We start from the raw sequence: 144179 nt of genomic DNA on the forward strand, positions 1-144179 counted from the left end.
AAGTGAACGACAGAGGATAAAATGGCTGGATGGCATCACCGACTTGATGGACATGAGTCTGAGCAAGCTCTGGGAGTTGGTGATGGACAGGGAAGCCTGGCGTGCTGCAGTCCATGGGGTTGCAAAGAGTCGGTCACAACTGAGTGACTGAACTGAACTGAACTGAGCTGAGCTTGGAGGATAGGTGGACAAAGAGTCTTGACATATGATTGATGGGATTTTTATTTTTGAAAGTATTATTATTAACCATAGAGTGAATACATTTCAAACTATAAAGTCAGGTATGTAAGATGATACTACTATTATTTATAGTAGCTAAAAAATTAATAACTTGTTGGTGGAGAAAATTAATAACTTGCATTGCCCTGACCCAAGAAGGCAATGAGGTGGTGTTTAGAAGTGGTAGAAAAAGCCTAACCTTGCAATTATTCTCAATATTAAAGTCTGTTTTGCTAAACCCAGCTTACTTTCTTCTAAATTACCAGAAATATCCTCCTTTATTACTCCCACTTTAGGGACTTGCTAATTTACCATGTTACTATTTCCAGGGATTGTGTCAAATAGAAGCCCTCGGTTTTCAACATGTCCCAAGGAGGTCTACTAAATATGATCTAAAAATCTGCAAGATTCCCCATTGAGCATTATCTCTCCTTTCATCATGAGTTATATTATCTCATATTCCTGAAGGAACATTATTGCATTATTAAGCGAGAGGGCTAAGACTCAATATGCTTTTTCCAGGAAAAATCACTGGAGCTCCTGAGTGCAAACATACGTCTATGAAAAGTTGACAAAAACCAGGAATGTTTTATTATGATCTTTTATTATGGGTGTCTGTCAGAAAAAAAGATCAACAACCACATACAAGCTTACAAAGTTTAATTTCAACACATTCTCTGTGTTACTGTGACAAAAGCAGCCCCTTTATTAGTTTTTTGTTGTTGTTGACTTTCACAGGATGCAGGGAAAGTGTCTCCTGCAGTGATACACCAAGAAACATTTTTGACAGGAGACAAGTACAGATGGTGCATCTATGTTTTGAATGCAAGGCAACAATTCTGACCTAGAGTTTTAAAAGTGAAAGTACATTAGCACCAGAACACGTGTCTTTAAAGACTTGCCAAATATTGGTAAACTTGACCAGCAATGACCAGAAAAAAGAAAAGCACCTTTAAAAGCAGATGATATTCAACATTAATTATGGCTTCAAAACTATTTCTTTAAATTCTTGCACTACATTCTACTCTTTTTTAAACCAATATTTTAGGAACTTAATCAGTGAAGTTTATAAGTATTGGCATTTTATACAAATTTTTTCATCTTCTGGGACTTAGAGAATTCATTTATGTTTCTGACCAGGTTGAGGTAGTTGAAACAGGAAGTTCTTTTCTAATTTCTTGTTTGACTGTTTCAGAAGAAAGGTAATCTTTTAATGGTAAGCACCGTCATTGCTCTGAAAATGGGCTAGGATTAAAAGAATGTAACGCAGTGTAATTGGAAGAGTGTTGAAGTTTATTTATTATAGCACCATTGAGACATTTTGAAACTGGAATTGGTAAAAAAATAGAACAATAAGCATTTGAACTGTATTTGGTGTAATAGCAAAAAAAAAAAAAATCCTTTTTTGGTCAAATTACACTTTTTTCCCAAAAATTTTGGAAATAAATAACTGGAACTTGGTCACTTGTACTGGCTGACAAGATTAGAACAAAAGGAACACATATGGAGTGTGAAGCTTTTTTCTGGGATTTTGGATAGAGTTTGGTTTATAAAAAGCAAACGGGGCCAATGTCCGCACCAAATTCTTGATCAGGACCACCGATATCATAGGGTGCAATATCTATAATAGGTAGTCTGACGGCCTTGCGTGTTTGATATTGGAAGACTGTTGTGCCCCATTCCCCAGTGTGTTTCTGTAAAAAAAAGAACAAATAAAAAAATGTAAGTGACAATGACATTACAATTACTTAGTTTTTCTGATGAAGTTTTAAACATATTTTGCTTAAAGGGAGTTACCAACTTGCGATGTTATCTTCTATACATATGAGACTTGCTCCAGTTCAAAGTGATAATCCTCCCAGCAGATAAACCATATCATTAACCAAAAGCCTTACAGTACTTCAGGGTAAACCCAACAGGGAGATTGCCACAGGCTAGCCTTCTCAGAAACCTCAGTTCTTATCATTGCTACCAGATAGAGAGCTAGTTTACCAAGAAGTAGATAGATCTCTTACATTGGAACTGGTGAGATATTATTAATATCAGGAGTGAATTCTCCTTCTGTTCATAAATGATAATAACAAAGGGTTGATTAAAAATTAAAAACAGATTTTAGATTGCGATCCTATGATGGCAGTTATGTAGAATGGATAGTAACCATCTAAATTATCTGATAAAGTTTATATCATGGGTTTAAATTTCAATTGCTGTCACAGCAACTAGTTTTCACCTGGAGGTTGAGAAGATGAACTCATTGTTTGTGACTTTAACCTTCCCTGGAATGAATCAGTATTCAATGTAACTCACACTGAATGCCATCTTTTGTTCACACTCATTATTTTTATTCCTTCTTTTAAAAATAGCATGATTAAATGAACAAGCTGAGCTCATCATAAGGCATGCTTATAAAAATGCTTATACTTACAGTGCAACCATCCTCCAGAACTGTGTATGTGAATTTGCTATTTCCTTCAGCCTTGAATTCACCTTCATTTGACCCCATCAGCCTCAAGGCTTTCTTTACATTCCCACTGGCATGATCCATGTATGCAATACTATTCTTGCAGTGATATGTGATGTTCTGAGAGGCCCGGCTGGAGAGAAGTCGGAGGAATGCCAGCTGGACATCGAGGACATCTTCAGGAAGTTCAGGATTGCCATAGCTAAACTGTGGTAGGGAACAAATAAAGCTGATCAAACATTTTAGCTGCAATTAGACCTAATGGATTTATACAGAGAGTATGGTCACTATAATGTAAATTGTTTATGTATTTTATCTATGACTGTTTATTGCATGTATAACATACAATGTCAGAGTAAAGAAGATCTTAAATTTGAAAGAAAGGTGATTGTGTATTAAGAATCATTGAATCTAATTTAGCTTTGAGAAACAAGTTATAATAGCTCCCTGAGTATATACAATCTTTTGCACTTTTCTATTTATTAACTATCTTTGCTTTGTGATGAACAAACGGGAGGAACAAAAAATTAGGAAAGCAAAGATAAATCTTAAAATGGCATATCTTTTCTTACCTGAAAACCACCTTCCATGGATTCTCCAAACCAAACATGTTTCTTCTCAGCACCAGAATCTGTCCACCAGTTCTTCCGTGGGATAGTCAAAGGACTGGCATTTATGCACGTTTCACCAGTTTCCATGTTACAATAGACTTTAATAGCATCCAATTTGCAACCTTGGTTCGGATCAACCCAATATTCACCTGAATAGTCACAAAAAGAACAATGGAATTCGTTATAAAGCCCACTAATGGGATTTGGGCCAAAATGATTTTGTAAGGCATTCATACTATAGTCCATGGCACCCCACTCCAGTACTCTTGCCTGGAGAATCCCATGGACGGAGGAGCCTGGTAGGTTACAGTCCATGGGGTCGCTAAGAGTCAGACATGACTGAGCGACTTCACTTTCACTTTTCCCTTTCATGCACTGGAGAAGGAAATGGCAACCCACTCCAGTATTCTTGCCTGGAGAATCCCAGGGATGGTGCAGCCTGTTGGGCTGCCGTCTATGGGGTCGCACAGAGTCGGACACGACTGAAGCGACTTAGCAGCAGCAGCAGCATAGTCCATCCAGTCTCAAGGAGTCGGACACAACTGGAGTGACTGAGTGAGGCATTCACAATGCTGACTGCCAATGTATTTGTTTTTTACATATTTCTACTTTTAGTGTAACATAATAGTGGAACTTCTAGATAGTTTCTTAATTTGAAAAATTTAGTAATTAGATCATTATAAAAACTGTTTCAATGAATATAGGTTACAATGATTAAATTGCAAATTATGCCTGCATCAAATTACAAATATTTGATCCTGAGAACATAGTGATATATGTTGTTTATAACTCAAATAACTTTGTGATGATATGAAGAAATGTGCCCAAACATGATTTGTTTTAAAATCTCTACAAAATTGTCTTTAAATTTTCCTATAATGGAATATTTTGAATTTATGTTACAGTTTAACTACACCTACAAAATTCATGTTTTCTTACAACATCAAGGAGTTTCAATTCAACTAACACTATTTAAGGATTATTCCTACTATATAAGATCTTCTACTCACAATAAAATTTCCTTTTCCCTAATCTTGAATACAGGCAGTTTTCTGTTATCCTGTTGCTATGAGTGTGAAAGTTTCCCCAACATACCACTCTGGAGTTCAGGATGGCAGAATTTCAGGTCTCTGCAGTTCCTAGCAGGGTTTTTACGGGAACCGTCAGGACTAATGAGGCTTTCTATTTGTCCATTGACTGATTTGAGTGAGGTCATAATCTCATCGGTGTTGATTTTGAAATCCATCATCGGTTCATCTCCATAATATGGGGCAAAACCACCAGCTTTCTCGCCTCCAATGCCAGCAATGGCAGCGGCCCCAGCACCACAACATGGGCCAGGGGCACCAGGAGGTCCAGGGGGACCTGGTTGTCCTGGGTGGCCTGGGGAGCCCTAGAAGGAGTAAGAACACACATTGCTGACGTGTAAGAACTAACGTCACTGATATGCAAGAACATACGTCAGTAACGTGAACTTGTTTGGTATCCACTGAAAAAATACATTGCTAGCCCAAGAAAATGTCTTACAAAGAATTAATACATTGCATCAGCATAATTATTTCAATACAAGTTTACTTGGGTTGTTTTTTGATAGAATATTAACCAATTTATAACTATAATCAAGTATTATGAAGTTTATTGTGTTCTACTGTATAGGAAGAAGTGGTGTTAGATCACAAAATTTTACTCTTTCGTGTTTTCTTCTAAGATGTAAGCAATTCTAATGCTGACATGTCAGAGGAGTTATGATCAGGAAACCTAGATTCTGATCCCAGATTTATCATTAACCTTGTGGTTTGGGGTTAACCACTTAACTTTGTGTTTAATTGTGTAACTTGTGGGGATAATAGTTTTTCTTCTGTTTACCCCAAAGGTGTGGCATAGGAATGTATTAGAAATGATGGTGTAAGTAGCAAAACAGGAATAATCACTGAAGCTGTTTGAGCAGTGGAATGTATCAGTACTTTAAACCTGTCATTATGATGATCATAGTATATGAGATCAGCACTGGCAGAGTTCTTTTTATTGACTGAGCGCTGTTTTTATTCTGATATAACTGTTATCTGATGAGACTGTAAGGAAGGTTTTCTTTTTTTCTCCATGTTGTTAGCAGTGTGATGGAGAAAGTTTTCATGCGGTGGAGAATGTCCTAAAGTCATTGTTCAGTTCTTAAATTAAGTTTGGTAATTGTATTGTGTTTAACTCGCTATTTCAATTTTAAAATATTGCGAAGTATTGCTGAAAATGTGCAGATTATAGCAAATTAAATACACATGTTTATAAGTAATGTCTTACCTCAGATCCTCTTTCACCTCTGTTACCTCGAGGCCCTGGTGGTCCAATGGGACCAGGGTGTCCACTTGTTCCATCCTTGCCAGGGGGGCCACTGGGTCCAACAGGTCCCTAAGAGATGATCATGATATCACAATGCTAGAATACTTCCCTGCAGTGCAAAAATTTTAAAGCATGGAACTTCTAATATCTTTCTCTTATACATACTCTGGGGCCTGCAGGTCCTGGACTACCAACTGCACCTTGGTGACCAGCGGGACCCTGAAAGGAAAGGAAGGTGAATTTGAGTGATGCCTTTTAAAAAGCTCAGGAAACTGTATTTTCAAGATCAGATCAAGAAACTTGAGGATCAATATAAAACATGAGTTCTTTTTCTTTATTCTCCCCATTGTCTCATGCCTACTGCTATTTCAAATAAGCCCTTAAACTGATTTCTAATCTCTTGTAGCATAGGCTTTCAAAGATGAACATTTTTCTATTATTGATCTCTAGGGTTTACCTATCTCAACACTGAAAATGCATTGAGAGGACTTTCTAACAAAGTGGATGCACTTACTGGAGATCCGGGGGCCCCTGGGTTACCAGGGAATCCGCGATGTCCTTTGATGCCGTTAGCACCACGTTCACCGGTTTCACCTTTGTCACCACGTGGGCCTTGGGGACCCTTCACAATCACATTTCAAATTAGGATCATACACACACACATTGGAAAAACAAATTAGAACTTATAACAATTAAGTCCACTTTATAATATTCTACAAGCTAGAAGTCCCATTGACAGACACGGCATACATGCAAACTATACAAACTGTTGTGGTTGTTTAGATTTTGGACTGAAAACTGTATAGAGCCCCAATAATTGCCATGTATACCCATGGCCCCAAGGGCATTTTAGATACTAAATTGCTTTTTGTTTCATCAAAGGAAAGTTTAAATTTGGTTCCATAGTTATGTATTTATTCATCCCTTTTTCCTGAACATGCTAGAAAATAGACTGTTTCCTACACCATAGAATTAGTTAAAAGAGACAACAAGCAAACAAAAAAAAACTTACAGGAGCACCTCTTGATCCGGCAGGGCCTGGGGCCCCAGAAGGACCAGCAGGGCCCTAAAATAAAAGTAAACAAATGGACAAACACAGGGGGAGGTGTTTACTTTTTGATATAGATTTGTTTTATTTAAATGCTAATCTTTTCATTGTGAGAGAATAATGGTGTGCTTACTGATATTACTGAAAGTTAGTATTACTTTTTCCTTACAAATCCTTGACCTGTTTATAGCTTTACCTCGGGGTCTAAACAGGAAAACTGAGAACATCCTGTTAGTTCAACTATATGTTGACCAAGCAGACATACACTTGGTGTGATTAATACCATTTTGAATTTAAAAAATGAATTCTTCATTGACTACTGCCAGAAACTTCTCGCATATCTTTGTCACCATAGTTGTCTAAGGAATGACTAGCATACAAAACTGTAAAACAAATGACAGTAGATCTTTCGGTTGGTGGATATGCCATACTATCTTCTATCTACTGAGTTATTTATTGCAGAAAATGGATAAGTAAGGAAAGAATGGTGTTCATTAGAACTCACAGTTTCTCCTCTGTCACCGGTCTTTCCAGCTGGACCGATAGGACCAGGAGGGCCTGGGTGACCAGGAGCTCCAGGGGCACCAGGAGAGCCATTTTCACCACGGTCACCCTGTGGACAAGTTCACAGTTCCAAAATTCATTTGATCAGCAGTTATTGCTTTAATTACATCTATTAAAAGGTACAATTAAAACCTACAAAAAAAATTTATTATACTTGTGTTTGTTATACCTTGGTACCTGGAGCTCCATCTCGGCCTGGCAGACCATCTGATCCAGGGTTTCCCTGATTAAAGAAAAAAAATAAGAAAAGAAATCAAATTTTTTGCAACTATTTAAATACCATGGAAGCCGTGCATTCTTAATAGGTAAATTATCATTCCTAAAGAGAATAAAAATTGGTTCTTGGGAGTCAAAAATCTTAGCTGTGACAATGGATGTGGCCCTGAAAGGGTTGACAATGCCTACATAGAGATGCAGTATACCGTGGTACTACAGTTTCAAGGGTGAGAGAGCAAGAAGCGACTAGGAAACTAAAAAGGGCTCTTAGGAGAGAGGTAATAAATAAAACTCGACACAGTAATTTAAGCGGATAATGAAAATCTACAATTTAAGAAAGGACTAATCACAGATAATATACAGAATATTTTTACCCAGAAAGACTGCTGTAAACTGGGACTCTCCCCATTCCCAACTCTTTTGTTTATTTAGCTAAAGATCATATCCTTCTCCATTGATGATCATTCACTGCGTAAATATTAATGAACATGAACATTTAAGGCTGTGATGTAATAAATTGTAATAGAAAGAATATCTATTATAGAGAAAGAAGGTGAACTTTGACATGTGGCAATATTTACACTTTTAGACCCAAGTAAGGCCAATTTGACCCTTGCTTAAATAAGTTATTGAAGGCAAGAGGAGAAGGCAATGACAGAGAATGAGATGATTGGATGGCATTACTGACTCAATGGACATGAATTTGAGAAAACTCCAGGAGATGGTGAAGGACAGGGAAGCCTGGTGTGCTGCAGCCCAGAGGGTCTAAAGCGTCAGACATGCCTTAGTGACTGAACAACAACAACAACGTCACTCATTGGATATTTTCTGAGAACCAGTACTTACATCTCTTCCAGGTTCACCAGCTGCACCAGCCAGACCAGGAAGACCCTGGGGGCCAGGAGGACCACGTTCTCCATTTTGACCACTAGGCCCTGGTTTACCATTTTCACCCTGTGTACAAAGAAATAAAAGAAATTCATATTTCTTTCTAGTAAATCAATTAATATGATACTTTTAGATGTCTTTATTTCCCCAGGGATGAACTTTGTATTATTCAATTCTTATTGAATGTGTTCCTAAAACTATCCCTGCCATGGGAAAAATGCTTTGGGGAACAAACTCCTTGTATTTTCTAACTTGTCCAGTGGACCTGGATACCTGAGTAATTACATTGATTATCATATTAGAATACATCCTAATATGAGGTGCATAAATAGACATGGCTATTGTAAGAAAAAAATAATGATTGATCTTCATGAAACCACAGGTTTATGGTGACCGTTAGAATTAGGTTATATCGAATGTTTGGCTCTATTTAAAGAATATACATTTATTGGATATGTTCATATAAATTGAAGAAACTTAAATGTTATATTTTATTTTCACTATACTATAAATGAGTTTCAGTTTAAAAGGGTGCTCAAAGTGTCAAAATGTAAGCCCTAATAAAATACAATTTTATTACCCTATTTGCTAAATGGATATTTAAGATGCTAAGCACTAGGCTGTTATAGAAGTATCAGTGAAAGAAAGTCAGGAGAATAAAATGAATTGAGTTGATGGATAATTGGTATCAGTTAAAGGAAGCATAGGTCTACAAGCTGATATGATTTTCCTCTTCAAGACTGACAGTCAGCAAATGGAACAATGCTGACAAGTTTCCTAACAGAGGTATTTGAGATGGCAAGATATTTCCTGTGATATGAATCTATTTGAGTTGGTGTTCACAGTTGGTCTATGATGTGCAGTGTTTTTGGATTCCAGAGCCTTTTAATAATATTCACGCTTCCTGAAACTGAAAATATCAAGAATTTACATCTAATTACAGGAAAACGTGTTCATTACATACTTGCTCTGGTTATGTGATGTCTGAAGACTACCAGACTTCATAAGGGAAACAAAGGTCCAGTGAAAGATAGCTACACTCACCTTGATGCCCTGTGGGCCGGGGCTGCCCCTAGCACCTGGCATGCCTGGTGGGCCTGCAAGACCTCGTGCTCCAGTAACTCCTGCAATTCCGAGTGGGCCTGGAGCTCCCTGTTGTGACGGATAATGAAATCTCAGTTACTCTTTATGTGACTATGTTTTCTTCTATTGATTTGTGAGTGAAAATAAAACTGCTGTTAATCAATAGAGCAAAGAAAACACTCACCGGAGGGCCCTGGGCGCCAGGTGCTCCCTTCTCACCTGGTTGACCAGCATCACCCTTTGGTCCAGAGATCCCGGGGCTGCCAGGAGTGCCACTACTACCAGGCGGACCTGGGGGACCATCTTTGCCTGGAGCACCGCTGGTGCCTGGGGGGCCTGGGTTACCCTGCAAAGAAATGTTTGATATTTGAATATTTTAAAATGAAAAAGTACGTTTTTTCTTCCCTCTTTCACCTGGATTCAAATAATTTTATATGGGATTTAATAAAAAGAGAAGTTGCAGTGGATAGGTTTCGCACCCTATGCATATATGAGTACTCTTTATGGAATATATGGCTTAAAATTATTTTAAAAAGTACTTACATTAGCGCCAGGAGGACCAGGAGGACCACGACCACCAGGGAAGCCAGCAGCACCCTGCGAAATGATAAATATACTTTTTTTTTTTTTTTAATTTTTTTTTATTTTTTTATTTTTTTTATTTTTTTAATAAATTTATTTATTTTAGTTGGGGGCTAATTACTTTACAATATTGTAATAGTTTTTGCCATACATTGACATGAATCAGCCATGGGTTTACATGTGTTCCCCTTCCCGGACCCCCCACCCACCTCCCTCCCCATCCCATCCTTCTGGATCATCCCATTGCCCCGGCCCTGAGCCCTTGTCACATGCATCGAACATGGAATGGTGCTCTGTTTCACATATGACAATACTTTTGAATGTCAAAAATCAAGGAGAACAAATAATTAACTACCAAAAACAAATATGAAATGTAAGAAATGTGGTAGGAACTGCATTTTATTCTGAGATTTATGGTTTGTTTTTTCCTCCTGGAATTTACATATAACTCACACATGAATAAGTGATCATAATTTTATACTCTCTTTGGGGCTTTCAAAGCAGTTTTTATACAGATTGACATTAATTAATGCTTTTCAATAATAGTTAAGAAGATCATTACTTACAGGACCACCAGGACTGCCACGTTCACCTTTGACACCTTGGGGGCCCGGGGGACCCTGTATGGAATGGAGATGGAAATGGTTGATAGGAATAGCATCAAAATCACAATTTGGGATTAGCTTTAAGCCTTTGAAAAAATCAGTGACTCTACTTATCATGATAATCATCTCACAACACATACAATCATTGTGTTGTACATTTTAAACTTACACAATGCAATGTTATATGTCAATTATATCTCAATAAACCTGGGGGAAAACACTACAACAGCAATGAGAACCTACATCAAAACACAAAAGCAGTAACTCTCTGAGGACATGAAAATAACTTGATGGAGGTAACTAGATTGTTGGAGCCAAGTTTCAAACTCAGAACTGTATTCCTACGAAAACTGTATTCTCGTCACCATGCCATGGCTAGCTCTCTTGGTGTGAAACATTAAATTATCGACAAACCTAAGTGCTTTCTTTTAGAAGGCGTAGAGAGGGAGAGGTACTCACAGCAGGCCCGGAGCCTCCGGGGGGTCCTGCGGCTCCAGGAGGGCCTCCTTCTCCTTTCTCACCAGGAGCGCCTCTCTCTCCTTTAGCACCAGGCTCACCGTTCTGCCCCTGCATTCAGAACCAAAAGCAGCCTGTGAGCTGACCCCCTTCACGAGGCACTGGGCTTATCCTCATTTTTTTTCTTCAGAAAACAGAATTCTTCATGCAGAGAGATATTTTTAATCTATTTTTAATTTTAAATTAATTTTTAGCGGAGTATAGTTGCTTTATAATGTCATGTTAGCTTCTGCTGTACAGCAAAGTGAATCAGCCACTGTATACATGGATCTCTTCTCGTTTGGATTTTCTTCCCATTTAGGTCACCAAAGAACATTGAGTAGATTTCCCTGTGCTATATAGTAGATTCTTATTGGTTATCTATTTTATACATAGTTGTGGATATATTTAGATGTTGAAATAAAATTGGAACAGTCTCTGAAGACATGGAAGAAACAAAGTCAATGAAAATGTTTCCATGATAAAGATTTCCCTGGTGGTCCTGTGGTTAAGACTCCATGCTTCCACTGCAGGTGGCATGAGTTTGATCCTTGGTTGGGGAACTAAGGTCCCGCACCCCATGTGAAGCCACCAGAAACTAAAAAGAGTTTCCATGACAAAAGAAAATTGTCAAGAAAGTGGTACCATTTACGTTATTTTTCGTAAGGAAGAACCTCTCTCTAAGGATTGTGCATTTCAAAGCAAGCACCAATAAATGCGTTTGAGAAAGATGGGGCTTAGAAGAAATGTTATTTAGTACCATTTAAAAATGGAAGAACTTCAATAAAAACTTTCAGAGCGCTTTAAGTCTAGGAGATCGTGTTAGTCTCATTAATCTGGCGTAAAGGCAGGCCAAGTGTTTTTGTATCCATCTTTTAAACAGTAAGAATAAAGTTTAAAAAAAAATAGGAGGTGGATAAATGAACCCTCATAGGGAATGAGTGGCTGAGATAGACTAGAATTCAGACTTGACTTATTCTCCTACTGTTTTTCAGTGAGATAGTGATTCTGGGCTACGTGACATGCATGTTTTAATGATCATACTTACAGGAGCACCAGGGAAGCCAGCAGGTCCTGGCGGCCCATGTTCGCCTCGCTCACCCTTAAGTGAAAAATATCCTCATTAGTCACAGTGAAACATCTTCCTATTGGGAGCACCTGTCATCCTCTACATCATCTTATCTTTTCCTTTAAGCTAAGGAAAGATAATGTTAGAGTGCAAAGCTAGCAGAGCTTAACTTCTAAAGACCTCTCCATTTTCCAATAAAATTCAAAGTAGCACCAGAACCACTGATTCCTCTGCCTATGACTGCGATATTATTTGTAAGAAAAATAATTTGAGAATTTTGAAGTATTTAAAAAACCTAATTGTATAACTTCTAGAAATGCAAGGATTTTTAAAAATAAAAATAAGTTTAAAGTGTTGGGAAATTATTCAATTAGTTTATTAAAAACATTTACTAAATATCTCTCCTGAGTCTGCAAACCCTGAAGGCAGAGAATTTTAGATCTAGAAGTAGCCTCAGGCAAAGATTCTATGGCTTTAAGAAATACTCTTTTACAAATGCATATTATTACTTATGCAACTTTTATATTTTTCCCAGAATTACTTAGGAAAGATTGCAAGATTTGAAATGGTCTCATAGTCTCTTGTGAATCTTAGCTTTAAGAACTTTGACCTTGCCTTGCAGGTCATATGATGTTAACAGGCAGTATCCCACCATTGAGACTAGGGCCATGGACAGAATTGCTTAAGAGGGAAGCACAGGTAGCTGCTGCCAGTGTGGGGCTAAAATGATGTTAAAATGTCTGTAACACTTACAGGGCCACCACGAGGACCAGCTATACCCGGAAGTCCAGGAGCACCACTTTCACCCTTTAAAAAGAAAAAAAAAATTGTCCTTCATCCAAACAACAACAAAAGACATTTTCTGTTTCTAAACAGTGTTAAGTGTTACCTTATCCCCAGGCTGACCAGCTGGGCCAGGAGGACCAATGGGACCAGTGGGACCCTAAAGAAATAGAAATACACTTTAATATTAAAGATGAACAGCATCATTTTCCTTATTAATCAGAAAGCATATATATGGATATATTGTTCATCTAATAAACTAGATAATGTGGTTTCCTTGATGGCTTGAATTAGATACTCTTTACTCAATGTGTAAATACCACACAGTTTACTAAATATAAGAGTCTATGGATTATATAATTCAGTGGCAATTTATTGATACAGTTTTCTTTCTATTGCAGAAGATAAATAAGACGTGATGTAAGATCTTACAGTCATATCTTTTAAAATTAAAGTGTACTGCTTTATTTAACTGTGTAACAATTCAAAATATTTAATTTAACCACTCAAAGTGTTGTACATATCAAAGTTTTCACACCAAAATTTTCAAATATTAAGGTTTACTTATATTACATAAATAAAATATTAGATTTTAAAACATTGAATGATGGCTTACCCATCTAGTCTGTTAAAAGTGAAGTATTTATGAATTTGTTTAAGGCAACTTCAGTAAAGATAATGTCTATCTAATGGCTAAATTATCATGTTTATTTGCTACAGTCATATCTAGGTGTTCTCTAATGTGAACAAAATTGATTGTAATGTGTTTTTTTAACTTTTATTATGGATTCATGGAAGGTTGCAAAGAAATATACAGGAGAATTATGTGCGTCTTTCTCCCAGCCTCTCTCAGGATTGCATCTTACACAACTATGGTATAGTATCAAAACCAAGAAACTTACATTTGTACAATCCATAGAGTTTTTCAGATTGCACCAGTTACACATGCACTTATTTTTGTGTGTATATGTGTATGTAATTTTTAATGCAATTTTATTTTGTATAACCTTGTGTGACCATCACAATCAAGATATTCAAATATCCAATTACCATAAATACCCCCTTATGTCATCTCTTTATAGTTATATCCATCTCCCTCTCCCCTATTCTTAACTTCTGGCAACCATAAAGCTGTTCCATATCTCAAATGTTTCATGAATGGAATCATGCAGTATGGATCCTTTCGAGATTGACTTTTATCACTCAGCATGATGTCCTTGGTGTCTGTATACGTTGTTGCATGTATCAATGGTTCATTCCTTTTTATTGCTAAGTAGTATATACCATGGAATTTCAATGCTTTTTTTAAATGAAAAATTCCTTCATGAGCAGTATTGATTATCTTGGATTTTAGTGAATTACTGTGACTTCAGCTTGTAATATTTATCATACTTTTGAGATTTTTCCATTCTCAGGTCATTGCTGAACTGTTAGAGATAGAAATCAGGAATTTTAACAATCATGTTATTTAGTTCTTTTTAATGCCCTGAAGGTGGCAAAGTATGATCTAACTTATCATGAGGAGTTTTTGGAAAAAATAAGTTGAGGTGAAGGGCTGTTCCATACTACATAAAGATAAATTTTGCTTCTCCCCAATTTGAGTACTCACCCTTGGACCATCCTTCCCTGGAGCACCATCAGCCCCTGAACTGCCAGGATCACCCTGTCAAATAAAAAACAACAGCAACAGATGAGAGGCATCTCCAATGAAAACATGACAAAACGAGGAGCAGCCCTCAAGATTCACTGCAATGTATCGTAGGTGTTCCGATTAAAACGTTTCTCTAGAAATGGATTACTTTCCAGTAATGTTGCCTTCCTTTAACCAAAAAAGTCTGCCGTATTACGTAATTAACAGAAAATAGGTTGGTACCTTGTCACCCTTTGAACCAGGGCCTCCAGGACCCCCTCTTTCTCCAGGCATTCCTTGCAGACCAGGTGTACCAGCAGAACCAGGTGGCCCAGGGGGGCCAGCGGCCCCCTGAAATTAAAGGAGAAATCGTAACTCCCAAGAAAGAAGTGGAATGCACTTTGTCAAATCTCAGTGAATAAAACTGGGTGGGGGAGTTACCTTTCCTCCTTCGGGACCAGGGGGGCCAGCTCCACCTCTAGGTCCAGGGGGCCCTCCTGCTCCAGGAGGTCCGCGTTCCCCAGGAGCTCCAGAATCACCCTGTAGGGGAAACAGAAAATCCCTGTTAGGAAACTCAGGCTTAAAACCAAACAAAAACACCCTAGATTGTATTATTTTGATACAGACCACAATGCTTTTAACTTTTGAATAATCTGGAAATTTCAATAGTTATAAACTGCGTTTGATCAGTTGAGTGAGAAGTGGAAACTTAAAATGAGTTAATCTAAGCAAAGGAATTTTTATACCTGGCCTGATGAGCTAGCTTTGACACTATTATTATTATTTTATCATGAGGGGAAAATTTCAAAGTTTTTCTATCAAAACAGTTTTCCTGTAGAGAACCAATGCACTAGGAAGGTTTTCTTTTGAAATTTCAGGCCCATAGGTGACTCTACTTTGTTTATTCATGTCAGAAAATTTAATTTTCCAGATGATGCAAATTTAATGTATTGGAAATGTCTTGGATTACCCTAAATGTATCCATCAAACATTTTCAATATTGTGCTTCTAAAAAAGAAATGTTTTGGCTTGATATCTAAAAATGCTGAAGAAATAAGAAAGTAAGTTGAAATATTTACCTTGCCTCCTGGAATTCCAGGTGCACCAGCCTCCCCCTTTGGACCCTAGGACAGTGAGGACATTGCATGATTAGGCTTCTATCAGAATGTATGTTATATAAATAAATAAGCAAAATACACACTTGACTTGTTCAATTTATCCAGTCATGAGCTATATTCTCTTCCTTTGGGTCCTTTTATGATAAAATTCAAACTTTTCATGGAATAGTTATGATTGAATAATTTTTCTTTGTTATGTTAATGAACTAACAAATAACATTTGTTATTTCAAAACTAATGTTAAAACTCATATACCGTGGCATGAAAATATGAAAGCTAATCATTTATAAATGATTATTGTTTATCCTTTTGGCTTCTGAGTTTTGAAAACATGACATGCAACTTACAGGTTCACCAGGTTTTCCATTTTCTCCTGGGGGACCACTTGTTCCAGGCAAGCCCTATAGAGAATCATATTTGTATTGTAAATCACTTCAAACGTTGATTATAGGAAAGCTTCTCTTAAGTAAGTATGTTTCTGTAAAGTATTCAAAAAATGGTTCTAGCAGTCTTTTTAGGTGTAGAAAATTTGAAGCCCTCAAAATCCTGTGACAGAGAGGTGAAACCTATGTTCATCTCCCTCTATTCTTTCTGTTGTTATATATAAAAATGAATTATGATTAGATGAATTTAGCTATATACATTTAAATTACAATAAAAATAAATATAAGCATATTGAATTATGTGAACTTCAAAGTAGAAGTCAGATGCACACATTTTAAGCTTAAGGTGAATTATCTTTCAGTGTCACCAAAAAAATTGAAGTGTTGATTAACTTAACAAATATAGCTATCAAAGGAAACTACCGATAAAAATAGGGGCCCAATGACATTTAATTAACAAATTCTTACTTGTAATCCTTGTGGACCAGGGGGTCCTGTGTCTCCTTTGTCACCAGAAGGCCCCTATGTAAAAAAATACGAGATGCTTCACTATAGAATATCCTTTCATATTAGTCTACATATTTTTCATCTCATCAGGCCAATTGCTTAATTTAAAAATTAATAGTATGAAGGAAGGCAGAGTCTGGCTTGTGGAAGTGGTGTAAGGAAGACATGTACAGCACAAACTTTACTCAATGTCAGTATTTAGCTAGCTGATTAAATAAACAATCTTCATAATTGCTTTGGTGAACTATAACAATACAGTGTTAGAGACTGTATAATTCCCAAAGTCTTCCCTCAGGCCCACTCCCATCCACTTCCATTTCCAATTCATGTGAGGAAACTTACGGTAGGTCCTGGAGGACCCTGAGGTCCAGTCTCACCATTCTTTCCAGCAGGACCCTAAAAAAAAGCAGTTACAGAAGCAGAGATAAAGAAAACAGAAGTCGTAGGGTTGGAGAGAAATGCCTCTAATACAACAGGTGTCCTCAACCTCCAGGATCTAATGCCTGATGACCTCAAGTGGAGCTTATGTAATAATAATAGAAATGAAGTGCACAATAAATTCAATGTATTTGAATTATCCCCAAACCATCCCCTCTCCCTAGGTCTTTGGAAAAAATTGTCTTCCATGAAACTGGTCCCTGGGGCCAAAAAGGTTGGGGAGCACTGTCAGAGGACTGGAAATGAGTGGATAAAAGCTACATACCTGAGGGCCAGGACCTCCAGGGCCACCTCGTTCTCCATTTTTTCCAGGGGCACCCTAAAGAAGTAGCCAGTATTTACTAAATCTCAAAAGGAAATTATTCTTTATACTGTTCCCTCATGTTTTTGATCTGCCCCTTACTCACACATGTATATATCCCCAACTGAAAACTCCTTTCTAGACTAGGCTTCCATAAATGTTCTGCTCTTTGCCTGGAACTCCAAAAAATACTTTAGCTCCCTTCTCATACGGTAGAGGGAAGCCTCTTTCTCATAGACTCTTCTGTGCTTTGAAGTGGAAATCAGTTTGGGGCCATCTGCACCCCCATATGGAAAATAAAAGGACTTCCATCAACTATTTATTGAAGAAATGAAGGAAGGAACTCACATCATTTCCTTTAGGACCAGGGAAGCCCATGACGCCAGGCTGACCTCGCGGGCCAGGCGAACCTGGAGGACCGGGTCGACCAGTTTCTCCTTGGCTTCCCTAATAAGAAAAAATTATATTAATAGAAATTTCAAAAGATCTGATAAAATATGCAATGTACATACTAAAGCTATACAATATAATGAAGGCTAGTCCAAATTGTGCGTTTAATCATTCTCTGGACTTGTAAAATGAGATGTTGAAAATGTACTTACAGGAGGCCCTGGTTTCCCATCACTGCCTGGTCCTCCAGGGCTACCAGGAATACCCTAAAATGAAGAAGTCAGTCAGTCAACTGATTTAGAAATGATAATTTAAAAAAAAACTAAAAAATCTATCTATCTATAAAATTTTGAGATTTCCGCTGACATACGTAGCCTCATATTTACACACATTTTCCTGTCTTTAAATATCTTACTGAAGCATTCTATTTTATGTTCTTCAATCTACACCAGCTTAAATTTTCGTAAAATACTTTTGTTTCATTTGAGCCTGGGAAACATAGTGTCTGACTTAAGTTATTTTTGAACGCTCTTCACTTGCTTTTCCTCTTACTAAATGACAGTGTTGATCAAACAAGTATTTCTCTTTACCCTCAATCCTGGACCTCCAGGGAGGCCATCTCGGCCAGGTTCTCCAGAAACTCCTCTGGGCCCTGCGGGGCCTGGCCCACCACGCTCCCCAGGAGGACCCTATGTAGTGAAATAAACCAACATGTATGTAAAAGAGCCTTCGTTGACCTAGACATTGATAGTACTGGGGTTGTAGCTAGAGAACTTCTTTTGGCCTCTTCAAGAGAGATGGGACATTGCTGACATGCTCAGTGTAAAGCACATTATCTATTAGCTTGGGTTGTCATATTGGAAATATTATAAGGTAACTTTGATGAACATCACATGCTGAAGGAATTGATATTTAGTGGGCTTAGCAATATATTTTGGTGCATATAAAATCAAATATCTTTGATGTTATGAAATCCAATTTATATTGCACTTCAGAGTTTTCAAAGAACTTTTAGGTACTTTATTCTTGCAATGATATTGAGATAAATAATTCCTAGTTGAAAGATAAGTTAAAGAGTTCTCACAGAGGTTGAGTAATGTTAGTTACAAAGCTAGGAGAATGGCTGAACAGGAGCTGGAATCATTGTTATACATTGGGAATTATTATTATTTTTAATTCCAATATATTTCTTTCAGATATTTAGGTTTTAATTAATGGGAAACTGTTTAGAAGAATATATCTACATACAGCACAAGCATTTCTGAAAATTGAAACTAATGTTCTATACCTTTTCTCCTGGAAGGCCATTTGCTCCAGCAGGTCCTCGGAATCCAGGCACACCCTGGAAATAGTGAAAGGCAAATATTTAAGTACAAAACGTGAAAAGTTTTTCATAGTTCTCATAGTATGAGATGCTTCAAAATAATCTTTGGGATTGAGTACTACTCAGGTTAAGAACAAACACAGTTGCCTCACCTTAAAGGTGAAGTTCTATGATTGTTTTCCTTTTCCATGCCCATGGGAGACATACCCTTTCTCCTGCAGCTCCAGGAAGTCCATTTGCACCAGGTTCTCCAGGAGAACCATCTTTGCCATCTTCACCCTTAGGTCCTGGGATACCTGGAGAACCAGCTTCTCCCTGTGAAATGACAGAAATAATGACTGAACTTCAAGCACTTTTTTTTTTTATCTGCTTAGTTCTTAACTATGTTCCATATTTCTAAGAAAAAACTGAATCTGTTGAGGCAATACTTACGCGTTCCCCACGTGGTCCTGGCTCTCCTTTGGCTCCATTCTTACCGGGTTCACCCTAAATGGAACATAATTGTGGTTTAATAAACAGGGAGAATAGACTAACAAAATCATCACCAGTCACATCTGATTCAATTACAGAAACAATGAAATCAGTATAAATTCAATGGAACAAGAACAAAGAGCCTGCTATTTTTATTGTGAGAAATAAGCCACACCTTTCAGACAATGAAGGAAAACAAACAAATGACTTACTGCAGCACCTCGTTGCCCAGGAGCGCCATTGGTACCAGGTGGCCCTGGAGGACCACGGGCTCCTAACAGCCCAGGAGCTCCAGGAATGCCAGCAGGACCCTAGAAACAATCCAAGGACATTAACATGAGCCAGACTTGAACTTTCTTTTCTAAATAACCAACTTAAATGTATTATCATGCAAAATACAAAGGAAGCCAATAATGTGTGTGTGACTAAGATGAGGGTGAGTTGTGGGGACATCTTACCATTTCACCTTTGCCACCAGGACTACCACTACTCCCAGGAGGCCCCTAGAGGGAGAAAAGAGCATATTCATAATAATGCCAACAGTGCCCCTACATTTGAAGCTGCTTATATAAACTGTAAAATAAATTTACTGATGGGTGTTGTGCTTTATTGCTGTAGGAAATGAAGACCCACTCCAGTATTCTTGTTGGGAGAATCCCATGGACACAGGCACCTGGTGGGCTACAGTCCATGGGGTCACAAAGAGTTGGACATGACTGAAGCAACGTAGCATGCACACATGTTGTGCTTTATAGAGATTAGGTGATTCCTCCAATAATAGGACAACACATAAAAAGTAGCAAAAAATGATCATTATCTGAATAAATTAAAGATAATATGCACTTGGACTAAATTATTAAATAAGTACATAAAGAGAAGAGTTTATTTTGGTCTTGTTTTCTTCTCTGAATTTTTCTGATTGGTGATTAGTTTGGGGCATAGTCTTCAAAGTATCAGAAAGCTATTCATCCTCTACTTCATTCGGTATCATATAACCATAACATTCATAAATTCCAGAAAAGCACAGACCTCAAAAATTAATTTCAGTACAATCAAATCAATATTTATCTTAGTAGAGGCATTGCAGAGCACTAACCAACATTTTTTTAAAAAAAATAACTTTAATTGATAGCAACATTAAATATATGCTTTCATGAAATAAAGTGTAGCAACACGCTTCCTCTCAGTAGTTTTTGGTACTTACAGGGAGACCTGGAGCACCAGTATGTCCCTGAGGTCCAGGTTCTCCTCTTTGTCCTGGGGGGCCACTTGAACCAGGAGATCCTGCAGGTCCAACTTCACCCTAAGAGATAAAACCCTTAGTAGTCAGTCTCCCTTTCCACTTCTAATCTCTTAGCTAGTTTATTATTCAGTCCTGCTTAAATCCATCTCCCAAAGGCTGGAGTAGTATGAAAATTAATGTGAAGTGTCATTAATCATAAAGGCAGAGAAAATTCATAACTATGTATGTAATTGTGTTATCTCTGTTCACAGAAAGAGATTGGGAGAAAAGAAAAGACATCGGAAGAGATCAGAATACTGAAAGCCAGGGATAACATCCCCTTTGGAGTCAAGGGCAGGGCTTCAAACATCCATATAAATCAAATAAATCCACTTGACTATTAAAAAATCATTTTCAAGAAGCAATCCAATGATTTTATGAAGTCTTCAAGATATATTTTACATTCTTCTATGGAAATATATGCTTACCTTAGCACCAGGGGAACCAGGGAATCCTGCAGTTCCAGGGGGACCAGGGGGACCCTAAAAAAATGAAAAAAACATTTCAAGATCTCTTAAGTAAAGGAAAACTCATACCACTGGTAAATAATGAGTGGATACATACACAATACAGAGGAAAACTGTACAGATAAAAACAGTATTATCATCAGAGATGACCATTATGTGGAGAAACAATATGGCAGAATAAAATGAAAATTTGGATCCCCCATTCCCCACCATTTATGCCATGAATTCTGTGACTTTGTATAGGTTGCTTAGCCTTGAAATATCATTTGTGAAATAGAGATAGCATTATTATCTATCTTTGCAAGACTCTTTTAATTGTCCCTTATCCAATATTAGCCCTTAACTAACATTGTTAAGCACCATACAGATGTTAGCAACTGGCCAAGTATAATAAGGAGTATCAGAATTTTGCTTATGGACTTAGAGTTTTCAGATTAATTGTTTCTAGATTTTGTTTATGGGATTAGTGTCAGTTTGAATCAGATATTTATGAACAATATTGAGTTTTAGGTTTACAACCCATATTATTCCAATATTCCACAATCCCATAATTTTTCATTACATTAAGCACATCAGGGTTCGACAAAAAGTTACTCACTGGTTGTCCATCAGTTCCTCGAGCTCCATCATTACCTCGAGCCCCCTAAAAAGAGAATTTGGTCTCAAACATCTTCCTCTTTCTGAAAGGCTGCTCATAAGTGAAGTGATATTTTAACTAAAAGTCTGACGCAACTGAGTTGGCTTTTCCTCTAGTGTATTAAAATCTGCTTAATGGTATATTTTAAAGGCAAATTGTTAAAAATTCTGATATGTACTGCAATGATATGATGCAGAAAGATTGGATTCTGTGTTTTAAGAACTGAATGCAAGTTAATATATAAATATGCCAAGTTAACACATTAAAAAATCCTCAACAGATAATAACTATAAAATGCTTATTTGTTTGCTTATAACTATTGCTAATTATCGAGGTGACTTTAAATGCAACTTTATAAAAAACTTTTTACAGATTGTCATAGCCTGAAAACTGACTGAGATGCTTATCCATGACTCATATTGCAATTGTGTAATGTTAGTAGGAATACTCACTGCGGCTCCAGGAAGTCCTGGCCGTCCTCTCTCACCAGGAGCCCCTCTTGGACCCTAGAGAATAAAATTAGAAGTGTGATCTTAGACATGTGTAAGAACGGCTGGGGAAGCAGTGAGGCAAGTTCTGCATTAGATGGAAGTTAATAGTAAAGTTGAAAATTGTATGATAAGAAACTTAATTACCATGGGTCCAGGAGCTCCATTTTCACCTGGAAGGCCATTTTCCCCCTAGAAACATGTAAAATATGTCACCATTTTGTATAACAGGAAAAAAAATTATCATTTTTTCAACACAGTATATTATAAAAAACATATGGAACCGAAGAAAAAGATTACATTAAGCAATATCAAATTTTGTAGCAATCTTATATACTGTAAATCTCAATTTTTGCATTTTAAAAACTTGAAGACTGAACAGAAGAAGTCAATGTGTTACTTAGGGATACTTAGTCATTTCTAATCTAGACAGTTTAAGTTATCAGCTTTCGTGGAAGCTTTAATAGAACATTTCAGTTATATTTCACTATTATTTAGCTCCTAAAATGCAAAACTCAGGTTTTAGAAAAATCCAAACCCTAAAATATAAACCTTAAATATAGCTATAACATTTAAATAAATTTATTTATTAAAATGTGAGTTTTTTGTGATTTACCTTTAATCCAGGAGCACCAGTTTCGCCTTTTTCTCCATTTCGTCCATCAAAGCCCTATGAGATATATAAAAGTAGTAAAAATATTAAGATCTGTTAACAATTCAGAATAGTCAAAAACTTTACATTAAATTTTTATAGCTAGCTTTAGCACATAGAACTCTTTTCAACACTGACATAAATGATTTAAAACTCTGTTAAGTGCACTGAAGACCTGGGACATTGATTTTACAGTAAAAAAAATGTGATCTAATGAGAAAGTACAATTTAGTCCAGTTAGGAAGTTGCCTTAACTGTAAAGTAGCAAATATCTGTGTCATAACTTTTATTTCTATGAGGTTGATAGATTTTCCATCTAGTTGTTTGACTCTACCTAATGTTTTGCATAGAATAAAGTCATTTGATTTGATCTGTAAATCATATTGACTAAGTCAAGAATAGGTATCAATAATTTATTTTCATCTTTTCTGACAGTGACGATGAGAAACTTATTCTTTTACAAATATTTTCCGTGTACTTAAATTCAGCTTTATTGCTTTATGTAAAATAAGTAGTTGATTTGGTCAACAAAGTTGATAGATTTAGAAAATGAAAAAAAAAACCAAACAACTAGTTGGAATCAGTCATTTTCAGCACACACTCAATTGCCCAATAAAGTTGGCTAGGTAAATAAACATAGCCAAATGGAACAACTTAAGAGTTAATTTAGAAACTGTACTTACTCTATGTCCTTTCATACCAGGGAATCCAGGCATACCAGCTGGGCCTTTCATACCCTAAAAAAAAGAAATGAAAAAGATATTAATGAATTTTCAAATAGACTCACAATCCAGTAGTAAAATGCTTTCTATTTTAAAGTATAATTTAATCATACAATTTCAACTTAAGATCACTGTGATTACTCCGACTAATTCATTATATTCTGAAGACTTACAGGAGGGCCAGGCAATCCTCGCTCTCCCGGTCGTCCGGGTCTTCCTGACTCCCCCTAGACAGAGAAAAACAGAATATATGGGAGCTTGTGTGAGAGAAAACTCGTTGTAGCCAATTAGTGAACTGATTACTTTGTATTTCTCTCACTGAGGATTCATGAAAACGGTCAGGCTAAACATATGGTTGTGAGAAAAGCTTCCTCAGCAAAAGGAATGAGGAGTGTTTCTCCCACCTTGACATAAACTTATTAAAAATTCAGGCATCACTACAAACAAATATTATGACCAACTCTCAATCCAGTGGGAAGAATTTGCCATTGGAAATTAAACGGAAAAAGAGAATAGAATAATATTAATGGTGTTTTTTAAGTTTTCGAGTTCATAAAGCACTGGTACCAATTTCTTTATTACAAGAGACAAAGAGAAGAAACATTTCTAGTTAAGTGATGTATTCAGTGGATGAGGGGTTTTGTTAGTTTTGAATTTTAAAAATGGTATATATATATATACCGATACAAATAGAGCATAGATATTCAGAGATTAACATGAGCTTAAATGTTATTAAGATATCAACAAATTTTGGAGTAAGGTTTTTCTTTGAGATTCTAGAACATGGGATACATTATTTAGAATATTCCAGCTTGAATTGTACTGTATCCCCATGCGTTTCTTAAAAACTTACATCTTTTCCAGCAGGGCCAGATGGACCTATAGCACCAGGAGGTCCAGGAGGACCCTGAAAAAAGGAAATAAAAAACAAATATATCTGTAGATTTTTCTGTTACAATCAATTTATTATTATAATTAGGTGAATTCCTAGAAAAAAAAATCCTCTTAGAAAATACTCTCAATGTGTCTCACTATGAAAATGACACCTTGAGTTAATAGGTTACCTATATTAAATCCAATTATTACTGTTTATTAAATTTATTTTTAATGAAAATTAAAAGTACCATGTATCAGTATTTTATATATATATATATATATATAAAACACATTATATGTATATATATAACCCAAATACACTTCTACATATTTTGAGATATTGAACTTTTAAATATATAGATATTTTGAAATATTAATTTAAATTAACTTCATCTTATTTATACAGCATGTTTTCTTGGTGGACTTTTATGGTATGCTTATTTCAACAAAATTAAGTTTAAAAATTATATTTCAAAAGAGTAGACATGCAGGTGAACTGAGTTGCTATAGGAAAATTAATCTATGTTTAACAGAAAGAGGATTTGTATTCGTACTAGGAAGTGGACTGTTGTGGTGGCTAATTAGCCAAGAAATTCCTAGATTAAAATAGTGTCTCTAAGATATCGAAATGACTGAGTCCAAAAGATCTTTGGAACCAGTTCAACAATCATAAAAGTACAGTTTATTATTTTAAGTAAATTTGATAAATATTTTGTAGAGTTCTAAGTTATGTTTTAGAATATAAAGGTGGTTTCTATCTAAAACTGTCAATTTATTAATTATAGATATAAAAGTTACTTACTGCAGGACCAGCTTGCCCAGGTTCACCGGGGGGACCTTGGTATCCTGGAGAACCCTAGTGGATAGAATGATATGTAAATATTTTTAAACTAACTTAATTTCATATGATTCATTTACATCTTGAAGATAGTGTGAAATCAGAATTTGTGAATGTAGTCAGTGAATTTTATTCCAGTTTGTAAAGATGGAAACCAAAATTTTTCAGATCAGAATAGTCCATTTATTCCATTTTACACACTTAATCCTATTGAAACTACATTGTTTCAGGCTTGAAGCCATATGACATGCAAATTAAAAATATTTAATTTTACCAAGGTTTTAAGTGCTAATAGTTGTTGGTGGAAAGGAACTAAGCATGAAATTCCATTTTTGAAGGAATGATAGTTTCTTGGTTGCTACTTCTGTACTTAACTGGGATTATATCTGCTGAATGGCAAAATTACAGCAAGATCTGTATTAACTTGATTCATATAATATTCATTAAAAAGAAATCACCACTAATGGCTATACTTACAGGGGCACCAGGATGACCAGATGTGCCAGGGGGTCCAGGTGGGCCAGGGGGACCCTGTAACACAAATTTGAAGGATAAATACAAAACAAATGCTTCTGAAATACACTTTATCCAGGCATCAGAGATGCCTCTGTTTGGAATGATACTGACATCTTTAAAAATGAGAACATACCTCATTATGCAGTAACTATTCATAGATATAATTAATTTTTTTAATGTTAAATGAAAATCTCATCACAAAAACTTCACTTTAAATGAAATTCTCTCAGAGTCAATAAAAATTATAGGCAAATGTTATAAAACGTTGACCTGAGTTCTCCAAAATGGGCATTCCAAATCTGGAAAAATCCACATAAAATGCTATGAAAATCTTGGTAACATTAAGATGATGCTAGAGCTGGTGAAGAGGAACACTTTTGCCTGGTAGCCCAACTCAATGTGGAAAAATATTAATCTGCATACTATAAACACAAGTTTCTAAAAATAATGATGTAGATCAACCCAACATCATTGAATTATGTTGATATGAAGATTTAGATGTGTATGTAAGACTCACTGTACCTGGGGCAACAATAAAATTATAATTATAAATGATTTGTCATTGTTCAGAAATACAGATTAAATGAAAAATCTTCAGTTTTGTAGCATACTATTTATAAATACTGATAATAAATTTAGAAAATGAGTTCTTAAATTTTATCTTGTAATTAAAAAAATAAGTATTGGATTTTTTTAGCTTTTTTTGTTTGCTTGTTTTTTAGTAAAAACAGTATGTCTGACTGAAAAATAGGATTCATAATGTGAATGCAGCAGAGAAACATGAGACACTGACATTTACATAGTTAATGCAATTATTCTGGTTTTAAAAGATACAAAAAATAAAAATAAAATAAAACCGAGGCTCTAAAACTTTAAAATTCTCTTTTTACTTTTTACCTAATAAGCATCTGTATGTAATTTATCATTTAGATCTAATAGCTGAAGTTTTATACTTTCTGGTTTTACAAGTTTTAGAAATATGGGGTCCAGTGATCTGGGCAGCAATCCTCCATGATCCCTAGCAATCCAGCTCCACGTCTCATTTACACAGAAACATTTACCTGTTTCTGGCAGTAAAATGATTACCTTCCCTGGTACTGTTCCTTCTAAGAGCTGTTCTTCAAAAAGGGTCATTTACATGGGACACCATGCATCAAGCACGCATGCCCAGGTTTCAATGCATTTTTGCTATTTTCTTCTATCAAAACTCTAGGTCATTTACATTGAAGAAAACCCTTTGGGTACAACGTGAATTGCTATCACTTACAGTAGATGAACTTAAAAACTTCATAAATTCTGGAAACATTTGTATTTGATTTCAGGATTTGAGGTGAGATGAATTGTGATAATGGATTGTTATCCTATGGATTGTCATCTAGATAGCAGCATTTAAATAATGAACAGACATTAAAAGAAGATTCTGAACAACTCAAGGGAAAAAAGAAGAAAAGTGGAAGCGAAAAATAGCAAAATTTGGTTAAAATTGGGAAATAGAGTGTAAGACCTAAGCATGAAGGCAGGTGTGCCCCCTGGTTGTGTAAAGAAGGAAGGAGTGGCAAAACAGATGTGAAATGAGTCAGTGAAGAAAAAAATGAATTCAGATAGAAGGATCATGGTAAACCTACTATTTTCTTTCCCAGCCTTAACAAAAGTAAGCTATTTTGTACAATTCTGCTATAATACCGTGTTACTACAAGAACAACCATTCAAGGTTTAACAGAATGAAAGGCTAAATAATTCTCAGAAATGCTGACAAACACTTGTACATACAGCTGGCCCAGGATAGCCTGCGATTCCTCCTCCTGCTACTCCAGCCTTAACATCATATGCCTCGTACTGGGGAGAATAGTTCTGTAGCAAAGAGACAAGATAGATAAGATCATGTTGCTATATAGATCATAGTTCTTTTCAAAAGCATTTAATAGAAATGCATGCAACATCTATTCATTGATAGAAAGTTTTCTGCATGCCAGAGAGCGTATGTATGATTTAATTATCTTGCTAATTCTCTCTGTAACTTTAGATATTAGATGTCCTACAGAAATACTTGCCTATGCAATGCAAAATTTTTTCAACTAACTGTAAGCAATTTGTTTCTAAATAATTTGTTTTTACATGCTTTTACCAAGCATATCATTTCTAAGTGATATCCACAGCTTTGGAAACATAGGATCATAGATTAAGGCTGAAAGAGCCTTGAGATCAAATAACCTGACTCTCATTTTGAACAGAAAAAAATGAAGATATCAAATTACTTGTCCAAAAGTTAATGATACAAGTAAAATTTTTATCTCCAGTTTTTGGTTAATGCCTAACAGATTCACCAAAAAATAGACATCGCCATAGAAAACAAGCCCAAGAATAATGGAAATGTTTATATTTTTATTGGATTGTTTTGGAGATTATTTTACTTTTAATTGTTGGCCTAGCAATGGATTCTGTTTGTTAGTATGATAAGAATAAGTTAGACTCTATCCTTTGCCTCCTGTTGAATTGATTTTTTTTAAATCTTTTTTTTTCCAACCCACAGTGATTTATGTGTTTTCTAATTCTTCCTAATTCCACGCAGCAGAAACACTGTCTTATTTATTTATTTGTTTACATGCAGAGTTACATGTAGAGTTTACATGCAGAGTTAGTGGGTTGCCATGCTTTTCCAGAGGAGCAGGATGTGCTCTGAAGCCTGAGCAAGAGTAGTTGCACAGTCTTGTATAATCCTTTTGACCTGAAGTCATTAAGGAGTGTTCATAACTCCTCAACTGCTTTTTGTACAGACTTTCAGAGGCTTTACCCTGAGGATTATAAGGGGAACAAGGCACAGTTGCAGCGCTTCCTAAATTCTCAGGGTTAATTCTTTGGGTAGTTAACTGCTCATTTCTCAAGCATAGTGCATATATTATATGCCTGCTGAGAAGTTGGGAAATTTTGTGAAGATATAGTAGCAATGCCATTAGAATTATGGAGAAAGTGAATTTATTTATAAAACAGAACAGTGCCTAGCACAAACATAAGCACTAAATAAAAAAATAATTTGTTAAATACATAAAATCAGAGAATAGATATAGGAACGCCACAGAAATGAGATGTAATACAGACTAAAGAAGAGAAAATGAACCAGATAGTTTTAAATGGGTGATCTTTTAGTCCCAGAATTTATTACCTGGCCACCAGTAGGACATGATTCACAGATTCCAGGAGGGCCGGGAGAACCTGGGGAACCTGGTTGTCCTGGAAGACCAGGATCACCATTTCTCCCAGGAATACCAGGAGGACCCTAAAAAAAATAGAGATAAAAATAAAGAAAACACTGAAAAGTCTTAGTGATTTAGAATCATTATCAAATTGTAGCTTCTGTGCTTTATAAGAGATCAATGTATGTGATATGTTTTCTTGGGAATCTATACATTTTTAAGCAAATGATGCAAATCATTTCAGTGTAATTTATTCCTTTGTATGTTGACCTCTATTTTATTTTTCAAACTCATAATAGAAATGAACACATTAGACAAAGTTTGGGAGATCAAATGCTTACATGCACAGTTATGGATTCTCAGTTTGAACTATCATGTGTTATTATTTAAATATGTGGTACTAAACGAAATGTATAAATGATAAAAGTTCAAATATGGAAAGGTTATTAGAAGAAAAAAAAAACTCATCAAGAAACTAATTTCCTTTCACTGTTTACTTACTGGATCTCCCTTGGGGCCTTGAGGTCCTTGACCATTAGGAGGGCGAGTGGGCTAATAAATGGAAAAGACATAGATTAAACACAGAAAAAATTTTCCATGAAATATATCCTGATTTCTTACCCTAAATCATATCCAACCCCTGGTTTTAAATAGGAAGGTTTACCTTCTACTCGTAAATGCTCATATGACTGTTTGCCAGATATTACCTTCATTTCCTTTCTGGCTCCTATGACATAGGAACTACTCATATGTTTAAATAAGAATCATGAATATATACAGATTTTCTTTAAACTCACAGCTGTTGGAGGCTGTGGGCACACTGCACAACATTCTCCAAATGGGATTTCAGGGTTGGGACAGTCTAATTCTTGGTCGTCACATATTATGTCATCACAGAGAACAGATCCTGAGTCGCAGACACATATTTGGCACGGTTCTGGTTTCCATACATCTCTATCCGCATAGGCCTGACCAAGATGGGAGCATCCTCCGTCGACAGCTAGAAAATGAGAGAGAAGCTGTGATATTTCACATTAAAAAAAATCCAAAAATTAAACTACCAAGAATATTATGTTCTCCCTACATAACTTGCTAAGTAGTATTAGTTAATTATGTAGTAATAATTAAAATACCAAATCTGTTTATTAACATCAAACTAGCACACCAAGATAAAACTGCCTTAGGGCCAGTAGACATTTTAATTTTGCTTGTAGTAAGAATTTAACACCAGTGGAAATCCCATGCTCACTTATTTATTAATTGTGCAATTGAAAAGAGGTTTTTCTAATTGCTATTCTTTGCTTTAGCTATAGATGGAAGCATTAAACTATAAAGATGGTTCTGTCACTAATTCTGAAGACTTTCTGGATTTTATTAACCAAGTTGAGAAATTCAGGGGAAAACTGAGCTACTCTTAGCAACATAAAACTCTTCCAGATTCCTGGGAAAACCTTAAGAAGTCTCATTGTATGTATTGACTATCACTGCTAGCTCTGTTGGGCATTAGTAGGTCAACATGATATGCTACAATATATTGTATATCCCATATGGATGTAAAGTGGTTTCCAAATCACTAAAATTTCTTTAAACAAATATTGGCAAGAAATATTGTAAAATAATAGAGAAAAATATGAATCATGACCATGTGTATTTGTGGCTTAAAATGGTCAAAAATTCACTTTGACCAAAATTTTAGACTTGTTTCTTAATTATATGTAGGGTACTGAAATTTCAGTGGCTATTAACAATGAATCGGCTTAAGGGTTGCCAAACTAAAACCTCGTCTCAATTTTTAAAGCAGCGGCTCTGAATTGTGGTTGAATACAACTTTAGTTCTTGAGGTTACTATGATAACATGGCAGTAACTGAGTAAATAAGTCAGAAGTTACTAAACATCTGCAAAAATTTTTGCAAACGAATCATATACTTGTTCAGTATTTGTGCTTTTGTGAAACAGTGAAATTTTATTTTCTCAGAGCCATAATCTTTAAAACGCCTGCGGAAAGAGGCCTGCTTGGGAGAAGGCAAGTAGTTTGGGTACACTTTTTGGTGCCTTATGGCCAAAAGCCTTTGGGAGCGTCCTAGATTTTTCCTTCTGGATACTACATACAGACATGAAGCAAACCTTTCCAAGTTCCCATTTTTGTACCCTCTCCATACCTGAATTAATGTTAAATATAAGGTTGGCCAAAACATTAGTTTGGGTTTTTCCCATGAGATGTTACAGAAAAACCTGAATGAACTCTTTGACCAACCCAATATTTTGGGTTTAGAGCTTTAACTGACTCAGTAAAAATTTAGAAAAAAAGTAGAATTTTAGAAACTATGGACTATACAGGATACCTCCATTCCTCATTTCCATCTATGTGTGTACATACAACTTTAATGATCTTGTGCTACTCCTTTGATGGATTCAAGAGGTTTAAAAGTCCATTCTTACATGTTATAATTACCCTATGTGGTTTATAGCTAATAAAAGAAAGCATGATTTTTTTCATTGCAATTTTAAGTAGGCAAGAAAGAATCTGTTTATTTTAAAAAGTTATTTCAGTTTCTCCCCCATGTTTGAAACAGATGAGAACATTGGAAGGAAATATTGTCTCTGCTTTAAAGGAGCATTCCTTTATATTTTGTGAGCATAAAAGCTGAATGCCAGAATGCTTACCTAATGTGAATGAAGTAGGCCTATCGAAATGGTGTTTTGAAAGACATGCTTAAGAGAAGTGCAATCTCTTTTCATATTATTTTATGAACAGTAAAGATCCAGACATAAAACTTTTTCTCCAAGGAGAACTGACATACTTAGGAACTAAGTTCACGAGTTTTCAGAAAAGGTCTGACAGTTTCGATGAGATGAAAGATTGTTTAATAAAATTGCATGAAATACACTCTTCAATGTTTACAGTGGCTCCCTTTTCTTAAATGAGTTATTTAAAAACTTTCTTTAAATTAGCATTATGTGAAGTATTTCAACAGATTGGTTTTAGTTCAAGATTTTTCTCATTAATAATATGGCTCTCATGCTTCTCAGCTTCTTTGAAAATATCATTAGTGTACAGAATATTGGCTACAGGTAGCCATATTGTATTGTGTGTTTGAAATTTGCTGAAAGAATAGATTTTAAGCGTTTTCACCACACATACACACAAAGGAAAGTATGTGAGATGCTGGATGTATTAATTGACTTGATTGTGGTAATCATTTCGCAATGTGTATATATATCAACTCATCATGTTGTAACATTGAAAGTGAAAGTTGTTCAGTCGTGTCTGACTCTTGTGACCCCATGGACTAGACAGTCCATGAAATTCTCCAGGCCAGAATACCGGAGTGGGTAAACTTTCCCTTCTTCAGGGAATCTTCACAACCCAGGGATCGAACCCAGGTCTCCTGCATTGCAGGCAGATTCTTTACCAGCTGAGCCACAAGTTGGGCTCAGAAGCCCAAGGGAAGCCCAAGAATACTGGAGCCGGTAGCCTACTCTTCTTCAGAGGATCTTCCTGACCCAGGAATTGAACAGGGGTCTCCTGCATTGCAACTGAGCTATCGGGGAAGTACACCTTAAATATATACAATTTTATTTGTCATTTACACTTCAATAAAGCTAGGAAAGAAAAAAAGACACCACCAGTTTATACTAACAATTTTTTTTTTTAGCTCTTTGCCTTTGGGTCAAAAATATCTTTCTGTATTTAACATAGGGCCTGTGTTATAAAAATTAGCTGCTGGATACTGATGATGTATTAAAGACAAATGAAGATGCCAGAGCTAAGGTCAAGCATCTCATATTTTCAATATCTTCTCTCCCTATGTTTGTCATCTGCCTTAAAATTAGCATAAACATTTTCCCTTATGTATTCATACTGCTATGTTTGTGTCTCATTGAAGGTATCATCAAACCTAGAAATACAGTATTTTCCATTCCCTCTGCAAACCATTAAACAAATAAGCATAATATTGATATTTAAATTTGTAAATGAATGTGTTAGAATTGGGGTTAAGCCCAATGCTACATAAATTATTTAGTTTTTTGTTTTCAAATTTTATTTGAAGTCATACATGTGTGTTGTACTTTTTATAACATAAAGGTCTCGATATAAAGATTGAGTTAATTTGGTGTACTTTTTAAAAAAATATGATTTGTTCTAAATAAAAGAAGAAAGTTGGAATGGTTGAAAAGTAAGAATTAATGCACTTCTGTTTATTGCCATAATTTATCTCTCATCCATTTGAAAGAAATTTGGCTCTCTTGAAGTCAGTTCCTATAGAAACTTGTAGCCAAATGTCAGACTTTTCTTTACTGTTCTATCTCAGTCACCCTTGTTGAAAGAACAGAGAATTTTATGCAGTTCCCTTTAACTTTTTGTTTTGTGTATGGCCAAATATGGTTGGCAGTATGTTCTCTTAAAAGCTAAACTTCTTACACAGATGTCTCACGGTCCTCAGTTTTAGGGCCATAGCATATAGTTGTATATGAGAAAATCGTGCCAGAGTTAAGCAAAAAAAAATGTTTTGTTTTTAAAAGGAATAAAATGCTCTAGTTAGCCACTTGCAGTGTTTAGAAATAAAATAGAAAATGAAATTCAGAAACAGTCATCTCATGTTGTTCCTTTCTTTTCTAGATATCTAAATTCAGAGAAGCTTTGATGAAAAGAAATGTTATATACTTTTGCAAATATGTTAAAGAAAAGGCAAATAATCTAACTTTTACTACAGGACAAATAGTAGATTTCCCAGTTCCCTCCTTTACTGTTCTTGCTTAAACTAAGTCTCCCTGTTCCAATGCGTAACTGATTCTAAACCCCATCTCTCACGTCACTTCCTGTTTCTGTTCCTTAGTACAAAAAGCAGTCCTGAAATCAATTCTTTGTGGTCACACAACAATGTCTGGAACTAAATCATCTAAGTTATAAAGCAAAATGAAACTAGTGTATGACATAATCCATTCTTTGCCTCTTTAATTTTCTAGCTCTTTGTTTTGGAACTTTAGAGAAAAATAAAATCAAGTAACATAATCTTATATTTTCAGATGTTCTTAAAAGTTTTCATTTTGTTGTTTTGGTTTCCATTCTTCGTGTTAATTTATGCTGATTTGATAAAATTTTACTCTTGTGACTAAACTATAATACACTGTAAGTTATAAGTCTTAATTCTAGTTTTGGAGTAAAAATTATATGCCCTGAAGCATCCAATCAAATTGTTAATTTAGCTTGAGTGGTAAGTTTATTTTTTTTTTTCCTGTTCCCTTCTTACTGAATCTGGCTCAGAGAAAAGCTGTTCTTTAATCTGAAAATCTAAAAATAACAGATGTGATATGCAAATTATCATAACATTTTCCTGTTACTGTAGAAAGCTGAATATTTCCTAAGTGTGAACAAAAGGAGTTCATACAGTTTTCAACTGAAATATATTTGGCTTTTAAATGATACTAATGTTTGGAAAACATATATTTTTATTAAATATGTTTTGGTTGCTTATTATTAATCAGAATATGTTAAAATATGTTAGATGAGTTAAAAAGGACTGAAGGAAATATCTGTTGACCTATGTAGATGTACAATTTCAATTTTAAAATGGTTTTTGCATGGACAAGGTAGAGTCTTCTTATTTTTATCCCCTACAAAAAAACCAAAAACCAAGAAATTTTATGAATCATTTCTAGATGTTTTCTTGTTTTATTCTTTATAGATATATGATTTTTATGTCTCCAATTAGAAATTTCCTTTAAGATTTTGTCCTGTGAAAAATAAAAATAATTAAAGAGTTAGAATTAAAAGTATCATATATCTAACAATCAGCCATTGCATTATAATATAATCTGATTAGTGACAAATTATAAGAATACTGAAGGAAACATATTCTACTTGTATAATTACAGTTGGCAAACATCTTTAAATTTTATGTCTGATAACCAAAATGCTATTCTTACTTTCCTTATCACTGAATTACGAAGTACTTTAATTTCACCTTCCTTACAGTAATTTTATTTTCCAGTGTTAGTAAAACTCATACTAGGTAGAATTTGTGTCTGTCTTTCCTGTGTTGCAGGCACTGTTCTAAATGTGCTGCATATCTATCCTACTTGATCTTCCCACAGGCCTGGAGAGGTGGGTGCCATCATAATACTCATTTTACAGATAGGGAAGCTGAGGTACACAGACAGGAAGAGATTTTCCCAAGATTATATGGTAAGAGGTAAAACTAAGATTTGAACCTAGGAAAGGTATCTCTAAATTTGATATTCTTAACTACTACATTCTATTCCCTTTCTGTAGTTTCAAGGGCAGGATAGGCTCTGTCCCATTATAATTTCTAAGTCCAGCAAACTTGAAATCAGAATGTAAAAAAGCAAGGTTTTTTTTTTTTCTATTTTTTTAAAGGAATAACATTTTCCTACAGAAAATCTTTTCAATCTGGCCTCAAAACAAGAAGATAACATCTGGAATTGAATTCTGTTGTTTATTTTCTTCTGAACTTAAGAAAAAGAGTTTAATCTCCAAGACCACCCTAATGACATCCAGACCACCAACAGGATTAACTGGCACTGAGAACTCAGCATATGTTTTACTAGATACAGAAAACCAGGATCCTATCTGCAGCAATAACAATGAACAGATAAGGCGTATGTATTCATGCAGACAAATATATATATTTAGGATGTCTAAGATTGAGTGGCAGAACATATAGTAACTAAATGAGTCATATTAATGAACTTCTAACTTCATTAAGAGATTCCCTTTTGAATGTGGACATATATGAACATATCAGACAGCTCCAGAGAGTTTCTCTGATTTTACTTAACTTGAGAAACAGTCCCTGTTTGCTCTCCTCCACACCAAATATTATAGAAAACAAAGTTTTGGAAAAATAAATGCCATTTTGCTGAAGCAATAATTTCTTAATCTGACTTTTCAAAGCAAATATAACTTTTAATAGGTTCTGGATCCTTTATCTTCAAATTTTACATCTTTGGGGAACACTAAGTTTTGCACTCTTCTTTGAACTTTTCATTTTGTTCACTAAGATTACATTTTGACGGCAGTTCTTGACCTCAGTCATGGAAAATAAAAGGGTTGTATTAGTTAATCTGAAAGGAATCCATCTCTTCTGTGTTTTCATTAGGCGCAGACAGAAATTCTAGTGGTTAATGTAACTTCCCAAACTGCAGTTAACAAATGATTTGTGTAAGACTTGCTATCTCGTTTTTTCCGTTGTCATTGTGACATGAAACAGGCCAAGTTTCCCGTTTGAAAACTCAAGATATTTGTTATACCACACTACCCCTCTCCTTTCTATTTTTTTTTCTTTTCAACGTGGAAAACAACAGCACTGCACTTTTTTCTAAGGAAAACTTTTACAAGAAACAGCCCTCTGAGACGTTTCCAGAAAGTTATTGTAGACCTGGAAACTTTACAAATGTTCTTCATGTCCAGCAAAGGCAATAACATCTTTCATCTTTAAAGCTTTAACTCTTAAGCAATCCACTTTAATCACTTCAAGGTGGTGATATCATTTGATGTTACAAAATGAAAGAACTGAGCTACATAATCTTTGGAACTCTGCGCCAGTCATCCACAGTGGAAACCATGGGGTTTCAGTAGATGGCGCTCTTCTCCCTGAGTGATTACTCAAAAGTCTTGCATGCAACTCTGGAACAGGGAATTTCGTGAGGGCTTTTAATTTCAACTCTACTCCTGGAAAACTCACATCCAACAGTTCTTGATTTTTTATAATGAGCCTGTAGATAAGACATCAACCCAAGAATCTGAATTAGTAAAAAGCACATAACCACAGTCTTTCTTTCTTTACCAGAATTGTTTCCGTGGCTTTGCTCTTTTCTCTTATAATAGAGATGTTTAATTTCAGAATTTAAGCAGAATCTGTTTACTTATAGGCATTTAGGTCATCTGATGATGAATACTCCAGAGATGGGAAGAAAATGCAAGGTATCATGAATGAAAAACACAAAATTTTGTATCAGTACTTTATTTACTTGAAGTTTATATTTTTACAGAACTGAAGATAATTTCTGGTTAAATTATAGAGGAGGCTCCTATTTGAAAAGTAGATTTAACAATTCAAAGTGTTAAACAAAAAAATTATCTTTTTTTTTTACCTTAGAAGTGCATTAACTCATATGTTTTCTAGGACAATATACAATTTTTTAGTATCTCTTATGAACAACAGTTAAAAAACAAGCAAATTCAGATATCCTGGATTTAGTGTTTGTTTTGTATCCTCTAATTATCTAAGATTTAACAGAATTTTTGTTCTAGTCTTAACCCCTAGTTACTTCCTAGTTGTGTAATCTTAGCTAAAGCACTGAAACTATGTTACGTGACTGACACTGATTTATGTGACCAACAATGTATTCTTCCCTTTTAAAAGTACAATTGTTTCTAGTGATTTTATGCTATATTTTTTCAATAGTTTGGCATGTTTCATTTTAAGGGCAACACAAACCAGAAAACTTGAATGAGCTTGATCAGTTATAAATCCCCTCTTAAAGCATAATGGAAATAAGCATAACAGAAAATAGACTCTCATAACCTGTGGTGAAGAACTGATTATCTGAGTCTATTTACAGTGGACTTTAATTCTAAAACAATTGAATGCCCACAATTCATTACCACACTGGGATTATCAGAGTAACAAAATATAAGCTGAAACATTAGAACACTTTTAATTAAAATAAAATTTTATCTCCCTGCCCTAATAAAACAATATAGGTAATAATTTTTAATATTTTTATTTACCAACTAATAAGCTATAACTAAAATACTTATGTCAAATATTCTAAAAATATCAGAAACTTTACAAATATTCACAAAAATAGTTATATGTTATATGTGTAAAGTTATATACAGAATTTTGAAAATTGCCATAACATTCAAGTCGATTTCCTAAGTTTTTGAATATTATTACCATGTGTTTGTGTGTGAGTATGTGTGCTTGACAATATTTTATCAGTAACATACCTATTTTCTTAGCAAAGTAGTATTTAATATTTAAAATTCACAAGTAATATTTTAAAATATCATTATAAAGTTGTGGAATCCAGCTGTGTAAAATTGATGTTGGCATTAGTATGCAAATTGCAACTGTCAGCCACTAGGTGGCGAGTCTTTGTATCAATACTTAAAACTTGGCATGTTTATAAACTACAGGAAATATAAAACAGATCACATTTCTCCATTGGTTCAAGAAAACATGTGAATTAAATAGAACTTTCACAGATTTGTAAAAAGACCAAAATTTTGTGAGGACCTGTTTTATGTTCCAGAAAATTTGTGTGAGTAGACTAGAAGTTAGTGTTCATTAGGGCTGTTCTGTTTCTATCTGGTATTCTCAAGACATTTATAAGAAACCCATACCCCAGAACTACATACGACTATTCTCAATGTGTTGAACATTCAGCCACCTCCTATAACCTTCCTATAGCTAATCTATCAGAAAGATTTTTTTAAAAAACCTGCAAGAAAAATAAGATATACTATTTTAAAACAATTTTTTTTCATGACAAACAAAAACAGTAAGCTGAACAAAATCTTTTTCAACTTCTTTTAAGCCTAAAAGCATCCGAGTGTATCACCAAAATTTCATGGCTATTTATTATGCTTTGAAACTAAAGGGAAAATGAAAAGAACTTATATGATATAAAGATACTGTAGGTATTAAACACTTTTTCCCCTCTGAAGTGGGAATGAGAAGAAAAATAGCCATAATGATTGTAAAAGACTATAACCACCAAGCAACCGCAAATATTTTGTCACTCTTTTGAACTAAATGCAAAAGTTTTGTAGTCTTTCCAGTAGATGAGAACTTTGTGATTTTTTTCCCCAGGAAATTAGGAGAATTTAAGAATATTTAAAAAGGTAAAAGATTTGATTGAGGTGGGGGTGTGGTAGAAGTCATTTGATATTTTAGCCAAGGACTGGGAGTTGTGACATCTTCTGGGAGGATAGGATGGGGAGGGAAAGAGAGGAGGAGGGAGCAAAGAGGGCTGAGAATTCCAGGGAAGGAAAGGCCGAGGAGACAGGAGGAAGAGAGAAAAAAGATGGAGGCACATGGAGGACACTTGGGGTGAGGGAGAGAGTGATAGAGAAAGAGGAGAGGGAGGAGGAGATGTGGGCTTGCCTGGGGAGGGGGTGGGGTGACAAGTGAAGGAAAGACAAGGGGGAGGAGGTAGCAAGAGGCCTAAAGGGGTGGAGAGAAAAGAAGGTGGAGAAAGGAAGGGAGAAGAGGAAAAAGGAGAAGAAATAAAGGGAACAAAGAATATGACTGTTTCTTTTCCTTTGTGACCATGGGCTGACTATAACTGAAGCGAGTTCATTGGGTGTGTCCCCCTACTTACATACACAACCTGTGAGGACATTAAAGACATGATATTAAAAATGAAAAGCTGTTTTCAGACACATGTTCACTAAAGCTATAGGCTTAAATGTAAACCTTTTTATTATGTGTGTGTGGAAATGTAGATATAAAGACTTCTTCTAGCATCTTCAAATTTAGCACTTCAAGATTTATTTCTATGAAAATTTTAATTCTAATGTGTCAGATATTTTCATGACTCTGAGAAACATATAAATTAAAAGACATCTTTTCACACAGTGAAATAATGAACCAAACATGGTTTCGAGGAAATTAGAACATGAAAATCACTGCTTGCACTTATTAGAAAATAGAGCAAATCAACTTTTTGAAGTCAAACAACACTAGTATCTTTACCTTGTTTGCATAAAAGTCAAACATTCCTATTAAAAATATTTTCATAAATCTTCTTTATTAACATAAAAGCAGTTAAAATGTAGAACATGCAAAAACACTAGACCCTTAACAATAAAGTATTAGCAAATACATGTTAATCAACTGTGTAAGTGCTTGAAACCGAAAAAAATAGAAATGGTGAAACTTCTTTGCAGTTTGAACCTGTTTAAAGAACGCTGAAGATACTGCTGCTATTTTATAGAAATATATTCAGTGATTCAAATAATATATAGTATTTCCCTTCAGACTATACTTAAGGCATGCTATTTTTTAATTATCTTATCTTACTGAGTAAACAATGCTTAATACTCTATCCTGACAAAGAACCCAGCATACAAAGGAGAGCATAAAAGTATTACAAGAGACCAATAACTTCCAGATTGCTTAGGGAAGCATTCCAAGATGTTAACAATCCAGGATGGGAACTTTTTAAAGCCGTTTAAAGAGTTTCCAGTGCCGTTAACATGAAAACAAGTTAAGACAAGAACATCTTTATCTTCAACCGGAGAACTTTTAAATACAGAAATGACAATATTCTCTTTAAGCAAATATAAAAGGCACCATCCTGGTCAGTCCTACATTTCACAGCTGGGAGCTGACAGACAAAATTAGCATTTATGAGACAGATTTTCCCTTTCTACCTATTTGTAAGGAGAGGTAAAGACAAAAAGCCCACAAAGTTTCTTGAAAGCAATACCTACTCACCTTCCTGTTGTGCCAAAATAACAGTGGGATGAAGCAGAGCGAAAAGTAACCAGGTCCCCTTTTGCACAAAGCTCATCATGTCTAAATATCAGACATGAGACTCTTTGTGCAAAAAGGAGAAAAGAAAAGCAGGTCAGAGTAGCACCATCAGTTGTTCCCTGCCCTTCAGCACCGGGCCCGTCATAAAACTCAGCCACTGAGATTCCTGTGCTTTGGCCTTAAATAGGAAAAAGTTTGGCTTCCCTCACTTTCCAGCCCCTTTCTGAAATATGAGAGCGGCACCCATCCCCTCAGCAGTAAAAGAAATGATTAATATGCCTTTTTCCCTTATGGAAGACACAACCCACAAAGAAAAATGGCACATCTGGAGTTTGTGTGCATCTGAGTATGTATATATTTGTTACATATTTTAGTCATGTGTATATTTGCATAACTTAAAATATATATCAAAATGCTCTGCCTTGAGTTTTAATAAAAGAATTACATGTGTGTATTTTAAAATAACCCTTTATTAACAGCTGCATAATTTTGAGAAATTGCCTGATGCCCATTTTTTGAGCATGACTAATTTGCAACCTTGATCTTCCTAGAAGATTTTTATATTGGGATTTTGCCAGAATCCCCCCTAACTCAATTTAAATAGGGAACTGCAAAAGATTAACTGAAAGAAAAACCTCTGTTTTTCCCTTTCATTCATCCACCCACTCTGAGTCCTGGAAATTCAGTTTCAGGTAAATGTCAACAGACATGTATCTAAGGTATGTTTGAATGGCACCTGAAAAGTTAGATGCTTATCTAGAGCTGTTTCTATTTCTCACAAATTTCTTTAGCCAGCCAAAGAGGGATTCCTTGTGAGATTTCAAATTTTATGCTGCTTGTAAAAGCTGAAATGGATTTTTCTAGAGGAAAATTTAGCCTTTCATGTCTTGACTGTGTAAGAAACAGAAAGAGAAAGAGCTTATCATGTGAAATATCAAAATAGTACCAGAAGTTCTCATTTTATCTGGATAGGTATAAATACTAGTATAAATATTTCCAAATTTAGATTTCCATGTGTCTAATTTCCAGACCACATTAACATAGCTTTTCACTGTATTTATTTCTGTATGTGGGGAGTAATTTCTGGGTTGTATTTGAAAGAAGGGCAAATACCATTTATAGGTCTTTGATAAATCTTTGCAAGAAAAATGTGCTTATCCACAGTACCAAGTTATTTCTAGCTATCAAGATATTTCTTTATACCCTAATCATCAGCCCATAGTTCCTTCATTTTTCTCTATATTTTGGATGAGCTACTGAGTTTTAATCATGATCACCTGCATTTATTTTATTTTTGCCATGTATGTCAACTTAACCATGCCATCTCCATGCATGTATGTGCACATAAAATTCTGCCCACCTCACAGCAATTCATGGAAGTAACTCCTCTAAAGCCCAGTTCAAAACTTTCCTCCATTAAACTTGTTTTCATTTTCTTCTTTCTCTTTCTGCCAGTTCATATTACTCAATTTTTACTCAATTCACATGTTATCTGTAGAATCCCAGGTTACATCCATGCTATAAGTGAGGAGAGCTGTACACAGGCCTCCCTATAGGCCCAGTTACAAACAGCACACAGATGTTCCAATATAGATGACATGATCTGGTGACAGGAAAAGAAAACCAGTTGGACCAATCTCTTGTACATCTTCTGATTTTAAACCAGAGATTCACTACTTAAGGGGGAAAAAAAAAGGTAATGATTGAACAGTCATGAAAACAAGCTCTGCTCTTGGATCATAGAGGACATGTTAGGGGAAAAGACTGTTATATCTATCTTTCTATCTCTCAATCATCTTTATTTTATACTTAAAAAAAAAAATCCCCTTTTGTTCAAACCAATTCAGAAACATGGTTAATTTTTTCCTGGTGTCTTTGACACTTGTGTGAAAAAATTCATGTATCTGTACACATTATCTTATTATTTCAAATGATAAATAAAAGTTGAAATGCATTAAATTTCATTATAATTATAATTGTTTTCTCATATGGAAAGTTAGATATGTTAGTTTTAAAATAATGCTTTTTATGCCTTATTTCAGGCATTACATATACGATTTCTACTGTAATTTTTGTCTTAAAATTCTCAATTTGATATCTATTCAAATAAAATTTTTATACCCATAAGAAAAATCCATGATCAATGTGCTCATTAGAAAAGTTAGTTGATACTTTGCACAGACACACACACACAAATTGTGTTTTAAGATATCCATGAGAGATCCAGAGATAAATCTCATAATCCAAATTTTCTGATTTAGCATTCTTTACTACCTCGAGTATATTGAGGTCCTGCACCTGGATCCTTTGTAGTCTATGTCCCAGATCCTATTTTTCTTCTTCAAGCCAAAATGTTTTATAATATGGTATCTAGATGGATGTGGATCTCAGTTGGTGTCATGACTGGTTGAAATACACACACTGGTGAATTCTACTGTGCAATTCAAGAGCTGATGTCCTCATAGTAACCTAGACACACATTTCTTTCTATATATCCTTGATTTCTCTGATATTAGCCAGCTCAAACAGACATGTCATTTTGTGCTCTGGCTTGCATCTAAAGTTTAACACAAATCTAAACACCCACACCAACTAAAGCACTGATTAATCTGGTTCTCCTTTAACAACAAAGAGTGACTAGAAAGATGAGGCAAAGCCAGGGTGTGGCAGATTATCAAGCAAAAATTCAAATCTTTTCCAGTTCAGTGGAAAACGGAGCTTGGGAGAGATGCATAAGCACAGCTGTGATAAACTCAGTAGACCAGTGAATGTCAGCAGTGCTCTCTATAATAGCAATAAGAAAATCAATTACCTCCATCATGAAAACCACATGAAAATCTCTCTGTCTCTCTCACTTGTATTGCTTCATATGTGATTTTCTTTAAGCAAAAGAGATGCATTCTTAATGGACATTTTTTATATGCTTTCAAATCACTATAAAACACTTAAAATGTGTCTGTGGGAAGATTTACCTAAAAATATACTGAATCCACAGCAGAATTGCAGCCTAAAATATGATAACTTACAATACAATTGTAAAATACAAGATAAATTTTCTTTGCTACTCCTAGAGAAGTGGGTCAGTGGTAAAATCATGTTTGGAGAGATGTGTTCCTTTAAAAATAATTTAACCAAATACTAATATGCATATAGAAGAGCCAAAACATGATTGAAAATGTCATGCTGTAGTGAAGGACTTGGGCATATCTACCCATAGATTTATCTAAGATTGAGGCTATGAGATTGGTAATGGGACGTAACAGGCAAATTTTTGAATGATTACCATGATCACTTCTTCAAGACCCTTTAATGTCTTCTTATTCCCTGAAGCAGAGTTAATTGTCCCTTTGTTTTTGTTCCTATAGAACTGTGTTGATAACTACTTCTCTTTAACACAGAAATTTTACTTTGGTACAGGACTCACATTTCCTTGATGTTTAATAAATTGAAATGTGCTCATTTTGAAACACTAGTATCTCTGTTCTTATCGATTTTTTTTCAATATCCTTTGCTGTTAAGCCTGAGGTCCAGCATTTCTCTCCTTGCATTTTTCAGCTGAAAATTACCCCAAGATTGAACAGAAAGTTCAAAGAGGTTACATGACCCTCAAAATTACTCATTGGAATTGGAATGGGAATTAAATAGCACATTTTCCAAAATTTTTTCACCATGTTTTCCACTTGAATTAGTCACTGATGTGGTAACAATATTTTTATGCAATTTAGGAACTTGGTGAATACATTTTTTTTAATGCGGGATTGTAAAAAGATGGAAAAAAGAGAAAGGATACTGTTGTAGAATTAATGACCGATTAAAAACGGAATATTCTGATTTTGGCTCATCATTAATCTTTAATTTCTGGTGTTGCTGTAACTGTAAAAGTTTTGAGTTAATCCTTATTAATTTATACTGAATGATGGAGTTTAATCTTAGGGCATTCAAGAGAATTTACATATGTGTTTGTGTTTCTATATGTGTGGTTTGTGTGTAAGCTTACATATATACACACATGGGCATATATTTTAAAATATATTCACATACGCTTTTAAAGTTTGACAAAACTTTGAACAAGTAAAATTTCATGGAAACTGCCTTAATATACGTGTTTGAATTGTGAAAGTTTATGAAATATTGTAATTATTTCCTCCTGGAATGAAGTCTTTATATACTTATGTTTTAGTGATATTTGCCATCTTAATTTTATAATTATGTTTGAAAGTTTATAGAAAATTAGAATCAATCTCATTACCTAACATACTGACTCATCTCAAAACAGTGTGATTATTTTATAAATTCTTTTGTAATTTATAAATTATAAGTTTTGTCTTAAAGATTCTGGGATGCAACATCTCATAGGAGTTCAGAAGTTCTCTGTTGGGTCTTCAGTTAACTTAATTGTTTTCAGGATTGAAGCCCCACTCTGCAAATCCCACTAGACTCTCTATCAAATAGAATTTGTCATCTGAGTCATACTTAGGAATTTTCAGCAGTATCCAACACAGCTGCAATAGCTTTTCAAATGAAGCCAATTTTGTCTGAAGATAAAAAGAAGACCCAAATTATGGTCTTCTGATAGGACCATGAGATAGGCCAAAGCCAAACTTATTGGATTTACATGCTTCAAATAGAGTAATTTTAATTCCTCTCAATATTTTTATATTCAGATATTCCATGGGGGGCTATATTTAGGGTCTTTTAATCCAGATAGTTTCTTAGAACAAAGAAATTTAGAGCCATCTGCTTCTCTCTCCCCAAATAAATGGAAGTAAATGTGGCTTTCCTAGGCGTAGATTATGACTGTTACTCTGCACAACTAACCTTTCTTTAGGTCAGCATTAATGTTCATGTAAAAAATATTCTGATTGGTTATCTGAAGACTGCATTTTTGTCTATACATTATATCATGTTTAAAGAAGCTCTATATTGAGACTTTTTATTGGTCTATGGAATAACTCAATATTAGATTCTTGGTGGAAGAAAGCTGTGGTAAATAGTCTCCTTTTGTCCCAAAAGATTGAAGTGTTGCCCTTTGGAGTCTTGGCTTTCATGTGACAATGCCCATTTTAGTAATTTTGCTTTATATGTATATATATATATATGTATGTATACATATATTTATTTTATTCCTGTTTATAGGCTATTCTTATTTTTAACTTCCATTCCCCTTTTTAAAAATCATGCACAGCAGTAAACACAGTCCTGTGTCAATCATAGGTAATAGGTAATAAATGTAAAAAAAATAGAAAAGAATGGATTGGTATGGAATAGTTAAAATATTAGGCATTCTCTTTCCACCATCTTGGGACCTGTGGAGGCCTGCTGGGAATAGACTTTCTAAAATGCAGATATGTCTGGAAGGCTGTAGTCCAAGACCATTTCTCCTGGCTTAAGTAGGATCTCCAGAGCCAGACAGAGCGCCACATAGCTCTTCCTAAAATTGAAGATAATAATCCCTGAAATAAAACTGAAGTCTATTTGGGCAAGAATTGTTCTTTCGTGTACAAAGCGAAGAACACAGTGACTCCTGGTGGCAAACCAAGCAAAACCAAAAGAATCTGGGCAAGTCATTCCACTTGTGTTCATGGAAACAGTGGCAGGGTTAGTGCCAAATTCTGAAGCAATCTTCTGCTCAAGCCACTGGACACAGAATCTATGTGATGCTGTTTCCCTCAAGATTTTAAACTTATTGAAAATAAATAAATAAAAGTGTGTGGGGAAGTTAGAGTTTAATAATATGAACATTTCTTAAAATTACCGGACCCATACCAGGAGTCCACCTCTGCCATTCACCATTTTATAGATGTTAGCTACATTTCATGAAATAATTAAGTCAAAACATCTGACTAATGAAAATAAGCCACTCCAAGTAGAAAGTTTCCATATAAAAATTATGCCATCCTGATTATTCAAAGTGTTAATCTTGGATGATCATACTGAGTAGATTCATGTTATTTTATTTCTATTCTTTCATGTCCAGTTACTGACTCCATTGACCACCCCACCCCAACACTGTTTTAGATAATTTTTGATATGCAATTCATCCTGATTCAGACACTAACTTCTTAACAAATCAAAGGCTCTCTTTTTCCAATACCTAACATATTTATTTGTGTTTGTGCCTTTGCTTATGCTGCCTTTCTGTCTAAAATGAGCAGAGAAGGCAGTGACACACTACTCCAGTACTCTTGCCTGGAAAATCCCATGGATGGAGGAGCCTGGTGAGCTGCAGTCCATGGGGTCGCCAAGAGTCGGACACGACTGAGTGACTTCACTTTCACTTTTCACTTTCACACATTGGAGAAGGAGATGGCAACCCACTCCAGTGTTCTTGCCTGGAGAATCCCAGGGACGGGGGAGCCTGGTGGGCTGCTGTCTATGGGGTCGCACAGAGTCGGACACGACTGAAGTGACTTAGCAGCAGTAGCAGCAGTAGCTGCAGCATCTCTATATGCTCGACTCCAATTCAACTTTTAACACTCAACTCAAGATCTTTGATTCAGAAAATCTCTTTGATCCTTCCTGTTGAGATCTTTCTCCTCCTCTTCTAATGTTCCTTACCCTTCTCATGGCTTTTAGTTTCTTTTACAGTATCTTATCTTTCTTGCTAGACTGAAAGCTACTCCAGGCCAATATTCAGCCTTATTCATCATGTTATACCCAACAGTAACGATTACTGGGTCTTACACAACATGCAATTAATAAATGTTAAGTGTCACATGAGTTACAATATGAATGCATGTGAAGTAATCTATTTCTTTGTATTCTTTAGAACTGATGCAATTTTTAATAAGTTAATTACTTTCAGTATTTCCATCAACCTGAAAAAAGGAAGGTCACTCTTTCCAGGATAGGAAGTCTTTGGAAAATGGGTTTTTAAAACTTACAGATGTTATGAATTTATTTCCAAAATTAAAAAAAGTAAACAATAGGACTAGTTAGCAAACAAATTGAAAGCAGTTGAACTCTGTGTTTCCCACAAGTATCACAAGTAAGAGAACATTGAAAATAATAATTTTTTAATGGAAATAAATGTAAGTAATTTACCAAGGAATGTAAGAAAGAATGACAGGTTAATTAAAAAAAATAAACAATTGAGCTAGAAATGATCACAATTTTCATCTGTTTTATTTTGGGGATAAATAATTTTAAATGACATATAAATGAGTATCATGAGAACAAAACACTTTAAAGAGGAGTTATCACACTTTTGAACTGTTTCACTTCCTTTGACTCAATTTCCTTGCAGTCAAAATTTTAAAAAGAAAAAAAAAGTAAAATAATCAAGTCATCAAAAGACTGAAATTTCCCTTCTCTTTCACAAATACAGGCACCTCACACATAAAGTAAGACAAATGTTGAATGCTTGCTTTACTGGCTTAAATTCCTTGGAGATGTATGTAAACACCAGTCGGTTTAGTTGAGTATCCCTAGGAATATATAGAAGTCAGATAATAGTATTATCAAGAGTACCCCTGTGTGTAGGAATCGCAGTCCAGTTTTTGGTTGTTAGCATCAAGGTCAGCTCCAAAGTGAGCAGCCTCATTGACCTAGATTCAGCATCAGGGTTGTATCACTCTTGATTGCTGCCTGGTGTGAGCTGAAACAGTTACTCCTAAAATATCAGTTAGGGTGTGACTGGCAATGGGAGGCCAACAGTTAAAGGTTAATAGTTGGAGGCATGATGTGATCAAACTGCAACGGGTTGTGTAAAAATTCATTGACCCTCCTCATCTCCCAATTTGAAGTGATGTACACAACACATTTTGTGATGGGGAAGGGAAGAAATAAGAAATAAATACATTTGCTAATTATTAGTTGTGATGACTAACTGATTAAGAAGAAATCCAGAGCTAAAATAAGGCTCTTGAATTATTTCAAAATATCAGAGTTACTATTTCCTATTTGAAATATAATCAAAAAAGGATGGACTCTGAAATCAAATAGACTTAGTGGAGAAAAAGGGGAGATGATGCATCTTGAGAGATTTCACTGAAATTAACATCAAGTTGAAGAAGGTAACTTTATATCTGCACTTTTTGCTACAGCAAACACCAGAACAAAATATGGCCAGACAGTCAGCTGGGACAGCATGACACACCACTGGAAAAAATGATGTCGAGTGCAAAATTAACAAGAAAAGTAAAATCATTGTTGAAGCCACGTTACCATCCCCTGCTCAAAATTATATCTGATTCTCTAGACAGTTCATTTGGAAGATTCCCCAAAACAAAAGCAGAGAAATTACATAAATGGTTTTCCAGGCCAACCTTTCTGATTTGCGTGCCGTAAGTTGCTTGCAGTGTTTCTCCAAGCAAAGAATCCAGGAAAATTTCTAGGGGTTGTGTATTTTGGAATCTCACCAAATTGCTAATGATTGTAGCCATACTAGTTAGCAAAGTCCTTCCTAGCAGTTAATAAGAAGAAAGGGTGACCAGTGAACTAGAAGAAACAACAGCAATGATGACCAGCACCTTGGGTACCCATGTGTACTGACCATGATGTTAGCTCTCTTCTCAGCTGTTTTTTTCCAGCACTACATTGGTACAATTAAGTTTTCTTCCCCTTAGCTAAAAAAAAGGTGAAGAGAATACTTCTTATTTCCTCTTCTCAAAAGTTTAGAACTTAGGGGAAGTGGGCATCAAGAGTTTGGGATAAAGAAATCTTAAGATACAGGATTTTAAAATATTGAAAAACAATGCCAAAATATGGGCCATATTGATTGGCCACTTGCCAAAGTGACTCATTTTCTGGTAGTTATTTAGTTATGATAATTTCTTTGATTACTCATGATTATTATTTTGTATTTTCTGCAAGAATGAAAGCTCCCTGGGGAGAGGACTGGGTTCTAGTGGTCACTGTGTCTCTGGCACCTCGCTGGTAGTCTCCAAGAACAAGTACTTAGTGAGAATCTGTTGACAGATGAGATGCTGAGAATTCAGTCTGATACAAAGGATTCTAAGCTTTCTGATGATTTCGTTATTTTTCCAGTGTAATTTATATAATTCAAACTTAAGTGAAAGGCTTCCTAATTCTCAACCTAGAATAGTGGTTTTATAAGATAATCATTACTTTAGAATAAAAAATATCGATCTGTAAAGTCATGACATTTTTCTTCATTTCTTATTTTTTTTAGTCCCCAAATAAAATCCCTGCCAAATGAAAGTAATGCAAGAAAACTCAAATAGTTTGCCAGGGCAAGTTTATTAACATTTTTCCAAATAACATCTTATTTGAATTATTTATTTTGAATCACCAGCCAGAAGATAATTCTTTTTAAAGCTTATAAGAAAATGCTTGGCTTGTAAATGTTAGTTGGCCTTGACAAAGGCGAGGAATGGGGTTCAGGAAGAGGAAGAGTGCCTCCCACGATTAAAATATTCTCAGCAATTGTTTTTGATTGTGTCATTTAACTCCTTAGCCTTAAAGAATGTTGGGGCTTCCCTGGTGTCTCAGCAGGTAAAGAATCTGCCTACAATGCAGGAGACACAGGTTTGATCCCTGGGTCGGGAAGGCAACCCATTTCAGTATTCTTGCCTCGATAATCTCATGGACAGAGGAGCCTGTTGGGCTATAGTTCCTGGGGTTGCAAAATGTAGATTGAAGCAACTGAGCACATCTTAAAGAGTGTTAATGCAGAGAGTTTTAATCATCTCAAAATGGAATCTGAAAAATATTAAATATCTAATGCTTGATGCAGTTCCTGGCATGTAAGTGAAACTGTTAGTCACTCAGTCATGTCCAACTTTTTGCAACCCTATGGGCTGTAGCCCGCCTGGCATATAAGGTGCTCAGTAAATTCCAGCTTAATAAATGAATTATGAAGTGGGTTTTCATGTTTCGATTTAATTGGTATGAAGAAGGTTATTTTCGTGAAAAAATAATTGTGGATGATTGTCTATGATTAAAACAATAAACAAAGCCTTTAATAATAATAATAGTAGTAGTAGCAATTTTTATTTAGTGTTTAGAATATACTAGCATTATTTTGGAGAAGAAAATGGCAACTCATTCCAGTATTCTTGCCTGGAGAATCCCAGGGACAGAGGAGCCTGGTGGGCTGCTGTCTATGGGGTCGCACAGGGTCGGACATGACTGAAGTGACTTAGCAGCAGCAGCAGAATTATTTTGTTTTATTTACATGTATTTATTTGTATACATATTTAATATAATATATAAAAATATATATAATATGTATATACTTTATTTAATCTTCACTACAACCCTATGAACGTGATGAATGCTATACTTGTTTTGCAAATGAGTAAAGTGACTTCCCAACTATCAAAAGGTTAGTGAACCCAGAGCCAAGATTCAGACCCAGGAAATTTGATTTCAGGATCCATTCTTTTGATCCCCATATATTAACAATAAGTTCAATTTAGTAGCCCTGAATGCTGTCAATCTTTAGAACTGTCAATATTTAAATGAGTGTTTTTCTCTTCAATGAAAACTTTGGAGTAGCTATATTTAGTTCATTTTTTTCTCTTAATTGCATATTTGTTTGAAACGTTATTTTCACTGTTTCCACTGATGAATTCACTAAGAGTAGACTTAGTTTTTTTTACCTACCACAAACAACTTGCTGCAATTTCTGGTGAAAAAGTAAGATGAAACAAGTCAAGTTGTGTAACATTGCATCAAAAAATAAAATGATGATAATGGTTGGTAATGATTCCAATTTTCTTTCATTTCTCAAAAAATGATTTTAAAGACAATCCCAGAGATTAGATAAAAAAGTGTTTTTTAAAATAATATATCAACTGAAGATGTAGTCAAAGGTGTATTTTTTCTGTTGTATTAGTGAAAAGAGAATAAAAAAGAAAAATCCCTCAGTGTTTTATGGAACTTAAAAATCAGTGAAAGAGTCCTTTAAGTCTATTGTCTTGACTTGAGATGGTGTGAATGTACATTTGAAAGCAGAATCTTTGTGTAGAATCTCATTCTTCTATTAAATTATATTTTTTAATATGATTTTTGTTTGTCTCAGTATCTGTTGGGACAACCCAAGTTTTATTGCAGTCAGCATTAAGCTAGGATTAGCCAAGCAAAACCAGAAAGTGAAAAATTGGGCTTTCCCTCCCTTCAGGGCTTGTCCATGTTGTAAACTGTACAAAATGATCCCATCCTGACAGTGCAGAAATGAACAGTTTCCAACAAAACTTACATATGTGGCAGGGAGCTGTCCCGAAATGACATACTTAGACAAATATTTCCAAAAGGATCACAGGATTGTCTTTACAACAGTATTTCACAGACTTTACAACATTTCTCAGCTGCATCTTCTCTTTATTGATTTCTCTATCATTTTTTTTTAAAGAGCTTTATTAATTTTCAATTTCTGCAAAGAAAATTTTTATGCAAATATTGTTATTTTGATATACATGTTTATTTAGTGCCAAGAACCAATTGAAAAACATAAAAAAATAGTTAGTTGGGGGACACTATGGATTATTAACACTAAAGCGGTTAACAAATTCCAATTTTTATTTGATTTTTACTTTAATCCTTCAATAGACGTGCTACTTGCTCTCACTTTATAAATTTGGATTTTCAAGAACATTGTCCACTTTCTACAGTTTTTCCTCCAAATTAGTTTCCAACAATTCTGGTAAGTTCCTCTTGGTGGATAGCAGTATTTCCTTGATGATTCCAACAGTTTATGATAAATTAACTAATTACACTATTCAAATACCTATTGTATACAAAGCAAAACACTAAATTTGTTATGGTATAAACAGAAAAGTAATACAATTCTTAGCCTTATAAAGATTATACAATTTACTTGATATTCTACAAATACTTACCCACTCCAGTGTTCTTGCCTGGAGAATCCCAGGGACGGGGGAGCATGGAGGGCTTCCGTCTATGAGGTCTCACAGAGTTGGACACGACTGAAGCGACTTAGGAGCAGCAGCAGCAACAAATACTTTGTTCAAAAAATCCTTTATTCTAAGAGAATAAATTCATTTATGAATTGATAAGTTTAAACATAATTTGACTGATTTATTTTTAAAAAATCATATACTGTGTATTTTTCTCCAATTAAAAATGTGTCAGTTATTTACTCAGATTTGTTTTCCCTTCCTGTAATAAGTTTTGTATTTCTACAGCAGTATCTGTTTTCCAAATAGCTCCCACAGAAATAGATGCATCTCTTCTCTGGACTTCACAGAGTATCATTCTTTTTCTTAGAGCATATTATTGTAAAACACAGGTAAAGAAAACCAAACACTTTGTTTTAATTGCATATGAAGTGGTTTCTGAACTAGGAGCTATTTAAGCTCTCTCTAGAACTGATATATGGATGCTTTTCACTTAAAGATCATGCTAGAATTTTTTGTACTATAAAAGAGGGGATTATGCCTTTTCTAGATTCATTCTTTTTGCTGTTCTTTATTTTATTACATTTGACTTCATTTTGTTTTTAATTGAGGTAGTCTGACTCATTGATGTATAAATCTTGGATGAGATGCTTCAGAATGAAGCAATAAGCTTACAAACTCTCACTACTAGTAGGTGGCATCTATTTTTTCTATTGTATATAGTTTGGTGAAATAAACTTAGAAAAAGGAAAAAAGAAACTTACCTTCTCAATCCAACTAAAGTGTTTCTTATAGCAAGATATCAAAGAAATTCACATCAAAATATGTAGCAGTTTTAAAAAGACTATTAGCCGTTTGATAAATATTGGAACTGTTAATATCCACGATCCAGAGATAGGGTGGTTAGCCTTTTTGTGACGCTTTGTTGAGTTATGGGGAGCATAGTCTTCATCTGGCCATCACATCGTTTTGTCAGTCATAGCAATTGAGTCAGATTCATACTGTCCTATAGAAAGCTCAAGGTCTTGCAAGCATGCATTCTTTTAGTATTTCTAATTAAAAGCTTCACTCTGATTTAGAAAAGTACTGACAATAATGTTACCCTTGTTTGTGCAGAGAAGAGTGAATATGCTTTAAAATGATAGGACAAAAATCTCAACATTACTACCTTCCCATTGGACAATTCTACATATTTGGGGCTAATTACATAGTGGGCTGATATCAACATAACAAAGCTATGTAAGAGATAAACATAATAACATTTATAATATGCTATTAAAACTTATTACATGCTATTAAAAATTATAGTATCTATTAAAAATCAGTTGCCCAAGAATATGGTGAAGAGACATGGCTGTGTACTAGTAGTACTTGTCATTGTATTTCACTCTCAGTTGTGTCCGACTCTTTGCAGCCCCATGGACTGCAGCACACCAGGCTTCCCTGTCCCTTACCATCTCCCGGAATTTGTTCAAACTCATTTCCACTAAGTCGGTGATGCCATTCAACCATCTCATTCTCTGTCATCCCCTTCTCCTCCTGCCCTCAATCTTTCCCAGCATCAGTGTCTTTTACAATGAGTCGGTTGTTTGCATCACATGACCAAAGTATTGGAGTATCAGCTTTAGCATCAGTCCTTCCAATGAATATACAGAGCTTAGTAGTTGTGTATTAGTAGTTGATGTGAAAAAAAATAGTTGATAGGTTTTAGTCAATCTTAGCAGGGAAATATGGCTGTTAAATTGGTCTATGCCCTCATTTATGAATTAGATGTTTACTTTTATGTATACTTAAGTGTATTAAATGTATATTAAATGTATACCTATTGTGTGCTAAGTGTTGTGCCTGGTATATGACTTAGTGATGAAATAGACCTGATCTATATCTTTAATAAATCTACAGTCTAGTCTGAAATGCTGACAAGAAGCAATTTCAACTCAGAGTGATAAATACTATGAAAAAGATGGTACAGAAACTTGTGAAGGCCACATGATCCTATCTATAGCTGTCAAGATGAGTTTTCCAGAGAAAATGATTTTCACAATGACATTTCTTCTATTTTCCGTCAACCTCACACAAAGAGGCTCATCCAGGTTACATCTAAATCCTAACCTTAGCCTGGTCTATAAAAGTCTTGCTACCCTTCCCCTCCTCTACACCATCAGGGAAAGACTGAACATGGTGTTGTTTCCAACTTCCTTAACCATCCAGAAAATTCTTATAAATGTGAAATTGGGCAGTGAAAGATTCTGACAACCAAAGGGCTTTTGTAGTATGTCTTCCCTCTCTTGATAGGAAACAGACTTGCATTCAGGTTGTACATCCCAGTACCTTTTTTTTCAGGACAGAAAGTAGGAAAGAGGATAGATAAATCTAAAAGGCAGATTAGTTACCCTTTATTTCCAGATCATAATGACCCAAAACATTCAGAGTTGGAGCAAACACATCTATAAAAGCCGTTAGCTCCTGAACAAGGCCTATTCCATACGATTGTCAATTGTGTTTACCAGTAAGTGTCAGCTGCTCAGTTGTGTCCGACTCTGCAACCCCATGGACTACGGCCCACCAGACTTCTCTGTCCATGGGATTCTCCAGGCAAGAATACTGGAGTGGGCTGCCATTCCCTTCTCCAGGGGATCTTCCCAACACAGGGATTCAACCTGGGTCTCCTGCATTGCAGGCAGATTCTTTACCATCTGAACTATTACAGCGGCTCTTACCAGTAAGAGAGAGTTTATATTCTACATTCTATTAAAAGAATTAGGTAATTTTATAACACAGTTGAGAAAATGCTCATGCATGTGCTCAGTTGTGTCCAACTCCTAGTAACCCATGGACTGTAGCCCCAAGGCTCTTCTGTCCATGGGATTTCCCAGGCAAGAATACCGGAATGGGCTGCTATTTCCTACTCCAGGGGATCTTCCCAACCCAGGGATCGAACCTGTGTCTCCTGCATTGCAGGCAGATTCCTCACCACTGTGCCACCCAGGCAGCCCCAAGACTTCTTTATGAAGTATCATTTTACAACTGTAGGAAGTGACAGGTTTATCCAGATTACTTTGAAGCTGTTTTTTTTGGGTTTTGTTTTGTTTTTTTTACTTTTGAGTGGTTTCCTTATCTTACTGGGGTTTGGAATCAGTTTATTTTCAGGGGTGTAACATTACAGCTTGCTAACCCTCAGTGAGCTTTCTTTTTGGTTTAGAGAATTCTTCAGTGGGAGTGTCCAAAATCTCTTTGTCTTCGGCTTTCCAAAGATTCTGTCTAGAAGTTCTCTCCGGGTCACGCGTCGCACATTTAAACATTGGTGTTTCTTTTGAATCCCAAGGCCAGGACGTATTTTAAGCTCGGGACTCATTTTAAGCCCAGGGTGGGTAAAAGCCTCTGGCTGAGCTGGGGCATCTGGCAGATGGTGATACTTCTGCTGATGGCTCAGCTGCCTCATGCAGTGACAATGGCTGGCTTGGCCGACATACACACCAAGGTCAAGAACAGCTTGTTCCCCTCAGGCACTCTGATGACCTCGCGGATGCCGATGGTGTTGATGCTTCGTGACGTCGGCGGGAGTCCATCCGGAAGCCTGAGGGTCACCTCCTGTCTTTTCCTCCTTCTGCACCTCACCAGTGTCCACATTCATGCTAATCCTATCTCCACTTTATTTTTCCAAAGGTGGCTGATTTTTCTTTCTCTTCCTGTCCACAACCTTCTGAAGATGGAGAGATTTAATTCTGTCCTCCAGGGTCTGCAGTATGAAATTCATATCCTCCTTGTCCAGGGCACCCCAGTCGATGCTGCACTGGGTTATTCAGCCTTGCCTTCACAGGTAAAGGTCTCTTCTTCAGCCTGGAGGCCCTCCCTGCACCTGGGGGCTGCAGCCATTCTGAAAATCAGTTCTGTGCTTTGGGCATTAGCTCTGTCTTCAGGAGCTGCTGTCACATTCAAAGCAGAGGAGTGGCACAGTTAGAAATGTGTCAGAGAAAGATCTTGGTGGACTCTAGCCGGGAAGAGTCCTTTGCCAAGACTGGAAGCATCAAAGAGGCTCCAGAACAGTCTATCAATGTGCAAGCATAGAGAGGGAAGGTGCAAAACCACTCAGAGAACACTTTTCATTCTTCTGCATCCTGCATGCTAAGTCGCTTCACTCCTGAGTCTGACTCTTTGTGACCCTTTGGACTGTAGACTGCCAGGCTCCTCTGTCCATGGAATTCTCCAGGCAAGAATACTGGAGTGGGTTGCCATTGCCCTCCTCCAGGGGATCTTCCTGACCCTGGGATAGAACCCGTGTCTACTGTGGCTCCTGAATTCCAGGAGGATTCTTTATTGTTCTTCTGCACTGGGACACTTCCAAATGGGAAAGTTGGCCCAGGATGTCACAAAAGAGCAAGGCCTGATCTCTTAAAAACCCTGAGTTTAACAGGGGAGAGGGGAGGGCTCTGGACAAGGCCCTACGGGACTGCGGAGAAAGAGTTCTAGCTAAACGTCTATTTTTAGAGTAGTCTTTGTATCAGTTCAGTTCAGTTATCACTTCAGTTCAGTTATCAGTTCAGTTGCTCAGTCGTGTCTGACTCTTTGCGACCCCATGGACTGCAGGACACCAGGCCTCCCTGTCCATCACCGACTCCCGGAGTTTGCTCAAACTCATGACCATTGAATCGGTGATTTACTCTAAGATATCTTTTGTTTTTCTTCCCTTTCTTCTCTTCCTCATTCTGGATTACTCCTTCCCAACATCTACGTGGTTTGCTTCCTTGTTTTCTGCAGGTCTTTGCTCCAGTATCACTGAGTACTTCTTTGACTATCTCATTTAAAATCTCACATCCTTACCAGCCCTCTGCTATCTCTTTCCTGCTTTATTTTTCTACTCACCACTTACGATCCTCTGATAGGCTATATATTTTACTTACTTTTCTGCTGTTGTCTTTTCAACTGGATTATAAATCCCATGAAGGCAAGACTTTTGTCTCTTTTGTTCTTTCCTGTAACTCCAGCACCTAATACTCAAGTACCAAGTATTAGACATAGTAGATATGAAATGAATATTTGTAAAAATAAATACATGAATAAATAAATCGTAAACACTTTCTTCACTCTGATCTCTTTCTTGAATGCCATGCCTTTTTACTCTGGAAATGAGCACTGTAGTCTACCTCTTGCCTGGATCAGGTAACACCTTATAGTTTCTTGCTTTCTAGGCTTCTTTTTACATTTGTTCCGTATACTATCTCTTGAGAAATTATTTTAAAGTCCAAATCTTATCCTGTCACTCACCAATTTATGGTTTTCCAATGGATTTCACCGCCCTTAGAAGAAAAACCTACATTTTAAGAAGAATCAGATTAGCTTTCCTCATCTCACTTTGCTCTCTCAGGTCTCACACTCCAAGTCTTCACTCTGACCAACCTAAACTACTTTGACTTCCTCTAACTCATCACTTTCTTTTGTACCTCCAGATCTTCACCTCTATTCAGCTTGACACACTCTTTTCACAATCTACACTATGAGCCTAACTCTCATCTAGTCTTCAGTGTCAGATGCTCTTGCCCTGGGAAACTTTCCCTGAAGGACAAAAAAGCCAGCTGTTCCTGATAAGTCCTTCCTTAGTACTGGTATTTACTCAAGGCAGTTGTCACATGTTACTTAAATTGATTATTCCTCTGTGCCCTTTGTTGGGGTCTCAGTGCCATGCAAATGGTCATCTCATTTGTTTCTTTCACATCCAGATCCCTAGAGCTTAGCATGGTGCTTAGCTTATGGTGTGCATTTGTTATCTGTTGCAAGTAAAAGAGAGAAAGAATGAATAAAAAAATTGTGGAAAGGGAGGAGGTGGGGGAATTAGACTTTATTCTGTATTTAAAAGGAAACTAGCTTAGATTGCCCATGGAGATAAATGTTCTTAAAAATTTAAATTGGATAATAAAAACACATTTAGAATCCAGCAGAAAATGTTTCAGTGTTACCTTTAAATCACTCTCTTATTTCATTTAACCCAATATGCTCCCCAGGCCTTAAAAGTTTCTAAAGAAATATCTAGCAAATAACACACTTCCCAAGTCTGGTTCAAAATTGGGAAAGGAGTACATCGAGGCTGTATATTGTCACCCTGGTTATTTAACTTATATGCAGAGTACATCATGCAAAATGCCAGGCTGGATGAAGCACAAGCTGGAATCAAGATTGCCAGGAGAAATATCAACAACCTCAGATATGCAGATGACACCATCCTAATGGCAGAAAGTGAAGAGGAATTAAAGATCCTCTTGATGAATGTGAAAGAGGAGAGTGAAAAAGCTGGTTAAAACTCAATATTCAAAAAACGTGGCATCCAGTCATCACTTCATGGCAAATAGATGGGGAAAAAATGGAGTCAGTGACAGATTTTATTTTCTTGGGCTCCAAAATCACTGCACAGTGACTGCAGCCACAAAATTAAAAGATGCTAGTTCCTTGGAAGAAAAGCTATGACAAACCTAGACAGTGTATTAAAAGGCAGAGACATAACTTTGCTGACAAACATCTGTTAAGTCAAAGCTATGGTTTTTCCAGTAGTAATGTATGGATGTGAGAGTTGCACCATAAAGAAGGCTGAGCGCTAAAGCATTATGCTTTTAAACTGTGGTACTGGAGAAGACTCTTGAGAGTCCGTTGGATAGCAAGGAGCTCAAACCAGTCACTCCTGAAGGAAATAAACCGTGAGTATTCATTGGAAGAACTGATGCTGAAGCTCCAATGCTTTGGCCACCTTATGCGAAGAGCCAACTCATTGGAAAAGACCCTGATGCTGGGAAAGATTGATGGCAGGAGAAGGGGGTGACAGGGGATGAGATAATTGGATAACATCATCGACTCAATGGATATGGGTTTGAGCAAACTCAGGGAGATATTGAAGGATAGGGAAGCCTGGTGTGCTGTAGTCTTTTGGGTTGCAGATAGTTGGACCCAACTTAGGAACTGAGCAACAACAACAACAAATAACACACAAGACTATTCTTTTTTTCAGCCAGATAAGACGTAATCTGTGTGAATATGCACATAATGTTTGTTTAGTAAATTTTTACTCTATTTTAGTGAGAGCATTTAAAATGCTCTCCAGGCCAGGACCTGGTTCACCCAGCCCAGTTCACCATGAAAATGACAGTGACTCCATGGAACAAATGGAATGGGAGACCTCTCAGAAGTCATTTCCATGTGATGGATTTTTAATCAAGTACTTCCAAACTAACCATAATTTATTATGGACATATTCCTAAAAATAGCTATTAAATTGTTCCATCTTCAAACAACATCAACCCTCAGGCAATCAAGTTCCACAAATTATCAGAAGTATTAAATGTTTTGAATTGTTGTAACACTACCTATTCAAAATTTTCCAAGTTGCCTAATACTTCTAATCTTTCCAGACTTCTTGAACCACCCAAACCACCAAATGATTAACTTCCCTGTCATTTCTCCTAACTTTGATCAAATTTTTATGCTCTTGCCTTTCAAGGATACTGAGACAATTATCCAATTCAATCTGCTTGGAGCTAGAAGTTGTGCTGTAGAGAGGGCCAGGTGGACCCTCACACATTCACAGCCCACTAAAAGGATTCTCTGCCCATTCATCTCAAATCTACAACAATAACCACTCTGAAACAAAGCTGGAAATGTAAGTGAAGAAAAAGAGTGGAATCAATCTGAGCTGGAAATTGCTGCAAACATCATGTGTACTGATTTTTCCTTGCCGAGGTTTTATTACCATCTTTCAGAGCTCTGCTACGGATTTGTAATCCATCTCTTTGCTGAGTCTACCACGTGTTATCATTCTCCTCAGACCATGAGCTAATGCTATAGGATAGTCTACCATCTGGTCTCTTTGCAGGACTAAACTCCATCTTCATGCTTAAGACAAGAATGCTAAAGAGGAACTCCTATTAAGTATAACTTAGGTACAACTTTCTCTTTCATACCATGTTGGCAAAATCAAACACATACTAAAAAACCAAGCAATAATAACAACAAAATTAAAAAATCACAGGGAAAAAGTTTACATATGAACATTTTATTCCTTGTTTGTTTCATTGTGTTTGTTTGTTTGTTTTTTGGTCAAATATGGCATCATACACTAAATGGACAGGAGTTTGAGCAAACTCCAGGAGATAGTGAAGGACAGGTAAGCCTGGTGTGCTGCAGTCCATGAGGTCACAAAAAATTGGACACAACTGAGCGACTGAGCAACAACAACAAATGCTCAACTCACATTTTAGTGTAATGCTTTACTTGTCGTTCTGCTCACATAAGATATCTATAACAACCATTCCCTAACTGAATAAAAGAGTAAAATGTGGGAGAGAGGACTTAATAAGTATGAACCTAAGAAAATGAGAGCTTGTCAAATATGATTTAAAGCCAGATATTGGATTTTAATTCTGTTTGTGTGATAAGTCACTTCAGTCATGTTTGACTCTTTGTGACCCCACGGACTATATCCCATCAGGTTCCTCTGTCCATGGGATCCTCCAGACAAGAATACTGGAGGGGGTTGCCATAACTCCAGGGGATCATCCTGATTTTCTGCTTGAACTGAAACAATTAAAATGATTCAATAATAGGTTAGATGTTAATTCACCACAGAATTGTCAATTTACTGCAATGGTGATTCCTAGAAATATGAAATGAACAAGTCTTGGTATGTTAAAGTGAGATCTGAGAAGTGAAACAAATGAATGTGAAATTAAAATATGGCATAACTTGGAAAAGGAATTGATTGAAGTAAGATTTTGAGATGGAAAAAGTATTGAGCAAGTTTGTTATGTATGCGCCAGCATCCTGGCTCCCTTAGGAGTGAAATAGAAGAAAAGAGACAGAGTTGTTAAGAAAATGGGTAGTTGAAATAATAAATGGGCTTCCCCGGTGGCTCAGGGGTAAAGAATACACCTGCCAATGCAAGAGATGCAGAAGACACGGGTTCTGTCCCTGTGTTGGGAAGATTTCCTGAGGAGGAAATGGCAACCCACTCCAGTATTTTGCCTGGGAAATTCCAAGGACAGAGGAGCCTGGTCCGATACAACTCATGGAGCCGCAAAAGAGCCAGACATGACTGAGTGATTGAGCATGCACACAAAATAAAAAAAAAAAAGGTAAACCCTATTTTATATCCATAGTTTGATTATTATTATTGAATCTCTTCTCTTTCTTCAGTTAATAAGTAATCCTTTATAATGAGTGTGTTTCAAGTGGTGCCAAACAATAGTCCTTGTCTTTACATTAACAGCTTTTGGATAACAAATTAAAGTATTCTGAGTTAAGCTAAGAGAACAGTGAAAAGAGCAGGAGTCAAACTAATAATTATTAAATGACTGTTGTATATTCCTCAAGTTCAGTTCAGTTCAGTCGCTCAGTCATGTCCAACTCTTTGCGACCCCATGAATCACAGCATGCCAGGCCTCCCTGTCCATCACCAACTCCCAGAGTTTACCCAAACTCATGTCCATCGAGTTGGTGATGCCATCCAACCATCTCATCCTCTGTCATCCCATTCTCCTCCTGCCCCCAATCCTTCCCAGCATTAGGGTCTTTTCCAATGAGTCAGCTCATTGCATCAGGTGGCCGAAGTATTGGAGTTTCAGCTTCAACAACAGTCCTTCCAATGGACAACCAGGACTGATCTCTTCTAGAATGGACTGATTGGATCTCCTTGCAGTCCAAGAGACTCTCAAGAGTCTTCTCCAACACCACAGTTCAAAAGCATCAATTCTTTGGCACTCAGCTTTTTTACAGTCCAACTCTCACATCCATACATGACCACTGGAAAAACCATAGCCTTGACTAGATGGACCTTTGTTGAAATAGTAGTGTCTCTGCTTTTTAATATGCTGTCTACGTTGGTCATAACTTTCCTTCCAAAGAGTAAGCATCTTTTAATTTCATGGTTGCAGTCACCATCTGAAGTGATTTTGGAGCCTCCAAAAATAAAGTCTGACACTGTTTCCACTGTTTCCCCATCTATTTCCCATGAAGTGATGGGACCAGATGCCATGATCTTAGTTTTCTGAATGTTGAGCTTTAAGCCAACTTTTTCACTCTCCTCTTTCACTTTCATCTAGAGGCTCTTTAGTTCTTCTTCACTTTCTGCCATAAGGGTGGTGTCATCTGCATATCTGAGGTTATTGATATTTCTCCCAGCAATCTTGATTCCAGCTTGTGCTTCTTCCAGCCCAGCATTTCTCATGATGTACTCTGCATATAAGTTAAATAAGCAGGGTGACAATATGCAGCCTTGACGTACTCCTTTTCCTATTTGGAACCAGTCTTGTTCCATGTCCAGTTCTAACTGTTGCTTCCTGACCTGCATACAGTTATTCATACATTAAACAAAGTTAAGTACATAGGTGCCCTTGGGACAGGATCATCCACTGACTAGGGAGAGAGACCCCTCCCATGTGCACTCTGCTTTGGAGGGCTCACATATGGAAACACACAAAAAACAAATGCATGTTTATAATATGAAAGCCTAAGAAGACGTTAGATCCTTCCCTAACAGTTTTTATTGAAAGAATTCATCTTAAAATTCTAATTAATATAAAAATTGAATGACTTAAAAAAAAAAAAGACTTTAATGGTGTTTAGGCAAACTTCATGGTCTCCAGGATTAATACCCCCAGCACCGTCCTCATTTTAGACATCAGCTACAAGTCTGGAGACCCCAGGGCCACCTTCACTTTGGACCAACTTGACTACAAATTAAGGTATTCCCAGAACCTCATTCAGGTTTGTGAATTTGCTAGATAGCTCACAGAATGTGAGCAAGCACTATACTTACAATTATACTATTTTTTAAAGTGAAAGTGTATAAATTAGAACTAACTGAAAAAGAAACACACAGGTCAAATCTGGGAGGGTGTTGAACATGAAGTTCCTGTTGTCCTCATGGATGGTGTGATGGCGTGATGGTGTTGCAGTGTGATGCTGCTCAGAGTATTTCAATCAGAAAAGTTCACTCTAGTCTTTGGTGTACAGAGTTTTAACTGAAGCTCACATACAACCCATATGGGCAATCCTTTAGACTCCAGCGCACCCTTCATTCCAGAGGTTTGGCCAATATCTTTAGTGTCCAGTTTTCTCTTGAAAGTCCAAACTAATATGGTGTGGTCTAAAGCCCCCTTCATGAATTACATTGTTGGGCTGTCTGGTGACCAAAGCCTCTGATAACAAAGATGTGCTTATCAGCAACGCATTCTTATAGCTTGGAATCACTTCCCCGTAGCTAAGGACAAAGACCAGACCTCCCTTTGGATAAAGTTAATTCTTCACTACGGTAAGGAATGCATGGATTTCTGCCACTCAGGATTCAGCACTTGGCACCATGGCAAAGCAACCCAAACAATGCTTACTCTGAGCACCCACAGTCTGTGAACTAAAGCCATTCTGACCCCCTAGGAAACTCTTCTGCTTCCATTGCCCAATGTTCAGAAACTAAAGGCAATCCAGTCCTAATCCTGTGAAAATTTTAGTTTATGTGAGGCTAAAGTTGGGAACTGACAATGCTTACAAGTGCCCAGAGGATTTGAGTGATAGAACTGCTTACACAAGAGAGAAGACAAATTAATGCATCATATGCTTCCATTAAAAGAGCATCATTACCAGATTCTTGCCTAATGAGGTATACTTTCCCAATAGTGCTAATATCTATTTTTTTTTGCTTTTCTTTTTGTTCCATTCTGTGGTTGTGGAGACACTCGCAAATTAGCATGATATTCATTGGTATTGCTCATGACAATGAAGGATACTGTGCAATTTTAAACAACTAACATATTATTTTTTTGCAATATTAAGCATATTATTTTTACTTTTTTCTGGGACCTGCATGCATGCTAAATCACTTCAGTTGTGTCCAACTCTTGCCACCCTATGGACTGTGCCTCCAAGCTCCTCTGTCCATAGGATTTTCAAGGCAAGAATTCTGGAGTGGGATGCCATTGCCTTCTCCAGGGGATCCTCCCTACCCAGGGATCAGACCGGCGTCTCTATGTCTCCTGCATCAACAACCAGGTTCTTTACCACTAGAGCCACCTAAGAAGCCCCTTTCTAGAATCTAGCCAAACCATAATAGAGATGTATTAGTTCTTTGAAGTGGCAACTAGATGGACATTAAGTAGTACAACAGTATTTAATTTACAAAGTTTTATGACAAATTTAGCTTGACATAGATAATTTTGATTCAAATTTTTTATATTTCCTGACTATAATTGTATTTGCCTCTAATTTCTAATAGATAATTAAAAATAATTTAGAAAAATAACTTTTCAGAAAAATATATAAGTATAATTTAGTCATTTTGATGTTTTATATTTGCTTTTTTAATAGTTTCATTTTTATATATATTTTAAGACTACCATATAATAACATTATGCTAAAATGAAAATAAATAAAAGCAAATGCTATGGACTAAATGTATGAACATTTATTATATTTTTATTTTATTTTTTCTCCAAAAATTTCAGGTCATCAACAAAATTCCTACATGCAGAGTAATAATCGATTCCAGTCATCCTTGATATTATTTTAACTTTCAGTAATATATAAATAAAGCAATATAATATACAAATAAGGTAACATAAAAATAAAGAAAAAAAGAAAGCTGAGTGCTGAAGAATTAATGCTTTTGAACTGTGGGGTTTAAGAAGACTCTTGAGAGTCCGTTGGACTGCAAGGAGATCCAACCAGTGCATCCTAAAGGAAATCAGTCTTGAATATTCATTGGGAGAACTGATGCTGAAGCGGAAACTCCAATACTTTGGCCACCTGATGAGAAGAACTGACTCATTGGAAAAGACCCTGATGCTGGGAAAGATCGAAGGTGGGAGGAGAAGGGGACGGCAGAGGATGAGATGGTTGGACGGCATCACCGACTTGATGGACATGAGTTTGAGTAAGCTCTGGAAGTTGGTGATGGACAGGGAAGCCTGGTGTGCTGCAGTCCATGGAGTCACAAAGAGTTGGACATGATTGAGTGACTGAACTGAACTGAACTGAATATACAAGTCATTGTGCATGCATGCATGTCTGACTCTTTATGACCCCATGGACTGTAACCCTCTGGTATTTCTCAAGCAAGAATACTGGAGTGAGTTGCATTTCCTTTTCCAGAGGATCTTTCCAATCCAGAGAAAGATTCTGGGTCTCTTGCCTCTCTTGCATTGGCAGGTTGATTCTTTACCACTGAGCCACCAGGGAAGCCCCAAACCATAGCTTTACACATATTTCTTTAAACATATTTTTATGAATGTATATTTGTTAGGCACAGGGATAAGTCATAATTTATTTGCAGTTTGTTACTTGGTTTATAATCTTTAAATATTTAGCCATATGCTACATGGACCTCTGTTCATTCTCATGTTTACTGTGCTGTGCTGTGTTCAGTCACTTCAGTTTGTGTCTGACTCTCTTGTGACCCTATGGATTATAGCCCACCAGGCTTTTCTGTCCATGGGATACTTGGGTGGGTTGCCATGGCCTCCTCCAAGGGATCTTCCCAACCCAGGGATCAAACTCAGATCTCTTAAGTCTCCTGCATTGCAGGCGGATTCTTTACCGCTGAGCCACTGGGGAAACCCCATTCTCATGCTTAGTGAAATTGCTCACTCGTGTGGAATTCTTTGCAACCCATGGACTGCAGCCTACCAGGCTCCTCCGTCCATGGGATTTTCCAGGCAAGAATACTGGAGTGGGGTGCCATTTCCTTCTTCAGATCGTCCCAACCAGGGATTGAACCCGGGTCTCCCGCATTGTAAGCAGACACTTTACCATCTGAGTTACCAGAGAAGTCTCACGCTTGCTGCTGCTGCTTCTGCTGCTAAGTCGCTTCAGTCGTGTCTGACTCTGTGCGACCCCATAGGGCTCCACAAATGACAGAATGGAGGGTGTTGGTAGAGATGAGAACATAACTGTCCAAGAAATGCCATAAGGAGACTTAGTATGGGCTTAGTATACTCTATGGTATGCATACCATAGGGTATGCATACCCTATGTAATATGAAGATACAAAGAGCAGAGTGATTTGTGGGGCTATTATGCAGAATAGTTGACATTTGTGTGTGTGTGTGTGTGTGTCTATATGCAAAACAACTTGGAGGCCTCCAGGAGCTATGTCTTCAAGAAAACATGACAATTTTGTTGAAAAACTGACCAATTGAAAGGGTATATTATTGTTATTATTATTTTGTCAAAAATATGAAGGTTTAGAAACTGAGAATATATACAATGCTCACTAGGAAGTCATGGATCAAATTTTTAATATATGTGATTTTCAGCAACTGATAGAATAAGGAGATTACTTCTATCACATTGATATCTAAAAGCACATGACAATTTAAATCAGTAATTTAAATGAGCCTCTCACACTCTGAAAACAGTTCTTTTGAATCTCATCCTAGATTCTTCTTAGTTTCTTTTGGCCTCTATTTCTCACCCTAATCATCTAGTTTTTAATTTTGTACACTCCCTAGCAAATAAACAGAGGTGAGGGAGCCTTTTGATTAATCTTAGTAAAATATCTCATTTTTGTGATACACACATTACTCTTGAAGGGATGGAAAATCAACGAAGTGTGAAAAAGTAAAAGTGCAGTGGTGGATAATTAAATATTCTGGACAAAAATCACAATCTCTCCCTCTTTCAGATTTCTTCCTTAATCTTTAGAATAGATCCTAATGGTGCCTGTGATAAATACCAGTGCAGGTTTAGTTTTACTTTAATTTGAAATTAGACTATTTATTTCTTATGTTTTGTTTTGGTTTTATAATTAAGTCTTCACGTTATTAAAAGCATGAGGGTATGCATACCCTATGTAATATGTATTAGAAGGAAATGAGTACACATGAAGACATAGATTTGATTTTGTGTGTGACAGCTGGTGGGTAATATAAGAGTTCAAGAGATGTAATATATCCATCAAGCCTTATCTCTTTGCAAGATATTAATTGTATATGATATATGGAGGTGAAAGTGAAAGTGTTAGTCACTTTACCTCCGACTCTTTGTAAACCCATGGGCTACAGCCCGCCAGGCTCCTCTGTCCATGGGATTCTCCAGGCAAGAATACTGGGTTGGGTTGCCATTTCCTTCTCCAGGGGATCTTCCTAACCCAAGGATTTAACCTGGGTCTCCTGCATTGCAGGTGGATTCTTTACTGCCTAAGCCACCAGGGAAGCCCATGATATATGGAAAGAGTGCTACAAAAGCATTATAGGTGCATAGGGTTCTTTATATGAGAAAACTGAACTTTCCAGTTCTTGAGAGAAATTAGGACAAAAACAGAAGCGAAGAGGATTACAGAAATTGAGAAGAGGTCATGATTATTTTTCATAACTTCTAGAAATATTAGGACATGGATAAAATGTGAACAGCAACTTTAGAAGGTTTTTTTCTTAGATATACAAAAGAATATTGTACAGTTACAGAGAAAAAACAAGTAAACATAAGTGACTTAAAATTTAATTTTGAGCTTAGGCAAAATTTTTGAAATTCAAAATAAATATCTCCATTGGACAAAAAATTAGTATGTGCAGCTTTGCAGTTCATTCACTGATTTCTACCAATGTTTTCAGCATTATATTAATAAATACAAGAGATTCAGAAAAATTCCTTAATATTCAGTTTTGCTAAGGCTATTTTGCATAACATGTTAACATTAGTTATGTCTTTTTAAACATGAAATTAAATTTTAAATCAGTGTTATTTTTGACTATGTTTGTACCGCAACTCATACCAATTATGAATGTAAGGAGATAAAATATATATATATTTAAATACAGTGGTTCACAACAGATTTAAGTCAAGCAACAATAATAAGCAAAATTATAGAAATAATCCCAAGTGACTGAGCTTATTATATCAGAAAGCTGAAACACATCTATATAAATTCATTTCTACTGAACATTCAGAAATTCAGTCTTATGATTATGTAATCTAATCTTGTTTGTATTTTGAAAAGAATTTTTCGTATCAGATTTTACCAGGTTAACAAAAGCCACAGTTCAAAGCACCGTTCACCATAAGTTGTCAGAATCCCTGGGCTGGAAAGCTGTCTGTGATAATGTATTCTAGTATATTAGGCAAATTTTTCAAGGAGAGTACTGTAGATTTGAGGGTTCCTTATGAATCAGTCATTATTAAAGACTCAGGAATTCCCTGGTGCTCCAGTAGTTAGAATTCCCAGCTTCCATTGCAAGAGGCCTGGTTGGATAACTAAGATCTGACAATGCAGTATGGCCAAAAGAAAAAAAAAAACTTCACTCATTCTATTGAAACTACTGCTGAGATGCATGCCATTTTTAAAATATGGAAATTTCATAATGTTTTCCACATAACTTTCAGTTAATTTTTAGGCCTGAATATATTTCTAACAAGTAACTCATTTAATGAAAATAATTTTTTTTGAAATAACTCTTTTGTCCAAAGAAAGAATATGTTAGATATAATGAAAATGTGGTCTTCAGAAAAGAAGCAGATGGTTTTTATTGCTGGAAAAGTTCACGAAACTATATCAATGACCATATGTTTCACATTGAAAATCACCTCCTTAAGATATTCTTTTTCACAAATGTGTATAGAATAGCTGTGTAGCAAGCAGCAAAATAGACTACCAGAGATGTCATGTACTAGTTTCCAGGACCTGTTGATATGTTGGTTTCCATGACAAAGTAATTAAACAAGCAGATGGAATTCAGGCTGCTAATCAGTTGACTCTAAAATAGGGTGATTATCCTGGATTATCTGTGTGGGCCCAAGGTGATCACATGGGTTCTGAAATGCGAAAAAGGGAAGTGAAAGATTTAGTGTCACAGTGATACCATATGAAGAAACTCCACCAGCTACTACTGGCTTTGAAGATGAAAGGAAGCCACAAATCAAGTCATGCAGGCAGCCTCTAGAAACTGGAAAGGGCAAGGAAATTTTTCCTCTAGAGACTCCTGAGATGAATGCAAGCTGTTCTTGATTTTAGCATGTGATATCCATTTTCAACTCCTAATCTCCAGAACTGCAACCTAATGAATGCATGTTTTTTTAAGTCATTAAGTTTGTGGTCATTTGTTATAGCAGCAATACCAAACTAATACAATCTCCATGTTGTTGTTCAGTAGACAAGTTGTGTCTGACTCTTTGTGATCCCATGGACTGCCAGGCTTCCCTATCCTTCCCTATCTCCCAGAGTTTGATCAAATTCATGTCCATAGAGTTGGTGATGTTATCTAGCCATCTCCTCTTCTGCTACCCCTTTCTCTTTTTTGCCATCAATCTTTCCCAGCATCAGGGGCTTTTCCAATGAGTTGATTCTTGGCATCAGGTGGCCAAAGTACTGGAGCTTCAGCTTTGGCATCAATCCTTCCAATGAATAATTAGGATTGGTTTCCTTTAGGAATGACTGGTTTGATGTCCTTGCTGTCCAAGGGACTCTCAAGAGTCTTCTCCTGCACCACAATTCAAAAGCATCAGTTCTTCAGTGCTCAGCCTGCTTTATGGTCCAACTCTCACATCTGTACATGACTACTGAAAAACCATAGTTTTGGCTATATGGACCTTTGTTGACAGCGTGATGTCTCTGCTATCTGTGGTCTAGTTTTGCCATAGATTTCCATCAATATAAAAGACTGTGGCTTTGCCTACCAGAACATTATCATCCTAGGTTTTGATGTTACAAGAATGAGTGGATGGAATGACAATTTTAAGTCACAAAATAAACTAAATATTCTCTATACCTGTGAGGATTAAATCAGTTACCTCAAATTAAAATGTATGAGCTAAGAGAAAGAAGAGACAAAAATGGCAAGTAATCAATATCACTTCAGAAATTCTTTAATTTATTAACTAACAGGATTGCTACACTTAGTGTTCTTACTTAATAGGTTGGTGGATTTTGGCAAAGGGGCTTTAGTAAACATGGAGAGAAAGCTTAACTTTTAATGAAAAATAAATCTTGCTGTTACCTCCCAACGGGACAGAGATATGCTACTGTGACACTTGCAATTTGTTTAGAATTTTCATGATGCTTCTGTTTGCCAAATATAGCATTATTATGATTATTATACCACTACTACTACCTAATGACTCAATTACCCATAGAAAGTTGTATTTTTTCCTTTGAGTGTTTTTTTTATATCAAAGTCAATAGCACCACTAACGGTTGTAAAATTCTCCAATTAACTTATTTAAAACTAAGTGGTTTATTTTGGAAATGTGCACATATTTTTGAAACATTCTAAAACCATAGCAAGACAAAGAAAATCATACAAGGTCCTCCCCACCCATTGGTCATCATCACCAAAGACTCAATTTTTAGCTGACAGTATGAATGGAAATATATTAACTTTTCATTCTTTTATCCAGAAGTCATGACTACCGCTGCCAATGCATAATACGTGTTCTGACCACTGTACTCTTGACCTCATATGGCACCTATCCTCAAATGAAGTGGAAGCATTTACAAGGGAACTAGAAATGGTGTGTGTCATTAGGTTGTGACAGCCAGAGAGTGTTTTTTTGGAGGGGGAAATGTTGCTTATCCCCCCAAAAAGCATACCTTTTGCTATTGCAGAATTGTCTCTTAAATTTTTTCACATAAAAATTAGAACATAGTGAGACTACCTTTCAAATGAGTTGGATATATTTGTATATGGATTAATTTTTATACCCATACCCCCAAAAAACAACAATTTACCAACCCCTCCTGAGAAATGCACCTCAAACAATACTTTCCTAATGAGATATAGTTTAAAAATTTGTAATTTTCTCTTTATAGAAAACCACTTGGTCTAAGTATACTAGAACTGGCAATTAGTTTTATAGTACTTTTTCATAAAAGGTGAGAATTCAAGAACATTCGTGTGTATTCTCTTGATTTGATAATATATCCAGTGTTTGAAGTCTCTCATTACCACTCCATGTCCTTTATTGTCAAGATGTTAATGAGTTTGGTTAAACTTTTTCATTCTATTCTATTCTCACAGCCATATTATATTTTTATGTATAAAGTCACATATACTAACATCTAGTCAAGTTCAATGAACTATAATGAAAAATACTAAGAAAAAAATAGATTAGAGAAAACCAGCCTCTGTGGGGCTGTACTAGTGAATATGAGAATAAATTAAATGCAACTTTCCAAAAAGTTAAAAAAAAAGTATACTATCAGAGTTTGATGTCTACAATGAAAGAAATAATATATATATATATATATATATATATATATATATAGTATAAAACATGCATCACTTTTCTTTCATCAACCCATCTCTTCCCAGTGTCAATAAAATTATATAGATTTATACTTTTCTAACCCTAACTTCACTTTAGTGCTAGCTAGCCTCATATTCTTACCTTTACCATACATAAGAAGAAAGATTAAAAGAAATGTGTTCACTTTTATTGAGGGACATTTCTGAAAGAGTTTCAACCGGTGACAGAGAATTCAATTCCAAGTTAGAAAGGAAAATATAATAGTCAAGAAACTGGCAGTGGTCCACAGGAAAAGATTGTTCATGAGCCGACAGGACTGGAACATTTAAAGAGATGGAAGCTGTGGGTGGAAAGCCACTGCCTACATTAAATAAAGTGGGTTTTGGCACTGCTTTAAACTTGATGTCGAATTCCCTGTCTGTACGCTTTTGTCTTCCCAGACAGTTAGTTTCACTGAGGGCAGCAGGGTAAGGGTGGGGGCAGGGGAGCCGGTTGCAGCAATCTCCTTTGGACTTGCCAGCTCCCTGGAGGGGGTTGTTAACAGCCCAGCTGAGTCTCATCACAGCCATGGAAAAAAGCCCTCAGTCAATAGTCTGGTCCTGGGAACAAAGTCCTGAGAGACTCACAACGCCTTCTACACTGAAAGTCTTACTTTGCTTTGTATATTTTGAGTTGACACTTTGTGGCTTTTTAAATTCATACTTTTAAAATTATTTTCTGCTGGTGCACTGGGATGACATGGAGGGATGGGATGCGGAGGGAGGTGGGAGGGGGTTCTGGAAGGGGAACACAGGTACACCCATGGTGGATTCATGTCAATGTATGGCAAAACAAATACAATACTGTAAAGTTAAAAAATAGATAAATAAACTAATTTAAAAAAATGTTTTCTTGAAATCAATATGTACTCCATTTAATGTTGATATGCTATTGAAAAAAATACTGTTCACAAACAGGTGTCTGTTAATTTCTTGTCACTGAAAATTTGCACATTATGCATTGAATTTCTTATTCCCAAAGGACATGGGGAACTTTAGACCATATCTAGGTATTAAAAAACTTGCAAGAAATATTTTCATGAGTAGTAATAGATCTTGGGAAATAGGAGAACTGGGATGTATGTCTTAAAATATCTGCCTTCATTTCAGAATAAAATGCTAATATTTATTTCCTTTAACATTTAGTGAAAATGCTCAGTATAATGAGTAGCATACTTCATGCTTATAAAATTTGAGATACTACATTCCTATTTTAGTTGCATTTGTTTCCACCAGTTAGAGTACCTTAAGTTCCCTGTTACCACAAAACTTCAGACAAAAGAACTTCACTGTCTTTCAGTTTTCAAATTCTAAAATAGAATTTATTCTGATTCTTATATAAAATGGAAATGTCTTAAAATGTATGTTTCTGTGAAAAATAACCTTAAATGAACACATAAACACATATATTTTCCTGATATCACATCAGCTTTTGCTTTTTATTTTAAAATTATCTTTTTTGGGCAAAGTAAAAGAAAAAGGAGAAAGATAGAAAAAAAAAAGAAAGAGAAAAGAGGGTAAGAAAATAAAGTAGACCTAGTACAGGACACGACTGAGCGACTTCACTTTTCACTTTCATGCATTGGAGAGGGAAATGGCAACCCACTCCAGTATTCTTGCCTGGAGAATCCCAGGGACGGGGGAGCCTGGTGGGCTGCCGTCTATGGGGTCGCACAGAGTCAGACACGACTGAAGCGACTTAGCAGCAGCAGCAACAGTACAGTTGAATACCGCTTCTGATGGAGATGTGTATAAACCTGTTCATTATTTTTCATGTCCCATATCATTTTCTCCAAGCTTTCCAAACAAAATAATAGAGATAATTTGCACTAACTCCAAATGGCACCACTTTTACATTATTGTGCTCTAAGTTGTGTACAATTACATATTTAGAGGTTGGAGTCGGTGGGTGGAGTTAAGAACTCTGGAGACTGAATAGAGAAGGAAAACAGAAGGATTCACAAAACAAATTTCACAAGGTTGCCTTGTTCCAGATCTGTACATCTTGTTCTTGTTCTGTACTTATGGCTACTGCATTTTGGAGGGATACAGAAACTTAACTAAAAATCATGATTTTTTTTCCTGAGAAATTCATGCAGAATCTGGACAGTTTAGCTTATCTACAAAGTTGTTGAGTTTTAATCCATCAAAGTGTCAAATGTTATTAAGCAATTTACTTGGTGCAATAATCAGGATAGATTATTTTAGGTTGCAAAACAAAGAGTCACCACACTTTAGTGGTTTAAAAGAGCAGAAATCTATTTCTTTTCCATGTTGTATGTGTTATCCAGGTTGGCAATGGAAAACAGGATCATTGAAGTTTCTCAGAAGACTACCTTGATCAAGGCATTGTCATCGGAATGTAAGATTTCAGGTTTAGTCATGATAGGATCAAATAACGTGTATAATTGAATTTCTTAAGTGCTTCCTCTCAGGAGTGACACATCACTTTCATTTACATTCCATTGGCCAAAAAAGTCCCACAGCAATGCATAATTTAGAGTGAGTCTTTGTGGAAGGAGAGAAGAACCAGAAATCTCTGGGAATAATAGTAGTATTTATCAGAGTTTTTTTTTTTTTTTTTTTGATCAGCAAGTATTATGTTCACTTTCCTCCCCACTTGTAGAACTTACACATGATCACCTCAAAAAAGAAAATCCAGAAGTCTATTCCAGTCATGGTATGAAGCTTAAAATTCAGATCCCTGAATAATGTGTATCAGTTTATTCATCAGGTCATAACATGGCTTCCGTTGATCTGAAGAATAGTGAGCTAAAAGGAGCTAAAATGCACCACCTTTCTAACCAGATACACACACAATATGCAATGATAGAAAAAAAAAAAAAACTCCCATTCAGAAAGAGGAAGAATGAGGGACTTTCTACAGACTCTGGCTCACAGCAATTCTAAAATTCCAATAGGAAGATATTATGAGGCTCCCTTCCCTGGGGGTATGGAATGTTCCCTGTTTATGCCCTGATTCTGTTCCTTGGGAAGAGCTTCTTTGTTCACTGTTTTTCAAGTCACTAGCTACACTCTCTGGGATAGTATTCCTTTTCCAATATGTTTCTTGGCCACATCTGAAGTGGACACTGGGGAATATGCATTTCTGTTTTTTTAACTAATTTCCTGCCTATATATGGTTGGGTGTCCAAAGAGCATTTAAAGTCTAGAAGAGGAACAGACTCCTTAGAAACTCAGTAAGATTATTATCTTTAGTCAGCTCGTTGGGCCAGTAACCAGACCAATGACATTTTTTAAGACATAGTTCCCAGAATGCTACATTATTTTGTTTTCTCGTCCATGTTTTTTTTCTCTCACTCTCTCTCTTTGGTGTCAAGTGCTGTGAGACCCTGGAATCTAACAAAACTTTTTTCCTAACTAAAAGGGCTTAGGAACTTGCTACTCCTAATTTGCTCCTGGCTCAGAGGTAATTTAATCAATTGAAAGGTTTTAATGGATTTTGCTCCCACAAAGTATTTCTCAACCTTATCTTTCATAGTTTGGGAAGGAAAAGTAGTTTCTGGACTCATTCTATTCCTTTTTCTCTCTGTTTTGGAAACTGGCTAGTCCTTTTCTGAGTTCATTTGTTTCCTGTAATTTATTGCCAAACTGTCCATTGGTAACCAAAACACACAAACAACATTGTGCTTTCCAATATAGTCCCCTAGAGCTGCAAGTGCCCTGGGAACATGATCTACCTTTCATGTTATTATCGGTCTAAGCAAATGTTTCACCATGCTGTGGAGCACAAATCTCCATCTTTTCAATTTCCAGTACTTCTTCCCACCACCAGCTATTGGATTCCTAAGACCAGTAATACATATTTTAGGTTTTTATTAGGTTTTAACTAGCATGCTTTAGGTGCAACTTTAATATTCATCAGGATGATTAATTGGCAACAAATAACCCCCAAACTTCAATGGTTAAAAGCAACAGAGGCAAGGAGCAGTTGCTTTTCTATAGACCAGCAATTAACAACTAGAATTTGAAATTAAAGAAAAAATAGTATTTACAATAGCACCAAAAAGAAAAATGAAGCAATTATATGTCTACAAAATATATGTGGAATACTTCAGGTTATTGATGAAAGAAACCAATAATACTGAGTAAATGGAAAAGAAAGATATTCCCATGTCCATGAATTGGAAAATTCAACAAAGTTAAGATGTCAGTTCTTCCCAGTCTGATCTAAAGATTAAACATAATCCCAATCAAAATCCCCACAAGCTTTTTTGTAGGTGTAAAAAAACATTCTAAAATTTATGTTGAAAGGCAAATGGATTAGAAGAGTTTACACAATTCTAAAATAGAAGAATAAAGTTGGAATACTCTGAAAACCAGATTTATTATAAAGCAACCAGAATCAAAATAGCCTGGTATTGACAAAAAATAGACACATTGACTAATGGTACAGAATAGAAAGGCCAAAAGTAGACCCACACAGATATAGTTAACTGATTTTTGACAAAAATTCAAAGGCATTTCAGTGGAGATATGATGGTCTTTTCAACAGAGACTGTTGAAATAATTGGATGCTCTTATGCAAAAATATGAGCCTACATGCAGATTTCACATGTTACACAAAATCAACTCAAAATGAACCAAAAATATAATGTAAAATATATACAGTGTTAGTCACTCAGTCATGCCCGACTCTTTGCGACCCCATGGATTGCAGTCTCCCCCCAGGTTACTCTGTCCATGGGATTTTCCAGGCAAGGACACTGGTGTGGTTTGCCTATTCCTTCTCCAGGGAATCTTCTTGATCCAGTGATAGAACCCAGGTACCCCGAACTGCAGGCAGATTCTTTACCAACTGAGCTACAGGGAAGCCCATAATGTAAAGTACAATGCTATAAAACTTCTGGAAGAAAAAGTAGGAGAAAATCTGCATGACCTTTTTATTTGGTGATGAATTTTCAGATACAACACCAAAAATACTATTCATGAAAGACAAAAAAGCACTAAAAGCTTAAGTTCTTAAAACTAGGAACTTTTCGCTGTGAAAGACACTGTTAAGGATGTAAAGAGATAAGCCATAGGCTGAGAGAAAATATTTGAAAATCACATATTCAATAAAAGACTTGAATCCAGAGTAGACAAAGAACTCAAAAAATAACAAATTTGTTTCATACTTATGCTACATGTCAATGGAGATTGATAGGGGGGTTGCTTACCATGGTCACTCTTGGAATCAGACTGATGGAGCCTCTGCTGTCATATTAACAGGAGATAAGTGACAAGTTTCCCCCTGTCAGCTGAAAAGAATATGAAGAATCAGACAACTTTTAAGTTTTCTCACTAGTAATTGGAACGCCAATCTTTCATGGATTAAAGAAAATAAAATGATCTGAGGTGTGCCTTCAGAAGAAAACTTCCAGAAGAAAAAAACTAGAAATTTTGTTGAATGCTAGTAAATATTCCAAATTGAATTACTTACATTCACACAGATAGTTGAGAGGTCATTTAGATGATACTTACTGAACACTGTGTAAGTAAAATTAGATATTTAGTTGAATAAGGAGCTAGTTACTTCCAGTCTTTGCAGGAAATTGAAACTCTAAAGCATTAAAGCATTCAACTTTCATTTTACAGTGTTGGATTGTAATTTAATCTCTAGGTATACATCTTAGCAAGTTATAAAACCTTTAAGAAGACAGAGAAAGACAAAAGAAAACAAATATGCCTTTTGAGAGTGAACTTATATGGCAAGGGTTATTAGAAACAAAACAACTTTAGAGGAATGTCTAATAAAGCCATGTAAACCTTGGTGGTTTCCTCTAAGGTTGCTGAATTCTTTGGTTCAGTTAGACCTCTCTGGTGAACTTAAAGACAATGAAAACATAAGACCACATGAGGGGTTTCCTGAATCAAAGGAAAACCATCATATTCAACCAAGTTATGGAAGTTCTTATGTTCAAAGAGCTTCATTTGAGAAATACAAATTATATAAAATCCACTCATTTCCATATATTTTTAAAATAAAAAATTAATCTACTATCAAAAACCACTGTCATTTAAATAGAGCAGTACCTCTATTTATGCAAGCTTTGGTGGTCTTACTTCTTTGAAATCTTTCCAAATTTCAGTTAAATTCAGTATAGAAGTAGATTATGAAAACTTTTCTCTTTCAACAAAGAGTGTAAACCTATCATTGGAATAAAATACATTCAGTTCAGTTCAGTTCAATTCAGTAGCTCAGTCGTGTCTGACTCTTTGCGACCCCATGAACCACAGCACACCAGGCCTCCCTGTCCATCATCAACTCCCAGAGTTTACCCAAACTCATGTCCATCGAGTCAATGATGCCATCCAATCATCTCAACCTCTGTCATCCCCTTCTCCTCCTGCCCTGAATCTTTCCCAGCATCAGGGTCTTTTCAAATGAGTCAGCTCTTTGCATCAGGTGGCCAAAGTATTGGAGTTTCAGCTTCAACAACAGTCCTTCCAATGGACACCCAGGACTTATCTCTTTTAGGATGGACTGGGTGGATCTCCTTGCAGTCCAAAGGACTCTCAAGAGTTTTCTCCAACACCACAGTTCAAAAGCATCAATTCTTCAGCACTCAGCTTTCTTCACAGTACAACTCTCACATCCATATATGACTACTGGAAAAACCATAGCCTTGACTAGATGGACATTTGTTGACAAGTAATGTCTCTGCTTTTTAATATTCTGTCCAGGTTGGTCATAACTTTCCTTCCAAGGAGTAAGTGTCTTTTAATTTCATGGCTGCAGTCACCATCTGCAGTGATTTTGGAGCCCCCAAAAGTAAAGTCTGACACTGTTTCCACTGTTTCCCCATCTATTTCCCATGAACTGATGGGACCAGATGCCATGATCTTAGTTTTCTGAACGTTGAGCTTTAAGCCAACTTTTTCACTCTCCTCTTTCACTTTCATCAAGAGGCTCTTTAGTTCTTCTTCTCTTTCTGCCATAAGAGTGGTGTCATCTGCATATCTGAGGTTATTGATATTTCTCCCGGCAATCTTGATTCCAGTTTGTGCTTCCTCCAGCCCAGCGTTTCTCATGATGTACTCTGCATGTAAGTTAAATAAGCAGGGTGACAATATACAGCCTTGATGTACTCCTTTTCTTATTTGGAATCAGTCTGTTGTTCCATGTCCAGTCCTAACTGTTGCTTCCTGACTTGAATACAGGTTTCTCAAGAGGCAGGTCAGGTGGTCTGGTATTCCCATCTCTTTCAGAATTTTCCACAGTTTATTGTGATCCACACAGTCAAAGGCTTTGGTATAGTCAACAAAGCAGAAATAGATATTTTTCTAGAACTCTCTTGCTTTTTCAATGATCCAGCGGATATTGGCAATTTGACCTCTGGTTCCTCTGCCTTTTCTAAAACCAGCTTGAACATCTGCAAGTTCACGGTTCACGTATTGCTGAAGCCTGGCTTGGAGAATTTTGAGCATTACTTTACTAGCGTGTGAGATGAGTGCAGTTGTGTGGTAGTTTGAGCATTCTTTGGCATCGCCTTTCTTTGGGATTAGAATGAAAACTGACCTTTTCCAGTCCTGTGGCCACTGCTGAGTTTTCCAAATTTGCTGGCATATTGAGTGCAGCACTTTCACAGCATCATCTTTTAGGATTTGAAATAGCTCAACTGGAATTCCATCACATCTACTAGCTTTTTTCATAGTGATGCTTCCTAAGGCCCACTTAACTTCACATTCCAGGATGTCTGGCTCTAGGTGAGTAATCACACCATCACATAATCACCATGACCCAGTGATTACCTGGGTTGTGAAGAATAGATAAATACCTAGTGTCCGATGGGCCAAATGGGGTGGTCAGGAAGTATGCCTCTCCAGCTTTCTGAACTTAACTGAAGAAAGAAAGCAAATTCAATGTATATTGTAGCTAAGCACAAATTTAGAAAAAAAAGTCACTAAGTGCTAATTAAATTGATTTTTCTTTTCCATTTTAGTGCTATCAAGAAGCCCAAGCAACCACTACATAAAATGATTTTTTTTCTCACAATAATCAGCTTTTTAATTTTGTTTTTATGAATAGTTCTATCACAAATCATTGGCCTGAAAAGAACTGACAAGACATTTCTATAGATCTCAGTTAAAAAAAAAGAAGCAGGTTAAAGAAACCCCAGTTAAATCTGAAAAGAATATTGAAGTCTGTGGTCTCTGAGTGATAAATTGTGGGAAGTAGAACAAATAACAGCTCAGAATTATAAAGTATATGCTCTTTGAAAAAATTAAATATTGAACTTTGCCCTGGATATTCAAAGTATTTCAGGGTTTAAAAGACTCACAAGCAACTTTACCCACAGAGCATTGTTGTTTATTAGTTTTTCAAATAAATTTTCAAGAAATGAGTATTGTTTTTAGTTCACTAATTTTGTGTTTGGTCCAATACGTTGCATGTTGCCATTTTCTCTCCTATTAACTCTTAAAGTGATAATAACAGAGAAATACCCTCATACACTGGGCTTCCCAGGTGGCGCTAGTGGTAAAGAACCTCCTTGCCAATGCAAGGAGACATAAGAGACACAGATTTGACCCCTGGGTCATGAAAATCCTCTGCAGGAGGGCATGCAACTCATTTTGGCATTGCTATCTGGAGGACAGGAGAATCTCATGGACAAATGGAGCCTGACAAGGTACAGTGCATAGGATCACAAAGAGTTGGACACAACTGAAGCAACTTAGCACACAAATCCCCACGTTTCCACAATACATGCTACTATATTGGGTTTCTTTTTATACTATAGCCAATTCTTTCTTTTTTTATAGCCAATTTTCTTTAAAAAAAAAAAACACAATAGCATCTATCTCAAAGAATTTTTGTGAAAATTGTGTATTTTATATATATATACACACACACACACACACATAGTTGTTCACTCTTTGCAACTCCATGGACTCCAGCACACCAGGCTTCTTTGTCCTTCACTATATCCCAGAGTTTTCCCAAACTCATGTCCATTCAATCAGTGATGCCACCCATCCATCTCATCCTCTGTCTCCCCCTTCTCCTCCTGCCCTCAGTCTTTCCCAGCATCAGGGTCTTTTCCAATGAGTCAACTCTTCAGGTCAGGTGGTCAAAGCATTGGAGCTTCAGCTTAAGCATCAGTCCTTCCAATGAATATTCAGAGCTGATTTCCTTTACAATTGAATGATTTGATCTCCTTGCTGTCCAAGGAACTCTCAAGAGTCTTCTCCAGCACCACAATATGAAAGCATCAATTCTTCTTTTTGGTGTAACTCTCACATCCATACATGACTAGTGGAAAAACTATAGCTTTGACAATATGGACCTTTGTTGGCAAGACTTAAATCTGTTTTTAAATACATTGTCTAGTTTTATCATAGCTATTCTTCCAAGGAGCAAGTGTCTTTTAATTTCATGTTTGCAGTCACCATCCCCTGTGATTTTGGAGCCCAAGAAGATAAAATCTGCCACTGTTTCCACTTTTTCCCCTTCTATTTGCATGAAGTCATGGGACTGGATGCCATGATGTTAGGTTTTTGAATGCTGAGTTTTAACTCAACTTTTTAACTATCATCTTTCACCCTCATCAAGAAGCTTTTTAATTCCTCTTTACTTTCTGCCATTAGAGTGATATCATCTGCATATCTGAGGTAGTTGATATTTCTCCTAGCAATCTTGATTCTGGCTTGTGCTTCATCCAGCCTGGCATTTCGCATGATGTACTCTACATATAAGTTAAATAAGCAGGGTGACAGTATGCAGCCTTGATGTACACCTTTCCCAATTTTGAACCAGTCCATTGTTCTATGTCCAGTTCTAATTGTTGCTTCTTGACTTGCATGCAGGTTTCTCAGAAGACAGGTAAGGTGGTCTGGCATTCCCATATCTTTAAGAATTTTCTATGGTTTGCTGTGATCCACACAGTCAAAGGCTTTAGCATAGTCAATGAAGCAGAAGTAGATATTTCCCTGGAATGCCCTTGCTTTTTATATGGTACAATGAAACTTGGTAATTGATCTCTGGTTCCTCTGACTTTTCTAAATACAGCTTGTAATTAGAACATCTGTACAAGATCTGTACATCTTGTACATCTGGAAATTCCTCATTCATGTACTGCTGAAATCTATCTTGAAGGATTTTGAGCATTAATTTCCTAGTGTGTGAAATGAATACAATTGTGTGGTAGTTTGAGTATTCTTTGCTATTGCCCTTCTTTGAGATTGGAACAAAAACTGACCTTCTCCAGTCCTGTGGCCACTGCTGAGTTTTCCAAATTAGCTGGCATATTGAGTGCAGCACTTTCACAGCATCATCTTTTAGAATTTGAAATAGCTCAGCTGGAATTCCATCACCTCTGCTAGTTTTGTTTGTAATAATGTTTCCTAAGACTCCCCTGATTTCACACTGCAGAATGTCTGGCTCTAGAATGTCTGGCTCACACCATCTTGGTGTGATCATGGTTGTCCAGGTCATTAAAACTATTTTATACAGTTCTGTGTATTCTTGCCACTTCTTCATAATCTTTTCTGCTTCTGTTAGGTACTTGCCATTTCTGTCCTTTATTGTGCTCATCTTTGCATAAAATATTCCCTTGGTATCTCCAATTTTCTTGAAGAGACATAGTCTTTCCCATTCTGTTGTTTTCCTCTGTTTCTTTGTACTGTTCACTTAAGAAGGCTTTCTTATCTCTCTTTGCTATTCTGCATTCAACTCTTTCTCCATTGTCTTTCACGTCTCTTCTTTTCTCAGGTATTTGTAAGGCCTCCTCAGGCAACTATTTTGCCTTCTTGCATTTCTTTTGCTTTGGGATGGTTTTGGTCATCACCTCTTGGGCAATGTTATGAACCTCTGATTCTATTCATCATATCTGCTGTATAATCATAAGGGATTTAATTTAGGTCATACTTAAATGGCCTAGTAGTTTTCATTACTTTCTTTAATTTAAGCTTAATTTTGCAATAAGGTTATATATATACACACACACATAGAGAAAGTAGGCCCTTAATAAATAGTTAAAATAAAGCCTGGATAACTGTCAGTCATTGTTATTAAATGCATTGTCTGATATTCAAGAAATTGTAACCATTTATTTTCCATCCATACTTCCTTTGTATTGATGGTTCAATCTAGTACAAATCAACTTCTAAAACACTTTAGGAATGCTGTCTCTCCAGGCCTTTGTTTTATTTTTTAATACTAATTAAGTAACCTATGGCTGTGCTGGGCCTTCTCTCTAGTTGCAGCAAGGGGACTACTCTCTAGTGTAGTGCCTGGGCTTGTCACTGCAGTGTCCTCTCTTGTCGGGGACAAGGGATCTGGGGCACGCAGGCTTCTCCCTGCGGTGTCCTCTCTTGTAGGGGACAGGGGCTCTGGGGCATGCAGGCTTCAGTAGTTGCGGCACGTGGGCTCAGTAGTTGCAGATCCTGGGCTCTAGAGCATGGATCCAATATTTCTGGTGCACAGGCTTGGTTGCTCCATGGCCTGTGGGATCTTTCTGGATCAGGGATTGAACCCATGTCTCCTGCATTGACAAGTAGATTCTTTACCATGAGCCAGAGAAGCCCATTCAGGTCTTGATATTATGTCAATTGGCATTGTTATTCTCTTAATTGTCATTTTTTACTCAAACTATGATCCCTTCCGCAATGCATTTCTCACCTATTTGCATGCATCCAAGAATTATACACTACCCAAAGGTAAGATCAGTTTCACAGGTTGTTATAAGCTGCCTTAGAAAGCAGTGATATCTTCCTTTGAGTTTATACAGTATTTACTATATTCTTGAAATTTAGAATGGTCTGATTAGAGCATCTGTCAGGCCAAATTGGTGACTTTAATATCAACTGTGTAAAAATCAAAATTCCTGTCTGTTGGCAAATATCTTTTGAAGGATTGTGGGCACAATTTAGTAACTATTCCCTGCTCAGTTCCAATTATCTGCTGGTTTCAAAATTGATTTTGTCTTAGTATTCTTTCTCATCTTCTTCCATAGATATATAATCATAGTATAACTACAGTAACATTCAAGATTTTTTTTGTTTTTTGAGTAACATATCCTATGGGAAAACTAGTTGCAAAATAATTTCTCAAAAGATTGTTCTTTTGTCCCCATACCTTCCACCTACCAGATAAGTATGATTTCCTTTTATCCCAGTAAGAGGAGATAAGGTAAATTTTCATCCATTTCATTTTATACACACACAGTAAGTTGCTTCAGTCACGTCCAATTCTTTGCGACCCTATGGACTGTAGCCCGCCAGGCTTCTGTGTTCATGGGATTTCCCAGGCAAGAATACTAGAGTGGGTTGCCATTTCCTCTTCCAGGGCATCTTCCTGTCCCAGGGATCAACGCTGCATCTCTTATGTCTCCTGCATTGGCAGGTGGGTTCTTTATCACTATCACCACCTGGAAGTCAGAAGGAGAAAAGTGAGGTTTCTACTAGAGCTGGCAATCTTTGGGCAAAATCTATTCTTACGCATTGATACCTCTGCTGTCTGTTTAAGCATCCATGTTACAATTTGGGATCCCAACCCTCTCTTGCCTCAGGGATCCCGAAGCAGCCATCCTTAGGCTGGCTACTAGCTTTAGCATGGACTACTGACATAGTGTAAGTGTGCTAATCCAATCAGGTTCCCTCTTAAAACTCTAAATCAGACTATAGAAATGATTTACCAATTAAGAAAAGGGGCTAAACTTGAAAAAATGCTATGCACGTGGGCAGAGCACATACGTAGATGAAACTAAAATGATGAGAAATCAGAGAAAATTGGTTGTGAGAAATGCATTCAGAGAAAAATCTGTAGCTCATGAGAGAAACAAGTTGCTGCTAAGATTCCCTGTGTCCTTAATATCATTCTGAATCCTAGTAGAGTCCTTCCCTTTGCATCTCTAACAACTTCAAGGAGTTTACTTTTTTGTCCACAGTATGTATAGATCATTGTATAAGGGATAATATGCCTCGGTATGGACAGCAGATAGTATGAATAAATTACGCTAATTTTCACTATCTGGAGGAAATGAAGACCAAGAACAAATTTCATAATGATGAATTATTTAGTACACAATGTATTAGACTTTTTGGAATGGCTTAGAAATAAAATGGTTTATCATGTGGGAGATTTATGTTTGCTAAGGAAAGTATGAATAAATGCCATAACAAAGCTCTCCCACAAAAAATATGTTTTATTTATTTTTGAATGATAGCTTTATACATAGCATGCATCTATAATTGTTAACTTTACCTAAAGAAAATTGGGGCCAAGCTGAAATGTATTAGTTTGCTGTTTCATGTAATAAATTGCCACTAACTTAATGGCTTAAAACAATGTGCCTTCATTAGTTCAGGTTTTTCAGATACAGTTTGGTCTGGTGTGTCTGGGTTCTTTGCTTAGATTGTCACAATGCTGACATCAAGATGTTGGCTGGTTGAATTCTTACCTGGAGGCTCAGTGGAAATATTACTTCCACGCTCATTCTCGGCCCTCGCAATTGGAGGGTTGAGGTCTTCATTCCCTTGCCATCAACAGAGAAATACTCTCAGTCCTAGAGGTCACCCAAATTCTTTGTTAAGCAGCCTCTTCCATTTTCAGACCAGCAATGGTGTGCAGATCATTCTTGGGTTTTGAATTTCTGACTTCCTCTTCTGTAACTAGCCTCAGAAAATTGTTATTTATTATTTTTTTTAACTTGGCCACACCACACAGCTTGTGGGATCTTAGTTTCCCAATGATGGACTGGACCCTCTCCTTCAGCAGAGGTTCTCACCATTGGACTGGCACAGAATTCCTGGAAAATTCTAGGCTTGTAAAAGATCCTTGTGATTAGATCAAGCTTACCTCAATAATTCTATTAGAGTCTAGGTGGCTCAGTCATAAAGAATCAGCTCAAATGCAGGAGACGTGGCAAAAGCGGAGAGTTTGATTGTAGGTTGGGAGTATCCCCTGGAGAAGGAAATGGCAACCTACTCCAGTACTCTTGCCTGGAAAATCCCATGGACTGAGAGCCTGGCGGGCTACAGTCCATACGGTCACAAAAAGTCGGACACAGCTGATCAACTAACACTTTTTACTTACGGATTGAAGAAGAAAGTACAAGAAATTCTCAATCTATCCATTCTTATTTAACTGCTAAGGAAATAGTGATCCAGAAAGATGGTGATTTTCCCAAGATGAGACAGTCATTTGATGGCAGAATTGAGACTACAGTTTCTATCTCTGATCTCAGAACTTTGTTTCTTCTGCTGCCCTTATGATGACTGACATCCTCATTGTCTCTTATGCCGTTTTCCCAGTGGGATTCCAAGTACAAGAGTGAGAATCTGTTTAGTCCCTTCTTCTGCCTTGAAAAAAAATTGAAGAAGTACCCACTGTAAACTAAATTAAAAACCGAATCTATTTAAAATAAAAATAAAAAGAACAGCATGATTAACAATGTGTCTGGTTATGATGGCTAGGCATAACAAGAAACATCCAGGACTTGAGTCAAGAACACAGAATACAAGTCTTTGCCACTGATTAACTTTGGACACAGATACTGATACTTAACCCCATGAACAATTATGAAAGTGTGAAGGAAAGATAAAAGATTAAATATATTAAGCTTCAGAAAAAAGCTTTTAACAATGGGCTTAATTTTATATTTAACTCTGATGTATTTATCCTCACATTGATGACAGCTAGAGGTCATCCTCAGAGTTCTCTTTAGTTGGCAAAATACTTTCTTGATCAGAATCAACCTTACTGCATTGACTCTGATTTGCAGAAGATGATAGCCAGCAGTGTTGGAATTACTCATGTGGACTATGGGCAGGGATTTTGGTATCTGGACTCAAGCTTAAAAAATCTGAGCCAAGGAAAACCCTTCATCAAAATCAAAGGTCTCTAGATTTATTATTTTTTTTTTATTCAATAGAGCTCTCAAGTATAAAACAAAGAATATTCACTGCCACAAAAGGCCTATTTCATCATAGTTATAGAGGATACTCCCTTAAATGAAAAGCTTTACTTTTAGAAACATTAAAATAATCATACAGAATGCTCTTCAAATCAGCTCTAGAATCTTGGGCTGGGGAGAATCATGGAGATCATTTATCGTAAACTGATCCTTTTACAGGTGAGAAAACTGAGAACCACAGTTTAATTTATGGATGAAGGTCTTGAAAACCCAGGAAACCTCCCCCAGGTTTAATGTATTTTCTATCACATCATGCAAAATTTCAAGTACATATATTTTCATTTGTGGATCTGAAAATAACCTGTATTTTAAGATTGAGGAACTGAAATATTAAGAAATTCTGTTTAAATTATTTTCATTATTATCAATCTAGAAATTAGCTTAGCTGTTTTAAAATGTATATATCTATAAAATAACTGTATTCTTCAGGTTTATCTACAAAAGTGTTTTTCAGACTTAATTGCACATTGAAATCAACATGGGAGCTTCAAGAAATATAGATGCTTGCTTCTCACTTTCAGAGATTTTGATTTATTTAATCTGAGTTGAGATCTGGGAGGGGTCTTTTAAAAGTTTCCCTAAGTGATTCTAGCTAAAATTGAACCACTGCAAGATCAACAAAACAGACAGAGTTGGTAGCAAGAATCTAGGCTCTCAGGTGATACAATTCTGATGTCTTTCTTCTGTCTGTTGTGAGTTCCTTTATTAAATGATTGGAATGTTAAATGGAGAATTGGCACATTTTGCTTTCACTTTTTTTTGTTTTTTTGTTTTGCTCCTACTTTTACAAACACTTTTGTCTACTGAAAGTCTAAGTATTTGCTAAATACTGGTTATATAAATACAAATTACACATATTCCCTGTCCCTAACGAGCTTCCTGTCCTGGTAGGGTCAGATTAGGAGGGAATCATGTTACTGAAGATTATAAGACACAGAGAAAATTGTCAAGACGAGGCATGAATGGCTGATTTTGCCCACTGACATTATTTATCTATAGTAATAGTTGTGCATGGAGCATTCTATCGGGACATAGATCATCTGAATGCAGGATATTATTTTGTGATGAACAATTAAAACAGTTCTTGGATAGGACGGCTGGTTTTCCAAATTCACTCAAATAACACAGATGGAGAATAGACACCTTCCTCCCTCATCATGCTGGAAGCGTATGTGAATTTGTATGAGTCAATGAGTCAACTGGCATTAAAGAACAGTCAATACAGTTCAAGAAAAACACTTCTGCTGATTCCTGAACACACTCCATTCATTCATGCTTCCCTCCAGCAGTTTTAATACTTCTCTCCAACAACATAGCCAGGCAGATTCCTGCCAGCCTTTGGGGTGGATCTAAAAGGTGTATAAATAGTAATGAGGAACAGATGAAAAACCTTGTTTTCATAAATGACTTAGAGTAATTTAAAATATGAAGTCTATGCTACTGAAAGGAATCAAAGAAACAATTTCACTTTGAAGCACAGAATCTATTTTTTATTTTATTATATTGTATGTACATAAGAGACAAAGTTTAAAAAATACTTGAAAAAATAACACAATCAACTAGCAATAAATCAAAAATTTATTTTCTCTTTTTGATGTATATAATAGGAGCTATTGGGGCTTCCCTGGTGGCTCAGCAGTAAAGAATCCACCTGCAATGCAGTTCAATCCCTGGGTTGGGAAGATTCCCTGGAAGAGCCCATGGGAACCCACTCCAGTATTCTTGCCAGAAAAATTCCATGGACTGAGGAGCCTGTTGGGTTGCAGTCCATGGGGACCCAGAGTCAGACATGACCAAGCATACATGTACAATATGAACTATTACATATCAACTTCACATACAAGCTTGAGTTTAAAGAATAAATCTGTATATGATTTTTTCAGTCTCCCCCCAAAAAAAAAATCTGTATATGATGAGGATTTACCAAAATTAAGATTAAAATTTTTGTAAAAGGTACTAGATTAAGTTTTCTGAAGTTAGAAACATTTAAGAATAACTGTTAGTATAGCTTCTGGCAGATTTATTTGTTGAATGAATGAGGAGATATCTTCAGTCTGTAAACTCAATGTGCATTTGCCATTTCTCTCATTTGAAAGTGCTCAGAATCTGGTTTTAGTGCTTCTTCCTATGTAATCATATTTATAGCTTTTTAGAAAAAAATCGGAGACTTATACAAAGTCTGATTCAATGATATTACCAGTAAAATTAGTAATTAAATTAGTAATATGTTTTTATTGACTTGTAGGACACATTGACCTGAACATTTTATGACCAATGGATAATCTTAAATTCAATGAACACATGTAAACCCATGGCTGATTCATGTCAATGTATGGCAAAAACCACTACAATATTGTAAAGTAATTAGCCCCCAACTAAAATAAATAAATTTATTAAAAAAAAAACCTAAAAAAAAAATTCAATGAATACCTAATAAAATAAAAATATAAAATAAAATTTGATATCTTTTGTGATAGTTAAATTCATATTTGCTCTTTAATATTATATATGCATTGAACTTATATATCAATTTCTAAAAACTTGATTATGGTTGGATTTTAACTATACAGTGTGTGAATACATATTCTCGGTCAGTGGCCTCTAATTTTTTGAGCTCAAAGTTGGCAGTAATCATTGCAGATTGTATAAACCACTTAAAATGATGCCTTTCCTTTCTTTGTCTGACTGGTAACTTAGCCAACTACACTCAAGTTTTACCATTCAAAATTAAAATCAGATGCTTTCTCAAGAGCGTAGTAAAGCATTGCCCAGAAAATTCTCACTACTTCTCTCCAGTCACATTAAGTATAATGTTGTATCACTGTGCAGCTTACTAGTATCAAGAAGATGTCAAAAATATATTTTCCTGAATTTAAAAAAGATCACCCTAAATGTCAGCTTTACTATTAGAGATGGGGAGAATTCAGCTCCCTTAAATATTCCATTTTTGTGTTTATGGTAAAAATATATATTTATAAATATATACATCAACAATATGTTTCAATTAATGATAAATAAAAAGAGCTTGAAGTTCTACATCATTCTTACTTGGCTGCCAAGTAGTCATTCAAAAACATTAATATGTACATGGGTGAGAAAATTGGCATTTTTGAAGCCAAATTTTACTTGATCAAGATGTATTCATGTAGACCAAAGGTATAAAGCTGAAAAAAAAAGGCATTTAATTATTTCACTGTATCAAATTAATCAATTTCCTTCTTTACAGAATCAGTTCATTTGGTTTTTTTATCCCATGAAAATTCACTAAACATTAATTATATAACAGCCCAGTGATTGACTCTGACAATAGTGACAAAAGTGGCCATGATGCCTGCTATTACCATAAGGTATTGGGGAAACAGAGATGTTCTTTGAATTATGGCACCAATTTTTATTTAATATATAACAATGATAAGTGGTATGTAGAAATTGCATATTCAGCTACCAGAGCACATAATATGAGGGTCTTGACCTGCTCTGTGGTGGTTGAGAATTCTTACCCCAGAAAGTAAAATTTGACCTGAATACCAATTCTTCAAAGCTGAGACAATAACCTATGCAGAGAGAAGAGTTCCAGCAAAGCCCCTGCAGTGGGAGAGAGCATGACATTTTAAGAAAGTGAGAAAATGCTAGTGAAGCTGGAACAAAAATCAAGGGTGGATGGTGTAAGATGAAGCTGCAGATGTAGGTGATGGTGAAACCATGTAAGGTTTTGTGTGCTACATGAAGGTTATAAATCTGTTCTCCATGGGCTGAAAAGCCATTGAGGAGTTTCTAAGCAAAAAAAGAGAACAGTGATGAAATTTTAACTTTGAAAACATACTTTGATGGTAGTTTGAAGAAAGAATTGGATTGGAATAAGAGTGAATGTGAAGATACCAATCATTAGGCAATTCAGAAATCAAGTCTTGGGCAAATGGTGAAAGGTGGTGAAAGGCAGGTTAAAGAAGTATGAATCCATTTAGGATATATTTAAAGACTGAATCTAAATAATTCATTGAATGTGGAAGTAAGGAAAAGAACTACATTAAATTTCAATTTTATATGACTAGGATATGGATTATCAATTGAATTGGGACAGAAAACACCAGAAGAGAATCAGGTAGTTGTTTTTGTAAAGGGGAATTTACTTTGTTATTCATTCATTTGTATAGTTTTGTTTCGGTATGGAGAAATCAGGGATTTGGTTTTGGCTATGTTGAGTTTGAGGTGCATCTAGGATATGAGGAGCTGTATGGTTTTTCATTGCAGTTCTATCCTATACACTTTTCCCCTGCTGTCTGAAAGTAGAAAATTCCTATGAAAGCTTTTATAAGCTGAAATGGCATAAAGCAAAGACACAATCACCTTAGCACGTGTCTTGCTAATGGATGCACACAACGAATTGAGATAAAGCACAGATGCTCCCAAGCACAGTTCAAAGCTGTGGTGTCTTAATGCTGAGATGCTGAGTGTAGATCCTGGGGAAGGAGGTTGGCACCGCCACTCTCATTGCTCAGAATGTAGGCTGCCTTTTTAACTGGCTCGCTATAATATCAATGCTGAACACTGTTTTCACTTTTCACCTTTTTTTAAATAAAAGTAAAAATCCCCTTTGATTTCTTTTGGTTAGCAAAAGTAGGTACTAACATAGATTTGGAAGACCTGTGTATCTGATCACCAGTTGACTAGATCAATAATTGAATCTGTAGATTTAGATGAGAGTGTAGAATGAGAAGTCTTACAGTCTAGGCATGAAGAACTCTAATAATGGGTTGAGGAGGCTGAGAGTTGATCTGAGTTGGGAGTATAACCAAAAGGGTGCTGTTATAGGCAAAGGAAAGAGAATGCTTGAAGGAGGAGCTGACTAAAAGAGGTTGAGAGGTTACAGTGACAGTTGAGAGGTTACAGTGACAATGAATTTTTTCTTTTTATTGAAGGTTATTTCAATATAAAATCTGTCCAATAACTCAGCAGTCTGGAAAAGAAAGTCTGACTGATCAGTTTAACAATGTAGATGTCCTTGGGGGTGAGGATAGTTTTGTTTTTGTTTTTTAGGTTGGCGGAGTATACTTTAGGATTTTATGTTCTAGTGAGAGGGATTCAAGTGAGAAAGGATGTCAAATATATTAGAATATTTCTATGTATCTATTTTGTGTTCACTGTGCATTTTTAATTGAAATATAATTGCTTTACAATGTTGTGTTAGTTTCTGCTATACAGCAATGGGAATCAGCCATGTGTGTGGTACTTCGCTTTAGTCTTGTCTGATACTTTGCTACTCTATGGACTGGGGCCCTCCAGGCTCCTCGGTCCATGGGATTCTCCAAACAAGTATATTGGAGTGGGTTGCCATGCTATATGTGCACATACATCCTCTTCCTCTTGAGCCTCCTTCTTACCCCTTCCATTCCATCCCTCTAAGTCAGCTGCTGTATAGCACAGGGAACTCAGGAGTTCAATTTGGTGTTCACTGTACTTTTCCATTTCCCTTTCTAAGGAGACAGCCTTGGCAATCCCTTTCCCCAAGGGAAAGTTTATTCTGCCTTTTAGAATATTGTTTTCCCTAAAGCTCCTTGAGAGGATCACTTTATAGGGGTAGAAAGTTGATGGGAGGGGCTTTACCTACTAGATCAAGTGGGAGGAGGGTGAGAAAGGCTCTCGTGGCTTTTAGGGGTCTTATCAAGAGCTCCTCAAGCATTCATAGTGGAATTTGTGTGGGCAGGAGCTGACATCTTGAGAGTCCTATGACTGTTGCCAGAAAATTATAGGAATGAGCCAGCAAATGATTTGGCAATTATTGTCAAGGATAAGCATACTGCATGCTAATTGTTTGCTTGTTGTTTTATCTCCCCAGAAATAAAAGTTACCCATGTTCAGCTTGTAGATTCAGATTTGTCTGAAAGCATTCTTAATTATCTAATAGGACCTTTCTTCATCTTTTGTGAAGTTCCTCTGTTATTTTTCATCTGCTTTTTTCACAGTAAATTTTTAGTTTTATTATTGAACATATTTTGTTCTCTCATTTGTGTTACTTCTGTCTAGTCAGGATTTTATGGTTTATACTAGATGTGCACTCAAAGATTTAGCTATTTGTTTTTAGGTAGAAGTATTTTTTGCTGTTGTTTTGCTAACAGGCAGGACAGAAATATTTAGCACAGGAAAAAGACTGGCCCAGCCTCCAACAGCTAATGTGAGTTTATAATAAGCTTATTTAACATTAGACCTTGAACTACAGCTTGAATCATTCAGTATTCAGGACTTGATCATGATATATTCAATTGTTATTCTTGAATAACAACAGTACAAATGTAGATTAAAGGAGGTTTAATGCACTGAATCTTATAATTTTTTAGATAAAACATGAAATATTTCTGTCTTTATTCTCTATTATATATTTGTATAATAAGACATTTCCATCAGTCAGTAATTTTGGGATTCTATTCAATATTCATCTCCTCAGCAGACTGCAGTCTTTCGGAGTGGACCAGCGTGAGTACTGAGCATAGTATTCACAGTGACTGACTGGAAAAATAGCAAGCTCTCAGTCAATATTTATTGAATGAATGAGTGGGTGGATGGATAAGTTATATTTTCTACTGAAACATTTTCCCAGTTCTCTAAGGTACTAAGATATTTCCAAAGAATATGACTTAAAAAACTGGATTCTTATCCTTTCAATTATTCATTCATTTAACATTTATTTAAAACCTGGTTTATGCCAGGCACAGCACTGGTAGCTGCTTTCACAATTCACAATGCAGTGTGTATTTTCATCATACTTAGAAACCTACTGCACTGACTGCCAAGGGAAATTTCTGGACACAGAAGATGTTTGGCTGCGCAAACAGTGGCTTTCCTCCTTTCCATGTGTCCTAGAAAGAAATTCAGAGAAGGAAATGGCAGTAACTATTCAATGGCAAATATGTTTTAGGGATTATATGTAAGAAGAACTACACTGGCTATGGTGTAGTTATAAATAAGGAGTCCTGGGAAAGATTCAGCATGAACACAAGTTTGGATCAAACAGTCCTGTTATGCAAAAGACAGATTGCTGGAAAGGTACCCCAGCCAGGAGATTCACTCACTAGTGACTGTTCTTATTAAAGCAATAATAACCAAAAATATTTTACTTAGTGTGGTATTTATATTGCCCTTGCTATTTATGGATACACAGTTGGGCTTTTCCACTATAATTCAGAGAAAGGCCACCCTGATCCACATGAAAGTACATATACGTGCTATGCTGTTGCCTTGTTAGCTCACAGAACAGGTAAATTGACGTTTACTGAGAGCAGAGGTCCTGGCTAGGGTTTTTCTATATCTTTTCACATTTTATCCTTTAAGAGTTTCAGTGCAGCAACTTACAGTAGTTCTGAGGAAACATGACAAAATTAAGACTCGGTGATTTTAATTTGCCTAAGTCATAGTTAGTAAGCCATGAGGTCAGAATTTGATTCCAGTTCCCTGAGAGTTGACATCTTGTGACCACTCCATTATGCACATTGGCCAAATAGGCACTTGCTGTAGATGTTCTAGTCCTTAAAGAAAACCCAAGTATAAAACAAAGTGAATAAATCAGGGCATTTTATCTACTGCCTAAACAGGCTTATCTCTGGAATGAAAAGGTAATTCAATATTGAGAAATTTACCATAATAACTTACATCATTAAAACATTTAAGGAGAAAAATCGGACTTCCCTGGTGGTTCAGTGATTAAGAATTTGCCTGCCAATGCAAGAAACAGGAGTTCAAAAAAAAAAAAAAAGAAACAGGAGTTCAGTCCCTGGTCCAGGAAGATTCCACATGCTGTGGGGCAACTTAGCCCGTGAGCCACAACAACTGAAGCCTGTACACCTAGAGCCTGTGCTCTGCAACGAGTAGCTACTGCAAGCCTGCGCATGGAGAGTAGCCCCCTGCTCACCACAACTAGTGAAAGCCTGCACGCAGCAACAAAGACTCAAAGAAATAAAAAATAAAGGAGAAAAATCAATTATGTCAGCAAATGCTACCCTCCAAAAAAAGCATTTGCTAAACATCAGCAGCATCTAGTCTTGGTAAATAAAGAACTAATAGAGGAAACCTTCTTAAATATAATAAAAAATATTAGTAATTTTTAGGTTATATCATTAATTCTTACATTGTATGAGGTAATTCTTGGTCACAATAATTTTGAGATGCAAAATTGTGTCTACAAAATTTTCACAGTTAAGGGATTTGGCCAGAGTTCAGTGATGTGATGCTAAAGGTTTAACCACCAGCTTTGTGGAAAAATTAATGCATACATATATAGTGACACATGTGTTAATTGTATGTGTAGATACATTTATGTCTATACATAACCTTAATGTAATTTTTACTTATGCAAAAGATGTGTAATATCCACTTTTTAAATTTTTCTCAGTGGAAGTAGGGAGCAATGTCACTGGCTAACAGTGAAGATGGGGAGATATTGCTTTGGGGAGATTGGATATGTGAAGTAATCACTTACGGGAGTGGAGAGCCAAGGCACTATGCAAGCATATTAGGCTTACTGCTGAAACAAGTACATAGGAGAATAAAAAATGAGAGCTAGCATCATATAAAATATTTTCTAACAGAGTAATTCTGTCTTGTTTCTTGGCCCTTTCCCTTTCTCTTTACAACAACCTGTGGTGGTACTTCCTTCTCTGAATTAATAACTATCATGTGCCTCATACCCCATATTTCTCACTTTCTATCACAAATCTTTGCTTTAAGATTGTATCATTCTAGGCCTTCCCAGGTAGTTTGGTGGTAAAGAAGTCACCTGCCAATACAGGAGACATGGGTTCGATCCCTGATCCGGAAAGATCCCACATGCCAGAGAGCAACTAAGTCTGTGTACCACAGCTATCGAGCCTGTGCGCTAGAGCCCAGGAGTTGCAACTACTGAAGCCTGGGCATTTCCCGAGAGTGCTCAGCAGCAAGAGAAGCCACAGCAATGAGAGGCCCGCACGCCACAACTACAGAGTAGCCCTTGCTCTTGGCAACTAGGAAAGCCCACGTAGCAACGAAGACCTGGTGGAATCAAAAATAAATAAATCAAATTTAAAAATTGCACTGGATTTATTAAAAAATGTTTAAAATGAAAAGATTGTATCATTCTATCTCTTCCTACCACTATCCCATTCACTCCAGGTCTGGCACAGTATCCATTAAGCTGCACACTACAGGCGATAGATCAACTTACAGTGGTTAAGAGATAAAAGAATTTGTTATTTTGCCTAACGGTCCAGACGTGAAGAGGGTTTCAGAATTAGCTGACCTTGAAACTCAATGATGTAATTGTAAATCTAGTTTATTTTGGTCTCTTCCCCCAGCCCCCACTGCCGTTTATTTCTCCAACTTCTAAGTCAGCATTTCTCATCTGGGGAGATTTTACCCCCAAGGGGACATTTGAAAATATCTAAAACTTTTGTCACAGCTGGAAGGCTTCTACCATCATCTAGTTGTAGAGGACAGGGATACTGCTAAACATTCTACAATTCCCCACAATAAAAATTATCTGGCCCAAGTAGCCCAGAGAATTCATTGAATAATTGTTTCAGTAGCAATAAGGCTACATGTTTATTTATATCCAATGGTAAGAAAGGAAAAGGGGATGGACTTTTTTTTCTGTAACTTGTTTTTGAGACTTCCTAGAAGCCCTTTGAATATCTTCTTTTATGCTCATCAGATCAAGTTAATTAATGGACTCATCCTTTAATACAATCACAGGCAAAGGGGCTGACATTATTAGGAGTACCTTTAAAAAATGAGTCAAACCTTGGTCACAAGATTGTATTCATGCTACTCGTTGGTGCTAGGTAAACTACATTTGGGGCATCAACCACAGTTGTTATTCAAATTAAATTTGTAACTAATTATACTAGTAAATATATGGATAAATATGGTTATAAGGAGTTAATAGATGATTCTGTTCAGATGGAGTGATAGATATTCAGATTTTCTCTTAATATCTAAGTGCTGCTAAGTGGGCAAGACAGCCAAGCGATGGCAGTTAGATTATGCTTCTCACACTATGCTTAGCACTGGCATTCTCCTAGGCTTGAATAGATAGATATCACTTTATGATAAAGAAGGTTAACATGAGAAATAAAAATGCTTCAGAAGGACAAGTTCCAGATGTCTGCCGAGATCATTCTCCAGATGCATGACAAAGTGTGGCCTACCAATAGGACTGCAGAAAGCATGCAATTAGCAGTTTCCTGGCAACCAAAACACCAACAGCAGAACCAGCTCACAAAAAGTGTGAGAAATCAGGCCATTGTTCTTTTTCCCTTCTTTTAAAATCTTGAGTAGCAGCTGACTTAGTTTGTTTACATGATTAAAAATAATACCTGTGTTAGAGTTCTCCAGAGAATCAGAACCAATAGGTTATGAAAGGAGGTTTCTTGTTTGTTTGTTTGATCTCATTTTGACTATAATTAAACCTATATGCAGTTTTCCAAACTGTAAAAGGCAGCAAGTTAGGAGGAGTGCTTTAGTTCCTCAGATATATTTTCTCTTTTTAAGTAATGTTTTTCTAAGTAATACTTTTCTAAGTAACGTAGGAAACATCACTATGAACAAAGCTAGTAGATGTGATGGAATTCCAGTTGAGTTATTTCAAATTCTAAAAGATGATGCTGTGAAAGTGCTGCACTCAATATGCCAGCTAATTTGGAAAACTCAGCAGTGGCCACAGAACTGGAAAAGGTCAGTTTTCATTCCAGTCCCAAAGAAAGGCAATGCCAAACAATACCGCACAATTGCACTCATCTCACACAAGAGCAAAGTAATGCTCAAAATTCTCCAAGCTAGGCTTCAACAGTACATGAACCATGAGCCTCCAGATAATCAAGCTGGATTTAGAAAAGGTAGAGGAAGCAGAGATCAAATTGCCAACATCCGTGGGATCATCAAAACAGCAAGAGAGTTCCAGAAAAACATCTATTTCTGCTTTATTGACTACCCCAAAGCCTTTGATTGTGTGGATCACAAAAAACTGGAAAATTCTCAAAAGAGATGAGAATACCAGACCACCTGACCTGCCTGCTGAGAAACCTATGTGCAGGTCAAGAAGCAACAGTTATAACTGGGCATGGAAAATCAGACTGGTTCCAAATAGGAAAAGGAGTATGTCAAGGCTTTATATTGTCACCCTGCTTATTTAACTTACATGCAGAGTATATCATGCGAAATGCCAGGCTGGATGGAGCACAAGCTGGAATAAAGATTGCCAGGAGAAATATTAATAACCTCAGGTATCCAGATGACACCATTCTTTTGGCAGAAAGTGAAGAGGAACTAAAGAGCCTCTTGATGAAAGTGAAAGAGGAGAGTGAAAAAGTTGGCTTAAAACTCAACATTCACAAAACAAGGATCACGGCATTTGGCCCCATCACTTCATGGCAAATAGATAGGAAAAAAATGGAAACGGTGACAGATTTTATTTTATTGGGCTCCAAAATCACTGCAGATGGTGACTGTAGCCATGAAATTAAAGGTGCTTGCTCCTTGGAAGAAAAGCTATGATCAACCTAGATAGCATATTAAAAAGCAGAGACATTACTTTGCCAACAAAGGTCCATATAGTCAAAGCTTTGGTTTTTCCAATAGTCATGTATGGATGTGCAAGTTGGACCATAAAGAAAACTAAGAGCCAAAGAATTGATGCTTTTGAACTGTGGTTTTGGAGAAGACTCCTGAGAGTCCCTTGAACTGCAAGGACATCAAACCAATCAATCCTGAAGGAAATTAGTCCTGAATATTCATTGGAAGGACTGATGCTGAAGCTGAAGCTCCAATACTTTGGCCACCTGATGCGAAGAACTGACACATTGGAAAAGACTCTGATGCTGGGAAAGATTGGAGGCAAGAGGAGAAGGGGACAACAGAGGATGAGATGGTTGGATGGCATCACTGACTCAAGGGACATGAGTTTGAGCAAGCTCTGGGAGTTTGTGATGGAGAGAGAAGCCTGGGGTGCTGCAGTCCATGGGGTCACAAAGAGTTGGACATGACTGAGAGACTGAACTGAACTTAACTATTATATGGCGATAATATTAGATGACTAAGTGCATTCTTACTGAACTGTGAGTGACTGAACTGAACTGACCCTGGAAGAGAAGGTTAAGTCCTGGAGCGATGCTTACTCTTCTTCCTGATGTCGTATAAATTAAATAATATGATGTAAAATTAACCATACTTAAATTCAGTTCAGTTCAGTTCAGTCGCTCAGTCGAGTCTGACTCTTTGCGACCCCGTGAACTGCAGCACACCAGGCCTCTCTGTCCATCACCAACTCCCGGAGTCTACCCAAACCCATGTCCATCGAGTCGGTGATGCCATCCAGCCATCTCATCCTCTGTCGTCCCCTTCTCCTCCCGCCCCCAATCCTACCCAGCATTAGGGTCTTTTCCAATGAGTCAACCCTTCGCATGAGGTGGCCAAAGTATTGGAGTTTCAGCTTCAACATCAGTCCTTCCAATGAACACCCAGGATTGATCTCCTTTAGGATGGATTGATTGGATCTCCTTGCAGTCCAAGGGACTCTCAAGAGTCTTCTCCAACACTACAGTTCAAAAGCATCAATTCTTTGGCGCTCAGCTTTCTTCACCGTCCAACTCTCACATCCATACATGACCACTGGAAAAACCAGAGCCTTGACGAGACGTACTTTTGTTGGCAAAGTAGTCTCTTCTTTTAAATGTGCTATCTAGGTTGGCCATAACTTTCCTTCCAAGGAATAAGCGTCTTTTAATTTCATGGCTGCAGTCACCATCATCAGTGATTCTGGAGCCCAAAAATATAAAGTCTGACACTGTTTCCACTGTTTCCCCATCTATTTCCCATGAAGTGATGGGACCAGATGCCATGATTTTAGTTTTCTGAACGTTGAGCTATAAGCCAACTTTTTCACTCTCCCCCTTCACCTTCATCAAGAGGCTCTTTAGTTCTTCTTCACTTTCTGCCATAAGGGTGGTGTCATCCGCATATCTGAGGTTATTGATATTTCTCCCGGCAATCTTGATTCCAGCTTGTGTTTCTTCCAGCCCAGCGTTTCTCATGATGTACTCTGCATATAAGTTAAATAAGCAGGGTGACAATATACAGCCCTGACGTACTCCTTTTCCTATTTGGAACCAGCCTGTTGTTCCATGTCCAGTTCTAACTGCTGCTTCCTGACCTGCATACAGGTTTCTCAAGAGACAGGTCAGGTATGACCTAGATCAAATCCCTTATGAGTATACAGTGGAAGTGAGAAATAGATTTAAGGGACTAGACCTGATAGACAGAGTGCCTGATGAACTATGGACAGAGGTTCGTGACATTGTACAGGAGACAGGGATCAAGAAAATCCCCATGGAAAAGAAATGCAAAAAAGCAAAATGGGTGTCTGAGGAGGCCTTACAGATAGCTGGGAAGAGAAGAGAAGCGAAAAACAAAGGAGAAAAGGAAACATATTCCCATCTGAACGCAGAGTTCCAAAGAATAGCAAGGAGAGATAAGAAAGTCTTCCTCAGCGATCAGTGCAAAGAAATAGAGGAAAACAACAGATTGGGAAAGACTAGAGATCTCTTCATGAAAATTAGAGATACCAAAGGAACATTTCATGCAAAGATGGGCTCGATAAAGGACAGAAATGGTATGGACCTAACAGAAGCAGAAGATATTAAGAAGAGGTGGCAAGAATACACAGAAGAACTGTACCAAAAAGATCTTCACGACCCAGATAATCACAACGGTGTGATCACTCACCTAGAGCCAGACATCCTGGAAGGTGAAGTCAAGTGGGCCTTAGAAAGCATCACTATGAACAAAGCTAGTGGAGGTGATGGAATTCCAGTTGAGCTATTTCAAATCCTCAAAGGTGATGCTGTGAAAGTGCTGCACTTGATATGCCAGCAAATCTGGAAAACTCAGCAGTGGCCACAGGACTGGAAAAGGTCAGTTTTCATTCCAATCCCAAAGAAAGGCAATGCCAAAGAATGCTCAAACTACCGCACAATTGCACTCATCTCACATGCTAGTAAAGTAATGCTCAAAATTCTCCAAGCCAGGCTTCAGCAATACGTGAACCGTGAACTTCCAGATGTTCAAGCTGGTTTTAGAAAAGGCAGAGGAACCAGAGATCAAATTGCCAATATCCGCTGGATCATTGAAAAAGCAAGAGAGTTCCAGAAAAACATCTATTTCTGTTTTATTGACTATGCCAAAGCCTTTGACTGTGTGGATCACAATACTTAAATACCGTGTTACAAAATCAGTAAGTATATCTTATGTTATATGATAAGAAAATAGGGAAATAAAAAGATATACATATATATGTGTGTGTATATATATATATATATATATATATCTCCTGTATACACACACACATTCATAGCAAAATGAGGAGGAAATGCTGACTACAATTATAGTTCTCATTTCTGTAACTTGTCACAATGTCATAGCTAGTGTTTATAACCACCTCCTTTTGATACTCATCTATATCCCCTTTGCTTTCACCAAGTGACCCAATAGGCACTTGAAGAGTTCCCCTTTATTCCAGGCATACTCTTCCTTCCCTCCATTGTGGAGCAGAGTATGTGAATGTAGCATGTGGATGTTATAACTCTTCTATAGAAAAGGCTTTGGGTTTCTTTTCTTGGCTGTAAGCAACTATTTCTTTTAACACATTTTGTTAAAATCTCCCAGCATATAGCTACATTTTTATTAAAAGATTTGATGTCATCATTGGTGCTCCATCAGTTTTATTTTTCATAAACAATTTTTCAAGGCCTTCTTAGTATGTAGAACTATTTCATTATATTGAGGCATTACAGTATGTTGGTTAAGACCATGGATTATGAAACTAGGCTATAGGACTGAATCTTGACTTTGCATTATGATAGCAGTGATTTTGTGTGGGGTATGTGAAAGTCTCTGTATCTCATTTTATTATGCATAAAATCTGCATAGGAATAACATGCACTCTACAAGGATGTTGTGAGGAGTAAAGAAACTTTTTTCCATTGGGAATGATGAGAATAGTGCATGGCACATGGTAAGAACTCAAGAAACATTATCTATTATTATTATTTCCATTTTTTCCTGATTTTATTTTATAATGGAAGGCAGTGGAAAGATAGAACTCATAAACTTACTTTGACTCTAAAGTATTTTTGTTAAAAACACAAATTTTATTTAGAATTTTTGTAATATATCTATATCAAGGATGGATTAATACTATAACAAATCAAAATTGGGTAGTTTTGACCTTGATAAATAATATTGCTGAGTGGTGGATCATTCATGCAGGTGTGACACCTGTTTACCTATGAAGGCCAAAAGTCTTACTTATCTTATTTATGTAAAAACTTGGCTTTTCAAAAACAGAAAGGAATTTTCCAGAAAAAAACACCTTTTGAAACTGTGATTTACTTCACATTGCAGCAGGAAGACGAACATACAAACTATGATTTAATGATGCTCTCTGCAGCTGGGCAGCTTGACTTGGAGGGGAAATGAGGGATTAGTTGATGAGCTAAAGAGAGTAAGCAGGTGTGTGTACTTGTGGATAGTGAGTGCAGGAGCGGAGTGAAGAGGAAGCAGACGTGACAAAGTGGGACTGGAGCATACTTGAAAAGTCAGAAGTGTGTTTGGGGGTGAGTGGTATTGAGATAAAGGATGATGAGTGGTTGTTGCCAAATTCACCCTAATAGTTGAGACAAGGCAGCACCAGGAAGTGCTGATGTGTGCATTTGGGAAAATTGTTTGGAAATGTTTCATTTTGTTTAGACCCAGACACAGGCTCAGAACTGGAAGGGACCTAAAAATTCTGTCTCAAAATTCATACAAAACAGATGATGGTTGGCTATGCTAATTATATAAAGCCTCTCAAGGGAGATTTTCCACCATCTAAAGAAACTTCAGAGGCTAAGTGACAGCCATCATAGACATATGTACATCTCAGCAGTCATTAAGGCAAATATGAGAACAAAGGTAAATTAACATTTGCATTAAACTGGACAATCCTGTTATATTCCACTGTCTCTTGTCCAAATTTGAGTCATCAATTTAAACTAAAAACAAAGATTTTCCTTCCTTTGTTTAAAATTAGAGAATGTAGGGGATTTGTGCCTCCCTCCCTTGTCCTGCTGGCTTTGATATCATTACTTTTTGTTCTCAAAAACTCAGTTTTAGTATTAGGCTCCTGGGCCAATTGCATCTGTCATTCTCTAGTCATGATAATTGTTAAGGGATGGAAAACTGTAATGAAGTTAAGATGTTGCTTTGTCTATCATTTTGAATTATTTTCTTACAGAATTTTACAGAGGAGGTAGAGATGAAAAGAACAAAGAATAAATCAAAAGGCCAAATTAAAAAAAAATCAACAAAGATATAAGAGTGAGCATATATTAAAATAAGTTTAAAAGACATTTCATCCATGACATTTTATAGATTGTTTTCTATAAAATTAATGTCATATTCAAAAAAATTGTTTGGCGCCTGAGCCATCCTTTTCTTTAGTGAAGTTTATTGCCATCTTTGCTGTAAGACTTAAGACCAGAGTCCAGACTTCTGGCTGACTCCCACAGGTACCCTATCTGAAATTCCTAGATACAGACTAAAACACTAGGTGTCCACTCCAGCTGGACATTTTATTACATTTCACGAGAAGTAAGGATATAAAGACATAGTAAAATTCCTTTTATTTGGGGTTAAAAACTGGATAATAGGGAATGGCATGGAGATTTCTCTTAGCAAAATCCTTGATTCACATTCCTACTCCTACTATTCTAATTTATTCATCTGAAATTTGCTTCTTGCCACTCTACAGTTAACCCTTTCACCCTGTTTTTCAGTCTATGTGGGTAAACTGGGCACACACATGAACCTCTCTCTTCCATCCATAGATCACACTAAATGGTGGTAAAACTATCAACATAATGAGTTCTTTTTAATACTGTGAACCAGAGAGGATTCCTCCAGGAAACCAGAGATTTAACAAGTTTTTAGAATTCTGAAAGTAGAAGGGATTATATAATAGATAAGGCAGATGGTTGAAAAAACTCACAGATTAGAACAGAGGCAGGGGGAAGATATTGTGGAGCTCTTCCAAGCTGAGCTGCAGAGAAATTCAGTTTGGAGCTGGGGGACAATGAAAAAGCAGGACTGGGAAGAGTCAAATATATATGGCCTAATTTGGCTCCTCATCCTCCTATGCATTTTGGGAACAGCATTCTAGAACATTTGTTCACAGATGGAAATCCCAGACTTACCTTCTATATAGAGTAGTAGATTTGGGGAAAGGTTGATCACTGTCTGGGCTTCCCAGGTGTTGCTTGTATAATGAGGACAAAGAACCTGAAAGGACACCATTTTCTACAATATTATAGGAAGGGACAAACCTTCCCAGGTGGCACGAGTGGTAAAGAATCAGCTTGCCAATGCAGGAGATGCAAGAGATGTGGGTTTGATCCCTGGGTTGGGAAGATCCCCAGAGTAGGAAATGGCAACCCACTCCATTATTCTTGCCTGGAGAATCCCATGAATAGAGGAGCCTGGAGGGCTACAGTTCTGGGAGCTGCAAAGAATCAGGCGTGACTGAACATGCACACACATAGGAAGAGATAGTGCCTGTCAGAAGTGTATTGATGAAAGTTGTCTACTTCCAAAGCAACATATGCCTTACTTGGCATTTGTGGAGTTTTTGAGCTAGCCTTCCTACTCTCAGGTATGTAGCATAAAGGAAAGTTTAGTTTCAATGGGAACTATCAACTTACAAGGGGATACTTAGTCAGTACTTCCTGCATAGCTAGTCTGATATATACTACTGAAAAGGATAGCAATTGACTTATACTGAGTTGAATCATATTTTATTCATAAATATGAATTGTTAATGAAAGGTTATTAGACCTTTGGGGAATACTTAAAAACCTTGGGAAAGGAAGATGAAGATGGACAAACAAACAACAGATCTCAGGTATAGAAACAGTGCAAGAAATAGTAGAGCATTAAAAAATTCTAATACATATTCTTAGGGATATTTGAGATTATATCATCCATAAAACAAAAAGAAGTTATTAATGAATAGGAGCAATCATAGACCAAGAAGAAGTCTTAAAAATTTTCTTTAAATGCAGAAAAATTTAAATAATATAGAGCTAATTTTAGAAAAAGTTGAGCAAAAGCCTCAGACCTCAGTAAAAAGAGAAAAAAGGTGGGAAAAAGTTAATAGATATGGGAGACACAGAGAACTACATTCTAGAACATACTGTAGTTGGCTAGAACAGGGAAAATGGAATAAGAAGAAGGATAATCAAGTAAATATTTAGTCAGAGGAGGCCACAGGGAGAAGGGATATTTGTGCAAGAAAATGAGAGAATGAGTCTTGCATTCCAGACAGAGAGGACTGGCTCTGTGAAGGCCCAGAGGTAGGGATTTGCCTGCTTATTTGAGGACCAGCAAGAAAGTTACTGAAACTAGAGCTGAGTGACCAGTGCTGAGGATGGTCAGACATGTGACTAGGGCCAAAATTTCTTGCCAGAGTTTCTTTTCAACCAATGCCATCACACCCTAAGGTGAATGGACAGGGACAGGGAGTTTTGAACAGAATAATGACATGATCTGACCTACATTTTAAAAGGATGACACTGGTTGCTTTCTTTGGATAGAGTATGTTTTGAATAACTTTTTTTTTTTTTTCCAGTGAAAACCATGTGGGCTGCACTCTGGGTACTTGAGTATTTGAGTTCTTTCTATTGCTTGTATTGCATGAGTAAAAATGTCCTGGGTCCTAAACTTTTCAGTTGAAAACTCAGCACATGTCATGCTGCTGTCTTCCAACATTTAATATGGTAGAGATGAGAAGATTCTTATTTTTCTATTTGTGTGCATGTTGTATGCTAAGTTGTTTCAGTCATGTCTGACTCTTTGTGACACTATGGACTATAGCCTGCCAAGCTCCTCTGTCCATGGGATTTTCCAGATAAGAACCCTGGATTGGGTGGTCATTTCCTTCTCCACTCTATGTGTGTAGGTCACATTATTTTGTCTTTTTAGAGAAGTCTCTGATTTTCTTTACTGTTGAACCACAAATATTTCACCAGGGATATCTAAGCAGTGGTCTTTTATCATTAATTTCATAAACAAATCTAACCTTTTTATAGTTGTACTGCAATGTTGATTTGGCTTTATAATATGTGACTATCTTATATAATCCTCAGAACAACCCAGTGAAGCGGCTATTATTATCTCCATTTTACAGATGAGGTAAGTGAGGCTTAGAGAGATCTGTGTCTTGCTAGAATTCCGAAGACAGTATACTACGTACCTAATACCTCCACTAGCTGGTTGAATCTCCTGCAGACTGGCTTGGGATGAGTCTTGCTCATGTATGAAACCTGTTGAGAAGAGAGGGTTATAGCTGGAAGGGAGGCCAGACCTGACGATGGGGAGAACATGATCACTTAGGGAAAGGGACATTGGGAATGTCAGGGGCTTTCTCAGCATCCGTCCGGCCTCCAGAGATCCCAGTAACCCTCACCTCAGGAGAAACACTGAGGTGTGGCCTGGAGACGCAGTGAGCCCTTTAATTTCTATATTCCAGCCTTTTTGAAGATCATCCTTTTGGATAAAACTGTCTGAGGTTATTTCCTGAAATATATCTTTGCCAAGACATGTTTGGTTATAAGTGGTGCATGTTTAAGTACATTAAAAGCTCAGAAGGGATGAGTACTGTGGTAGACATTTCTGGCTGCCTACCAACAGCCACTCTCAAACTTTGCTTTTTTGCTAACTGAAGTCCAGTTTGTTTGAGTGGTGGATTGAGAGATCCTGACCTCCAGAAAATAAGGAAATCTGTCAAACCTAGGAAATGAATCGTGATTCATTTATTTTACTCTTCATAATTTTTTTCTAATTTGATAGAGGCACAGCTTTTCAGACTTCCTCCAGATGGAAATGACTGAGTGATTAGAGAGAAATTCTCCTAGAAGGAAGTGATTCAAGAAAAAAATATTAATTTCTGAGTAAAAGAAACAAGTTTGAGACAAATGTCCAATTAGCCTCTTTCCTCTTCTTCCTACTCTGAAGATGGACTTTATGATGTCTTGAGCTATGGCGGACGCCTATCCATCAGAAGACAAATGGGAAGACAATATGAAAATATGGCAAAACAGAAGGGAAGAAAAAGCCAGGATCTTTGACAAAATCCCTAAGCTGCTGGACCAACATTGAGAGAGTTTTTGTTAGTGTTAGTCATTCAGTTGTATCAGACTCTTTTCAACCCCATGGACTGAAACTTACCAGGCTCCTCTGTCCATGGAATTCTCCAGGCAAGAATACTGGAGTGGGTTGTTATTCCCTTCTCCCAACCCAGGGATCAAACCTGCACTGCAGGTACATTCTTTACCATCTGAGTTACCAGGAATTCAATAAATACAATAAAAACAATAAATACTTTTATAGTTTAAGCCACTGTCAGTCAGGTATTCTGTTATTTGTATCCAATAGTATCCTAACAAACCTAATGTTTAGAGAATAGTATTTGATGAGAGTTTTGGAATACTAGATATCTGGGACTAAAAAAAATCAAGGCACCTATTTTCCTATTAATGGGTATATTCAGACAACTTGTTTTAGCTATAAGAAGAGGTTATATGAAACCATAACAATAAATATGAATATCTATTTATTGTAAGTTGGACTACTATGCCTTTGAATTTGTCCTTAATAACAAATATCAATTTGGAGCACCAACTGTGAAGAGTACTGGTTCTGCTTCTTTGTGTTTGTTAGAAATAATTTTATAGCAGAGCCCACTGGGAAGTCTAATTCCAATTTGATTTGGATCAATAGTCACAGGGCAATTCATTCATTCTTGCTTATTTGATTCTGCAATGTGCTTTTCTTTTTTAAATTTTTCTTTCTTTTATTTAACGATTAAGGTGAATTCAGATTCTTTGGCAATTTTTGCCATGGGTGGTGATACTGTTTTAATGCCCCTCATATATAGACAGGCATGTAGATAGCAGAACATTGTAGACATTGGGTTGGTATTAGACAAACTCAAATGTAAATCTTTAGCTTCTTGATTGGAGCTGGAGTGAAAATAGCAGACATGGGAAGAAAATATATGTCATTAGCATGCTCACAAAACATTGCTGGAGATGGTTGAAATAACAAACTCAGTTTGAGCACATATGTCAACTATGTGTCATACTTGCTATAGAAGTAAGATAATGTGCAAAAATCTTTAAGAACCCTGAAGAAATTCTTTAAACATGTGTCCTTTCAAGACTACTGTTGCTTCTAATGCTACAACTTAAAGAGGGGAAAAAATTAGGAAAGTTTCAGGGGTCATCCACTTGATTATTAATGAGCTGGGAATAAAAGTGATGAGTAACATCCAAAGGATTCTTATTGTTTAGTCTTGGTTAAACACTGAGAGATGTGCCCGGTCACTAAGTATATAAAAGGAGAATATACAAGAGAGAGGGACCAGCTGTTCTCCTACTTCACTGGTGACTGAAAAGGCAAAAATGGGCTCCAATTTTAACTGTCCTGTGGACATAGACCTAGGCAAAGTCTAAAGCTTGTGTGACAGGGGAATAACATTCCACTCCTTTCCTAAAAAGGATATTCGGGGATGTTTTGACCTTTGAAGAACAGAGATTTTCAACTCTACTTCACGATTCTAAAAGAACAAAGTTATGTTTGAATGAGTAGGATAAGGAATAGAGAGTAAGGAATAAAGAATAAGTAGAAGAAAAAAAAAAACTATCAGAATGTTATCACAGTAACACACAGCCCCACATTAGTCATAATCTTTGTTTCTTTTTTGGGGAAATCCACAATTCTAAAAGTGAAAAATAAAGTTTAGTAGGAGGAGATCAATTTGAACATGAATAAAGTTTAAAGTTAGTTCTAAATTACAGAAATCTCAAATATCCTATTAGTAAAATATGGGTTGGTATGCTGCTAAAGCTTAAATGGATATTTGACCATTGGCATGCTTTCTTCTCACTAGATATGGGTGATAGACTATTACTAAAATATCTCAAAAACCTTGGCTAGGATACCCCATCTGCAGTAGTTTTGGTCACATATTAGGTGAGAGGTTACTCTCGGGTTACCTTTCCTGCTTGGGGACAACATATCCACTGAGGCACGTTTTGATGATCCATTTCTCTCACTTACCAAATGTTTTTGACTTTTGGCAGTATCAGCCCTCCTAAAAGCTCTGCCCTCACAAATTTGGATTGGGCATTTCCATCATGCTTCAAAAAGTTTCAGAGTCTAGCTCTAGTTCATATTAAGGGCTGGGTCTAACATAACTTGACTTTTCAAACAGTCAAAGCTGGACAGAAGAAAGGCAGGCTCACGGGAATGCTGGCAGATTTATTTCTTGTCCGAGCCAAAAAACAGCCTTTCTCACATTATTTCAATGTGTCCAGTTCAATCCAGGTCAGAAACCAGAAATGCAAAACATTCACCAATGTTTCTGAACCTTCAGAAATCAGACGACAGTTTGGGTGGCTGAGAATGTATTTATTTAAGCATGATCCTATTTAAAACCATTTACCCTGCCTGATTGTTAGAGACTGTGGGAAGTAAAGTGCCTGCAGAGAATGGCTCTGTAATGCAATCTAAATTCTTTTCTCTTCTGTATATTTCTGTGTCATTTCATTTTCTGGAGCTTTGTAAGATCTCATCATATCGTTAGACTTGAAAACGTATGTCTATATCAAGTATTACTCAAGATAAAATGTAAATATTTAATTTCGTGATTCAACAAGCATTAGTGAGAAAGAAGTATACTTTTATAAGGAATACAATTCAAAAAGTCTTACAGAAAATGTAGTGGTTTTTACTCTTTCAGCAAAATGTATTCAATGGATAAAAATGAGCTTGGTTTTAAATACATAGCCAAGTCAAGACTATAAGAGAAAATATGAAGACCTACATATCTAAGTTTCAAGTCAGGAGAAGTGGTTTTTAGTAATACATGAATCCCAGGGATGGGGGAGCCTGGTGGGCTGCTGTCTATGGGGTCGCACAGAGTCGGACACAACTGAAGCAACTTAGCAGCAGCAGCAGCATACTGTATTGTATTACTAAATGGTGGCTCAGTGGTGAAGAATCCAGTGCAATGCAGGAGATGCAGATTCGATCCCTGGGTTGGGAAGATTTTCCTGAGGAGGAAATGACAATCCACTCTAGTATTCTTAACTGGGAAATCCCATGGACAGAGGACCTGACAGGCTATAGTCCATAGGGTCGCAAAAGAGTTGGACGTGACTTGGCAATTAAACAACAACATAGTCTATATGGATTAGTGTTTTCACTTGCACACAAACTGCATGCTATAATTTTCTTCAAATGCACAAGTAACAGAAACTTTATCCAGTCTAAACATAAAATGAATTTCATTAGAAATGTACCTAGGCATTTTATAGAATTTGAGCAATTTGAATAACCAGGAAGAAAGTTGGGGAAATCTGGTGATAGTTGTGATTCCATCTAGGGATCATGAGCGGTCTAGGGGCATGAGCAGTGGTGTTTGGGTATTTGAAGGACCTTTCTTCTAATGTTTCACTATTAATGGGACTCAGTGGTTGTTTTCTAGAGAAAACAAGGGAGACCCTTGATTCAAAATCTTGCACAAAACTATCAAACTGGCCTCTGGCTTAACGGAGGCAGGAGGAATATGGACTTGGTACTCACTTTGTAATTTACTGCATGTCTTAACTTTAATAATGTTTAATGAAGCAGATACTCAGTATCAGAAAAAAGAACAAGAGCACATCAAGATGTGGTATCAGGCAGAATGACATATTCAGTAGATACCCACATACCAAAAACCTACAAAATGATTATTTTTTGGATCAGTAACATTATTAATTTGATTCTCCATCCATGAGAAGGAAAAGACATCACTTAATGGGTTGCCCAGTAGTCATGAATAGATGTGAGAGTTGGACTATAAAGAAAGCTGAATGCCAAAGAATTGATGCTTTTGAACTGTGGTGTTGGAGAAGACTCTTGAGAGTCCCTTGGACTGCAAGGAGATTCAACCAGTCCATCCTAAAGGAGATCAGTCCTGAGTGTTCCTTGGAAGGACTGATGTTGAAGCTAAAACTCCAATACTTTGGCCACCTCATGCGAAGGGTTGACTCATTGGAAAAGACCCTGATGCTGGGAAAGATTGAGGGCGGGAGGAGAAGGGGACGACAGAGGATGAGATGGTTGGATGGCATTATCAACTCAATGGACATGAGTTTGGGTAAACTCCGGGAGTTGGTGATGGACAGGGAGGCCTGGCATGCTGCAGTTCATGGGGTCGCAAAGAGTCGGATACGACGAGTGACTGAAATGAACTGAAATGGGTTGCCCTATTGTTACTTGGGAGCTAGCCTGCAGTTATGAGACATGACAATGATTTAGTTAATTCATTAGTTCAATAATATTTTGAAGTCCCTGGATTAGGAAAATTTGTTTTATGTTGAATTTTTGTATTATGTACGTACTTTTCAGAGATAAGATCATTTAAAGGTGGAAATACACTGAGTGTGTAGGTGAATGATAACTTCTGTTGAAAAATAACACAAGTTTGAGTTTCTTTCCTTCCATCCCTCTTCCTTAGTTTTTCCTTTTTGAAAAAACAACTTAAGGCTTATAAAGGAAATAAAAATACTTTTAGCTAGGCTTTCTTAATGAAAGGGAACAACCCATCATATACAATATGCTATATACAATAATCTTTTAGTATTATCCACTGGTTCTCCAATATTTTTCTTGTGGCAACAAACTCTAGAGAATACATATGATTTGGTAGAAGAAGTATGGATGATATCTACTAGTATAGCAGTTTTATTTCCTTTTTTCAAAATTTATAGTTAAAATGACTTGTTGCTTTGTAAAAAAAAAAAAAACACCATATTTTATTCTTGAAAATAATTATCTTTCTACTCAAAACATTATTTGCCAGGTTGTCAGTTTCATGTATGAATGTATGAAATAATGATTTCAAGTCTGTCTCAGGTACTAGTATCAATAGTGAAAGTGAAAGTTGCTCAGTCGTGTCCAACTGTCACTCAGTCGTGACCCCATGGACTAAAGAGTCCATGGAATTCTCCAGGCCAGAATACTGGAGTGGGTAGCCTTTCCCTTCTCTAGGGGATTTTCCCAACCCAGGGATTGAACCCAGGTCTCTTGCAGGTGGATTCTTTACTAGCTGAGCCACAAGGGAAGCCCAAGAATACTGGAGTGGGTAGCCTATCACTTTTCCAGTGGATCTTCCCGACCCAGGAATCTAACCAGGGTCTCCTGCATTGCAGGTACCAACTGAGCTATCAGGGAAGCCCTATTCTCTTATAATTATATGAGATATTGCTTTATTCAACTACTTAGTAATTCTGAAGTAAACCAAAGTAGAAGAAAGTCAGCCATGTCAGCATTAGTCTACATTTAATAAGTAATTTCATAAATTCTCAAATATCTCAGAAATTATTTTTGCACCATATTCTGGTTTAAGCAGTAAGGTTAATGACTTAAAATTATTCAAGAATGTTTTGTGATAATAATGGCTAACAAAAATGATGTATACTGGCAAGGAACTCTAATTAAATTTAGTCTTTTGAATTTATAATGTTGGAAAGCAAATAATCTGTTGACATACTATATCATAAAACTCTTTTCTTATTTCCCTAGGTGAAGGAAAGGGGGGAGAATGTATTTACATATATTTCTAAGTTCTTCATCAATTTTCCATACTGGTACAGTATAATTAAGAGTTATTTTTCAACTTTAGAAGGTTATTTCATTTTTCCTAAGAGAAGTAGGGGGTGGGGAGGAGCAGTGGGCAAGTTTACTGGCAGTACTACCTAATTTCATCATTGTTTTAATATAAATCACATATGTCTGACTAATTCAAAAAGCAGCTTTCTCAGCAAGCCTTTTTGTTGGTAATCCCATGAGGATTTAACCTGACTTAGTTGAATCATCAGAGAAAATATTACTTTTCCCTTCTCTGTGTTTTTCCCTTTTTCTTCTTTCAGGTCTCTTATGTTATGCCAAATGCATTTACTTAAATACTTCTTCAGATCACTTCTAAATGACATAATTGATTTTGAACATGATCATTAGGCTCCATCAATAAATGACAATATGATCATGGATCTAGCTGACTATAATGGTCAAATTGACCGGGAAGGCTTTTTGTATAAAGAGACCAAGCATGATTTTTTACTTTTTTCAAATTATCTAAAAGCCCAATCATGTTTAATAATGATTTCAATTTATTCCTAAAATTTACCTGTTAAATTTAAACATCTTTGTATTGTATTTTCTTTGTTAATGATGGTGCTTATTTGCCCATACAAATGGCTTTTTAAAAAATCAGGTCAGGTTCATCAAATTGCTAAGAAGTTTTGACTGATATTGGCTGTCTGTGTTCATATTACTTCATTTATTGCATTATTAAATAAATTCTTAGTTTATAAGCCAAGAAAATGTTTTATACTGCGATATGGTTCTCCCTAGAGTTCATTAGCTCATTTTCCTTCAGTTAACTCTGAATGCACTGCATCTCTCCTAACTTTTCTGATGGTGAAGTCGTCTCATTGCTCATCCAGGCAGGACATCCAGTCTAGCCTTGAATTGCCAAAGAAAAAAAGACAAAAAATGACTTTTCAGGTCATCTATCCTAGACTTTTGATTGTCTATCAATGTCGTCTCTGGAAGGATATGAACTACTTGAGGCAAGATCATGCCATGTAAGTCCGTGGCTTAATGTATATTTGATGATTAGCTCTGGGATATGGAAAAGTTTGGTCTGCCTTTTCAATGACATATTCACTGGGCTGGGCTTAACTGGTGGCTCAGTGATAAAGAATCCGCCTGCCAATGCAGGAGACGCTGGTTCAATCCCTGGGTCAGGAAGATCCCCAGGAGAAGGATATGGCTACCCACTCCAATATTCTTGCCTGGGAAATCTCATAGACAGAAGAGCCTGGTGGGCTACAATCCATGGGGTTGCAAAAAGAGTCAGACATGATTTAGTGACTAGGCTATTATATTTTTAGTGCTTTCAAAGAATTTTAACATGAAGAAAAGAGATTTTGCTCTTTCCTTGGAGCTGCATAGCTAGTTAGTTGTGGTGCTAGAAATGAATTCCTCTGACTGCTACCATATTTTCCTTTCAATTGCATCAAGGTGGATAAATAACCAAGTCATATTCTCATGTATGCTTGCATATTAGCACAAATTTAGTTCAGAAATGAAAGCCAATGAATATCCCTAGATATAATAAACTGAGCTTTCTACTCAAATCAAAACTCATCAACATTTTGCCAGTAGGTTTAATTTAGCTCAAATTTTAAAAAATTGAGTTAAAAATACACATAGGATAGTATTTTTAAATCCATTCTTCTTCCTGAAAGATCATTGCCACTTTCTCTAACCTTTCATATTAACTGTTTAGTGAAACTGATCAGTGTAGAGAACTTCTCTAAATGAAGAACTCATATTCTCAACAAAGAAATTTAAAACTGTTATCTGAATAATAAATCAGTAGTCAGAATATATGGCCTCACCCAATTTGCATTTTGTCTAGGTCAACAAAACAATCACTTACACTTGTGGAGGTAATGACTAGTGAACTCAATTTTAAGCCTATTATCTCTTTTAGATAACATCCTGTGTTGAGCAATAAGAATCCTCTCCCTGCCTTTTTCCAGAAAATCTTTTCCCATCAAATTTAAGACCAGAAGTTTATTTTAATGTTTTAAAAGTTCATAACTTTATTATATAAAGCAAGGAAAAGCAGATGAGGGTTACTGGTAATCAAACAGAGATTCTTCTGGATACAACTGATGTGGATACAAAAGTTTTCTAGCCAAAATAGCAATTTGCTCACATTGCCATGCTTCTTTATCTAAAAGGGAGGCTGCATATGGTAGGCTGTCAGCTTTTCCAGCAGCACTCACAAATATTTTCCTTATGCTGCAAACGAAACCCTTGACTCAGTGTCTCACCCAGTAGACGTTATTCATTTTGAAACAACACAGCTGTAATTCAAATTTTACATCTGACATGTTTCCTCCATGAATAAGGTTCCAAAAGTAAGCCAAAATATTGAGAGAAGTACACTTAACACATCCCATCAAGAGAGAATCTGTCAATGCAATCAACTTTCAAAAGCTGAGAGTAAGGGTGTTCTTATTTGTTAGTAGAAATTTTTGTTTTTTAAAATACCACTGACTAAATTGGTATATTCATCCTTAAATATCACACCTTTGAGAAAATATGTATTCTAATAATTACAGCAACTAATTAATTTTACCTTTTTTCTTTACCCTTCACTGACAAATGGTGAAGGGTCATGTCTTGTGACATGGAAGTTTATGAAATAGTTTGTGAAGCTGATAGATAGCATCATCAAAGAGGGACCAGAATATATGAGACCACATTTAGTCCATGAGAGGGGTGACTTCTGTGGGTAGACCATATTTATGGCTGTAGGAGATGGGGTAAAATGAGTCAGCAAGGAAAACTTGGCATTCGAAAATAGGTTAAAAGGAGGTAGCTATTAACAATCGACATTGAGGAAGTTCAGAAAGTGGCACTGAGGTTTCCATGAAGCCAGTGAAACACTGTAACAATGATCTACATTGAAAATAACATGAAGAGATAAAGGTCAGACATCTGAATCAAGATGGTGTTTTCTAAACAAACATAACATTAGCCATGAGGTCTGAAGAGCACAGAAAGGATTTCAGCAATGAAAAAGGAGTGTGTTCCATGCTAGAAAATTTTCCAGATTTTCTAGATAAGATCTTCTGCACAGAAGAGCTGAAAAAAAAAAAAAAAAAGACTACGAAATCAGGACCCAAGGCTAAATTTTGTTTGAGGATTTGTTCTCCATAAAAGCAAAAGATGGAATCAAACTAACAGCAACACTGACTTTCTGCTGTTTTAGATTTTGCAAATGTAATATGAGTCAGGATTGATTCCAGTGCAAACATGTAAGATAGTGGAAAGAGTAGATTGAAGAAAAGGAAATTAAACAGAAAAAGCTGTATAAAGAAAAGGCCTAGAAAGACTGTGAGACACTTCCTGTTTCTGATAATGATGGACTAGGTTATTCAGAGCACTTATCCTGCTAACAGGAATTTAAAACTTGGATAAACGATTAAAAAAAATAAAATTTCCTCTTTAAAACACTTAAGAAAATTGCAAAATTGTAAACAATTACCAATGACAAAATAAACAGAATGCTATAAATCAAGTAGGAAAGCAAGCATAGAAGCTAATTTTGCCTAATTGGCATTTGTTGACCTAAAAATTTAAAACTGGCTATAATGAAGAGGACAGATTTCAAAACTGAGGGTATATGTAAGGCAGAGAGTCTATTGGGAGATCTTCATGTCAGTTTGGACTAAGGGCTACAAACTCTTGGTAAAGAAGACTAATCTTTATTTAGGAAGAGAGCCAATCTTTGCATAGAATTACAATCTATCCATTCCAGTATTCTTCCTGGAAAATTCCATGGACAGAGGAGCCTGGTGGACTACAGTTCCTGGAGTCATAAAGGGTCAGACATGACTGAGCACATAGACACACAGGTGATCCAAGAAATTGGAAACATTTACATTGCTTAAAGTGGACATGGACAGGTAGTGCTCCTAGCCATCTGTCAGAAAAGAACATAAATCTTGTCTGAAAAAAAGAATCTTTTCCATAGGTTCAAATTTTTAAAAATGTAACAGTGAAAAAAGATAATCAGCCATAAAGAAACGGAGAAGGCAATGGCACCCCACTCCAGTACTCTTGCCTGGAAAATCCCATGGACGGAGGAGCCTGGTAGGCTACAGTCCATGGGGTCGCTAAGAGTCGGACACGACTGAGCAACTTCACTTTCACTTTTCCCTTTCATGCACTGGAGAAGGAAATGGCAACCCACTCCAGTGTTCTTGCCTGGAGAATCCCAGGGACGGGGGAGCCTGGTGGGCTGCCGTCTATGGGGTCGCACAGAGTCGGACACGACTGACGCGACTTAGCAGTAACAGCAGCAGCATAAAGAAAATGACTGTGAACTAGAAGAAATAAGAAAAAGGAAACTGACTATAAGGACTTCAGATTATGAAGTTATTAGATGCAGACTAAGAAATCATTATCCTAACTATAATTGAGAAAAAAATAGTGAAAGACAAGATGGAAGACAGAACTCTACTAAAATGGCATATCATACTTGAAAAATAATTGAATTGAAATTACAGAAAAACCTCCTTAGATATTTTTAAAATCAGATTCAACACATTTGTAAAAGACATTTATGATCTGGAATATAGATTAGAAGAAATTATATGAAGTACAGAGTTATCAAAAGATGAAAATATTCATTTGTGACTAAAAGAGTAAAGTGTAGAAAGGTTTAGTATATGAAAAATTGGAAGACAGAGAGAGAGAAAAGAAAAAGAGATAATGTCTTAGAATTTTCCAAAATTGATAAAAGATATTGCAGTACTCAGAAACTGGCATCAATAATAGTATGTAACAGAAAACTTTTGCATGTCAGTAGCCTACAGTTCTTCAAATTATTTGAGGATCAAATTCAACACTGCTCTCTATGACTCTCATTTTGGGACCAGCAACTAATTTGGGCATTCTTTTCTGATGGTAGTTGTCAATAACACAACAGCAATAAACAGAAACATTTCACATTTCATAGAGCTTTGGCTGGGTACTGAGACACTCTCACTTCCTTCTACATTTTCTTGATCAAAGTTTAGTATATGGACAAGCCTATTAGTCAGATGAGGATATTTATTCTGCTCATTGTAAACAAAAGTAGTCTTAAATAGCAAAGGAGGCATTGTGAGGATATAGTAATGTCTATACCACGGCCATAGACATCCATCAAAATTTCAAGAAACTTAATCAACCTCAAATGAATAAATGAATGAATAAATAAATGAAATCAAAGACAAGGAGAAAATTTAAGTGTAGCAAAGGGGACCTATTTTCATCAAAATTGTGATAATTAGCTGATTTTCAACCTTTTACAGCAACAATGTTGTATTTTAGTTTAAGTGTAGCAAAAGTGTACCAGTGAAAAGACAAAGGTTGTTTGACTAGATGAACAACAATCTAATTGTAAACTATTTAGAAGAGATACATCTAGAACAGAACATACAGAAAAATTAAAATTTGGAAGATGAAAAAATATACTATAAAAACACTTAGGTAAATGAAAGATGTGTAACTCAACATCATTCTTCTCAAGATAGATTCAAAAATGGTTATGAACATACTTATCAGTCAGATGAGAATAGCTTTCATTTTTAACCTTTTTCTTAATTCTGTGTTTGCTTCTTTTGAATGAATCTTCCCCATGTTTAATAAATTACCTGGGGTTTTCTCAAAATACATCTATTATTAAATGTAAAAATAATAGTAATAGTAATAATAATGTAAAAATCCTCTTTTTCTTTAACCATGAAGGTAAAAGTATTTCATTTTAAAATTATAAAAGTGTATTTTCAAGCATCTCTACTGAATAATTCTTGCCAGGAAAATTCCACGGACAGAGGAGCTTGGTGAGTTACAGTCAACAGGGTTGCAAAGAGTCAGACATGAATAAGTGACTGAGCACTACTAGTGTACAATAACGTATCATGTATCTTTATAGATTCAAATGCAACTGAACATTTCCCATAGAGCTATTATCAATTCATGTTCAGTTCAGTTCAGTTCATTTCCTCAGTCTTGTCCGACTCTTTGCAACCCCATGGACTGCAGCGTGCCAGGCATTCCTGTCCATCACCAACTCCCAGAATTTACTCAAACTCATGTCCATTGAGTCAGTGATGCCATCCAACCATCTCATCCTCTGCTGTCCCCTTCTCCTCCTGACTTCAATCTTTCCCAGCATCAAGGTCTTTTCCAATGTGTCAGTTCTTCGCATCAGGTGGCCAAAGTATTGGAGTCTCAGCTTCAGCATCAGTCCTTCCAATGAATATTCAGGACTGATTTCCTTTAGGATAGAATTGTTGGATCTCCTTGCAGTCAAAGGGACTCTCAAGAGTCTTCTTGAACACCACAGTTGAAGCATCAATTCTTCAGCGCTCAGCTTTCTTTTTAGTCTTAATTATATTTCATTTGTCCTTCTTCTGACAAGTCTGGAATGTAAACAACTCTCATATGTCATGTCATCTTTTTTTTTGCATTAGACAAAGTGAAATCATTTTTTACAAAAAACATTGCAAAAACACTAATCCTAGATTTTAGACACATGTTAGCAAATCTAAATATTAATGAAAAACAGAGCTGAAGAGTTTAGACTGGATTGCATGAGCTAAAGTTCTTATAGTCTTACAAGTTGATGGACCATTGGTTTTTTTAGACTTAATTCATATTTTGGATTTTTCAAAATCATGTAGCTTGACATGTGCAAAGTTATGACATTTGCAAAGTTGTTACTGTGATTGCAATCTGAAGAGAAATGAACATGGAGACAGGAGACAGGGATTCCAGGTCTGATTCTGTCACTTAATGTGATGTGACCTTGGATAGGTGAAATCATCACTTGGAAACTTGGGCTCTTCATGGATAAAATAGAAATAATGCAATGTCCTGAGGTGGGTGTGAAGATCAAATGGAATATTATATACGATTAAAAATTTTCATGCACTTTAAATAAAAATAAACATTAAGAGTACTACCCTTCAATATCTCTTTCCTTTAATTTAAATATCTTCTCTTATGCTTTGGAGTTTCTCCAAGTCTGAATAGCCCAAGGTCCTGACATTTTAACTGGACATGCTTAACCCAATACTCCATCTATATTCATTTTCCCTAGGAATACCCATATGTCAGTCTCCTTCCTCCATTCCTGCATACTATGTTTTCCAAATTTATCTAGAAGTAATTACCACATACCAAATAATTAATATATACTCAATTACTAATAGCTACCAATTGCATCTCTCTTGCTAAGAGTCTTCTGACAAAAGGCATCAGTCATTAATCAAAGATTTTTAGATGTCTAGTAATCAGCAAAAACAAGACTGGGAGCTGACTGTGGTTCAGAACATGAACTCCTTATTGCCAAATTCAGACTTAAATTGAGGAAAGTAGGGAAAACTACTAGACCATTCATGTATGACCTAAATCAAATGCCTTATGATTATACAGTGGAAGTGAGAAATAGATTTAAGGGACTAGATTTGATAGACAGAGTGCTTGATGAACTATGGACGGAGGTTCGTGACATTGTAGAGGAGACAGGGATCAAGACCATCCCCATGGAAAAGAAATGCAAAAAAGCAAAATGGCTGCCTGAGGAGGCCTTACAAATAACTGTGAAAAGAAGAGAAGTGAAAAGCAAAGGAGAAAAGGAAAGATATTCCCATCTGAATGCAGAGGTCCAAAGAATAGCAAGGAGAGATAAGAAAGCCGTCCTCAGCGATCAATGCAAAGAAATAGAGGAAAACAACAGAATGGGAAAGACTAGAGATCTCTTCAAGAAAATTAGAGATACCAAAGGAACATTTCATGCAAAGATGGGCTCGATAAAGGACAGAAATGGTATGGACCTAACAGAAGCAGAAGATATTAAGAAGAGGTGGCAAGAATACACAGAAGAACTGTACAAAAAAGATCTTTACAACCCAGATAATCACGATGGTGTGATCACTCACCTAGAGCCAGACATCCCGGAATGTGAAGTGGGCCTTGTCTTCGAACAAAGCTAGTGGAGGTGATGGAATTCCAGTTGAGCTATTTCAAATCCTCAAAGGTGATGCTGTGAAAGTGCTGCACTCAATATTCCAGCAAATTTTGAAAACTCAGCAGTGGCCACAGGACTGGACAAGGTCAGTTTTCATTCCAATCCCAAAGAAAGGTAATGCCAAAGAATGCTCAAATTACCACACAATTGCACTCATCTCACACACTAGTAGTGTAATGCTCAAAAGTCTCCAAGCCAAGCTTCGGCAACACGTGAACCATGAACTTCCAGATGTTCAAGCTGGTTTTAGAAAAGGCAGAGGAATCAGAGATCAAATTGCCAACATCCGCTGGATCATTGAAAAAGCAAGAAAAGCATCTATCTGCTTTATTGACTATGCCAAAGCCTTTGACTGTGTGGATCAGAATAAACTGTGGAAAATTCTGAAAGAGCTGGGCATACCAGACCACCTGACCTGTCTCTTGAGAAATCTGTATGCAGGTCAGGAAGCAACAGTTAGAACTGGACATGGAACAACAGTCTGGTTCCAAATAGGAAAAGGAACATACCTCAACATAATAAAAGCTATATTTGACAAACCCACAGCAAACATTACCCTAAATGTTGAAAAATTGAAAGCATTTTCCCTAAAGTCAGGAAAAAGACAATGGTGCCCACTGTCACCACTACTATTCAACATAGTTTTGGAAGTTTTGGCCGCAGCAATCAGAGCAGAAAAAGAAATAAAAGGAATCCAGATTGGAAAAGAAGAAGTAAAACTCTCACTGTTTGCAGATGGTATGATCTTCTACATAGAAAACCCTAAAGACTCCACCAGAAAATTACTAGAGCTAATCAATGAATATAGTAAAGTTGCAGGATATAAAATCAACACACAGAAATCCCTTGCATTCCTATACACTAACAATGAGAAAACAGAAAGAGAAATTAAGGAAACAATTCCATTCATCATCACAATGAAAAGAATAAAATACTTAGGAATATATCTACTTAGAGAAACAAAAGACCTATATATAGAAAACTATAAAACACTGGTGAAAAAATCAAAGAGGACACAAATAGATGGAGAAATATACCATGTTCATGGATTTGAAGAATTAATATAGTGAAAATGAGTATACTACCCAAAGCAATCTATAGATTCAATGCAATCCCTATCAAGTTACCAATGGTATTTTTCACAGAACTAGAACAAATCATTTCACAAAATGTTTGGAAATACAATAAACCTCGAATTGCCAAAGCAATCTTGAGAAAGAAGAATGGAACTGGAGGAATCAACCTGCCTGACTTCAGGCTCTACTACAAAGCCACAGTCATCAAGACAGTATGGTACTGGCACAAAGATAGAAATATAGATCAATGGAACAAAATAGAAAGCCCAGAGATAAATCCACGCACCTATGGACACCTTCTCTTTGACAAATGAGGCAAGAATATATAATGGAGAAAATACAATTTCTTTAACAAGTGGTGCTGAGAAAACTGGTCAATCACTTGTAAAAGAATGAAACTAGAACTCTTTCTAACACCATACACAAAAATAAACTCAAAATGGATTAAAGACCTAAATGTAAGACCAGAAACTATAAAACCTCTAGAGGAAAACATAGGCAAAACACTCTCTGACATAAACCACAGCAGGATCCTCTATGACCCACCTCCCAGAATATTGGAAATAAAAGCAAAAATAAACAAATGGGACCTAATTAAAATTAAAAGCTTCTGCACAGCAAAGGAAACTATAAGCAAGGTGAAAAGACAGCCTTCAGAATGGGAGAAAATAATAGCAAATGAAGCAACGGACAAATAATTAATCTCAAAAATATACAAGCAACTCCTGCAGCTCAATTCCAGAAAAATGAACGACCCAATCAAAAAGTGGGCCAAAAAACTAAACAGACATTTCTCCAAAGAAGACATAGAGATGGCTAACAAACACATGAAAAGATGCTCAACATCACTCATTATTTAGTTCAGTTCATTTCAGTTCAGTCGCTCAGTCATGTCCGACTCTTTGTGACCCCATGAACCGCAGCAGCACGCCAGGCCTCTCTGTCCATCACCAACTCCCGGAGTTTACCCAAACCCATGTCCATCGGGTCAGTGATGCCACCCAACCATCTCATCCTCTGTCGTCCCCTTCTCCTCCTGTCCCCAATCCTTCCCAGCATTAGGGTCTTTTCCAATGAGTCAACTCTTCGCATGAGGTGGCCAAAGTATTGGAGTTTCAGCTTCAACATCAGTCCTTCCAATGAACACCCAGGACTGATCTCCTGTAGGATGGACTGGTTGGATCTCCTTGCAGTCCAAGGGACTCTCAAGAGTCTTCTCCAGCACCACAGTTCAAAAGCATCAATTCTTCGGCACTCAGCTTTCTTCACCGTCCAACTCTCACATCCATACATGACCACTGGAAAAACCATAGCCTAGAGAAATGCAAATCAAAACCACAATGAGGTACCATTTCATGCCAGTCAGAATGGCTACTATCCAAAAGAACCAGCAATAAATGCTGGAGAGGGTGTGAATAAAAAGGAACTCTCTTACACTGGTGGTGGGAATGCAAACTAGTACAGCCACTATGGAGAACAGTGTGGAGATTCCTCAAAAAACTGGAAACATAATTGCCATATGACCCAGCAATCCCACTGCTGGGCATACACACTGAGGAAACCGGAATTGAAAGAGACACATGTACCCCAACGTTCATCGCAGCACTCTTTACAATAGCCAGGACATGGAAGCAACCTAGATGTCCATCAGCAGACAAATGGATAAGGAAGCTGTGGCACATATACACAATGGAATATTACTCAGCCATTAAAAACAATACATTTGAATCAGTTTTAATGAGGTGGATGAAACTGGAGCCTATTATACAGAGTGAAGTAAGCCAGAAAGAAAAACACCAATACAGTATACTAACACATATATATGGAATTTAGAAAGTTGGTAAAGATAACCCTGTATGCGAGACAGCAAAAGAGACAAAGATGTATAGAACAGTCTTTTGGACTCTATGGGAGAGGATGAGGGTGGGATGATATGGGAGAATGGCACTGAAACATGTAAATTATCATATGTGAAATGAATCTCCAGTCCATGTTCGATGCATGAGACAGGGTGCTCGGGGCTGGTGCACCGGGATGACCCAGAGGGATGGGATGGCAAGGGAGGTGGGAAGGAGGGTCAGGATGGGGAACACATGTACACCCATGGTGAATTCATGTCAATTGTATGGCAAAACCAATACAATATTGTAAAGTAAAAAAATAAATTTAAAAAAAGAAAAGAAAATAAAAAAAGGAAAAGGAGGATGTCAAGGTTGTATATTGTCACCCTGCTTTTTTAACTTATATGCAGAATACGTTATGAGAACCCTGGACTGGAAGAAGCACAAGCTGGAATCAAGATTGCTGGGAGAAATATCAATAACCTCAGATATGCAGATGACACCACCCTTATGGCAGAAAGTGAAGAGGAACTAAAAAGCCTCTTGATGAAAGTGTAAGAGCAGAGTGAAAAAGCTGGCTTAAAGCTCAACATTCAGAAAACTAAGATCACAGCATCTGGTCCCATCACTTCATGGGAAACAGTGGAAACAGTATCATACTTTATTTTGGGGGGCTCCAAAACCACTGCAGATGGTGATTGCAGCCATGAAATTAAAAGACGATTACTCCTTGAAAGAAAAGTTATGACCAACATAGACAGCATATTAAAAAGCAGAGCCGTTACTTTGCCAACAAAGGTCCGTCTAGTCAAGGCTATGGTTTTTCCGGTAGTCATGTATGGATGTGAGAGTTGGACGGTGAAGAAAGCTGAGCGCCGAAGAATTGATGCTTTTGAACTGTGGTGTTGGAGAAGACTCTTTAGAGTCCCTTGGATTGCAAGGAGATCCAACCAGTCCATCCTAAAGGAGATCAGTCCTGGGTATTCATTGGAAGGACTGATGTTGAAGCTGAAACTCCAAAACTTTGGCCACCCCATGCGAAGAGTTGACTCATTGGAAAAGACCCTAATGCTGGGAAGGTTTGGGGGCAGGAGGAGAAGGGGGCGATAGAGGATGACATGGCTGGATGGCATCACTGACTCGATGGACATGGGTTTGGGTAAACTTCAGGAGTTGGTGATGGACAGGGAGGCCTGATGTGCTGCGATTCATGGGTTTGCAAAGAGTCAGACACGACTGAGCGACTGAACTGAACTGAACTGAATCCAAAAAATGCATATGTGCTTGAGGACAGACAGTTTCTGGGACAATGGAGAGTTCTGACCTCATCTATTCACTCTACTTATCTCTTCTTTAAATAAAGGATCAACTTTGCAAAAAATTTCTATTAAAGAAGGAGAAACCAAAACAAATGATGCACTATTGTTTGATTGAAAAATTACTCACTTTGTACTTTCTGTGCAGAAAAACTATACAATTTCCTTACTTTCTAAAACTGATTTGCTATCACTCTCATCTGCTAAGTAGTGGCAAGGCAGGGGTTGGGGGGAATTAAATATAGATTGATTTAGTTAAATATTTAAAATATATAGTTTGAAGAGTCTGTTTAGAGGTAACTTGAACATTTTGAGTAAGAGACCAGACCTTTCAGATTCCTCCCCTGAGATACATCAGAGAGACACTTATCACTTTTTGATGACAAGAGAAAGAGAATTCCCTCACTTTATGTTACTAATTAGGTGCATACTGGGATTTTCCCTTGAAATATGGGTGATCTGACTTGCCCAAAGTCATTCTGTTGGGATTGGTGATTAAGCTGTGGCCTATTTTTTCTTGGTTTGCTCAGCCCTGGAGTTTCCTTCCTTGCTGACTTGTCCTCACTTGGATTCCTGCTGATGCTGTATAGCTCTCTGAGTCTTTGCCGCATCCTCTAGTGTTCTCTGGGTCTCTGATCTCTCACTCTTCCACAGCATGCCAGGCCCCATGACAGATCTGCTGGCTCTAAATTGGTTATCCATGATCCTTATAAAGTGAGAATTTTCCCCAGCTTGATTACACCATGCCTCCCTCATAGTTTTACTAGCCAAGGACTTTTGTTGGCATGAAATCATATTGTAGATCAGTTACTTCTCCAAAAGCTTTATTCCTTTGGCATTCTCCTCCATTTATCTAACACATTTGTCACATTCTGGGCCACTGTCTAGAGAGGGGAGGCTTGGAGCCGTATAGCCCACCCACCAGCTCTCCCTTCGCTCTCTCCTCTGTTTTATCACAGTTCCTAAGACGGGAAGTAGTTGGTTACATGCCATGGTTTTCTCTGATTCCCTGAATTGACATCTTCTCTATCTACTTCACTGAAACTGAAATATCAGCTGGAGTATGGGGAGAAAAACTAGTTTCTAGTAAAATAAAGTAAACTGGGGATTATTTTTAAAATACAGCTCTTGTTACGCAGAGGAGAAAAAAAAAAAGAGACATCTTGGGGAAATCTAGCAAAAATCCTTCACAGCAGTCTTTTGTACCTCTTTTCTGATGACACTCTTTCCTCCTTTTCACCCATGACCACTCCTCCACCTTTTTGGGGATAATATTCTACTGGTCAATTAAATGTTACTGTCACCTGGGAAATGAAAATCAAAATTATGATGAGATATCACCTCCCACCTGTCAGACTGTGTATCATCAAAAAGACCACAAATAAATTGATGAAGCCACTATGTTAAACAGTATGGAGGTTCCACAAAAAGCTAAAAATAGAGCTACCATATAATCAAACAATTCCATTCCTGGATAGTTTTCCAAAGACAATAAAAACATTAATTTGAAAAGATACAGATACCCCTATGTCCACTGAAGCATTACTCATAATAGCCAAGATATAAAAGCAATCTAAGTGCCCACTGATAGGTGAATAGATAAAGAAGATGTGATATATATACATACAACAGAATATTACTCAGTCATAAAAAAGACTTAAACCTTGCCATTTGAAACAACATGGATGGACCTAGAGGATATTGTGCTAAAACAAGTCAGACAGAATGACAAATATAGTATGATGTAACATGGAATCTAAAAAGAAAGCAAAAGAACAAGAAAAACATAATAAAACAGATTCAGTCACAGATACTGGGAACAAACAGATGATCACTGAAGGGGAAAGACTGAGAGAATGAGTAAGGTAGGTGAGGAAAATCAAGAGGTACAAACTTCCATTTACAACACAAATGAGTTAGGGGGAAGAAATGTGCAGCATGAGGAATATATTCAAGAATGCTATAATATCTTCATATGGTGACAGATGGTAACTAGACTTCTCATAGTGATTATTTTGTAATGTGCAGATATATCACACCATTATGTTGTACATCAGGAACTTACACAGTGTTGTAGGTCAACTACAGTTCAACAAACAAATAGAAAAAGAGATCAGATTTGTGGTTAACAGAGCATGCAAGGAGAAAGGTAATTGGATGAAGGTGGTCAAAGGGCACAAACTTCCAGTTACAAGATAAATAAGTACTAGAGATGTAATGTACAATATGATTGAGAATCCACCTGCCAAAGCATACGCATGAGACTCAAGTTCGATTCCTGGGTCAGAAAGAACCCCTGGAGGAGGAAATGGCAACCCACTCCAGTATTCTTGCCTGGAGAATTCTATAGACAGAAGAGCCTGGCAGGTTACAGTCCATGAGGTCGCAAAGAGTTGGACAGGACCGAGCAACTGAGCATGCAACACAGTCAAAGGACACAAATTTTCAGTTATACAATAGATAAGTACTAGGGATGTAATGTACAACATGATTAATATAATTAACACTGCTCTATGTTATATATGAAAGTGCTTGAGAGAGTAAATCCTAAGAGTTCTCAACACACGAAAAATATTTTTTCTTTTTTAAAAAATTTTGTGTTCATATGACTTGATAGAGCTTCACTAAACCTATTGTGGTAATCATTTCATAATCTATCCAAGTCAAATCGTTATGCTATACACCTTAAATTTATGTAGTTCTGTATATCAGTTACATCTCAATAGAATCAGAAGAAAAAAACATGTTAGTGTTACCTGCATTTTGTTTTTCCTGACTTCTGTTGCCAATCTTGAATCTCTCCCTATATGATCACAGCTAATTCCACGGCTTTGAGTAGCACATGTTGACTTATAGTTTACTGGAAAGAGAGATAATGTTAGGTTTTCTTAGGACTCTTTTGCTAATACAGTTTTCTAGCAGGTGATATGCTATGCTATGCTATGCTATGCTATGCTAAGTCGCTTCAGTCGTGTCCGACTCTGTGCGACCCCATAGACCGCAGCTCACCAGGCTCTGCCGTCCCTAGGATTCTCCAGGGAAGAATACTGGAGTGGGTTGCCATTTCTTTCTCCAGTGCATGAAAGGGAAAAGTGAAAGTGAAGTCGCTCAGTCGTGTCCGACTCTTAGCGACCCCATGGACTGTAGCCTACCAGGCTCCTCCATCCATGGGATTTTCCAGGCAAGAGTATGGAGTGGGGTGCCATTGCCTTCTCCGAGCAGGGGATAAGCACTCAATAAATAATTGTGAGTGAAATGAGTGAATGTTGTACAATAACTGAGAAATCCATGAGCTTGTTCTGTTTACTTCAAATATAGTTCAGTCCAGTCGCTCAGTAGTATCCGACTCTTTGAGACCCCATGAATCGCAGCACGTCAGGCATCCCTGTCCATCACCAACTCCTGAAGTTTACACAAACCCATTTCCATCGAGTTAGTGATGCCACCCAACCATCTCATCCTCTGTCGTCCCCTTCTCCTCCTGCCCCCAATCCTTCCCAGCATTAGGGTCTTTTCCAATGAGTTAACGCTTCTTATGGGGTGGCCAAAGTATTGGAGTTTCAGCTTTAACATCAGTCCTCCCAATGAACACCCAGGACTGATCTCCTTTAGGATGAACTGGTTGGATCTCCTTGCAGCCCAAGAGAATCTCAAGAGTCTTCTCCAACACCACAGTTCAAAAGCATCAATTCTGCGGCGCTCAGCTTTCTTCACCGTTCAACTCTCACATCCATACGTGACCACTGGAAAAACCATAGCCTTGACTAGACGGACCTTTGTTGGCAAAGTAATGTCTCTGCTTTTAAATATGCTATCTAGGTTTGTCATAGCCTTCCTTCCAAGGATTAAGGGTCTTTTAATTTCATGGCTGCAATCATCATCAGCAGGAATTTTGCAGCCCCCCAAAATAAAGTCTGACACTGTTTCCACTGTTTCCCCATCTATTTCCCATGAAGTGATGGGACCAGGTGCCATGATCTTAGTTTTCTGAATGTTGAGCTTTAAGCCAACTTTTTCACTCTCCTCTTTCACTTTCATCAAGAGGCTCTTTAGTTCTTCTTCACTTTCTGCCATAAGGGTGATGTCATCTGCATATCTGAGGTTATTGATATTTCTCCCAGCAATCTTGATTCCAGCTTATGCTTCTTCCAGCCCAGCGTTTCTCATGATGTACTCTGCATATAAGTTAAATAAGCAGGGTGACAATATACAGCCTTGACGTACTCCTTTTCCTATTTGGAAGCAGTCTGTTGTTCCATGTCCAGTTCTAACTGTTGCTTCCTGACCTGCATGCAGGTTTCTCAAGAGACAGGTCAGATGGGCTGGTATTCCCATCTCTTTCAGAATTTTCCACAGTTTATTGTGATCCACACAGTCAAAGGCTTTGGCATAGTCAATAAAGCAGAAATAGAGGTTTTTCTGGAACTCTCTTGCTGTTTTGATGATCCAGCGGATATTGGCAATTTGATCTTTGGTTCCTCTGCCTTTTCTAAAACCAGCTTGAACATCTGGAAGTTCACGGTTCACGTATCTGGGAAGCCTGGCTTGGAGAATTTTGAGCATTACTTTACTAGCGTGTAAGATAAGTGCAATTGTGCGGTAGTTTGAGCATTCTTTGGCATTGCTTTACTTTGGTATTGGAATGAAAACTGACCTTTTCCAGTCCTGTGGCCACTGCTGAGTTTTCCAGATTTGCTGGCATATCGAGTGCAGCACTTTCACAGCATCACCTTTGAGGATTTGAAATAGCTCAACTGGAATTCCATCACCTCCACTAGCTTTGTTTGTAGTGATGCTTTCTAAGGCCCACTTGACTTCACATTCCAGGATGTCTGGCTCTAGGTGAGTGATCACACCATAGTGATTATCTGGATCATGAAGATCTTTTTTGTATAGTTCTTCTGTGTATTCTTGCCACCTCTTCTTAATATCTTCTGCTTTTGTTAGGTCCATACCATTTCTGTCCTTTATTGAGCCCATTTTTGCATGAAATGTTCCCTTGGTATCTCTAATTTTCTTAAAGAGATCTTTAGTCTTTCCCAATCTGTTGTTTTCCTCTATTTCTTTGCATTGATAGCTGAGGAAGTCTTTCTTATCTCTCCTTGCTATTCTTTGGAGCTCTGCATTCAGATGGGAATATCTTTCCTTTTCTCCTTTGCTTTTTGCTTCTCTTCTTTTCCCAGCTATTTGTAAGGCCTCTTCAGACAGCCATTTTGCTGTTTTGCATTTCTTTTCCATGGGGATGGTATTGATCCCTGTCTCCTGTACAATGTCACGAACCTCTGTCCATATTTCATCAGGCACTCTGTCTATCAGATCTAGTCCCTTAAATCTATTTCTAACCTCCATTGTATAATCATAAAGGATTTGATTTAGGTCATACCTGAATGGTCTAGTGGTTTTCCCTACTTTCTTCAATTTAAGTCTGAATTTGGCAATAAGCAGTTCATGATCTGAGCCACAGTCTGTTCCCAGTCTTGTTTTTGCTGACTGTATAGAGCTTCTCCATCTTTGGCTGCAAAGAATATAATCAATCTGATTTCGGTGTTGACCATCTGGTGATGTCCATGTATAGAGTCTTCTCTTGTGTTGTTGGAAGAGGGCGTTTGCTATGACCTGTGCGTTCTCTTTGCAAAACTCTATTAGCCTTTGCCCTGCTTCATTCTGTACTCCAAGGCCAAACTTGCCTGTTATGCCAGGTGTTTCTTGACTTCCTACTTTTGCATTCCAGTCCCCTATAATGAAAAGGACATCTTTTTTGGGTGTTAGTTCTAAAAGGGCTTGTAGATCTTCACAGAACCGTTCAAGTTCAGCTTCTTCAGCGTTACTGGTCGGGGCATAGACTTGGATTACTGTGATATTGAATGGTTTGCCTTGGAAACGAACAGAGACCATTCTGTCGTTTTTGAGATTGCATCCAAGTACTGCATTTCGGACTCTTTTGTTGACAATAATGGCTACTCCATTTCTTCTTAGGGATTCCTGCCCACTTCAAATATAGGCAGAAATTTAATGCAAAGAAAATAAAACCTACATGTATATTCCATGGTCTTAGGAAACTTTTTTTTTTTTGCCTATATAGAGAATTTCCATATAATAACAGGCATTTTAGGAAAAATTAAACTTCTCATTGTAGAATTTGGGGCTTGACTTGTCCTTCAATTTATAAAACTGCATAATTCATCGTTATACACAGATAGACCACAGATGGTTCTGAGTTATTCAGGGAAAGTGAATCCATTCATTCCACATTTAATCATCTTAGCTGAAATAAAAAAGAGTAAGCAACCAAATTGTATTGATGATCCTGTTCGTGACACCAACTGTCTTGCGGTTCACACTCTTTGCTGAAGCCAAGGTCGGCAAAGCACAAGCTAAGAGGCTGGAAGAAGACTCCAGGAGCCATAGGAATTGCAGACACGGTTATTCATTCTCTCCTGGCTGGCATGGCAGCCATAACACAGCCTCTCTCCTGGCTGACACAGCAGTTGTAGCAGCAGACAAAACATAACACAGCATAACCGCAAACAACCTGGGCTTTCCCAGGTGAAGTTTATACAGGCATACCACACAAAGTAGCCCACGTCCAAGTGAGTACCTCTTGACATGCATGCACAGTAGTATAAGCGATCTCAGCCATTACATAACCGTGCAAAGTCATTGTTTATAGAACATGGGGTGAGAGAGTGTGAGAGCCTGGGGTGAAGAGAGCCTGACTGACGCCATCTTGTTAATTTCCCCACACAAATGTTAAAAAAAATTTTTTTTTTCATTTTCAGAGCTTCTTAGAGTTCAGAACTATTTAGATGGTCAGTTTTAAAGAGTGAAGTAAAACAACGATCATCAGCACTGATACAACACTAATGAAAACAATAAAGCAAATCACAGAAGACATTTTTAAAGTAATTGTTAACTAAGTGTCAGAGACAATTTTACTATGAAGTGTGGTGTTGGAAATCTTCTCCGTAGACCCTATTTCCTGCTCTTTGACAAGGAAATGAATTGACTGTCTAACAATTTTAAAAATCTTGGTCAAAACTGCTTAATTTTCAAAGAAATGTAGTTTAAAAGGTAAAAAAAAAAAGTCTTTGAAACTAAGTAGAAGTCATTCTCCTTTTGTATGGTAACTGAATAAAGCAATACTAACTAGTGAAAGGTTGAAAGTTGATGGTATCTTGTATTTATGTTTTTAAAGAATCCATGTTAGTACATTTTTAATTGTGAAATAAAAAATAAAATTTTGAATTACATTTTCTCAGCACAGAAGGGAGGTACATATAGCCTAAGAGCTGTGTTTTGAGCATTGTTCCATCAGTTCTTGCTTTAGTTTTATCCCTCATCAGTGCACGAAGATGAATAATTCTGACTACATGTGTAGCGCTTCTCTGGTGGCTCAGACAGTAAAGAATCTGCCTGCAATGCAGGAAGTCGGAGTTCGACCCCTGGGTCAGGAAGATCCCCTGGAGAAGAAAATGGCTACTCACTCCAGTAGTTTTGCCTGGAGAATCCCATGGACAGCACCAGCTGCAGTCCATGGGGTCGCAAAAAGTTGGACACAACTGAGCAACTCACATATATACATACACAAGTGCTAAAAGCAAAGAACCAAAAATGTTGACTCATACTGTTTAAAATGTTTGTATATCTTCCTCTTTTAAGATTTCAATATGCTACATTTTTTTTCAGAGACAGCATCTGATAATAAAAGGAGGTACTTAATGAAAGACATAGAAGATATTCTTACAATAAAAGTGATACTTCCAACACTTCCAAGTGTGAGATTTCATATGTGATCCCAAATTGCACCAATAATTTCCATTCAAAAGTTCCTTGAATTAATTGAAATAGTTACAGAGAAATACCACAAAACCATCCATGGGAAAGGCACAGATCATGTGAATGAGGCCACTTTTTTAGAGATTACTTTACAGATTGATTTTTCTGTATTTGTCAGCCAAATAGCATTAAACTGATTTTTAATGAGTATTTATATTCAGAGACTCAACAAATAAATTTTACACAATTTTAAATAATGTAACCTACGCAAATCTGAATTCTCATCTGTTTCTTTTATTGGTGTACAGTAAATGATCTATATTAATTGAGTCAATGATCAGAACAGAGTTTATTTAGCTAATAGGAAACTCTTACAATATATTTCCAAAATTTTCAGTTGTCATTTTCTTCAGACAAGCTTCAACTCCATAATGCTGTGACTTCTTGTGAAGAAAGCATATAGATTCTATGTTGGCTTCTATTATATGTTGTTTTGAACTCTTTTGCTACTCCATGGACTATAGCCCACCAGGCTCCTTTGTCCATGGAATTTCCCAGGCAAGAATACTAGAGTGAGTGCCATTTCCTTCTCCAGGGGATCTTCCTGACCCAGGAGTCAAACCAGCACTTCCTACATTAGCAGGCAGATTCTTTACTGCTGGGCCACCAGGACAGCACCTCTATCATATAGTGCTATAGTAAAACTTCATATATTTTAAATTTTTTATTATATATATATGTATATATATATATGGCAAAGAAAATATAAAATGCAGTTTTGGTTTACTTGAAGTGGAGCTGCAGATTATTAATGCTTCAAAGATAATTTATTTTAAGGAGGGTTTCTTTGTGTGTTTGCTTGTGACCTGTGGGAGTGGAAGAGAATAAAAAATGATTAAAGGTTGACATCTTTAGCTTTCTCCATTTAAAGAAGTAGTATACTCTGTATGATTTTAGCTGCATATATCAAAAAGTTTTCTTTTTTCACTTGATTTGAGAGTTTATTTGTTTATCTTTTCTCAGGCAGTTTTTACAAACACAAAATTGCAGTGACCTAACATATTACAGATCCAGTTTTTGTTTACTTTCCCCCTACTTGACCACCCACAAGTTGAGTCAGAGATGTACTTTATACATTTTTCTATAACCAAAACCACATGGAGGAAATACACTTCCTTGGGCCTCTTTAAAATGATGAAATTAAAGCTCTTCTTGAATTCTGTCTACAGCAAGTAACAGATGAATCTTCTGCTTGTGAATATTGTATTGTGCTGTGCTCAGTTAAGTCCGATTCTTTGCAACCCTTTGGACCGTAGCCGGCCAGACTGTACATGAGATTCTCCAGGCAAGACTGGAGTGGGTTGCCATTTCTTACTCCAGGGGATCTTCCCGACACAGGGATCGAACCCGGGTCTCTTGTGTCTCCTGCATTGGCAGGTGGATTCTTTACCACTGTGCCACCTGGGAAGTCCCTGCTTGTGAAAGCATCCAAGTTATTAAACACACAGTGTTGGTGATGGACAGGGAAACCTGTTGTACTGCAGTCCATTGGGGTTACAAAGAGTTGGACATGACTGAGCAACTGAACTGAATTGTACTGAAAGAATGATGTTGTAGCTAACCTAGAAAAGACATGATCACAGACTTTAGAGCTGAAAAGAGTCCTAGAGATCAATTAAAACGAAGCACTATTTGTAGGTGGGAAAACTAAGGCTCAGAGAGGTTGAGCTTTTGCTCATGGTTAGCATAAGAATCAAAAGAAGACTTGCTGTCTTGGTTTTCAGCTGGAATCCACTCCAATGAACCACCATGTTCCTATTGAATTTATCACTAAACACTAAACCTAACAAAGGCTCCATTTTCTGACTTGTGCAAGTATTCCATTCCATATCATCAGTTAGTTGAATGTGTCAAATAATGTTAGAATCCACTTTAAGTACTTAACACTAGCAAGCCTTTTCCACCTGGAATGTAGTTTCTCATCTTCTGATCCAAAAGAGTTGCTGAAATGTTGCCTTGTCCTGGCATGAGAGCAAATTCACACTGATCTTTCAATATTTTGTTGGATGTAACACTGTTTTCCTAGGTTTCAAGAGAACTCTCTGGTGATTAATGCATGAATTTTTGTGATATGAGTATAATTTCAATTATTTCTGCATAAGATCTCTGAATAATAAAAGTAATTGTGAATTTTTATACTCAATATATTATGAAAAATCCATCGATAGGTAATGGCACTGAGAAATTTCTTTCTCGTATTCTGATATTTAAAGCTGCAGCACATTAAAATTTGGTGTTCCAAATAAACAGTTCCAGATTTTTAACCCCATATCTAGAGTAACTCCAGGCTGTGTACATAAAATTTCCCTCTTCCAGGAGAAGAGTAGCTGTTACTTTTCTTGCTAAATCCCTGGGATGCAATGGATGAACTGATTTGAGATCACACAGGGAATGTCTTGAGTGTCTCAGAAGTTAGAGCATTAAGGCCACATTAGCTTGACTCTCTCACCAGGAGGATCTTGGCATTTCAAATCAAACTATGACCTTTTCCTTTGAACAGTAACACTGAGGTTCATTTTTAAACTTAAACTTTTACTGAAAGTCTAAGGAGATTAATTGAATCCTCTTCTATTCTTTCCCTTTCTTAAAATCTTCTCAATTTTTCCACTCTTTTCCATGTAGCAAGTTCCTCTTCCTGTGGGTAGTAATGCCAGATTAAAGCCCTCTTGTCTTCCTCCCTTCCTTCCTCTCTCCCTCTCTATTTCACTCTTTCTTTCTTTTTTCTTATAATATCTCAAGGAAATGATCTTATCTGAGAATATTACCTAATGGACTTTCAAGCGGTCAACTGGTGGATCTAGAGATTGTCAGAGTGAGGCAAATTCAGACAGAGAAAGACAAATGTTATATGATATTCCTTATATGTTGTTGGGGAAATTAAAATGCAGGAAGTCTTGTTCAGGTTTCAGAAGCAGGAGAGCAGGCCTCTGATTAGCAAGAATTGAGAACAATCATGGACTCACTGGCAGCTTCTCGGAGTCTTGCTGTTGATGTGCGTTACTTTACTTGCTGGGACTCTTCACAGTTGAGCATGTTCAGGTGCATAGCTAGATGGGCCAGCTGCAGTTTAGTGCAGTGGTGCAGGCCAGTGAGAGAAGGGAGGGCCTGATCCAGGCCCACCAATAGCTGCTTTGTGTGTCTGCATGCTCTCCCGTGGCTGTCGCCTTCCCCTGGGCATTTACATGGCACTGGAGACCAGTGCTCAGCTGGAGGGCCTAGGCCAAGCATACACATGGCTGTGTGGGTCATTCATGGAGGTCTAAGCTGGCATCTTACAGTCACACAGCAGCAGAGGTCTGGTTGGTTGCTAATACAGTTTCTAGGCTCCAATCGGAGTGGCTGGGAGAAAGGAATAAGGAGAGAATAGGCTATGAACCGTGATCTCTCCAGCATGGCTGCCATTGGTCACCCCTGCTTTTCTTCCTTGTTCCTAACTGTGTCTATACACCTCAGTATCATTGATCTGAGTCGAGTGAAATCAAGGCAAGACCTTTCTGTGGTGCCCTCAAAAGCTGAACTGGTTGCCCACTTTTTTATTCCTTTCTTAATAAGGGGAAAACTTTCTAGTCAAGAATTCCCTCTTGATACTGAGCAATGCCAGCTTGGTGGATGGAATGGTTTAAGGCAAAATGAAACTGTCTTCCTTCTCTTTTTGTGTAGTTACTCTCAGATTTTTATTTTTGTTTGTTTGTGTTTTGGTTTGATTTTTTCCCAATGTGTTGCTGAAGTTTCTTGAAGGGACCCCAGAGTTCTCCCAGAGTTGCTTTTGTTCATCAGTAGCCATCTAACTGCTGGTCTTTGTATGAAGACAGAGCTTCTATGACACCATTTTGGCAACATCGCCTCACACCATTATTGTTTGTTTGAATAACTTTAAGTTCTATTTTAACTGACACAGTTCAGTTAAGTTCAGTCGCTCGGTCATGTCCGACTCTTTGCAACCCCATGGACTGCAGCACTCCAGGCTTCCCTGTCCATCACCAACAACCGGAGCTTACTAAAACTCATGTCCATTGAGTCAGTGATGCCATACAACCATCTCATCTTCTGTCTTCCCCTTCTCCTCCTGACTTCAGTTTTTCCCAGCATCAGGGTCTTTTCCAATGAGTCAGCTCCTCGCATCAGATGTCCAAAGTATTGGAGTTTCAGCTTCAACACCAGTCGTTCCAATGAATATTAAGGACTGATCACCTTTAGGAAGGACTGGTTGGATCTCCTTGCAGGCCAGGGGACTCTCAAGAGTCTTCTCCAACACCACAGTTCAAAAGCATCAATTCTTCGGTGCTCAGCTTTCTTTGTAGTCCAACTCTCACATCCATATATGACTACTGGATAAATCATAGCTCTGACTAGATGGACCTTTGCTGGCAAAGTTATGGCTCTGCTTATTAATATGCTGTCTAGGTTGGTCATAGTATTTCTTCCAAGGAGCAAGCATCTTTTAATTTCATGGCTGCAGTCACCATCTGCAGCGATTTTGGAGCCAAAGAAAATAAAGTCTCTCACTGTTTCCATTGTTTCCACATCTGTTTGCCACGAAGTGATGGGACCAGAGGCTGTGATCTTAGTTTTCTGAACGCTGAGTTTTAAGCCAACTTTTTCACTCTCCTCTTTCACTTTCATCAAGAGGCTCTTTAGTTCTTCTTCTCTTTCTGACATAAGGATGGTGTCATCTGTCATCTGCATATCTGAGGTTGTTGATTCTTCTCTCAGTAATCTTGATTCCAGCTTGTGCTTCATCCAGCCCAGTGTTTCTCATGATGTACTCTGCATATAAGTTAAATAAGCAGAGTGACAATATACAGCCTTGACGTACTCCTTTTCCTATTTGGAACCAGTCTGTTGTTCCATGTCCAGTTCTAACTGTTGCTTCCTGAACTGCATACAGATTTCTCAGGAGACAGGTAAGATAGTCTGGTATTCCTATCTCTTGAAGAATTTTCGACACAAAGTGGGTTTAAATCAGAGCCAAAATGTAATCATCTTGACCATAAAAATGTTCCCTTGTTGTTATTATCTGTGGTCATTGTAAAAAAGGTCCCTCTTTGTCTACATCCTACATCTATCTCCTTCTTTTATGTCCTTCTTTATCCAACCTCATGTGAACACAGTTCATAGTTTTCTGCAATAAGCTTCAGCTCCTTTGTTCAATTGTAGTTTTGCCTTACCAGTCTGTCAGGCAAAACCCAGGGTGGTTGCATTCAAATTTCTACTTTCTCTGCTGCTGTTCCTGAATTGCTAAAAACTGCTGAATAAAGTAGCCTGAGTCCATTACAAATTTACCATCTTAACCTTAAAAGGGCTCCCAAAGTCACCAACAACAGTACTACACCTCTGGACTGCATTCCCACTCTCAGTAGTGCCATCCCCAACCCTCTGTCCTGTCACAAAACCTCCAACCCCCCTCTTTCACCCTCACCCTCAAAAGATGACCTTAACCTATGGTTCAGAAAGATAACAGAGATAAATACATGGGCATCATGCTTTCTGTATGTAAGTTACTAGTCTGTAAAACTTTACATAGGTTCGCTAATTTAATAATTATAACAGCCCAAGGAAACGGGGATTATTTTTATCACCATTTATTCTGTTAAACAACCTAGCAAAACTTGCTCACATTCACATTTCCCTCATTCCCAGTGTTGACAGTTGAGTTAGTTTGCTAGGGCTACCATGATGAAATGCCAGACTACGTGGCGCTATATTTTCTCACAGTTCTAGAGTTAGAAGTCCAAAATCAAGGTATTTGCTAAGTCAATTCCTCCTGAGGCAAAGGTTTTGCTGAAAGTTTTACTTTTGTTTTAGGTTTGAAGGGGTCATAAAAAAAGAAACCACTCATCACCCACGATAAACAATTCCAATATTTAATAGAGGATTGATTAACTTATTTCCAATATACAGTCATTAAAAGAAGAGAAATAGTAACAGTAGAGGAAAGTAACAGCACATACATCACCAAATTGGGCTGACCAACATCCAAACTTAAACAGCTCTGACAAGTCCCTCATTAACAGCAATCTGGAGTCCTGGTTTGTCCCAGGCAGTATGTCCACCCCATGGGTGAGACTTCAAATTGAAGTTTCAGTGATAATCCCAGGACACACACAGATATCATTATCAGTTTGCAAGCAAAAATGCAGCTCTAGTTCAACATTTTTAAAATGCTGTTTGTTTCACCTTGTGTCTCATAGGATTTTGTTAGACCCTGAGGGGTTGGCCAGGCCCTCAGGGGCTCAAGAATTACAAGACCCACTCCCTGTCTTATCTAAAGTGCCTCCTTTGCTATACTTGCAGGTAGGTGCAGGACACTAGGCAGTGTCCAGGCAGGTCAGAAGCAGGTCAGAGGCCTGCTCTCCTGCTTCTGCAGCTTAAACAAGACTTCCTCCAGTTTAATTTCCCTAACAACACTCTCCTTGGCTTGCAGATGGTCACCATTCTGCATATCTTCACAAGGTTATTCCTCTATGTACATGCATCCCTGGTGTCTGTTCAAATTTCCTTTTCTTATAAAGACAGTAGTCAGAATGGATTAGGTTCCACCATAATGCTTCTTTTTAACTTAATCACCTCTTTAAAAGCCCTTTCTCCTAATATAATCATATCTTGAGGTACTGAAGGGAGGACTTCAACATATGAATTTGTGGGGAGGGAGGTCACAATTTAACCCATAATAATCTATCATCAAACTTATTTGATTTTTCTTCTTTAAATAAATACCTCTGGAATTCACACACTAATCTCCATGCTAATCCAAGCTACCACTGTCTTTTGCCCAGAGCAAGAGGCAGCACGTAAGATGTCTCCCAAGGATCTCTGCCCCCAAGTATTCATGTGCATGTTTCATAGCCTTCTCTTGGAGTTATAAAAGTGAAAGTGTCAGTTGCTCAGTCGTGTTTGACTCTTTGCAACCCCACGGACTGTGGCCCACCAGGCTGCTCTGTCCATGGAATTCCCCAGGCAAAAATACTGGAGTGGGTAGTCATTCTCTTCTCCAGGGGATCTTCCTGACCCAGGGATTGACCATGGATCTCTGGGTCAGGAAGATCCCCTGGGATTATACTTGGTGACTAACGAATATCACTTCTGAGACTGGGTTACCACACAACTTAGGCTTCCGTCTTGCTCTCAGTCTCTTGCTCTCTCAATTGCTCATGCTGATGAAAGCCAGTTGGCATACTGTTGCAAGGAACCCAAATGGCAAGGATCTGAGGACTAGCTCTGGCCAAGAGCCAGCAAGGAAACAGAGGCTCTTATCCAGTAAGGAATTGAATCCTGCCAACAGCCATTTGAGTGAGCTTGGAAGTGGATCCTCCTCCAGTTTAGCCTTGAGACTGTCATTCCAGATGGCACCTTGATTACAACCTTGTGAGAAAGCTAGAACCAGAGAACTCAACTATACCCAGATTCCTGAGCCACAGAACCTGTGAGGTAATAGATGTTTACTTTTTAGGCCATTATAATTTGGTTGTTGTTGTTCAGTTGCCCAATCGTGTCTGACTCTTTGTGACCCCACTGACTGCAGCACACCAGGTCTCCCTGTCTCTCATCATCTCTGGAAGTTTGCCTGAGTTCATGCCCATTGTTTCAGTGATGCCATCCAGCCATCTTATCCTCTGATGCTGTCTTCTCCTTCTGCCCTCAGTCTTTCCCAGCACCAGGGACTTTTCCAGTGAGTCAGCTGTTCGCATCAGATGACCAAATACTGGAATTTCAGTTTCAGTATCAGTCCTTCCAACAAGTATTCAGTGTTGATTTCTTGTGTACTTTGGTACACGGTTATAAATAACCAACACATCTAGTAACTGCTCTTGTCTACTATCTACATCCAATCTGGCTTCCTTCAATCACTTCTTCAAATGATGGTCAAAGCAATCTTTTCATAACCCATTTTCCATATAAAATCAACCTATTTTCAATTTAAATGCCTCAAAATCTTTCCATTGACTTCAAACTAACTACTCAAGCCTGGTAAACAAAACCCTTCATAGACTGCTTCCTCTCACCTTGCCCAGACTCACTTCACATTCAGGTTTGCTCTCTGCCCAGCCATAGTGAAGTTCATTAGTCCCTTTGTGCTCACAACACCTATCCCACTACAGTCCCTTTTATAAATGTGATTTCCTCTGCCTGACAGGTTAATCAATTTTTTTTTTGCACTTAGTTACCACTTATTGTCTTTCAGATTTCAGTGCAAAACCTCATTTCCTTGAGAAGACCACCCCTCTCCAGATCAAGTCTTCTTCATCACATTTGACAGAGGACATTTTTGCACTTGATTCTGGGATTAACGCTTTTCTCTTCTACTAGAATGCAAGCTGCATGAGAGTAAGGACCTTGTCTGGTTTTCTTCAACATGTTATCTACCATGACTGGTCCAGTGTCTAGAATATAGGCACAAAATAAAATGTGTTAAGCAAACAAACAGAATGTTAAATACCATTCGTTTAGTTCTATTGCTTTTTGTGGATCTCCCAGCCAACATCTTTACCTGTTGCAACTTAGCAAGTTCAAAGTTGTATGGTACTGCTATCTCCTACAACCTGAACTTCTGCCAAGTGTTTATGAGACTAAGTTATCTTTTTAGTACAAGAGTTATTTAGGGACAGACTACCAAAAACACTTCTTAATTTGTAATGCCATTTAACTCTTCTGCAAGGAGTCAGACACGACTGGGCAACTGAACAGCAACAACAGCAACCCTTCTAGATTCATGGCAAAACCATAATGGACTGAAAGGATAAAACTTGGTGTTGGATATGGAATTTATCTGGCTCAAAACATTTATCCAAAAAATTAAAGTTATCAAGATTTTTTAATTTGAAAATAACACTTCTTATTTTTAGAAAATCTATTTTACACAGCTGGGTGACAGATGTATATGTGTCATAGTCTTATAGGGGAGGAAGAGCGTGTTTGTTTTGTCATCACATTGTTTTGAGTGGAAATATTTTCAAACATTAGCTAGCATCATGCATTCCATCTAGATGTTATGGCAACCAACATTGCCTATGTGTCACATTTCTTGTGTGTGCAAATCATGAAATTTCTTTGATATATTTTTCTTACCATTTGTGTGTACCTAAATTTGGGCAGTTATACCTCCAGCACATTAAAACTATAGGCAAGTATTTATTCAGAGTGAAAGGAGATTCTCATCATGTTTATTAACTACTTGGTGGTAGTTAAATGAAAACTTCATTTAAATGTGTCTATTTTTTCAACTCAGGCTTCCTCTTCTATTTTAATATTAGTGGTTTTCACGTGCATTTAAATGAGCCTATGTGCTGTGCTGTGCTTAGTCACCCAGTCGTGTCCAGCTTTTGTGACCCCATGGACTGTAGCCCACCAGGCTCCTCTGTCCATGGGGATTCTCCAGGCAAGAACACGAGAGTGGGTTGCCATGCCCTTCTCCAGAGGACCTTCCCAATGCAGGGATCCAACCCAGATCTCCCACATTGCAGGCAGATTCTTTACCATCTGAGCCACCAGGGAAGCCCAAGAATACTGGAGTGGGTAGCCTATCCCTTCTCCAGGGATCTTTCCAACCCAGGAATCAAACCAGGGTTTCTTGCATTGCAGGCAGATTCTTTACCAGCTGAGCTATGAGGGAAGCCCAAATGAAGCTATGCATGTAATTTAAGTAAGTTAATTGGATTGGGTGCTATTCCAGTAATCTAATGGCATACTATTTGGTATTTTTATACAATAGATACTCATATGTATTGATAGAATGGTAATAAAGGATAGTAGAGACTGAGATGAGCTGGGTAATATATGTCTGTTTTAAAAGGAAGGTGACATTATTTAATCCCCTAATTTGGGGGATGGTGTTTCTATATCTTTGGACTTTTTTCTGGAGAAGTCAGAAATCTGGATCTTATGTCAAACACCCCAGAGTTAAAATAGTCTTTTAAAACTTTGCAAAATGATTCAGATAAGTCCATGGGGTTCATATGCATGGAATTTGGAGATAGACAGACCAGAGTTAAAATTTTGTTACAGACAGTGACTTTTATGGCAGGACAGTTACTTTAACCATTTTGAAATGGTGTGTGTTAATTTTTGAAATGAAAACATTGGGTTTTTTTTTTAACATCTGTAATAGAAATAATCAATAAACAGCAATTTTTTTTATTATGGTAACTAAATTATCTTCTCATTTCCAGTCTCCGGTCTAATTATTTGCATCTAGACTTCTTCCAATAACCCTAAAGTATGGTGACCACATTATCATAATTATTCATTTTATCTTGTGCATCCAGCCAACATATTCCACACTTTGATAACAGCAAATAAGTTTTAAGTTGAAAAATGAGACAGATTCTTTAACTGATGCATCTGGAAGATGCTTTCCTAAGGGAAAACACCTTCAAATACGTCAGTTCTTTTCACAGGGAGAATGGTGACCTAATGTGTTTTATCATCGAAAAGGCATGATCAAGTGGGATGAACAAGCTGTGGCTCTAAAGAATAAGGATAAATATGCATGGATGAGGAATATAGGTCTATGAATTATTAAATATCAGCTGTAGTTATTGGTAGCATTGGAATTGATTCTGCCAAAGTTCCCAAAATCAAAAATCAAAACTTTTATAGGAACCAGGTGGTTTGTCTCATCCTCAAGTTCGGACACGACTGAGCGACTTCACTTTCACTTTTCACTTTCATGCATTAGAGAAGGAAACGGCAACCCACTCCAGTGTTCTTGCCTGGAGAATGCCAGGGACAGGGGAGCCTGGTGGGCTGTCGACTATGGGGTCGCACAGAGTCGGACATGACTGAAGGGACTTAACAGCAGCAGCAGCAGCAGCAAATTCAACTAGAGTATTCATAGGATCAGTTAGTGAGATAAATCTTTCTATAAACTAGGCTCACCAAACTTTTGGTGTTTCATTAAAATTTCAACCAGCTCTTGAGAAATTACAAAATAGTTGCAATTCAAGCACAGATATTAGACTGAAGACCCTTATTAACATAAAAATGATTACTGGGAACTAGATACAAATTAATATGTTGATCGGCCAGGCCTGTGCAGTGGTGCTTAAGATGTCAGTTCAAATATGTCCAAAATCCAATTCTTGTAGGTGTTTTGTGTCAAGGAGACAAAACACTTAGATGACTGGATACATGATTTTATTAAATTGATTCAACATTCAACAGACACATCCTAAAGTAATCTTGTTCTATGTAAGTGTAAATAGAAAACTCAACAAGTCTAATTAAGAATTCTTAAAGTAAACTAAATTTTAGAAACATTCTGGTTTAATCCCTATATTTTACAGATGGGGAAACAGAGTCTTAGAAAATTAAAGACTTGACCCAGACGGATGGGATGTAGAGGAAGGTGGTAGTGGGGTTCAGGATGGGGAACACATGTAAACCCATAACTGATTTATATCAATGTATGGCAAAAACCACTACAATATTGTAAAGTAGTTAGCCTCCAACTAAAATAAATAAATTAATAAAAAAAAGAAAATTAAAGACTTAGCCAAACATCAAATTACTTAGAACCCTACCTTTTATTTTAATATGCTTTCTGCCATAGTTGAGCTCATCATATCGATACAAGAGGGCAAAAGATTAATGGAAACTGGGTGTCTTCCACTACAGGCAGATTCTTTACCATCTGAGCCATAGGGAAGCCCTGAAAAAAAAAA

The 144179-nt window shown here is 37.0% G+C and overlaps 1 protein-coding gene and 1 pseudogene across 1 annotated transcript; both read right to left on the bottom strand.

The window, feature by feature from the left end:
* Positions 1–806: 806 nt before the first annotated feature.
* Positions 807–40956, bottom strand: COL3A1 (collagen type III alpha 1 chain). Its single transcript, XM_081581418.1, has 51 exons — positions 40662–40956; positions 29987–30189; positions 29691–29741; positions 29159–29272; positions 27769–27849; positions 25960–26013; positions 25447–25500; positions 24622–24675; positions 23942–23995; positions 23730–23783; positions 23011–23064; positions 22542–22586; positions 22359–22412; positions 21868–21912; positions 21231–21284; positions 20725–20823; positions 19979–20023; positions 19733–19831; positions 19482–19535; positions 19257–19364; positions 19014–19067; positions 18316–18414; positions 17938–17991; positions 17684–17782; positions 17300–17353; positions 16939–16992; positions 16558–16611; positions 16054–16107; positions 15668–15712; positions 15030–15128; positions 14832–14939; positions 14568–14621; positions 13065–13118; positions 12929–12982; positions 12155–12208; positions 11071–11178; positions 10573–10626; positions 9968–10021; positions 9609–9770; positions 9386–9493; positions 8300–8407; positions 7407–7460; positions 7179–7286; positions 6638–6691; positions 6140–6247; positions 5791–5844; positions 5587–5694; positions 4387–4684; positions 3253–3440; positions 2645–2887; positions 807–1913 (listed from the first exon to the last, which is right to left on the bottom strand). Exons 1-51 carry the CDS (start codon positions 40738–40740, stop codon positions 1767–1769), a joined length of 4401 nt encoding a protein of 1466 aa, XP_081437544.1. The 5' UTR covers positions 40741–40956; the 3' UTR covers positions 807–1766.
* A 14582-nt stretch (positions 40957–55538) lies between these two features.
* Positions 55539–57463, bottom strand: LOC145540440 (ribonuclease P protein subunit p38-like; annotated as a pseudogene).
* Between the last annotated feature and the right edge of the window lie 86716 nt (positions 57464–144179).

The sequence above is a fragment of the Giraffa tippelskirchi genome, chromosome 3 (assembly GCF_054371585.1).
Source record: "Giraffa tippelskirchi isolate mGirTip1 chromosome 3, T2T-mGirTip1v1.2.pri, whole genome shotgun sequence".
Taxonomy (NCBI): Eukaryota; Metazoa; Chordata; class Mammalia; order Artiodactyla; family Giraffidae; genus Giraffa; species Giraffa tippelskirchi.

Excerpts from the sequence above, each read along its gene's own strand:
- COL3A1 (XM_081581418.1), bottom strand. The coding sequence starts at position 40,740 with ATGATGAGCTTTGTGCAAAAGGGGACCTGGTTACTTTTCGCTCTGCTT. Across the intron at positions 22,587-23,010 it reads CTGGTGCTCCTGGATTAAAG|GGGGAAAATGGCCTTCCAGG; the intron begins GTAAATCACAAA and ends ACATGTTTCTAG. Across the intron at positions 11,179-12,154 it reads CTGGCTTCCCTGGTGCTCCT|GGGCAGAACGGTGAGCCTGG; the intron begins GTAAGTATGATC and ends TTCTGAATGCAG.